A 143,024-nucleotide genomic window follows, 5' to 3' on the forward strand; every position below is an offset into this window, starting at 1 on the left:
GTTTTTGTCAATTTTTATTGACATGGGGGGGGGGTGCAGCTCAACTCCCAGGACTGCGGGAAGGGGGGAAATCCTAAGGGATTTTGTCAGTTTTGTTAATAAGTAATAGTTACGTGTGTATAGGGTGGGGGTGGGGCATGTTGTTGCAGGTGCGCTTGCCCTTTCAGAGGTTAGAGCAGGTAGGTCGGTGTCTCTCTTGCATTGACACAGGCTCTCTCACTGACCTGCGAGTTCGGTTTTCCAGGTAGGCAGGCTGACAAGATCTGCCTGTCTCTGCCCGCAATGCTTGCATTACATACAAGTGCCCGAAGCCATGGCTGGATTTGATGTTTACACTGGTGCTGGGAATTCAAATGCCGGTCCTTATTGCTTCCATAACACTCCTATGCACCGTGCCATGACATGCCCCCTCAGGTTCTTAAACAATAGTTCTAAAGACTGCAGGTGTAGCGCGGTGGTGGGGCACTTGCCTAAGCAAACATCCAGGGCAGTGGAACCAATTACCCAATGGTGATTTACAATGAAAATGCCCGTGCCCTGTTTGGATGTCCAGGATGCTCTGGTTCACACAGCACGTGCTCCGGAACTGGTAACGTTGCCAGCAATCATACAGCCAAGGCGAATGCTCAACTAATGGAAAATGGCGAGTCTAGTCTGTCACCCAGGTCACCAAAGCTACAGCAGGACAGGAGAGCTGAGGTCGGGACAAAGTTAGCAGTCCCACCTTCCAACTGAGAAGGGTCGCCACTGAGCCATCGCTGGCTGCATCCTCTCACACCTCAAACCATTTTGTTGTTGTTGTTGTTACATTTTGTTTGAGATGGGGGATGGGGTTGTTACTCTGTGACCCTGGCTAGCCTCGAGCTTGTGGCCTACCTCAACTTCCCTGCCTATTTCTTTCTTCTTTTTACCAGGCAGCCCGGCTGGTCCTGCACTCTCCACACCAAGGGGATGGTGTTCAAGTCTTGCTGCATAGAGTGCAGCCCCACAACCGACAGAGGCCAAGGAGGACAAGGAGGCCAGTCTCCGTCAGCATTATCTCAGCAAACCCATTACCTCCGCATTTGGTCTTCGTACTTGGCTTATGACACAGGGACTGTGGCCCTGATAATCTGTTCTGCTCTCTTCAGGACTTGAGCAGCTAGTCTTACCAGTTCAAACCAAAGGTACTGGTTTGATTTGGCTCCCTGAAGCACTAACCTGGTCCTGACAAGGAAGGACCATGCCCTCTAGATGTTGTCATCCCTGGTGACAGTCCTTGGGGAGCAGCTTAGCCCCATTGCGTGCTTTGTCTCAGTACTAGAGAGCACACATCTCGAGAAAGACTTATGGAACTCTGTTTTTATAATCTCAAGCCAGGCATGCGGCACAATAATCATCATCATTGCCCCAGCATTTGTGGAGGTGAGGGTACGGGGATCAGGATTCAAAGCCACTGTCATCTATATAGGAAGTTCCGTGCTCAGCCTGGGCTATTGATAACCTTGTTTAAAAGCCAACTGATGGGGAAGCTCACTGGTGTTAACCAATCACACCCAGTTAAGGCGTGGCTACCTGGACCTAGGAAGAAAAACTGAGAGGGACCAGGTGTGCGCTCTCTCTGGGCAATTCCCGCCTGACATAGAGGAAGTTTTGGACTTCCCATTCCTGTGGTATGAGTTTCCCTTTACAACACAGTGAGTCTGTCTCATAAAACAAAACCACACCTGAAACACTTGCATAACAGGAGCAATTTCCCCAAGAACTTACTTTGTATGATAGAAAAACAAACATTCATAGGAGTTGATTCCGCTCCCGCACTAGTGAGCGTCTCCCAACTCAGTCCTCTTCTAATGCCTCCTGCTCACGCCATAGTTAGGCCACAGCACCCAAACATCCGCTGAGTGTTTTACACCATTCGTTTGTTCAAACGTGGTAATTAACGAAAAGAAACTCCAATGCAAAACATTTTAATAAGTTGTCGAATATACAGTTATTAGAATTATCTAAATATCACTTATAAAAATTGGCATATCACATTAAATGACTCCAGAAACACAGTGACGACCCTTGCACTCCAAGGATATCCTGTCAGTGGTACAAATTACAAACACTGAGAAGAACTAGAGACACTGAGACATCTACACCCAAGCACAGCAATACATTCGTTCATCGAGTACGGGATGGCCGCGCTGCCGCCTGCCGCTGCTGTAGGCACAACCTGGACGCAACTTTCCAGGCTTTTGTACATCTTCCGGTACAGATCCCACAGCAAAGTGTCTATGGATGCCTTCCTCCTCATCTACAGGGGATCGCAAACCCTGCCTTCAGTAATTAAACTGTTAATCCTCTAAGTGGACACCAGGCCAAAGTGTGGCTACAATGACGCATTTTTAAAAAATAATTAACAATAAAAAAAATTTTCGACTTTCTACTGACTTAGTGGCACGAATCATGTCTGTTCTTAATAGAAGCTAACAAAACAAGGTGGAAGACTTTCAATATTGTCATCAAAGATGTGAACTCCTCAAAATATCAGTATTTTGTGTTATAATGTAACTACTGTGAAGTGAAGAAGGAACTTCATCACTGACAAACTTGAAATACTGGCGATTTAGAAATCTGACGTCTAAGACGCTCGCACTGGTAAGGGGCGACCGCACAACACTATGCTAGTATTGTTCTGAAGGCGAAGCCAGGCTTTGTTTTCCAAGTAAAAGTGGAATGTAAGGTTGTTTAATGCTGTCTCTAACTGCCACCGCTGGAGAGTCAAATGGGGGCCACAATGCTGCACTTGTAACTTCACCTACTTTCGCTTGGTCTCAGCCCAAAAGTCAAAAAAAATATCGGCCTCATTTTTTTTTAATATTTATTTATTATGTATACAATATTCTGTCTGTGTGTATGTCTGCAGGCCAGAAGAGGGCACCAGACCTCATTCCAGATGGTTGTGAGCCACCATGTGGTTGCCGGGAATTGAACTCAGGACCTTTGGAAGAGCAGGCAATGCTCTTAACCACTGAGCCATCTCTCCAGCCCTCGGCCTCATTTGTGACTCAGCACTCACCACATAATCTTTACCCAAGCACTAGCCTCAGCAGCTTTCAGTGAAGGCGTCTGTGCATCTGTGTCACGGGAGTCCTGAGCAGCCACTCTGTCCAGACAGGACGCTGGAAGTGGTGAGTTTCGAAGGGCTCACAGATGTACACTTGAGAGAGGCTTGACTGGCGCACCTTGGTGAAGGAATCTGAGTGACCCGAGGGCCAGGCCTCCAGAAACCACCCTGCAGGTCACTGCGTTCTAAAAGGTGTGGGGGGGGGGCAACTGCAGCTACAGGTGTACACAAGTCAAGGCCGGGGTCTGGAAGAGAGGTGCTGCAGCATAAACAGCTTAAACAAAGCAGGTTTAAACAGCAGACCTCGGGAGGTGTGGCACTAACAGTCAGCCACTCTAAGGACAGCCTCGGCGCCTGTCACCTCACCATTCAGCCCTCCCCCTGCCACACATTCCAAATTCCAAAATCAAGGAGAATATTGCAACTGAATTATGGAAATTCATCCCCCCCCCAAAAATGTTATAAATTTGATAGTTCCTAGGTCTGACAGGAAGAACATCACGGAGAGATCACGAACCATGAAATGACAGTGTCATTACTGAATTACATCAACACTCAGAAACCAGTTCTTACTCAGCTGAGCGGCCTGCGGGGCCACAGCAGCAAGCTGTAGTGTGCGCAGGCAGAGGGCACAAGCCCCCTTCAGACACACGGAGCAAAGCATCCCAGACTAGTGAACATCACGGCTATCAGAACCACTCACACACATTTTCAAAACTCTCTTCAAAGACTATTTAAATATTTAACAACAAGTATAATTTATGCAACTTCCATCCATATTAAAATAATTAATGTAAATACTTTATTATAAAACTATTTTACAATTTAAACTTTTATTTGAGAAACATATTCACATCCACAATTTCTTAGAAGTCCTTTCCATGAGCGCACCCCATGAGAAATACACTAAAACCATGTTGGGGCACCGAGGGGAGCTAGCATTTCCATCAGCCCAAGCCATCTCCTCATTTGCTTGGTTCTTAAATATCTCTGCGTTCACATATGCTTGGCTAGTGATGGATGCCTCGTCCCCAAAGTGGCAACTCTCAGCATCATCTTACAAGACAGGACAGACTAGAAAACGCCACAGGTTGATTACATAAACACGCTGATCACATCGTCGAAAAGCATAATCGAAAAGTAACATAAAGAGGGCAACAGTGGTAAAATGTAAACAAGAAGAATTGAACGTTAATCCCTTCCCTGAAGAGCAGAGATAAGAATCGCTTCCTGTTTTATTCAGACAAAACCTAAAGGCAGGATGCTGGCTTCCAAAATGCCTGAAACAGCTGTGGATGAAGGGTCTGGCTGAGCTAAAGTGTGCCCAACACTTTGAGTACTTGAGTTGACTTAGTCATCGTACATCGCCTGGCACCATCCCAAATTGCCTCTTAAGATTCAAAATAGTGTTCACCAGATGAGCTTGAGAGTTACGAAATCACATCCAGATAACAAGTCAACATTGTAAGAAAAAAGGTAAAACTCAAAGTTTTCTAGTAATTATCGCTTGGAACTCACTCCCACAGAACAAAATAAACAAAACCCTCTCTCTACAGCCAGTACACGCTTGGGCAGAGAACATGGAGGCCTTGTGGGGACACCTGCAGCCTCCTGAGTGGAAACTCGCAGAAGCACGAGCCCCAATAGCCCTGGCTGACGACCCGTGTGTTCCAGGCTCACGCTTGGGCGTGGACACTTGCAAACAGTCCTCGGATGGGGTCAGGAGAGTAAGAGAACTTAAAATCCCCTCCACTTAGAGAAAATGGTTCTAGGGTGAACAGTTTTATTTGTAATTCTGAAAGAAAGGGGGTTTAAAAAAAAAGTCAAGTCATAACTCAAAAATATTTTCCAGAAATGACAAGCCGTTCAATTATTCTAATCCATCAGTGAGTTCAAGTGCAAAGCACTGACAGCAAAAGGATTTGCAAATTTAATCTCAATTTTAAAAAATCTTACTGATAATTAGTTAATTTGAAAAAGGTGGTAGGTGTAAAATAAACATAACACTTACAAATCTATTTTCTCAAGGAAAAGTTGCCTGCCCTTGTTCTGAGTGAAAATAAATTTCTCTGTTAGATGCCGTGGGCGTGAAACCGAGACAGGATTCCAGCCTATAGCAGCCACAGTTCTGTCACTGCGTAACCAAATTCTGAGAAAGGTGTTTACGCTAAGGCTTGAAAGTAAATGGGGATACATTTTTTTTAAAAGATGGATTTTTAAAAAATGGAATAAACTCTCAAAAATTATTTAAAGAAGAAATAAACCAAGTTTTCACCATGCCCCTCTCCGAAGCCTCACGTTGATAATAAAAAGCCCCGTCCTTTATGACAGCTGGCATAACAGAGTAATTTGTTCTTTGCAAACAATCTCTCTTCTCCTGACCCCAGGGAGGAAGTATTTGTGCTCTTAGTTCCAAGACTGCTGCTGCTACTGTTGCCGGCCATGAGCCTCAGCCAGCCTTCCCGTGAAGCAGCCCTGAGCAGGGAGGAACTGTGGGGAACCCTGCTGGTGGAACACACACATCTAATAAGCACCTTTCATCGGCAGCTCTTTTAACAGGGAGCCCACACAGCCCCATTTTCTGTGTGAAATGTTCTCCAGTTTTAGGGAGCTTGGGCACACTGGTCCTGATGAAAACAACCTGTGCCTTCCAGATCCTAAGGGGATGGCCTGACAGTGTCATAGTTTAGATACCAGCAGGGTTGGGTGGACAGGTTCCTTGGTGACGGCTACACAAAGCGACATGAATTCTGAATGACTGCAAAACGGTTTGCACGTTGCCAGAGTGTTACAGCTGTCTACTCCCTGTCCCGCACGTTCCCTGCTCGACATTCCTGTTTCTTTAGTCTTCATAGTTTTCTAATGAACAAATTAGTATTCCTGAGTAAGAATATAAAAAAGTTAACCTTCTACCAAAAGTATAAAGACAAATAGAACGCTGACTCACAATACAAACTTTTTACAGAGCATTACAGGGGCACAGCTAACGCCTGCGGCTCGCTACGGTGACCGGGCCACTCCTTCACAGACCGCAGCAAGACTCAACTGTCTAAAATACTCCGCAGGACAGCAATCAAATGCTTCAGACCGTAAACATAGCCCTCATCGATGGAGTTGCTAGGGAACACGTGAGCAAAGTCTATCATCCGCACTTCCACTTCTGCCGTCTCCGGACGCCCCGCAGGAAGGTGGTAGAACACTTTCTCCAGTTGGGACAGCACATTTCCGTTCAGGTGCTCCTGGGACATACTTTTCCACCCGTTGTCTTGCTCCAGAGTCTCAACTTTCAGTGAAGTCTGACTGTGGTGCTTTTTGGAGTACAGCTTTCTGTGCCTCGCGTACACCTTGGATAAACTTTTGCCTACCGATGTCCCGTTGGCCGGGGAGCTAAACAGGTGAAAGTTGTTATTGCATTCCAGGACGTCTGCGTCCGACAGGTGGCCTTTGGAGAGAAACTTCCCGGCCAAAGTTCTCTCGTGGGATTTTGTAGTAGCTGGCTGAGATGAACCTTCATAAACAAACAGTAATGAGCTTGCATAAAAGTTAAGCTGCTTCTGATTTTCAAACCATTGGAGAATCTTCTCAACCTTCTGAATACTGGCAGCAATCGCGTCTTTTCTTAAACAGAAGCCATTGTGGAAAAACTTGGAGACACCTGTAAACGAAATACATCAGAGAGAGGGTCAAACTGTGCCTCTATCACTTGTAGTGAGTGCGAAATATTCTTTTACACCATGTGAATATATGTCACTGTGAATGGTTTAATAAGAATCTGACTGGCCAATAGCTGGACAGAATAATGTTAGGTGGGAGAACCAGACTAAGGACACCGGGAAGAAGGGCAGAGTGAAAAGTCCCCACTCAGGCATGGAAGGGAAACAGGAAGTATAAGATGAAAGAGAGGTAATGCCATGTGGCAGAATGTAGATTAATATAAATGGGTTAATTAAGTTGTAAGAGTTAGCTGGTAACAAGCCTGAGCTATTGGCCAAGCACTTATAATTAAGTCTCTGTGTGTTTATTTTGGAGCCAGTGGTCCCAACACAAACTTCAGCTACAAGTGAGCTCACAGCAGATAAAATTCTTCACTTTGTCACACCATGCCTTCCAGTTAATCAAATCATTAACTATGCAGTAAGTGACACGTAGAAACTTAGATCAGTGCTCTGATGAAGAACTCATAATAGAGCTGGGCTGTGGTGGCCCATGACTTTCATCTCAGCACTCAGGAGGCAGAGGCAGGCAGATCTCTAAGTTCGAGGTCAACCTGATCTACAAAATAAGTTCCAGGACATCAAGAACTAAACAGAGAAATTCTGTCTTGAAAAAATGAAAACAAAAATTACTTAAATGATACCAATATCAAAGCATAATCCCTAAAGCAAACACTCACTGCAGGTAGACAGGTACTGTAGTTCTTGCTATGAATGGCACTGGGTTGAGAAGGAACTCTTAAGGCCTGGGGTGCAGGCCTGTGGCAGCAATGCAGAAGGCTGAGGAAGGAAGATTACATGTTCAAGGCCTGCCGTGGGGCTCACAACCATCTACAACTCCAGTCCCAGGGGATCTGATCCCTCTTCTGGCCTCCCTGGGCACCAGGCAGGCATGGTATATACAGGAGGAAAACCCATATACATATAAAATAAAAATAAATCTTAAAAATTTTTAAATTATACATGGGAATAATATTAGTATTTAACCTTAATGATTAAACCTTAATGTTTAATCATACTTGGGAATGTACAGGTTAGGCAACTTGCTTTTACGTAATTTGTTCCCCCACTATACAACATAAACTGTTAGGAAATGAAATCAATTATCAGGGAAATGCAAATCAAAACTACTTTGAGATGTCATCCTACACCAGTAAATGCCAAGATCAATAAAACAAGCGACAGCTCATGCTGTCAAGGATGTAGGAAAAGAGGAACATTCATTCACTGCTGGTGGGAGTGCAAGCTTGTACAGCCACTATGGAAATCAGTGTGGCAGTTCCTCAGGAAGCCAGGAATAGATCTACATCAAGATCCAACTATACCACTCTTGGGCAATACCCAAAGAAGGCTTCATCCTACTACAGAGACACCTGTCCAACCATGTTCACTGCTGCTCTATTCATAACAGCCCGAAACTGGAAACCACCTGAAGGTCTGCCAACAGATGAATGGATAAAGAAAATGTAGCAAATTACAAAATCGAGCACTACTCAGCTGTTAAAAAAAATCATTACATTTGCAGGTAAATGGATGGAGCTAGAAAAAAAATCCTCAGTGAGGTAACCCAGAACCAAAAGAGACAAATATGATTTGCATTCATTTATATGTGGAGGTTAGCTGTTAACTCAAGTAGGCTGCAACCCACAACCACAGGGGTTAAGAGTACAGCAAGGGACTAGGCAGGAGGGTGGGACTCTCTAGGAAGGAGAAATAGGATAGTTATGGATTGGCAGGGTAGTAGTTTAAATGAGAATGGCCTTTCATAGGGTCATAGATTTGAATGCTTGGTTACCAGGGAGTGGTACTAAATAAAAAGATTAGGAGGGGTGACCTTGTTATTGTAGGCACAGTCCTGCTGGAGGAAGTGTGTCACTGAGGACGGGCTTTGAGGTTTCAAGAGCCCAAGCCAGGCCCTGTGGCTCTCTCTTCCTGCTGCCTTCAGATCTGGAGGTAGAACTCCCAGTTTCTGAGTCTGGCTGCATGCTGCCAAGCTCCCCACCCTGATGATCATGGACCAAACCTCTGAGACTGTCAGCAAGCCCCAGCTAAATGCTTTCCTTCATAAGAGTTGCCATGGTCGTGGTGTCTCTTCACATAACAGAACACTGACTAAGATGGGGGTGAATGGAACAAAAGGATCAAATGAGGAGGAGGGTGAGATAGGGAATCTGGGAAGGGACAGCTAAAAGTAAGGGCCATCTGAAGGGTCCTATGGAAACCTAATACAGTAGAAGCTTCCTAAAATATATCCATATTATGAAGGTGATCTAAATAGAATCACCAAATAATGGGGAGCAAAGCCCCAGATGGACATCTCTTGCCAAACGAAGCATCCTAATTGAGCTGTTGGCTAAAGGGACTGTAATGGTAAAAATAAAATGGCACTGTTGCCTGAGGGACACAGCAGCAGAAACGCTGCAGGTCCCTGAGCGTCAGCAGTGGACAGTGGGCACGAGGCCACAGTGGGCCACGAAGGCCAGCGGGTCCTAGGTAGGGAGCCGCATGGCAGGTGAAATGGAGCAGCTAGTCCCACAAGGAGCCGCAGCCACCCACGGCAGATGAGAGACAGATAGGCATGCCATGCAGAGTGATGTTGGATATTTATTTAGTGGGTTATGGAGGGGAAAGGAAGGAAGGGGAGAAGGGAAAAGAGCAGAGAGAGGCGGGGCAGGGGAGGGGAAGGGAGCCACAGCAGCAGCTACCTCTCTGGGACAGAGATGGAAAGGGAGGGCTCAGGCTGGAAGCTGAAGATCAGCTTACCTCTGCGGATGGATGGGGGAGTGGGCATGGCTTTTCTCTTAAAGGGACAGCACAGACCATTACAGGGACCCCCATGGGAACCCCCAAGCAACCCTGGCAGTTGCCAAGGCTCTTGGTTGCTACCCACAAACTGATGGTAAGGCCCTATTGTTGAAGAACCTACACAACTCATTGAACATGGAGAAGTCAAGCTGGTCCCTCCCTAGAGACTTCACCCCTAATGACTAGTGCTCATGGTACAGGAAGGTACTAGGCACACTACCAAAAGAGACACACACTGAAACGGAAGCAGAATAAAGGCTTCTTCCTGGGTGGGCTGTCTTAGGGAACGTATCACAGAAGTAGGAAGCAAGTGAGCCAGCAAGCTCACTAGTACTAATGAAGGTGTGAAGGAAGGGGTGCTCACAACCCACACTTGGGTATATTAGGATTCAGGGATGATAGTGAACCTACTTCTTTCTGTCTATTTAGTTTTTTTGTTTTTGTTTTTTGAAGTTTATGAGTTGAATCGTTATTCCGCAGGGAAATTACGTGCGAGCAGAAGCATCTTGCTGACTGCAATAGCAAAGCATTCATTTCCAGAGCTCACCTTCCTTTAACGTCTCTTTTGTTAAGCTTCTTCCATAGTGCTGGTTCTGTGTCTCGTAGCTGTCAGAATGAACATGATAAACCTGTCAAAATAAAAGAGCAGTGAACATTCAAACACTAATAGGGGTGCCCTTGGCCATGTGGGGTGAATTCATGGCTAGATACAAAATCCTTCATTCAAATGTGAAGAGAACCATATCATCACATGAACAGGCCTAAAAGAGCACCCAGCATTCAGGAGCCCCACTTCTGAAAAGCTGCTAAGAGTAACAGATTTTCAATATGACAGAATTATCTATTTCATTTCATCAAAATTAATCACAAATTTACAGGGCCAAGATGAGAGTATTTCCTAATACTGCAAGTTTAGCTGAGTTCAGCAACACAGGCCTCAACATTCAGGAAGTAGAAGCAGAAGGTCAGGAGTTCAAGGTCATCCTACAAAGCAAGTTTGAAGCAAAGGACTACATGAAACTCTCTCTGCCACAGAAAAAGAAGTGGAGAGGAGCTGGATACAACACAGTGATCCTTCCCCAGCATGCAGACTGCCTGGGTTCACTCTCCAGCACCAGTATGAACAGGTGTGATTGCACCTGTGATACCAGCACTTGGTATTAGGTAGAGGCAAGAAGATCAGAAGTTCAAGGTGAGCTCACCCATGCAGCAAAGATGCCAGGCTGAACTACAAGAAAATAAAAACAGAAGCTTCCAAAAAATAAGTTTTTGATATGATGTCTTTTGTTATTTACATCTAAAAATTATTCTAGAGTAAAGCTTATGGCAGTGGAGCACACCTTTAATTCCAGCACTCGGGAGGCAGAGGCAGGTGAATCTCTGAGTTCCAAGCCAGCCTGGTCTACAGAGCAAGTTCCAGAACACTCAGGCCTACAAAGAGAAACCCTGTCTTAAAAAACCAAATAAATAAATAAATATAAAATGATTAAAATTATTCTCGAGTCATTAACAAATGCAAACAGTTGAGAAAAGGAAATGAGCTGAAGGCATGTTTCAGCCTTGAGAGCTTTCCCAGAAGCCCAGGTGTGGTGGTGGAACTCTTTAATCCCAGCACTGGGAGGCAGAGGCAGGAAGATCTCTGTGAGTTCGAGGACAGCCTGGTCTACAGAGGAAACTCCTTTCCGGGGGGGGGGGAGGGGAGTATCAATGAAAATAATTTTACGTTGGGGGTCACCACCACATAAGGAACTGTTTACAGGCTCGCAGCTTTAGGAAGGTTGAGAACCACTGGTCTAAGACATTACCAATGGCTGGCCGGGGGCAGAGCTCCCCCGGCTGAAGACCACTGCTCTACACAATACAGTCGGCCTCCGCCATCAAAGCTGTAGGTTCACGTTAGCCAGCACTCCACCACAGACGTGCGCCAGGACACACTAAACAGTGGCAGAACGAGGCAGACCCACGGCTCACTGTAACATGGTGGGTAATAGCAAACTCCAGAAACAACCATGGAGCCACTGAAAGGAGCGTGTGCAATTATGGTGTGATAATACGAGTCACTGAGACCTCGGGATTTATGTGAGCGATGGGGGAGAGTCTTCTGTTTTGTGTTAATTTCATTGGTTAAATAAAGAAACTGCCTTAGCCCTTTAATAGGACATAAAATTAGGTAGGCGGAGTAAACAGAACAGAATGCTGGGAGAAAAAAGCTAAGTCAAGGAGTCACCATGATTCTCCCACTCCAGGCAGACGCAGGTTAAGATCTTTCCTGGTAAGCCAGCTCGTGGGCTACACAGATTATTAAAAATGGGTTAGATCGATATGTAAGAGCTAGCCAATAAGAAACTGAAACTAATGGGCCAGACAGTGTTTAAAAGAATACAGTTTCCGTGTAATTATTTCGGGGCATAAGCTAACCATGTGGGCAGCCGGGTGCTGGGGACGCAGCCCACCGCTCCTAACACAACATGTGAGTCCTGGGGACCAAACAAGTTGTCAGGCTCACACAGCACGCTCCTCTGCCCAATGAGCCATTCTGCTGGCCTTGTTTTGTCAGTTTTTATATGCTCGTCTTCACTGTAGCTTTCTAAAATGAAAAACCACTTGAATAATTCTTCGACGTTATGGACCAAGAAATCAAGTCCAGCATGGGATTTGCTTTGCTGGCACTGGCTCGTTAGCGGTCTCCCACAAAACTCCCTCCCAAGGAGGATTGCAAGCTGCAATCATCGGGCACATCTAGACACACTCTTGGTTTAGAGTACCACATGCTACATTACTTCCCAGCTGTGGTGACGTCTGCAGAATGGTTTCAACAATCCTTCCTTCCTATCATACATACTCTGGCTCAGCGGTTAAGAGCACTGCTTGCTCTTCCAGAGGTCCTGAGTTCAATTCCTAGCAACCACATGGTGGCTCACAAAACTAAAAAAAAAAAAAACAAAAACAAAATTGTGTTGTGGCATCAGAGGTTAGAAGAGACTGTTTGATAGCCCTACAAAATGACAGCAAGTCAGGCTCCTGCTCCGGCCCCTCAGAATGAGGTCCCAGGCCACAGATGCTCAAGTTAACCTTCTACCAGATGGCACATGGACAAAGGTCCAGACCACAAGACACCTGATGACGCCAGCCCCATATCTCTCCTGAGGTGAACAGTGCATGTGCATATCAAAGCATAAATATGAGATTCTTTTTTTTTTTCCAAGACAGGGTTTCACTGTAGCTTTGGAGCCTGTCCTGGAACTAGCTCTTGCAGACCAGGCTGGCCTCGAACTCACAGAGATCTGTCTGTCTCTGCCTCCCGAGTACTGGGACTAAATGCGTGTGTCACCACCACCTGGCTAAATATGAGATTCTTATGGATCATCTAAAATTAAAAACATATAATGCCAATTCACAGAACTATGTGCAAATGAAAAACTGTTTTGAACAGAAATATGAGATGATGTGGATTTTTTTTTTATTTAGAAAATAGTTCTTTTCCACAGCACTTGGGAGGCAGAGACAGGTGAATCTCTTAAGTTCAAGGCCAGAGCCTGGTCTACAGAGCAAGTTATAGAATAGCCAGGGCCACACAGTGATGCCTGTTTACAAAAAAAAAACACCCAAAGTATAAAATAGTTATTTTCTTACAGGGAAGCTATAATGAATATGTAGCTTTTAATATTTATTGTGTACTTAAACTTAAAACAACTTCTTTTTTTCTTTTTCCTTTTTTTTTTTTTTTTTTGGCTTTGTGAGACAGGGTCTCTCTGCATAACAGTCCTGGTTGTGTCCTGGAACTCACTCCATAGACCAGGCTGGCCTTGAACTCACAGAGTTCCCCTGCCTCTGCTTCCCAAGTGCTGAGATTAAAGGCATGCACCACCATGCCCAGCACCCAACTTAAAACATCTTTAAGACAAAATTACCAGCATTCCCATCTTAGGGTCTGGTCATTATGTATTAATTACCTACTAGGTGTCAGGACCAGTGTGACTGACCACAGACCAGTGAGCAACACATGAAACCTCTGCCCTCATAGCTCACAGGTCTTATCTACTCGCACTGAGATAAGACCTGCAGTCCCCTGGCGTGGTGTGTAAGGGAAACGCGCACAGCTCATCGAAACAGCTCTTACCCTCATGCCGAGCACCAGGAACCCGATCTCTTCCATCAGAGGGTACTTGCTGACCTGCTGCTGGATTTTCTCTGAGGAGGCAAAGGGGTCATAGCTCTTCCGCCCTATCTTCACATCCATTATACAGGGCTTGTTGAACTTATGAGTCACGTCTTCCAGTTTTAGGTATACATCTGTTATTAGAGAAAAACCTTCATTAGCGACAGGCAATCATATCACTCAAATAAACCTCCAGAGAAAAACAAAGAGCAAATGGGGGAGGAGAAAAGACTTACGGTAAATCTAGAGTCAGCAGACTCCTTAACAAGCACAGACGTCAGAGAAATTCCTCCTATGTGTGATGGCAGACGTCACTGGAGCGAAGAGAAGGTGTGGCCTTACGAAGCTATGGAAATACTATTCCCTATGAACACACTGCCATCTGGGCTCAGAATGAGATCTCCTAGTATTTTAAGAATTTTGTCGTTTGACATTGGTAAACTGGGGACTGAATCCAAATGACACCAAAGTTCCCCTTGCTTCCAAACGCACAGCTGCTCTGTCCCCACCTAGAGCCCTGCACACATTTGCTCACAGAAAACTTGCTGCCACACCACGAGCCTCTTCTTGCATTTTACCTTGACAGCAAGGACTCGGGTGCAAAGAGAAAGAGAAGGAAAGAAGTAATTCTGTCTGTTCCTAAGGAAAACAACCCTGTCAAAATTCTCAATGAGATCATGATTCATGCTTTAGTTCTCGGGGCTGAGGAGCGGGCTGGTGTGTACAAGCACCAGGAGGACCCACGCAAAGCTGGACAAAGAATCTACAATCCAAGCCCTCCTACAGAGAGATGGGAGGCAGAGGTAACATCCTCGGGAACTTGCAGGCTGGCCATCTGGCACACGCAGCAGCCAATAGGGAATCCCATCCTAAACAAGGTAGAAGCTGAGAGTCAACACCCAAGGTTGTCTTCTGACTGCTACATGTGTGCGATGGCTCATATATGTGCATGCATGCAAAATGTATGCGTGTGCACACATAGTAAAGCTGGAAAAAGTACACATTTCCTCTAAACCAAGTAAAAAGTACCAGAGTAAGAGAAACCGTGTGCACTAACGCATGTCCCTCTTTCCTGTCCCACCCAGACTGGCACAGTTTGGAAATTCCAAAAAAGATGTTTGCATGGGACCAAATAAGAACAACTCAAGGCCCTCAGACCTAACAGAGCTAAACCTTCTGCAGAGGATGAGGGGTAAAGAGGTAAACATTATCCCTTGATCGAGCAGGGCGGGCAGGTTTGCACTGTCAATGGGACAGCAGCCTGGAAAAGCACTACAGGCAGCCTAGGAGCCCGAACCTGAAACAAGCTGCCCAGGCACCTTGACAACAGGCCTGGACACAGCACCAGCACAGGCCTAAATAGCAAAGGACAAGTGGACAAAGCTCAGCTGGACACAGCCAAGCTTCTGTGTCTGAAAAGACAAGCACAGTATGGAGAATCTGGGAAAGGATAGCGTGGCCCTCACTACAGTGTTGATGAGCGTCAATAGTAAAGGAGAAGGACCTTAACACGGAGATACCCAGAATCGCAGCGATATCATCCTTAACTTGGAGATGATGTCATACTGAGTCACACTGAAGTCAGGCTGGGTATGAGTGTATCCTGTCAGCCGGGAGGCACGCGCACGTCTCAGTGCAAGGCTGATTTCTGTGTGTCAAATGCGTGTCTCTTGAGAATTTAGACAATGACCTGCAAACCCAACTTAGAGTGAAGGCCTACAAACATGGGCATCGCCTTTCCCATCCATTCCCACGGCACTGGACACTATGGACCCAGCCCGCCTTACACTATAACAGATTCAGTCATGTCTTCAATAAGTAGGGCCCAAACGCCATGGTTCTACTTTGCGCTTAGCTCAAATAGCCAAGTGCACGTTTCTTTAATGTACCTGGTTCTCGTGTGTCTATGCTTGGGATAACATCACTGCTAGACAACTGGCATTTAACATGAAAATGAGTGAAGGCCTTCTGAGGATGAACTAGGTGTTCCCTTTCTGTTCCCTGGGCTCTGCTTTACACACACACACACACACACACACACACACACACACACACACGTGGAAATCAGAATGATATCTCCCTCCCTTTTTCTTTTCTGGTGCTTTGAGACAGAGTCTTCCTAGGCTGGCCTTGAACTCGCAGCACTCCCTACTTTAGCCTTCCCAGGGCTGAGACTAGACGAGTGAAATACCGCACAGCTAAGACTCTCATGTGTATCTTTTCTTCAAAGTTGTAAAAACCAAACATCCAAGCCTGCTTTAGGCATGCAGAGGTCTAGGCCTCTGGGGATGCGTGCCTGTCATCTCAGCAGTGGAGGCTGAAGCAGGGACACTGTAGACTAAAGACAGCCTGGGCATCGTGGTTATCCGTACATAGCTTGTCCCAAAACACACAGTAAGAAAAGAACACAAGTGTCCTTAGGAAAGAACTGGTGCCGTCGTGAGTGGCTTAACACAGCTTTTGACAGAGAGAAGTAAGAGAACGGGCCATAACCTGAGTGCCAGACTGTGAGACTGACAGCTGTCATGTCTATCAACCTGAAGACTGCTTCACTTTGAAAAATGTCACTAGCAAATCCTTTCAGTAAGTAGAAAAAAGCGCAAGTCAAAGTAGATCAGTCTTGAACTCAGTCTGGAAGGACCAAAGGCATGTCTACAGGACCGTCTTCTGAGTCAACAGCACATCCGTAACAAAAGATGTCTCCTCATGGAGGCCCCTGTGGGTCCAGGGTGGAACGGTGTTTCCCCCATGGAACCATTATACTGAACTGTGGACTGAATGGAAGAGATTCCTGACACATAGGAAGTGCGGGTGTGGGGCTGGCCTCCAGTTAGTGCACCCTGAGGTGTGTCACCAATGTTACTGTGCGGCACGGTGCACTACAACTCCAGTGCTGCCCACAGACCTCAGAAGTGCTCCTGTCATGATCTGAAACCCAGGCCCCAACCACAGTCACCGCACTGGGACATCTGAGGCGAGCTTGGAGCTAGGATTCAGAGGTGGCCTGCTTGTGACAATTCTTGGATCTTTGGTTCATGCAACAACATGGCATTCCCTTTGTGAGAAGTGAGTGATCCCTTTGGTGGGGACAAAGGCAGAGAGAGGAAGGGCTAGGGGCATGCGCAGAAACGAACGGCAGCTCCACCATGTCATGTGTTGGTCTGTGCCGTCCTAGCATGTACTTCAATGGTATATACAGAGCACAGGCCCACCATGAAATAGAGGCTCATGGTCCAGAGTGCTGAGGACATGTGGGGACAGTCCCAGAAGTACCTCACATGATAAGGCACTTCCCTGAGGCACACGGGCAGCAGCATTTAATGAGCCTTGCCCTCCAGAGCTGCTCCTGAGGCACAGAAGTAACATCCTATCTGCAACAGGGCCTGGTACTCACTGAGCACTGGGCTGCAAGGACACACTAAGGATTGAACATCAGCATGACTGACGGGTATTAAAACCCATGCTAGGTCACCAGGCGTGCGAGCTGAACTGCAGCATCCAGAATAAACACAAACGCAGGCTAATTCCCTGGAGCAAACTCTTCCCCTGCCCAGGAAGACAAATACAACGTAATAACCACAAAATAAAAAGGCATAATCACAACTCAGGCAGCCACTTGATAACAGATGCCCTCTACCCTGAAGCTAATCTTAAACCTTGGCCCACGGTTAAACATTAACGAGAACATCTATTTATTACATATTGATTTTTATCTTGAGCTGAAAAGAGCTAAGACGGCAAAATGCAATCTGATGCAGGCTCAAGCGGGCTCTTGCAGGTGCTCGCCCATTGTGATGTATTTTCCCAGTCTCCAGTCTCCCCACTTCCCACACAGACACACCTGCTCACGCTGCTGCCAACCCCACCGGTGCCTCCCTCCTTTGCTCCCACTGAAGAAAGCCTTAGGGATTAGTTTCGGTCGTGAGAGAAGAAAAGACTGCACCAGACGCGACAACCGCTTCTCTGATGCTGCCTTTCTTTCCTAATACGCTTCATCCACAGCAAAGTGACGATGGCAAAACAGAAAATGGCTGGGCATGGTGGGGAAGGCCTTTAATGCCAGCACTCTGGAGGCAGAGGCAGGTGGCTCTCTGTGAGTTCCAGGCTGCCTTGTCTGCATAGTGAATTCCAGGACAGCCAGAGCTATGTAGAAATACCCTATCTCCAAAAAAAAAGAAAAGAAAAGAAAAATGCATGCAGATGTGTGTGTGCACGCAAACACACAAACACGTGCATGCACACATGTATGATGCATGTTTATGTTTATCTTTGCCATAGCCATCATGTTCTCCAAAGACTCTTCTCAGAAAATATTCTTTTTAAAAATTTCTTTTTATTTTGTGTATGACTGTTTTGTCTGCAAGTATGCATAAGCCCCAGGTGTGTACTGATGCCTGCAAAGTCAGGAGAGGTCTCGCATTCCCTGCGAACCTTGAGGGTGCTAAGAACTGAATCCAAGAATATCCAGTGCTCTTAACCTCTGAGCCATCTCTCCAGACCCGACTGAGGAACTTGTTCAGCGGAGTATCTCATTACCCAGACTGGAAACACTGCTAGACCTGAGCACTTCAAGTAAGCGGCAGTCACCCTGAACACCACAGAGCCTCAGCTCATTTGCCTGCTCTAAGATAGTGAAGGGCAGGCGGTTCCTAAGTACCCCATGTTTATATAGGGCTGCCAGTCTAGGGTCAGCCCTAGACTGATCACTGCTCAGTTAGGAGTTTCCAGACAGAGGAGCCCAAGACACCCCAGGAGTGACATCTGACACACCAAGTTAGGGACCAAAGCCCAAACAGTGTTACAATGTGGTCCAAGACCCGCACCAGCAAAGCCTGAAGCTTTGATGAACTGAACAGGTCACCAGCCTCCAGGTGAGACAGATGCACAAGGTCTCGTCTCTCTGCTGTGAAACTTCCCAGGGTTTTCTAAAGGACTGAAAATCAAAACCTGCAGGTTGGGTGCAAGGCAGGAGACAGAAGCTAAGCCGGCGAGGCACTTCTGTGTGGGTTCTTAATGTTTTATGCTTTAGATAAGAAACGGACTTTTGCCAATTAGTACAGACTCGTGCAACTGTAGCAGATGAATCAGTTAATGTGTAACACGTCCTTCAAGAAAATGGTGATAAAAAGATGGAAGTGTCAGTGAGTTTGTTTAGGGAGGGCAGGCAAGAGAAGCACACTCGCTCCATGTTGCACAGCCTTTACACAGACCCTTAGTAAAGCCAAGCTTGGGAAGTAAAGCGCGAAATGTACTTAAAGCGCATTACCGTTTGGTGCGGTGGGAGGGGACCAGACGCCGTAGTATTTGGGCAGGTGTTTCCGCAGCTCCAGGAGAACAGCATCGGCACAGTCAGCGGCGTAAACCTGAACGGAGGGGCAGTGCTGGTCAGATTTCCGTGACCCCTCAGGAACAACAAGTATAACAGACGTTTGTAATAATAACCAGCTACTTACAGCACATTGACCTGGTGATCCCCAAAGTCTCCTGGTGATGTCCTACCTGTCAACATACTTCAACTCTTGGTCACTGTGAGTTGTGTATAACTGACGCCAAATTCACAATAATTCTATGAACACAGGACAGTAATTCTGGTGTGGGGGTGAGGGGGCAACTTGGCTAACTTTTTAAGCCATTTTTATTTGTATTTTTTACAAATAAATTATTTTCAAGTATTTCGTTCATTTAGTGTGTGTGTAGAGGACAACTTAAGGACATCAATTCTTTCCTTCCACTATGTAGATCCCAATCAAATCCAGGTTATCAGACCTAGAGACAAGCTCCCTTAAGGGCTCAGCCATCTTGCCAGGCTCATTTGTAACACTTGTCTGGCTTTCTCACTAAATTAAATATTTTACATATTATCTATTTTATATCTATGAGGCAAGTTTTATTCATTTCAAACTTTGAGAGCCAGTTTTAACATACATCTAAACGACCATGATTTTATGTGTGAGCACACTACACAGGTTAAAATGAAACTACAGTCAACTTTTAGGAGACGTATAAGATAGAATTTCATTGACCAGGAGCTGAACACTTCATAGCTAAGAGGAAGGGGAAAGAAAGTAAATTATTGTCTTTCTACCAGAAACCTACCGAGAAATTCCGACTACGACTACTAAGTGAGCGAACCATGTTTCATCTGCGCAGAGCGTGGGTCTCTCACACTCTAACACCACTCATGGGTGACAGTCACGCACACGCTAACCCGAAGACTGGAGCACAGAGCTCTAGGTCCATCTTCAAGCCCAGGATCTTGTCGTGCCGCTCAGGAGGCACGGAAACAAATCTGCACGGCTGGGGAATCGATCCCTTACAGGGTGAGCCAGGACCCAACCCCAGTGTCCCAGATGGGGACACATCTGGAGATGGCAGGGTTTGTCATGCTGAGGGTGTTTTCAGGAAGCATGCTAGGACACAAACCCACAGAGGAAGGGCTCAGGAGACAGCCCATGGACAGGAAAGGGAGAGGCCTTTGAGAGAAATGTCTGACCAGGAGGCCGAGTGTGAAAAACTTTACTTCTCTATTTCAAGCCAAACAATAACTTGTGTTATTTGTTGCGGCTGCCCTAGTCAGTGGGCACACCACCTAACTGCCACTCCTTGTGTTGGGTGTGCGCGACATGGAAGGCTGCTTTCATAGGGTCAGAGACAACACGGGACAGAATAGTGGGTAACAACAGAGGGAAAAGGAGCTCCCAGTGGGGTGGAGGGAGGCACCTTCCTGCTCTCTTAATCAGGATGAAAAAAATCAATACAAGCCCAAACACCACCAATTATAGTTGGGTGTGGGGGTGCACACCTGTAATTGTAGGACTTGGGAAACTGAGGAAGACTGCAGCAAGTCGGAGGCCGCCCTGAGCTTCCTAGTAAATTACTACACTATGCAATGAGACCCCTTTTCAAAGCACAGATATAAGCTGGGTCTCACTGGAGTTCATGACTTTGTGTTTGAAAGGACACTACCAAGACAGTGAAGAGACAGCCACAGAATGACAGGGGACGCCTACAAGTGGGCGTTTGGCCAGGGGCTTCTATCCACCATGTACTACTGTAAGGATGGAATTGAACTTTTCACACACACTTCAACTGCAAAAAGGGGGAAATATCTGAGCAAGCGTCACCCAAGGAAAACCACACAGATGCCAGCAAGCACATGGAGGAAAATGTGGATCTGTGGCTGATGGGCAGGGAAGGGGGAGCCATGTGGTTAAAATGTTTTGAAGTTAAGAAATAATTGGTGGTCACGGAACACTGTGAACACACTAAAAATATTCTGCATCATATGATGAATTAGGTATCAGGAATGAGTCCTTCTCCCACAGCGCATAGAAACACTAAAGACTCGAAGAGGCAGGGCATGGTGGCACACAGCGCTGGAAAGGCTGAGGCACAGGCACCGTGAGTGTTCCGCCAGCCTGTGATACACTGAGACCCTGCCTCACAAGGCACAACAAACAAGTCTCTAAGAAGCTGCAATAAAGCACCAACTTAGCATTTCTGAGAGCGACAAACTCTCTGTTACGTGTTTTTCAGATCATGCGTGGGTCACGACCAGTTGATTGAAATCAACTCAGTGACTCAGAATAAGAATCTTTAGGATGTGAAACAACAGAAAATACCAGGCTGCAGCAGAAACCCTGGGAGATAAACCGTTTCCACAAAGCACGAAGCTTGTCTGTTACGCGGGGACCCGGGGCATGCTGTCAAACACGTTTCTCGCTCTGAGTCACCGCAGAACACTGAAGAGCACGTAAGACAACAAAGCATCTTGCACCACTTACCATAGTATAAAATTCCAGCTCTCGGGGGCCCCGCGGTGGCGGCTGTAGCTGTTTCAGAACGGTACCGTCTGGGTGTTGGAGTATGCCTGCGCAAGAGAAATCAGGTGAAGGTCAATGCTTTGCTTATGGTGCCCTGCTTCACAGGGAACATAGGCCTTCATAAATGGGAAGGTTTCCTGTTACTTGTTGCAGAAGTTTTAACAGTCAACCAACATTTTCAAACTTGTTACAAAGAGAGACCTGCGCACATTTAAGCTTTATTATCTTCCATTCTTTTCCCTTAGTGAGAGTCTCTCACGGCCCCTGGATTTTCTAGAAACTTCTCAGTAATAGATTTTCTATGATATGTTATGATTAAGTAAAAGAAAACAAAAGCAGTAACACAAATCCAGCCCATTTTTATAAACAAGAAAAAATGTGTGTTTACAGTAGCCATATACGAATTTCATATTTGGCAATGTTTTATAATCCTCTCATCTTCCCAGCTCAGATGTACTGTGCACAGCTGTGCAAAGTCCCAGGCTGAAGCAGCCAGAGATGCCTTTTTATAATCTGTCCGTGCAACACCAGAGTCTTTTTCCAAGTCACCAGAGGCACGCCAGCACTGGCACAACCCATGCCCTACCAGCACTCATTACATATTGACATCTTCAGTCTTCATCTGCTGGGATGCCACAGAACACGACAATTGGGACAAAAGTCTACTTAGAGTTTTACAAGATACTCCACTTGTATCTATACTTCTTTTTGCCAAGTGACATTAACTTTTTCATTATTGCTGTTTGCTTCTCTCTCTCTCTCTCTCTCTCTCTCTCTCTCTCTCTCTCTCTCTCTCTCTCTCGGTTTTTTTCAGACATGGTTTCTTTGTCTCTGTGTAATAATAGCTTTGGCTGTACTGGAACTCACTCTGTAGACCAGGCTGGCCTTGAACTCAGAGAGACCCGCCTTCCACTGCCTCCCTAGTGCTGGGATTAATGGAAGCACCACCACTTCCTACTATGACATGAACTTGACAATGGCAAAAACACATAATTGAAGGAACCAAAGCAGAAGTCTAAAATCTAGACACCAGGACAGAAGGAAAGAGACAGTAAGTTGTAAGGGAACTCTTGGCTGTTGAGAAGGTTCAGAGAAGTCAGGATTACTCTAACATAGCTAAAAATGACTGGAGGGAAACCTGTTTCTGAACAAGGGAATTTAGGGCGAGCATGCCCTCCACTCCCGCAGCTATGGGGAACGACAGACGCATAGACAGACGCCTGGGTTGAATCCCAGAGGGGAAAACTGAGGCATCAAGAGCCAGGAGCACAGCATACCTGCCCCTTGCCTCTCATGGCAGGTGCCCGGTCTGCCCAACCAGGAGCTTCCCACCGTATTTACAAGCAGCCAATCAGGCAACTGCAACCAGCTGGGTGGAGTAGCAGACTGGATCCAAGACCACACAGGAACAGACCACTGGGCCCTACAACATAACCAAGTTTTCATAATCCCAGTCCCAGGTAAGTGAAGTTCAATGCTGTGTCTCTTTCCACAATAATCGCTGTTGCACAAACTCAACACGTCAGCAAGCATTCAGAAAGATTGTAACATCCTGTTAGAATTTCTGTGAACGGAAGCCAGGTCCAGTGGCACAAGCCTTTAATCCCAGTACCCTGAGGCAGAGGCAGGCACAGAGTTCAAGTTCAAGGTCAGGCTGGCCTAGCAAAGCTCCAGAGTGAGACCCTTCCTGTCTCAAAAAAACAAAACAAACAAACAAAAATAACAACCGCGTATTGACAAAACAAGTTTATGTAAAGGGAACATTCTACGTAATTTCAATTTTCATCTTTACATTTTTCATCCTTCCAGAAATTATCATAAACATATATTAGGATCTTTTTTGTGTATGTGTGTGTTTATTTTTTGAGACAGGCCCTGGCTGGCCTGGAACTCAAGTGACCTACCTACTTCTGTCTCCTGGGTCCTGGTATGAAAGGTGTGCACCACCACCTCTAGCTTCTAGATGGCTTTTATATCTTTCTCTGATAGGTGGCTAATACGTAATCCTTTCATTATCAGAAATAAAACTGTACCACAGAAAACAAGCACATACTAAAACAAATGCATATTCTACTTAAGGTAAGTATTATAAATGTGGTATTTAAAAATAATGAAGTTATTTAAATGTTAAAATTGTTTAAAATGAGAGATCATAGAAATATACCAAGACTAAGATGTTCTAAAATAAATTAAAAAAAATTATCCAGACAAAGACAACTAGGATCCTAAATACATGGGGGGGGGGAATCAAACTTCCACACACAAAGACAAAGATGGGTTATAAGAAAAAAGAAAAAGAAAGAAAGGGAGGGAGGGAGGGAGGGAGGGAGGGAGGGAGGGAGGGAGGGAAGGAAGGAGGAAAGGAGAAAGAGAGGAAAGAGAAAGAGGGGAGAGAGAGAGAGAAAGGGAGGAAGGAAGAGAGAGAGAGGAAAAGAAAGAGAGAGGAGCTGGGAACATACCCCATGGGCACAGTACTTGTCCAGTGTGAGGCCCTGTTGAGCCTTTCAATGGGAAGGGAAGGATGGGAAGGAGGCAGGACTAGCAAACTCCAGTCATAGCTGGACTATGATTGCACAAACAGCACATCACATGGCAAGTTCCAAGAGAAGGAACTTTGATTTCAATCTTCTTAAACGTGTGTATACGTGTGTTTCGGCACACGTATGTGCCTGAGGGGGTGGGGGATGGGGTGGACATCTGTAGACACCTGGAGAGTCCAGAATCAGGCATCAGATCCTCTGGAGCAGGACTTAACAGCAGCTGTGAACTGACTCAAGCGAGTACTGAGAAATCAATCTTAACCTCTGAGCAATCTCTCCAGCTTTGAGGAAAAAAGTCTTTTCATATTTAAGAAAGACATTTCATAAAGACAAGACCAGTTGATTAAGATACAAAATTACAGATGTGTAACAAAGTTTAATACAGTTTCAGGATACAAGGAGCCAAAGTGACAACTGAAACAATACACAAATTCACCAGGACTTTCTGGGTACTTGGTGGAGAAGCCATTGTAATGATATATAAAACCTGAACAGCAAAACATGGGCCAGTTTATACAGTAGAGAAGCTGTATGCAGCTCGCAGCTTGTGGCTACAGTCCCAGCTGAGGTAGAAAATCCCTGCATATTCAGGTCGTCTGGAAGACAGGACAGCAGGAAGAACTGCAGCCAGCAGAATACACAAGCCATTCAAGCATTTCTGTTTACCAAGTCCCAAATCTGCAAGGATTGGAATCCTGCAGAAGATGTCCTCAAACCACAGCAGCAATAGCAAGGCTTGCGGGGAAATGCTAACTAACAGGAAAATAAACAGCACCGCTGTAGTTACACACGGATCAAACCGCAGGAGCAATGAGAAAGTCTCCACCTGACAGTGAGAACACAGCACACACAAGTTTGCACAGGGCCACGCACAGTGAAAAATGTGGCTTTAAATCTTTCTGTTGGCGCCGCTGGTGAAAGACTCGGTGGATATGGGCACTTGCTGCCAAACCTAAGGACCTGAGTACAATCCCTGTAAACCATGTGATGGAAGAAAGAACATTCCATGAGTTATCCCTGACCTCCACACGGGCACCTTCCCATCTCCTACCACCACCAAATAAATAAATGTAAAAAGAAAGCATTAAATATTTCTATCATTTAGGAAGAGGAACCACACGTAATATGTTAAAGAATGAAAGATGTATTAACTTCACATAATATGAACAAAAAGCCTATTCTATAAAAACAAACACTGGGCATGGTGATCCTCCACTCCCAAAGCAAGGGAGGAAGGTCAGGAGTAAAAGATCAACCTGAGAGATTCAGTAAGACCATGTCTCGATAAACAATTTTGTCAAAAGACAACAGACAAGAACCAGTGAAATCAAAAGTGGCTTTTCTGGAAAACGGGTAAGCACCTGGCTGAACAGATCATGGAAAAGAAGGAAATATATCATTATTAGAAAATAAACGAACAGTCAGAGGAGAAGGAGAGACTCACAAGGGTCCCATCAGCAAATTCTGAAATGCCCTTTGTTAAAACTGACACAGAAAGAAACAAACCTAGAGCCAGGGCTGAGACAGGGGCTGCGCTGAGACAGGAGATGTCCCTGCATTGCATTGAAAACATGTGGCCTGGATTCAGTCTTCAGCATTGCAAGAGTGGGTGGTGCTGTAGGAAGCCATCCAAAGGCAGCCAAAATGGCCTCCTAGTGACTGTTCCCAACACAACAAAATCAAACAAACAAATATAGCAATTGTAATCTCATCAAATTTCTCAGGAAATAAGATAGTATCTTTCTCAGCTTTTTTTGTTTGTTTGTTTTGAGGTCGGTCTGAGAGGGTTATGATGAGAGGTTGTTTAGCTAAGAATGACTTAGAATGTAATATCCATCCCATGCCGGCCTTGATCCTCCTGCCGCAGCCTCCTAAATGCTATTGTTCTCTATAGTCTAGTCTCTGTATCAGCAGTTCTCAACCTGTGGGTCCCAAGCCCTTGGGGGGGCTGCATACCAGATATCTTGCATATCAGATACATACATCCCAATTCATAACAGTAGCAAAATTATAGTTATGAAGCAGTAATGAAATAATTTTATGGATGGGATCACCACAACATGAGGAACTGTAGTAAAGGGTCGCAGCATTAGGAAGGTTGAGAACCACTGCTGTATATGAAATAGTGTAAATGTGATTTCTAAAAGCTCCAACAGCCGGGCGATGGTGGCGCACGCCTTTAATCCCAGCACTCGGGAGGCAGAGGCAGGCGGATCTCTGTGAGTTCGAGACCAGCCTGGTCTACAGAGCTAGTTCCAGAACAGGCTCCAAAGCCACAGAGAAACCCTGTCTCGAAAAAATAAATAAATAAATAAAAGCTCCAACAAAGATGGCAAAAAAAAAAAGCATAGACTATAATCTCAAACAAACACCATCACAAGGGCAGGGAATAGCTCCACAGGTATGGAGATTGCCTAGCTGCCAGAGTCTCTGAGTCCAGTCCCCAGCATTGCATAAATTAGGCCTGGTGGCACAGGCTTTTTAATCCCAGTTGAAGAAACCGGGAAACAAGAGTATCAGGAGTTAAAGGTCACCTGCATACATAATGCAATCAAAGCCAGGCTGGGTTATATGACATTCCACCTTTTTTTTAAAAAAAAAAATCATGGGTACGAATATAGTGCTTGCTTTTCTTTTCTTTTAGACTTTCTATGTATATGAGTGCTCTATATGTATACCTGCACACTAGGTTGTGAGCCACCATGTTGGTGCTGGGAATTGAACTCAGGACCTCTGGAAGAGCAGCCAGTGCTCTTAACCGCTGAGCCATTTCTCCAGCCCTGGCATTCCATCTTTAAAAAGTAAATAACCATATTGCAAACACAAAAAAATGGTAAAGGTACCAGAGAGATGGCTCAGTAGTTAAGAGCACTTGCTACTCTCCCAGAAATCTGTGGTTCTATTCCCAGCACCCACATCATGACTCACAACAGTCTGCAATTCCAGTCCCAGAGGATCTGAAACCCTCTTCTAGTCCCCATGGGCCCAAGAGGTATAAAAGTGGTACACAGACAAAGTGGGTGGGGGGACCTCATAAAAATAAAATGAAAAATAAACAATGGTAAAAGCCAAAAGCCAGGAGCAGTGCCTTATGCCCATATGAGCTCTAGGCTAACCCAGACACACAGAAGCTCCAAGCCATCCTAAGCTACAGGGTAAGACCCTGTTTTAAAAAACAAACAGAAAAACAGATAACATTAATACAGCAATAATACATATATGAGAACAATTTTCCAGCTGTTTACTTAGGATTTCAAATGAGTAAACACAATAATGCTTTGAGAAGATAGGAGACAAAGCCCCAAGATGCTGAGCTCAAAATACAGGCCTAGGCCCAGGGAGAGGCTGCTCATGCTCGTGCATGGGCGGGGCCCTGCCTGCAGTTCCCAGGGCGTGCATTCATGTACACACATACATGCAGGTAAACACACAGAACCCCGGTACATGAAGTATGAGGTTATGGGTCTCTTCCTTCAGGCTGCTCAAAGGACAAGCAGAACCACGCACAAGCACTGAGCACACCTGGAATCCAGGTTGGAAACGCCGCTCATCTCTGAAAGACAGACAGTTCTTTCCCAGTTCCGGGCCAGCAAGAGGGAAGACACAAAACAAGCATGCATCATCTTTTTTATGCCAGAAGCAGAGAAGACACTTTAAAATTAAAAACAGGAAATGTCAAAGAGACAGGGAGCAAGCCTCCAGAAGCTGCCACTGTCCAAATTTAGGAGAGTGGCATTTTGGTGATGATTAAAAGTAGCAGCAGCAATATGGGTAATATCCGCTGACTGAATATTGAGACATCCTAGTACAACCTAAAAAGAATGCACGGGGAGAAAAGCGGGTCCCCAGCGCACAACGCCAACTACTGGAGAAACCCGGGAGTGTTTCCTGGTATGGCCTTCCAAGTGATAGAAACAAGAGCTTGGCAGTTCTCAGTGGATGCTTCCAACATTACTTAAGCAAGGAAAGGGGTGTATGACACTCAATATTCCTCCCAAGTTACTTAATTACAATGGCAAAAAAGGGTAATTCCATGGTGGAAATACCAACAGCCAGCACTTAGCCACGTGAAGGAAGTTATGGCGATGGCACTGCCACTGATCACCTGTGCCGTATGATCCAAGAACACTTGAGCACACACGTCAGAACTGTGCAATCTGTCTCTGACCCGAATCATAATGAAACAATCAGACACTCTAAAGGTATGTGAAAATCTCACACCTCAGATGCTGCCAACAGGTCACGTTTGGTGTGGTGGCGCACACCTAAAATCCTGAACTTGGGAGGTGAAGGCAGGAGGATCAATCCAAAGTCATCCTCTGCCACACAGTGAGATCCAGGCCAGGCTGGCCTACAGAAGACTCTGCTTCAATAAGTATTTAAATAAATACATTTAAAAAAATAAAATAAAGTGTGTGTGGGGGGGGGTTGCTCAATGGATAAAGCATTCACGGTGCACATGAGGGCCCAGGTTTAGATGCCTTGAACCCACATACAACCAAGAAAGCATGGTTGCTGCCAACGGGGAGGCTAACCCAAGTAGAGTCACTGAGCTCCAGGTTTAGCGTGAGGCCCTACCTTAATAAATACAGTAGTCATAGAGGAAGACAAATGATATCAACTTCAGGTCTCCACAAGCCTGCACCACACACACGCACGCACACAAATGTAGATGCACATACACCACACATACATGCAAATAAAACGTAGGCTGGGAAGAGGACTCAGTCAGTAAAATGCTTGCTGGGCCACCATGAGGATTTGAATTCTTTTTTTTTTTTTTTTGATTTTTCTAGGATTTGAATTCTGACCACACACACACACACCCCACAGCGCCCACATAAAACATTGTACATGATTCCCACGAGGGTCTGCTGGCCAATAGTCTAGAGTCCAAGGTCCTGGCCCCGTTAGTGACCTGTCCTCACCTAGACTGTAAGACATCATATACCCTCGCCGTAGGACACAGAGAAATCGAGATAGGAATGGGCTAGAACCTCCTCTTTCCCGGCCAGCCCTCGGCGGAGCCAGGAGGTGCTAGGCAGGCTGCCATGGAGAGCTGCCCACCACAATCTAACTCAGTGGTGGGCCTCTGTGTGGAACAACACTGACTGGTCAGGCAGATGTGCCAAGTCTGGGGGGAAAGTCATCAACCACTTGTTTGCTCAGTGCATTGAAGGCTTTCTCCAAGGAGGGAATTAATTCCTGGTACTCTTAGTTCAGGCTGGAGAGTCCATAGTCCTCTAGGGCAGTTATTACATTGTTTTACTAATAGATATGATGTCCCTCCACACTGCCCCCTAAATAACCACATTTATGCCCATAGGGGAGGGATGAATGCAAGACTGACAAAGACACTCTCAACAGAAACCTCTGGCTGCCATACACATGAACATTTACCTGCCACCCCACCCCACACACACACAAAATAAGTAAATAAAATCAATTCAGGTTCAAAAACATATAGGCAGGGCATGTAACTCCATGGTAGAGTGTGTGCTTAGTTCAAAAGATTCTAGGTTCAATTCTCCAGCACTACCAAAAAAAACCCAAAAAAAAAAAAACAAAAAACCTGCTCCAAATGACAGAGCACCAACACCAATGACAACTGAATGGACTCCCTGTGTTAGAGAACAGAACAATACACGAAGGGCTTGCCCTGAAATAGAAAGTAGGGTGCTTACTCGGTTATCCTGATGCCTACTCCCCAGCACTGAGCAGTGAGCCAGAGTAGACCCAAGAGACCGGCTGAATAAACTGTGGTCTGCGCACACCCCAGGGCACAGAGAGCTACAAAGGGGAAAAAAAAAGCTGTGTCTGCTGGTAGACAGCATACTGATTTCTAGGTGATGGTGTGAACATTCAAAGCCACCTGCAGAAAGTTATCACACGGCACAACACCCTATGTGTCAGGCAGAGGAGGGAAAAGTGTTATTAAAGAGACTCAGAAAGGATGCATAGGAAAATATTGAAATATGTTACCTACGAAGAGTGCTCAGGAACGCGGTAGAGGATTAGCCCTGGAATTTGTTCTGTAGACCAGGCTGGCCTCCAACTCACAGAGATCTGCCTGCTTCTGCCTCCCTAGTGTTGGGATCTAACGGCGTGCACCAGACCACCCGACCCTTTCTAACTATGGTTTTGACCTTTGCAACAAAATGGGAATGGGGAAACTAATTCAAGAAGAAACAAAGAAAACCAAGTAGAGTGCTAATAAATATTGCTATAAAAGGGAGGGGAAAGAAATGACAATTTGAAATTCTAACCCCCCCAAAAACCCTTTGAGCATTTTCTAATCTTATAATCCCTGTGTAGGAATACTGACCATAGGTCTGGAGAGATGACTTAAAGGTTAGAGCGCTGACTGCTTGTACAAGGTACACAGGTTCGGTTCCCGGCACCTACATCAAGTGATTCACAATCACCTGTAACTCCAGTGACAGGAGACTAATGCCCTCTCGTTTACACAGGTACCGCACAAATGTGGCAGATCTAAACTCATGCAGGCACAAACACATACACATAAATATAACAAATAAACCATAAACTAAAAAAAAAACCTGACCTTGAATTACTTATTATAGGTTTGTTTTCTGTTGAAATCTTGGTATAAAAATTCTAAAAATTATGTCAATATGCAACAGAACAAATAGACTGAGAACACTGGGAGTCAGGGTTCTCACTGGAGAAGAGGAGAAAGGCAAATTGAGAGTCCAGAAAAGGAAGGCCCCCGGTAGTTATGCAGTTGTGACTTCTAAAATATCTACATAGCTGCATCCACAAAGGGCCTGCCAGCAATGACACCCCAATACCTCTAACACCCAAGTCTTCGATTCCAAGGGTCACTTCCTGGGTCAGGAGAGTGGCCCTGTGGCCCTGAGTTCAATCAAGGAACTGGAGAAGGAGGAGAAAACAGAAACAGCATTTCCCACTAAAAAGGGAACCAGGGCGCCTTGAACAAAAGGCTAATTCTACAGCTAGGGGGGGCCGATGTCATTCTACAGTAGCTTGGGACAGAAAGAAAGTCCCAATGGCCAAAGAAAAACTAGTTCTGTGGTTGGGTCTGACGGAGTCCCGATGGGTCATAAATAACGATGTACAAGCAGAGGAGTAAAGGGAAGTGATTTCTTAGAACTGCGATTGTTAACGACAATGGGAGAACTAAGGGGAAATCGTATTTCACAACCGTCTGCTTCAAACCAAAAGCATCACTAGACATCAAAATCTAGGAGTGAGGTCTGACGATGATCCAGGTACCACACGGCCTTCAAGTGTCTATCACAGACGACCTACCCATCATTCCAAGGGTAGAAATACTAACTACAGGGTGAGAAGTCGGACCATCCCAGAACCAGATGATCAAAATTAACCACTAATAAAGGTCAGACCGTTATCGTGGGTCTCCAGATGAGCATTCTGCCCCAGTCAGAAATTTACACCACTCTATGGAACCTTCGTAAATTCAAGACGGGATAGCATTTCCTGAAAGGCGTAACATGTATTCTTCAGTGTCAACAGCATTCAAGAGGAAGGGTGAGGCTGTGCAGCAAACTCGGCCCACATAACGGAATGCCTGTGGTAAGGGTGGAGGGCTGCTGTCCCGTGGAACACGGGTGGGATAAATCATTTCACTCAAACTTGTCCAAATGAGGATGAGGATTGTAACAACGGAGCTGTATCGGTTAAAGCCCCACATGCCATAAATAGACCCTGGCTGCAGAAGAGAATATGGATGTTCTTAGGGAATCCACGCAGAAGTGTCACTATAGAAATGGCAGGACATATGCAACCTACTTACGGAAAAGTTCAGGGGGAAAAAAAGTCACGTGCGAGGAGCTGAGAACACAGACTGGGCAACATGCCTCCCTCCCTCTCTCTGCTGTCCCTGCAGCTCTCTTGAAAGCTTTACAGAGGTTAGTGCTAACTTCAGAACAAGAGGACCAATAATGCCGAATATCTGTGAGGGTTCCTACCAGGGGTGTAAGCTTAACCCTCACTGCCCCCACCAGCTGCCTCACTCTGCATACTGAGTTTGGTCAAGGCACCAGTTCTGGCTCTAAGTGAAACTAGTGGTATGTGATAAGATACTAAAGCATTAAAGAGGTCGTAAACAAACATTTGAGAACTCTGGGAATCTACATCGACGTAGCTGTTGCATTTCGGTGCAACCATGTGCGAGGTGAGCTATGATGTCCAGGAATGTCTAATGCATCTTCTGTTACAGCAAAATCAAGGGCATCCAGCAAGAGAGGAACAGGTAAGCAAAGATCCATGCACTCTGTAGGAGACGCTCTGAAGTGGGGCAATGGAAATCTCCCAGATGGCCACCAGCCACCAGGCAGCAGTGTGTTTGGTGAGGGTTAGTACCCCCATCGCAAGTCAAGGAACACCTATACATAAAATGAACATGGTTTACTACAAGGTACAGGACAGACCAAAAGAGAGCCTGTGCCACTGCAACGTTGTGTGAAGGTTCCGAATGCTATTTACATGTATAGTGAGTACCCAAAAACAATGGCCCAAGGACAGGCAGAATGCTGCCACCAGGGATTGACCCTAGGACAATCAGAGTAAGGGGCACCACTTGTTTCTTTTTCTAAAGGATTGTGAGCTGTTTTTATGATTTCCAGGAGCCAAATATTTTGTATCCCGAGAGCTAAGTTTTCAATGTTCTTTGATGAGATACGATCTCAGTCAAGAACACCACACCAAAGCAGGGTCAGAAATACTAACAGCCTTCCCTCGGCTATGCTTGTTGTTCAAGGGCTTGAGTTCTTCTAAGTTCCGTGTTTTTCATTTTTTAAAAAAATAATTAAATCAACAACTCTTTTATTTTTGGAGATAAGATCAACCATAAGGCAGTCGTCATCCAGACACACAGGAAGCAAGATGTGACTGCCTCGCCAAAAAAGGTACCAAGCCACGTGGCTAACACAGACAAGAATTATGGGCTAATATAAGTTATAAGAGTTAATAAGAGAGCCAAGCGGTGGTGGCGCGCACCTTTAATCCCAGCACTTGGGAGGCAGAGGCAGGCAGATCTCTGTGAGTTCGAGGCCAGCCTGGTCTACAAGAGCTAGTGCCAGGACAGGCTCCAAAGCCACAGAGAAACCCTGTCTCCAAAAACAAAAACAAAAAAAAAGAGTTAATAAGAAGCCTAAGCTAACAGGCCAACCAGTTTATAATTAATGTAGTAGACCTCTGTATTTCTTTGGAGCTTAACGGCTGCAGGACTGGGCAGGACAGAAACTTCAGTCAACAAATGGTGCCCACGGGGACAACTGCATCCACATAAAGCCTGAGAGAGCTTGGGAAGTAATTCTAGACAGAAAAGAATAGAGTTAAGCACGGCTTATTATCTCAGCAGTTCCTCGGGTGGGCTTTCTTTGCTAGAGACAAGCACGCATATCATTTAAGAGAGGCTTCCTTGACTCAGCTTTAGCTGTGAAACTTTGCAGCTCTTTTAAGAGGCTCTGCCACCAAACACTTAAATGGTGTTTATGAATAGCCCACAGAGTGCTTCTTGGTGGTAGCAGGGACCTTGAAACTCCAAAGAGTTGTGGCAACAAACTTTGCTCCCACCAGTACCTCTGCCACAAGGCTAGAATCTCAGAAAGCTAAGGAATGGGGTGGATCCAGGGGTCAAAGCCACGGCCATATCGCTTAGCAAATTAAAGACTCATGTGGTCAAAAAAAAGATAGATTCAGATGAAGAAAACCTCTAAATGGTTTACAGTGTGTTTAAAAATATATGTACGCTTGGGAGAGAAAAGAAAAAGGATAAAGTCCTTTAAAAAGAAAGAAGAAAAGTAGTTGGGTGTGGTGGCACACACCTTTAATCCCAGCACTCGGGGAGGCAGAAGCAGGCAGATCTCTGAGTTCAAGGACAGCCTGATCTACAGAATGAGTTCCAGGACAGCAAAAGATACATAGAGAAACCCTGTCTCAAAAAGCCAAAAATTAAAAGTAAAAATAAAAGAAATACAATTTAAAATAAAGCCACATAAAGATGGAAAACACGCAGAGAATCTGGATACTGTATGTTATTATGTTCTCTTTGAATTGTTTGAATGCTGAAGAAGGAGCAACAGCTGCTAAAAGACATTTGAATATAAATGTTGCTGGATTAATCGAACATACATATTTTGAAAATGCTTTGACTTCAAAATTAAAGTCAAAAGATAGGTTGCTTTGGAGAAGAGATTTTGTTTTTGTTTCCAAAGGAAATGAGAGGCTGTGGATTCATTCTGGGCTAAGAAAAATCAGGTTTGATCAAGGAAGACCCCCCCCCCCCCGAGAAATCTCCAATAGGAGTGGATGGCCCAGATGTCTGAGTTCTGCATCCATAACAGTTTCAAAACTGCTGGCTGCGAAGATCAAGCCTCACAGAATACTCCAGTCAGGACTTGATCATAATTCTAAATCTTCTTTAGGTTCCCGTAAGATTATCAGCACCCCCCCCCAAATCAGTAGTAAGTAGCCTGGAAAACTACATTCACATTCCCCAAAAATGGATTATGGATATTTATCTTTGTTTAGAGTGTTGGTTACAAGATGTTATGGATAATGGTCTGGACAAAAAGCTAAACAAAGAATAAAAAAAAAGATCAATTCTGAAATGAAAACTCCAGTTATATAGCAAGAGTGACGCAGTTAAAGATGGTAACAAATGCAAACACCCACGATGTCTTCAAAAGTTTATCAAGAGCAAAGGCAGCACAGAGCAGGGTCTGAACCAGCAGTTCTCAACCTGTGGGTCGCAAGATCTTTCAGAGGGGTCGCCTAAGACCATCGGAAAACACGGATGTTTATATTACGATTCATAATGGTGGCAAAGTTACAGTTATGAAGTAGAAAAGTAATCTTACGGTTGTGGGGGGAGGTCATCACAACGCGGAGAACTGTGATAAAGAGTTGCAGCATTAGCAAGGTTGAGAACCCCTGGTCTCAACTATGTGACCTAGCTGTGGCCGTTGGAGGAACAACAATAAACAGCTGACCTTTGAATTGCTGACTACTTGGCTGTCTGTTTATGAGCAGGGAAGATGACCAGCGTGGTCTACAGGGTAACTGTCTGAGAGCCTAAAGCAACAAGCAGCAGACTGCCGCACAACATGAAGAATTTGATCTCTCCTAGTCAAAGGAATCTAGTGAGACTGAAAAAAAAAATCTTAATACTAAAATTGGGGACAACTTTCTTTGCAATCTCAATTATTCTTTCAATTAGGCATGTCGGCGGCTGAGAAATTAGCTCCTTCAGCATTGTCTATAATGCGGACACATTCAGGAGACTTTGTAATCAATCACCAATGACTCTAAAGAGGCTGCTAGCATCATGTGCTAGTCTCAAGTGCCAGTCACAGATGCTCTTTATTTGGGTCTGTTCTTTGCACAGAAGCAGACCTCCAGGACCCTGGCCAGGGAAACAATCACTTTCTTCTGCCTTTACATTGTAGAAACCCTGTCCTCAGGAGCGAGTGGACTCCAGATATGATGCATAGGAGGAAATATCTTAGCCAAGAACCTCAAAAGCGTAGTTCCTTAACTCTGACGTCGTCTTTCAACATTTCCTGCACGTAGCAGAGCTCGTGTCTGTCCGTATGCTGCTTCTGACAGCCACATCACATAGTGGGTGCAGGTTTCTGCTTTAAGGACACTGTTAGCAATGAGACTTTAGGTGTGTCACTTAGCCACGCTTGTCTTAAAATGTATTACCTTAGCAAAGCCTGTGGGTTCATGCCTATACCTCCAGGGACTCAGGAAGATCAAAAGTTTAAAGCCCGCCTGGGGTACAGAGAGTTCCAAGCCACACTTAGGGAAACCCTGTCTTAAAGAAAAAAGGAGAGCTGGGGATGTAGGTCAGTGGTAATGCTCTTACCCAGCCTATCTGAGGTCTTTAAATCAATCCTATATACCGCCGAAGAAAGAAAAGGAAACCGTATTAGCTTACCAGCCTAAACCTGAACCCCTTTATCAGCAAAACACAAACGGTCTCTAACGGTTGTTCTCGGTCAGATATCAAAAGAGCCCCAAGTCCATCCTATTCTTTATAGGTCCCACATTGGCCCGCTGTGAGTAGCAGGATGAATTACACAGTCTTTGCCCTGGAGTAGATAGACCCTGTGCTGTTCTATAAATCGTGAATTCACAAACAACATGACAAATGCCAAGGAACAGTCTATAAAAATGAACAAGAAAAGAATGTATATTTTATATGTGTACAGATCTCTGTAACAGTCGGGCGAGTAGCCTACCCAGGAGGCAAGGTTCTGCACTGCCGAACCACGCCTCCCAGCGCAAAGACCCGAGAACCCTCCTCAAGGGACAGGGAGTGATCTCGGATGAGCCAAGGCAAGTTTTAAAACATACAGCAGTTTGTTTTTTTCTTCCCCTCCAGCGATGCAGCTGCATTAAGCAGAAAAGCATCGGATTGGCATCGTATATATGCATTTGGGTCCTTTTTGCAGTTACTACTCCCGGGTATAAACAGATCTTGAGCTCCAGGGAGAATTTACTTCCCGGTCCAGACAAGAAAACCAAGTTCCTTATTTTTACTAACAACGCCTTCTCCAATCAACACTCGCCTTCCCTGGGACGAAGGGGCACGCCTCTCCGCGCCACCAGGAGCCTGTGGCCGCTCCTGGGGGCTCCCGGCTTCCGAGCCCCGGGGACGGGAAGCTTGTAACGGCGGGAGCTGGGGACTTGAGGCTAGGGACAGCCGGGGTCGGGAACAGCGGAGGCCGGGGACTGCCGGGTAGGGAATAGAAGAGCCTTGGATAGCTGAGATTGGGATGGGAGGCTGGGGACTACCAGGGTGGGGACAGCTGAGACCACGATCCGGAGGCCTGGGACTGCAGGGTGGGGACAGTGGAGGCCGGTGACCGTCGGGGTGGCGACAGCCAAGTACTGAGGACCACCGAAGCTGGAGACGGCGGAGGCCAAGGACTGCCGGTGCAGGGTACAGCGGAGGCCGGGGATTGCCCGGACAGGGTACAGAGGAAACCGGGGAAGGGGACCCGAGGCTGCACTCACCCACTTTGTCCTTGCCGTACATGTGGCCAGCCACCTGATGCGACAGCGGCACGCAGCCTCCGAGCAGGCGCGGCACCGGCGGGCTGTCCCCGGCGCTCCCCGGCGGCCGCAGGCGCAGCGCAGGGGGCTCGGCGGCCATCGGGGCGGCGGCACTAGGCGTCAGGGGTCAGGGAGGACCGGACGGCATCGCCCGCGCAGGCCTAGCGCGCGGACCCATAACGAGACCGCGCTGCCCGCTCCGCGGCCCGCACTCTGAACCCCGGCCGCCCGCGCCGGGGATAAGGGCGCCTCGGCCCCGCCTCTACCCGCCCCCTTCTCGCTCGGGCCCGGACAGCACCACTCTGAGCATGCGCAAAAACTACTAGTCGGGATCCGGCCCCGCCGTGTTGAGCATGCCCAGAGGCTACCCTACTGGAGCCCAGCCAGCTCTCCCTGAGCATGCGCAGAAGCCACCGACGAGTCCCTCTCATCCCTCGACTTGCACGTCCAGGTTGACCAGCACTGAACTGAGCTGGTTCTGAGTCTGACTGAGTCTGAACCTGCTACCGGACAGCACTGAGCATGCTCAGAGACCGCAGGATTGGACTTTTGTCCCACCTGCCGATCAGTTGCTTCTTTTCCAGTACCCCAGAACTTCCCGGGGCAAACAGGCATCCCAGGTGCTTCCCAGTGTGAGGCACACCAAGCCTGGGAGGCGGCGGCAGGGCAACCCAGAGACGTGGCTGGTTATAGGCAGACCTCCCACCACGTCCTGCCCTCCCAGATCAAAGAGGCAGGAGCATCCGGTTTGAAGATGTTACTTCTCACACCTTCCAGTTGGCACCCCGTCGAACTGCTGCCTCAACGTCCTCTTGACAAGTTTATGTGTTAGAGATTAACAGTCATCCTAATTCACTTTTAAAAAAATTGTTAATAGTATGTGTATGCCCGTGCTCAAGGAGGCCAGAGGAGTAGGGTTCCTTGGAGCTGGAAGAGCAGGTCACCCACGTCGGTGCTGGGAATCAAACTTGGGTCCTATGCAAAAAGCTATATCTTAATCTCTCAGACTCTGCGGCTTTCTAAGTCATTTTTCTAAGTGAACACTTTTTTTTTAAGAGACGAACACTCGAGACACTTATGTTTATTTATTCAAGGCAATGCTGGGAACTGAAGGCAGAGCGTTGTGCATGTTGAGCAAGCACAATGGCGTTGAGCAAGCACAGTACTGCTAAACTGCCTTGCCAATCGGAGCAAGTTGTTTTTGTTTTTGTGTTCTCGAGATTCTCTTGGGTGGATGACTGGCAAGGTCAAAGACAAGGGATGGAGGCCCAGCGTAGGTTCCATCAATGCCAGTGTCTGCACTGGTATCCTATAGCAAAGTCTGGTCTGGCGGGACCCACAGTTGAGCTGGCCACACCTTGCGTTACCTGTAGCCAAAGCGGGCTTATGACCGGCCATAAAGAACTGGCAGACCATAGGACGACAGTCTTGCAGGTACTAGTCCTGAGTCACCTGAACCGCTCACAACTGGACCACCTGTAAAACTCGGCCTGGATAGTCTCGCCCGCTTGGCACAGACGCAGTCACCGCCTTGGCATCCAAGGCTGTCCCGCGGCTGTCAAATCACCGTTCCTCCGGGTTGGGGACAGTGCGCATGCGCGACTCTATGGGCGCGCCCTCACACGTGCTCCCCTCAGCTTGCCGCGGCGCCTGCGCAGTGACTGGAAGTGTTCCCGGAGGTCGCGTCTTGCCCGGGTCTCCCTCGTCCCCAGCGCTCGCCCGCGCGGTCCTGCCACGGCCTTCCCGCTGCCCGCACCATGGGCCTCGGCTACGACTCCTCAGTGCGAGGTGAGCTGCCCGCGGCCGGGTCCCCGCCACCTTTATCCGGACCGTCACCTTGACCTGCACAAGGACAGGCGCAGGCCTGCCCGGAGCTCACGGGAGGCTGGTGTGGGCCGGCATCCCCGACCGTGGACCGCTTCCCCAGCCAGGCACAGGCTAGCAGGTCACAGTCCACCCCAAAACTCCTCTGTCCCTTAGTCCACCCCCCCCCCCCAATGTGGGGAAACTGGCAGCTTCCTGCGTCCCTGGCGTCCGGGAATCGTCATATCGTAGATATTTTGCTGGCTTTGTAATTTAAGGTGAAGAAATCCAATCCTACCGAGGTCTTCAGTTTCCCAGTTTCTTACGCATCTTGCATCCGGCCACTGGTGGCAGTGGTCCAAGAAACAACTGAAAATAGTCTTCCCTAAGCCTTGAAAACAGTATTTTGAAGAAATCTGACTGAAATTTAGAGAATTTGTGAAACTTGGCTAGTGTAAGGTTTTATCTTAAAGTTGACCACAGGCTATACAATATGGGCGATAGACTCAGCCCAGGTATAAAATGCCACACCCCAGGGTTTGGTTACCTCTAACCTTAGTTAAATAAAGGTAAAAGTTACGATGAGCCCCATTGATTCAAACAGCAAATACTGGTTGGCTATAGTGTTCGATTCTGTAGCCTTTTCTAACTTTAGTTGAGTTCTGTATACTGGAAGGTTCTACTTATGTCGACGAAACTGACTTGGCATGTCAAAGGGAGAAAAACGTTTTTGTGTTACTTATTTTTAACATGTATTTGTGTGAGTGTCCCTGGTGCCGTGGCAGTGAGAGGACAACTTGTCGGAGTTAATTCCCTCCCACCACGTGAGTCCCGGGGATCAAGTTCAGGTTATCAAGCAGCAGGCACATTTCCCCCTTGAGCCATCATGCTAATGCCCAAACATTTTTTAAGTTACTAAATTTTGCAAAATTTACTCCAAAGGATAGCCATCTGGGACTCGTTTAAATACATTCACTTTGGTGAGTTTCAGTTGTCTTTATGGCTTTTAAAATCTGGTGTTTTGTTTTGTTTTTTGAGACATAATCTTTCCTTGTAGTCCAGGCTAGACTTGAACTCAAAATCTTCCTGTAGCAGCTTCTCCAGTGCCTAGACCATAGGCCTGGGCCACCACACCTGTAAAAACAGTGTTCTTGGCAGTCATACTATTGCATAGAATAAAACATTCATGATTTGTGGTGCAGTTGTCTTAACTTTGTTAGGAACACTGTTGCATATGTGAGGTGAGCCAAGAGATTGCAAAATAGGTTTTTGTTTGAAATCTGGGATCCTACTGTATGAGCAGATGCTAGGCCCTGATTTAGTATGCTGTTGAAACGAAGATAAAGTTTTGGCTTTGCTTAATGGGCACAAGGAGTCTCAAAGGTGGCTCTCCGTTAGTTTACCGTTCTTGAAGGTATATAAAACCTCTTATTGGAACCCCTAATTAGCTCCAACGTGAAGTACTTACCTTTGTTATATGGGGTAACTTTTTAAAAATAGGAACAGCAGAGAGATCATTATGAAGACCATACAGAGAGTCCCAAAGACTTTGCAAGTCTCTTCTTCCAGCTCCTTCCCCCCTCAAAGCTGGAATATAGAATGCCTTGGAAATAAATCCCCCCCCCCTTTTAAGATTTATTTATTTAATGTGTACGAGGTTTTGGGCTGCGTGTTATTGGTTCACATTGTGCATGATGTGCCCATGGAAGCCAGAAGAGGGTGTCAGTTACCCGCGAACTGGTGTTCCAGACACATGGGTACTGGGGATGGATGGAGCCCTGGTACTCTGGAAAAACCGTCTTAATAGCTCTTAACTGCTGAGCCATCTCTCCAGCCCCTGCAGTATACCTTTTAAAGTTTACTTCTTGTACCTCATAAAATTGTTGTGGTTTGCTTGCTTTTTTTTTTTAATAGAGTCTTGTTTAGCCCAGGCTGCCTTCTAACTTGAACTCCTGATCCTCCTGCCTCTACTTGGGTGCTGGGATTGTAGGTATGCAATATCACACCCAGTTTATTTAGCGCTAGGGATTTCACTCGGGGCTTCGTGCCAACAAAGCAAGCAATGTGCCAGTTGAGCCTCATCCTGGACCCCCAGAGTCACATTCTTACTGGTATTTAGTTGAAAAATAAAATATTGATTTACAGTCAGGTGTGGCTGCAAATAACCTGCTATCCCAGGAGGCTGAGGCTAGAGAATCAAAGAATTGGAGGCCAGCTTGGGCTATGTAACATGATTATTCAAGACAAAAAAAAAAATTAAAAGGGGGCGGGGAGAATGCCCATGCTCTCAGAATTCTTTATATTGGGGAGGGAAAGCCTTGGTGCATGGGGAAAGTGGTTAATAAAACTTAAGTGGATGTCAGACCAGGACTAGAGTTAGAGGCAATGCAGAAGAACAATAGAACTTGAGACCCTCCTCTAGTTAGGATGAGACAGTTTGGGCATGAGCTCATTCTGGTTTCTGGAAAGTGGCCTTCAGTGCCCATGCATGCAATCTCATGATTCTTCCTCTTGTCCAGTAGATGACCTTTCTGGACTCTGATCTAAATGCCTCTCTACACCTCAGAGCCAACTGTCATTCTTCATCCTTCCATTTCCAGCAGACTGACTGAAGTCTTTCTCTCCTGGCTCTCTAGACAGCCTTATCTTGTGCTGTCTTACCAATGCTTGTTTTCATTTGCTTTGTTTATTTATTTGAGACCAGGTCTCACTAAATAACCCTGGCTGGCCTGGAACTCCCTACACAGAATAGGCTGGACTCAAACTCACCAAGACCTGCCTAACTCTGCTTCCCAGTGCTGGGTTAAATATATAAGCGGCCACATCTGACTACTTGTTTTAAAACACGCTTGATATAAATGATTTACTCTATCCAGCCAAAAGTCAATCATAATTTATCTTTACCTCTAAAACCAAGAAGCCAGCTCAACTGAATAATTTCCTCTGTGTGTTTGTATGCACATGACGTGGAAGGAGGAGGCGTGCATGCTGCTGATGGGGAAGGAGGAGGCGTGCATGCTGCTGATGTGGAAGAAGGCATGCATGCTGCTGGTGTGGAAGGAGACATATGTGCTGCTGGTGTGGAAGAAGGGGGCATGCATGCTGCTGGTGTGGAAGAAGGAGGCATGCATGCTGCTGGTGTGGAAGAAGGAGACATGCATGCTGCTGGTGTGGAAGGAGACATGCATGCTGCTGGTGTGGAAGAAGGAGGCATGCATGCTGCTGGTGTGGAAGAAGGAGGCATGCATGCTGCTGGTGTGGAAGAAGGAGGCATGCATGCTGCTGGTGTGGAAGAAGGAGGCATGCATGCTGCTGGTGTGGAAGAAGGAGACATGCATGCTGCTGGTGTGGAAGAAGGAGACTTGCATGCTGCTGGTGTGGAAGAAGGAGGCATGCATGCTGCTGGTGTGGAAGAAGGAGACATGCATGCTGCTGGTGTGGAAGAAGGAGACATGCATGCTGCTGGTGTGGAAGAAGGAGGCATGCATGCTGCTGGTGTGGAAGAAGGAGGCATGCGTGCTGCTGGTGTGGAAGAAGGAGGCATGCGTGCTGCTGGTGTGGAAGAAGGAGGCAAGCATGCTGCTGGTGTGGAAGAAGGAGACATGCATGCTGCTGGTGTGGAAAGAGACATGCATGCTGCTGATGTGGAAGGAGGAGGCATGCATGCTGCTGATGTGGAGGGAGACGTGTGCTGCTGATGTGGAAGAAGGAGGCATGCGTGCTGCTGGTGTGGAAGAAGGAGGCAAGCATGCTGCTGGTGTGGAAGAAGGAGACATGCATGCTGCTGGTGTGGAAAGAGACATGCATGCTGCTGATGTGGAAGGAGGAGGCATGCATGCTGCTGATGTGGAGGGAGACGTGTGCTGCTGATGTGGAAGAAGGAGGCATGCATGCTGCTGGTGTGGAGGGAGACGTGTGCTGCTGATGTGGAAGGAGGAGGCATGCATGCTGCTGATGTGGAAGGAGGCATGTGTGCTGCTGGTGTGGAAGGAGGAGGCATGCATGCTGCTGATGTGGAGGGAGACGTGTGCTGCTGATGTGGAAGAAGGAGGCATGCTTGCTGCTGGTGTGGAAGGAGGCATGTGTGCTGCTGAGCAGAGTAGCAGTCTAAGGACAGCTTTGTAGAGTCTATTCTTCCGTCCTGTAGGTGAGGTCATCTGGCTTTCCCTGCAAGTGCCTTTACTCACGGAGCTATCCCACCAGCCTCTCAAATCAAAAAAAAAAAATTTTTTTTAATTACTTACTTTATATGAGCCGAGGATGGGGGGCACAGATCACAGCACTTGGGCGGAGATCAGAGAACAACTTGTGGGCATTATTCTCTCCTCCCGCAGTGTGGGTCTGGGATGGAACTCAGGGAGACAGACTTGGCAGCAGGCACCTACACCTCTGAGCCCTCTTGGCAGCCTTAAGCCTTGTGTTTTAATGGTGGCTGCCTTGCCCTGCCCTCTCTTTCTTACTTTGGCCTGTCCACAGGTTGTAAAGAGGGATTTATGTGTTTTTGTGTGCTTTGTTGTTCACTCCAAGCCTGGGTCATCACAAGCTCTTAATGCTGGCCCATCAGTTTAGACACTATTTATATCCATGCTTTCTTCAAACTCCTTTCTCTCTTCCCAGGGCATTCTAACACAATTTATTAATTCAGTAAGTTTTTTGAGTCTTGCAAAGTTATTTAATGGATTTTTTTTCCTGCAAAAGAATGTACATGTCACACCAAGAACATAGTAAGCGGATAATGAGCAGTGGGATTTGGAGCTGGAACTGAAATACGAGCTGTTGTCTTTGGTGGAAGTTTCTGGAATGAGGAAAAATAATCCAGGGTGGGTGTCTGCAGTGCCCTATGCTCATGGATTCTTTTTGTTTTCTGAGTCTGAGAAAGTAAAGCTCAGGTATAGGAACACTGAGGCCATGGAAGGGATGGGTGAAAATCAAGGTGAATTGGTCATCTACCACTATATATTGCTCCCTTGATGTTGACATGATCCGCATGTACCAAAACTTGAGGGAAAAAAAGCCACAGGCCTGGAAGGCTTGGTTTCAGCATGGTGCCCCTCCCCCCTCTCCTGACCCACAAACATTCCGGTTCTGTGGCAGTTGGTGGTGGTAGTGGGTAGGTGAAGGTCCTTTGGGCAGAAACCAGTCTAAAAGAGAAGGGTGAGATTTCTAAGGCAAAGCAAATTCACCCTCCCAGAAAAGCAGATCTGAGGGATCAGTCAGTCATAAAGAGGACTGTGGGTTTAGGAGCACGTCCAAGGAAAACCAGAGGCTATAAAGCAAGCCCACAGCAGCAGAAGGAAGCAGAGAGCTTGCCGCCCCGTTGCCTGGCTCTAATCTTCCTTTAATGGTGTTTATGTAGAAGAAAACGGGTTTGACGGATCTACAGGAAGAGGCCACCCTTAAGAACTGTATATAGATAGCAAAGGATAGAGGCTATCCCCTGGAGGAGGCAGGCGAGTGCTCAGGATCGAAAGGGCCAGTAGAGAACAGTTCAGCCTCTCAAGAGTCCTGCGTTGTCTCTGAAGTTGTGAATGAACATAAGATTGACCCCGCCATGCTCTGAGTGAAGAGCAGGACCCCAGCGGGCACTCAGCATCTGGCGGTGGATGCGGAACTCCGGCCCGACAGGCGTGTGGTGTCTTCCTGATCCCTAGAGACAGACTTTGCCATGCTCTGAGGGCTCCCCACCTGAAGAGGCAGGGCGAGCACTGAGTGTTCTTGGGTTGTGTGATTTGCTTACTCTCTGATTCTTTCTCCTCGGGGTTGGCATTTGAATCGTTTTTTATCTATCTCTGTACTTCCCTTTTCCTTCTTTGCCCTGGAGTTAACAGGGGTGTTAGCTACTTTTTGCCAGAAAAAGACTGAGGGTTCAGTAATGGGGTGATAAAATAGCAACATTTTTCTTCTGTCTGGAAACTAGCAATTTGTCCCTAAATGAGATTAGAAAATCAGAATTGGGAAGAAGGAAGAATAGAATTCTCTGCTCCCACCCCCCAGGATTATGTAGTTCTGTGAGTCTAAGCACTCACTTGGGGTGAATTCAATGCTGTTTCTCCAGCACCCGTACGGTACTGTGACACTTGTCAGGGTGGTCACAGATCCTGTATATTGATTCCCACAGGACAGACACCCTTGAGTATCTGTGTGCCGCAACATCTATGGTATGGCTGATTTTCTGTGCCCGATCCTCTTTCATTTCTCCCCTGGTCAAAAAAATCTGGAGAAGGTAAAAGTTTATTTGGGATTTGTTTTTTAATGCCAGCCTGTATATTAATATCGTAATCTGAGAAGAGAGAATATAAGAATGTTTACTACCTTGAACTAAATGCCAGCCAGTTGTTCTACAAACCACAGTACATTTGAAGTTTGTGGAGATTATTAAAATAAATATAAAAGGCTTCTCAGGAGGCGGAGCCTGGGCTCCATTACAGCACATGGGCATTAGGGGTGGGTTAATTTGCCTGGAAAATTAAGTTCCTGAAACAAAAGAACTAAGATCACAATATCCAAGGAGTTGTGCTATCTTAATTTAGACGAGGGCTTATAGCTAGCTGCCTTTTGAATTCCGATTACATGTCGGCAGACACTGTGACATTGTGGTTTTTCATCTTTTGAGACAGGGTTCAATATCTAGCTAAGGTTGGCCTCAAACTCTTCCGTCTGAATTGTGAGTGACTTCGCATTGGCTGTAGCTACCTGCAGCTTCTTCCTTGAACTCTTTGTGGAAGGGGAAGGCTGGGAGTCAGGCAAACTGAACTAAAATTCAACCCCACTTGAACACTAGTGTTCAAGAGAAATGTGTACAAAATACATAGTTACAAAACATGCTGAAGGGCCGGCATGCAGCGTAGAGGAAGAACATTTGCCTAGAAGCCTTGGGTCAGTTCCCAGTGCTGTAAAAAGAAAAATTCCCGATGAGGTCAAAGGTTTGAAGGTGTCAGGTGACCACTGGTCATGTGGCACCTGAGAATAACAAAATACCAGTTAATGTTTATTTTAGGTGCCCTAGCAAGAAGAAATGGAAATGACCTGGGATGGAAGCCAATCTAAATTGGTTTTTACAGAGAAAGGTGTTGCTGTATGTAGTTGAAAACAGAGAGTGTGCCCATTAGAAACGTTGGATGGACGCTGTTAAGAATTGAGAAGACTAAGATGAAAGGGGTTAGCATGGTACGAAGGCTCTTGTACTTGAGGCTGTTAAGACTGAGCTCCAGTACACCTTTAATCCCAGCACTCAGGAGGCAGAGGCAGGTGCACCTCTGACTTCAAGGCCAGCCTGGTCTACAGAGCAAGTTCCAGGACAGCCAGGGCTACAAAGAGAACCCATGTCTCAAGAAAAGAAAAGAAAGAAGGCTCGAGCTCCAGTTGTGGTTTGTGTAGGCAACATCAGATCCGTCCCATTTGTGAGACAGCAGAAACGTCCTGGGGTCCACTGTGCCCATGGGATTGTGTTTGGCAATAAAATGTTCTTGTACTTATCTCCCTAGGGCTTTATTTGATAGTCTGGGAACTCATTTCAGACACTGAAGACCTGGCTGAGGAAGTGCCAGGAAGCAGCCCAGTGTGTTTCTCCTGACCCTGTTCGACTTCTTCCTGCAGCCCCTCCATGCTGGGACTAGACAACTCTCCTCTGAGGCTAAGGCCAACCAGATAATGCTGAACTTGGCTTCTGCACTCACTGCCTGGAGCTGGGGTAGCTGCTAAGCACTTGGGTTTCTAAGGAGTCCTTGGATGCAGAAGGAATAAATACATGGCCTGTTAGTCCAATAATTTTTATTATTATTAGGAAGTAGAATAATATTTTGCTCAGAATGAAGTTTTAGAAATTCAGAAAGAAAATAGAAATGAAGAATTTATTGAATGTTTCATATGAAACTATTATAGTATGCTTTGTATTTTATGAGGAAGCAATTTGCACATTTTGGTTGCCTTTGAATAACTTCTGACCCAGACCCAACCCTGCCAGGCAGATCCTGGGAATGCTTGGCAATTGGGGAGGCGGGGGTGACAGGTCTTTCTTTGTCTTGTCTCAATCTGGTTCTGTTTTTGTTACTGTGGCAGCTTTGGTAAATAAAGCATTTCAAAGCCGCTACAGGATTTTGCTCTTTACATGAGCTCATTTGCTAGTGAAAGCCATCACCTCTGACCTTTCTGTTTTGTTTATAACCTGGGTCTTCTTTCTCAGACTTAGTTTTCTTCTTTAAGCAGTAGGCACTTGCAGGCGCATGAGCTGCTGAAGATGTTAGTGGGTGCTTGAAAGGTTATCAAGCCTTGCTGTCCCTTTTCTGTCATCTTTGCTCTTCCCTCTTTTAGATTAGCTTAAAGCTGTCCACTCAGCAGGAAAACCACATCTATGTTAGTGAGGGCTGTAGGAAGCCGTGAGAAAAGGACTGCCGCACCACTGGGCTTGGGTCATTTATTAACACTGGAAATCGTTACCAGACTGGCAAGATGGATCCGCAGGTAAAGGTGCTTGCTACCAAGCCTGTCAGCCTGAGTTAGATTTCCAGGACCCACGTGATGGAGGGAGACTCCGAGCTAACTCCCAGAAGTTGCCCTTTGACCTCAGCACGTGCTGTGAGCACATGCCATCTACACATAAATAAGAAAAGAATGTGATTTTTAAAATGCCTGTCAGGTTTCATGGGCTTTCCTGTCTCTAACTCCATGCCTCGCTTGTCTGTTGCAGTTGAGTGGATTGCAGCCGTGACATTTGCTGCTGGGACAGCTGCTCTCGGTTACCTGGCTTACAAAAAGTTCTATGGTAAAGATAATCGTACCAAAGCTATGGTGAACCTCCATATCCAGAAAGACAACCCCAAGGTCGTGCACGCCTTCGACATGGAGGACCTGGGAGATAAGGCCGTGTACTGCCGCTGCTGGAGGTCCAAAAAGGTGAGCGCTGCCCCCGTGTGAGCCTGGGTTTGTCTGAGACAGGGTCTCACTAGGCAGCTCAGACAGGCTGCCCTGCTGCCTCTGCCTCCAGTGCTGGGGTTGCAGGCTTGCCCCACCGCATGCAGCTTCCCCTACTCTTGTAGAGTATATTTTCTCAGATACACAGCTGCCACACAGCTGTATTACATCATACCCTCACTGGGTTAAGCTGAGTTAACCATCATCTTACTTCCCCAAAGATGAAGGAAAAATCTCTTTGATTTTCCATTGGGAATTCTTCTCCAAGGGGATCTCGGGAGGAATGTCTGCAGCCTGAGTATAATGAGAAATAGACCGAGCAAGTGAGTGTGAGAGACAGGAGCTTGCTGGGTAGTCCGTGGACCTAACAGAGGCTCCCTCTGTAGCCGGGCTAGCCTTGCACTGGTGCCCATCTTCCTGTCTTGGCTCCTGAGTGTGGATTATAGGTACAGCACCTCACCTGGCTTAGACTCCTTACTGGGAAATATCCTAAGCCTTCTTTTAGCTGCAGTTCCTATAATTAAATACCTGGCAATTTTTAATTCATTAAAATCTACTTGATGTAATAAGAATTCTATTCTGTCAGATGGAAGTGACACCTACAGGCTCCAGGCATGGACAGTGGGATCCTCTTTCTAAACGTCTTGACAGGGTGATACACTGGGTGACTTCTGAATTTCAGATGTCCCCAGAGACCCAGTGCTGTCTCTGAATGGGCTGCTGTTCACATTTGTGGAAAATTGATTTCCAAAGCTCAATTTCCAAGGCCGTTGGCATGGGAGTATAGGCAGTGGTGGAGAACTTCCCCAGAAGCCATGAGTTTAGTCCTAGATCTTAGAAAAAGGAAAGAAAAAGAAAACAAAACAACCCCACATAATTTCAAGTACCATTTTCTGAAATGGCGGTATATTGGAGGCTTACCACAGTGGAGAATGCGACCATGAATTGTGTCATAAACATAGAAAAGGCTATATAATGCCTACTAGAAAGTGTGTTTGGGGGAGTAATTTATTTTATTACTTTTTGGTTTTCAATACTGTGTGTTTGTGTGCATGCATGTGTTGGTATCTTCACGTGAGCACAAATGCTTACGGAGGCCAGAAGCACTGGATTCCCCTGGAGCTTGAATTACAGACAGCTGTAAGGTGCCCAACGAGTGCTGAGAGCTGGGGTTCAAACTCAGGTCTTGTGCAGGAGCAGGACTCATAAAACACAGTTTAAGAGATGTCATGTGTCCCACAAGGCCTGGTGTAGATATGGAATGTGAACTGTAGGTACTCCCGGAGCTGCTAGGACATAATCTTCTGGTGCTCTGTAGACTAGACTTGTTTTCAGAGCTGTGCCTACATAGGCTCTGTTCTTGCTGCTCATTAAACAAGGAAGGAAAAATGGAGACTTTCCCCAGTCGCAGAAGCTCTTCCGTCAGTGATGTGAAATGTAAATTCCTAAACCTGCTCAGTGTGTGCACCTGCTCACATGCAAACACTGGTGTCCCGGGTGAGCCCGGTATGTGTAATTCAGGTGCATTACTGAACAGGAGTGCTTGTGCCGTGGGCTAAAATCTTCTGAGAGTTAGACTGCCCTGGGAGAATGGGAGACACGTGCATGAGCACATGCAGACATTAGGAATGCTTTCTCAAAATGTGCCAGACAGCAGCAGTCCTAAGGAGAGGGAGCCGGTGAAGTCCGTGAGGAGACCCAGTGTGCAAACTGCTTTATGGTTTGGGCCACGGGTCTTTTAGATGTGATTTACCATAGAATGCTGGCTGCAGAAGTGCAGAAAAATCTACAGGGTCCACGGAAAAGAGTGACTTTTTAAAAAGACTTGTTTCCCTTTGTTTTGTTTTTTGGTTTGGTTTGGTTTGATTTGGTTTTTCAAGAAAGGGTCTCTCTGTGTAGCTGTCCTGGAACTAGCTCTTGTAGACCAGGCAGGTCTTGAACTCACAGAAATCCTTCTGTCTCTGCCTCCTGAGTGCTGGGATTAAAGGCGTGCACCACCACTGCCCGGCTTTTATTCATTTTATTTATGTATGTGCATGAGTGTAGGTGCCCACAAAATTGGGTCCCCCTGGAACTAGAGTTATAGGTAGTTGTAAGCCACCTGACATAGGTACTGGGAACCAAACTCAGATCCTCTGGAAGAGCAGCACACACGTACCCGCTGATGTCTCTCCAGCCCTGGCAGGGACTAGTCAGGGAGACTGGGGAGGAAACTGCAGGGTCTTAGTGTGTGCTTTAAAGGGGGCATCTTCACCAGAAACGCAGAATTCAGGTTGAAAAGCTAATGTCTCCACAGCAGTGCTAAGCAGTTCAGTTGCAAAGAGTGAGTTTGAGGTGCTGATGTGCAGGAGCAGTGGGCATGGCCTTAGGGACAAGGTGGCAGCGGAGGCCAGCAGAACTGGTGAGTCATGGTGGACTCGATAAGAATCAGAGATGAAATCTCAAAGAATGTTCTGCATTTGGACACAGAGTCAGGAGATAGAACAGACCCTGGGGAGAGAAGTTAAGATAGAGTGTCAAAATAGGAAGGAGAGTTTTCCAGGCTCTGGTACTGAACTGGCCTAGCAGCATGGCCAGGTGAGTGGGTGATGATGGGGAGACTCTTGGATTAAGCAATTAGCAGCTGACCTTTTGCTGCCGTTTCAACAGAATAATTAAAACTCTGGGTCCAAGTCGGTGAAAGCCTATGTTACCAAAAAACAAGTGCTACCAGTATGAGCTGCTGTCCGTGAGAGTAGACAGGGAAAGAGGGCTGGCAGAGGCAGGAGGGAACTTCCTGGCATTGACTTGTCCCATAAGTGGATAAGGACTTTGTTAAGAGTTAGGATCTCAGAAAGAATCAAGCATAGGCACAAGCTGGTGCCCTAAATGCCTATTAAACTGTGAGTAGATCAGCAGCGTAGATCAAGAGTATCCCCCACAGTTCAAACCCAGGGTTGCCATTTCCTGTTCTTAGCACACATGTGGCAGCTCTGTAGCTCCAGTTCAGAAATCTGACACCTTCTTCTGGCCTTCACAGACACTGCACACACATGTAAACAGCCTACACATAAAATAAAATAAGAATAAGAATAATAAAAAGTCTGCTGTGACTCAGATCAGTCCCTGATCTGTTTTGTAAGCACAGCGGAAGCAAGTCCGTGTCCTGCAGAAGCTGACTCTTGGGACCTCTCTGGAAAACACTGGCAGACACAATAATGTCAGTTAGATCTGTGATGTGGATTAGTAAAAATGAAGGAACATTTGGAATTTATAATCATATTTCCAAAAGAAAATGTCTCCATGACCCATTTAAAAAATGAACTGTACATTAAAGGGAAAAACATTAGGGGCTCAGGAATGAGCAAAATGGAAAAACTGGAGCAAAGATTGCAGCAAGGATGGTTGGCATAGGGGTCATAGTAAATTGATTTTTCTTCTGGGTTTTGGTTTTTTTTTTTGTTTGTTTGTTTGTTCTTTTTTGAGATAGGATTTTATGTGGCCTTGAATCTTGATTCTTTGTGTCTCTGCTTCTCAAATGTTGACATTACAGGTGTGTACTACTACCCCCAAGTACAAATTGATTTTAATGGAGTACACGTGGACTCTTGCAAGTAGAGCCATGGGCATAATTGTGGTTAGAGTGTGCACAAGATCCAGGGTTCAACCCTCAGCACACACCTCATTGGTTTCATGGGTTTTTTTTTGTTTTGTTTTGTTTTGTTTTGTTTTTGCCTATTTGTAAATAGGCAAAAGGCATAGGTCCCTAGAGTGGTAGCCTTTAGCATGCGTCACCAGATATCAGGGAAGTTTGAGTAGCGATCTGGATATTATCCCCCGTCCATTTCTTCCTCCTGTTCAATGAAGTACATTTGTTAGCCAAGAAAAATAGAAGCTGTGGTGTGTGGGAATCAGGCATCCCTATCCCGCTGCTGCGAGCACAGGCTGATGTGGAGATTAGAAATCTTACAATCTTTCTCTCTTCCTAGTTTCCGTTCTGTGATGGGGCTCACATAAAACATAACGAAGAGACTGGAGACAACGTGGGACCTCTGATCATCAAGAAAAAAGAAACTTAATGGACATTTTCAGTGCTGCACCCCAGAGTGTTGTGATGTCACCTGATCGTTTAATTAGAATTGATTAATTAACGAGACACTCACTCTGTCTGATTGGCCTCCCTGGTTCTAGATGTGGTTGGTATCTCACAAATCGCAGCTTTCGTATTCATGGCTTTAGCCTTGCTGTTGGAGCATCGTGGTGCACATTTGTTGAAAGAGCATAAAAAAGAAAGGCTAAACCAACCTGATGGTATATGGGTTATTTTGGTCTTGTAAGGATCCGTTGCTTTACAATAATGGTCTTAGACTATAGTTGTATCTGAGGTTAACATATTAAATTATTCTCAACATCATGTACATGTACATTGTACTTGTAAATTTAAAGAAAAATCACCTTTTCAGATTACTTAGTTAACTTAGAAGGTGATGGAGTATGATCAAGTTGCGTTGATTTATTACAGCATAAGGGAAACCTGCCATGACCTTGTCTGTCCTTGTGGCCAAGGTGATGGCATAGGTTCATCTTGTGTGTTTTAATGTTTTCAGTCAGAATTAACTGAATGTTATTCTCCCTAAAATTGCCCAGGTCAACAATAAAGGGGCAACAACTTCCTTGTGTTCTTTCTGTGGATATTTAATTGATCCACCAATAGCAGAAATCTAGACCACCACAGTGATGTTGGTTAAGTAGTCACAAAGAATGTTGGGACCGTGGCTCTGTGGATAAAGTGCCTGTGTAAAAGCCAGGCAGGCATGGCAGCTTGCCTGTCATTCCAGCCTTGAGAGGTAAGGGTTAAGAATCAGCCGAGCAAGCTGACCAACTGGACTAGCCAGAATCAATGAGATGTGAGTAAAATCAGAGGCACTGCCTCAGATCAGTGGAGAACTATCAGAGAAGACACTGGCGTCAATCTCAGACCTCCATTTGAACACTCCCCTGCACACACATGCACCACATACATGTGAGTATGATTGCACACATCCATATGTGCAAAAACAAAACAAAATGTAGTCATATAGGACTTAAGCCCAATAGCGGAAGGGCATCGGACTGAAGGCCTTATGGGATTCGATACCCATGTTCAAGTATATTGATCCCGAAATCACACAGCCTTGCAGAGAGTAACAAGTTCCAATCAAAAGCATAGGAAATTCTTATTTCCCACACTGGATAATCAAGTGCATGGCTTGCACTAGTAAAGAAACTAGCTTTGAAGATAAAAAGGATCCCATCTTCTTTTCAACTGTGTAGCCTTTCCTTACAAAGGCTCGAAGACTGTGTTAATGTGCACAGTTGATGCTCTGCCTGAACAGCCAAGGCTTCACGTCCTCATCAGTGACGAGCTGAGCCCCCATGAGCAGAGTGCTCTGACCTTCTCAGCCTGTGTGTGTGCATGTTGTATGTGTTCATACAGGGTCTGTGGCCCCATGTGGAGGCCAGAGGTCACTGTTGGATCTCATCGATTTGGCTATATTGGCTGGCCAAGGAGCTCCAGGAATAATTCTGTTTTCCCCAAACCCCCAGCACTGGATTCCAATGCTGGAATTCCAGGCGCACCTCGCTTTTCTGGGGGTCTAGGGATCCTGGCTCCAGTCTTCACACAAACCACAGCAGGCGCTTTACCCACGAAACTGTCTGCAGCCTGTTTCTCGGCCGTTTAAGTCGAGGAAGTTGTACTAACTGGCCCTTTCAGGGTTTGTCTCCAGATTTCAGACCAACATACACATGTGGCTGTCTCCCCAGGAAGGGGAAACCGCTCCAAGTCTGGCCTCACTTTCCGCAGAAAGGTCTTGAGTTCTCTTGGTTTCCAGTGTGAAGGGCCATGTTAGAGATGCAGAGACATCCGTCTATCAGATGTGTACACCCCATAATTGCACATCACAGTTTGTGATGGAACCAAAAAGATAAGCGTTCAATTATGGCATCATATGGTAAGGTTTATTTGGTAAATGATGTGATGGAACCAAAAAGATAAGCGTTCGATTATGGCATCATATGGTAAGGTTTATTTGGTAAATGATAGCCGCTCCCAGTTAGGTAGATGGTTTTTTATTTTTGCATCCATCATGGTGACATTTGGCTTTTGCCTGAGGTCCCCAGTTAGAAGCCTACGTGGTATAGGCTCTGTTTGAGAGTGTGTTCTGCTAGTTGCCAAGACGTATTTATTAGAGACAGAGTCTTACCGTGTGACGCAGGCTAGCTTTGAACACAGGTCTGTCTCGGCCTCTCTCCTGCTAGGGTCACAGACCTAAGCTTCTGCGATAGACCTGTCCCTGACAGGCAGAGCCACTTCTCAGCCTTTTAAGTGGATGTGATTGTGCTGAATGACATAAAACTTTGGTCCCCAAATTTTGACCAAGTTCAAATGTTTAGCTCTCCAGGAAGGAAAAGTAATAATAAAAAGTTATCAGCATGAATTTACTTTTTATTGTAAGGCAATTCCAGTATTTACGGTATCAAAGTATCCTTCAATGAAATCTTGGTAGTGGTATCGTTTCCTTTAAGTAATTTTCTTTCTTTTCCGTTTTGGTTTTTCGAGATGAGTTCTGCGTATAACAGCCCAGGCTGACCTCAAACTCAAAGAGATCCATCTGCTACTGTCTCCCGAGTCCTGGGATTAAAGGCATGCACCACCACCACCTGGCTAAGTACTTTTCTTGACAAAAGAAGATGGCACCCATCCGTATATCTGTCCTTACCATTTTTAACTGCTCTGCAAACTCAAAGCCTGAGCCGCAGCAAGCCAAGATCCTATCTAAAGCTCTAGAATGTGTTTGTTGATGTCAGTGTCATTTGATGCCTGATTTAAGTTTCAAATCTGATAGTGAACTCAGCACATTGCGGGTTCATCGGAAGTTAGCAATTGCTTCGAATGCTTTCGACTTGCCATGGGTCCAGAGCCAGGGTAGTGCTGCATGACTTTAGGTGAAAGCCGTACCATCTTTGAAGGAAGATTCCCAAAGGATGAATTTCTGCTGAGCGTCATCCACCTTTCCTGAGCAAAGCCCAGGTTTGTTACAGGCTTAAGTCCGGGCTGGGAGTCAGCTCAGCGATTTAGTCCTTGCCTCACATTGCGAGGCCCAGGGTTCACCTCAACAGGACTGCCGATCAGTGCCGTCGTCACCTCTGATGTTTCTGGAATTAGTTTTCTCTTCCCTGTGACAGAGATAGCCAACAGGGTGGGGGTGCATTCCCCTGTGGCAGCTGGTCACACAGCACCCACAGCCAGGAAGCAGATGAATGCTGGTGCTGAACTCACTCTTCTTATTGGTCAGGGACCCCGGGCGGTGGAGTTGCGCCACCCAGTGTACTGATCCTTCCCATCTCTGTTAGCGGGGCCTAGAGACTCGCTGACAGCTAGGTCCAGGTGTATCTCTTAGCTCCTGATCCATCAAGTTGGCAATCATAATTAACCACTACACCCGTGAACCAAAAAAAGAAAAAAAAAGCCGTTCCACATCCAACAGGTGCTGGGAGAATGTCCATCCAGCCTCGTGTCATGAAGATGGTCTTCACTGTCAGTAGCTCCTGTACAGGTCTCTGGTGACAGACTATTCCTCGTGTCTCCTAAGGAGAGCCAGAAGTTGATTCCCGCCAAGGCCTCTTGTGAGTATTGAGAGTCGTGTAGATTTCCCAGTTTATCATTCGTTATTCCTGTGTGTGAATTGTGGGACGGGCACATGTGGAGGTTGGAAGAGCCCGTTTTCTCCTTCCACCTTTCCATGGTCTAGGGATCTAATACTAGGCGAGCCCTTGCCCTGCTGCGCTGTCTCGCTGGCCCCCTGTTTGGTTTTTCATTGAAAATAACTTTCTAGCATTGCCTGCCTGCTTATGGGGATAGGTGGTATCTTCTGTTTCCATCACAAGCCCTAATTCTGTCGGGCTAGGCTCCTCTACGGAAGTGTGCTCCAGGTCCTAGCATCCTTTAAACTCCGAAGCCTCCCAGCTCCTTTAAAGTCCAATCTCTTACGTCCTCTGTCCCTGCAGAGTAATCCTTTTCTCTTGTATTTTTTTGGGTTTGTTTCTTTTGTGTTTGTTGTTTGAGCCAGGATCTCCCTGTGTAGCCCCGGCCTTGACCGCCTTCTTTGTCAGCGCTGTCATCAGAATCCACGTTCAGTGTTCTTTGTCGACACAGTGCAGCTACCCGTTCAGCTCATCAGTGCGACTATTAGGTTTCTCAGCCGTCGTCTTCCCACACACTCGCCCCACGGTGAACTTTTCTGAGTCTGTTCATCTCTCGCCCGCCCTCTGTCAGAGCCCTGCAAACCCTAGACTGCACGTGCTCTTTTGCTCTTTCGGTTTCAGTCTTGGCTCAGAGTGCCACCTAGTGTGCAGCCTCTGGTACTGACAGCACAGAGCACTAAATTACCTTTTGTGTTGTTTTAAATCTGGTTGTACACTGAAGTCCTTGACCTTGTGTCCCCCTAAAGCGAGATTTGCTTTCAGCAGCTGACATTTTCAACTTCCCTGTGGTTCAGACATCTGGTTTGGGAAATAACCAGTAGTCTTCTTAATCCCCTAGGGAAAAGTGTTACAGTTTTGGTCGTTCATGTGAGTGCCGAGAGCAGCACTCGGTGAGTACTGGTTCGAGCCCACGCCTGCAATGGAATGCAGCTTTAAAGGCTACAGATAATTGCCCAGAAACCAACTTGTTTTCGCCTCTCCAAACCTGAAAATCCATTTTTATTTGTTTCTTTATTTTACCTGTTTGCTTTCTGTATTCTGGCAAGCTACAGATGCTAAACTTGGGTTGGTTTTTGCTGTTTGGTTGGCTGGTTTGGTTAGTTGGTTTGGTTGATTGGTTGGTTTGGTTTGGTTGGTTTGGTTGGTTGGTTTGGTTGATTGGTTGGTTTGGTTTGGTTGGTTGGTTGGTTGGTTTGGTTTGCTTGGTTTGGTTTGTTGGTTGGTTGGTTGGTTGGTTTGGTTGGTTGGTTGGTTGGTTGGTTGATTGGTTTGGTTAGTTGGTTTGGTTGGTTGGTTGATTGGTTGGTTTGGTTGGTTGGTTTGGTTTGCTTGGTTTGGTTTGGTTGGTTGGTTGGTTGGTTGATTGGTTTGGTTGGTTTGGTTTGGTTGATTGGTTTGGTTTGCATGTTCTTTCCCAGCCAGGAAAGCATGCTGAATAACTTGCCCTGACAGGTTTGGCTGTAATGTATCTAGTCAACAGTAAAGCTGTGGCTTAGCTGGCTTAAAAAACCAACCAGGAAACCAAGTTTGACCCAGCTGAGGGTGGCGCTAGAGCGCTCACCTAGTGTGGCTTGACCCCAGTGCTGCAGAAGGAAAAGCCACACCCCTTCCTCCAGGCTGTTCTGGGGGCAGCAGGGAGAGGGGTGGTACCCTGTGATGCAGCTGGTCTCTTGACACAGCCCATCACCCCATGACAAGGGCACCTGCCTCATTTGTCTTTACTTACCCCCCCCCCTTTAAAAATTTATTTTGGGGCAAAAGAGATGGCTTAGAGGTTAAAAGTCTGCAGTTAGTGCTCTCCCAGAGGACCCAGGTTTGGTTCCCAGCAGCCACACTGGGTGGTTCACAACCGCTTGTAACTCCAGCTCCAGGGGATTAGCACACCTAGTCTCCAAGGATACTTAGATACCTGTTCATATACCCACATACAGACACAGATGCATATGCGTAATGAATTTTTACTTCCGTGTATATGCATTTACCTGTGTCTGTGTGTACCACATGAGCACAGGTACCCAGAGAAGTCAAGTCCTCCCAGAGTTAGAATTGGCAGTTGTGAGTTGTCTGGTGTGGTGCTGGGACCCAGGACCTCTGTAAGAGCACCAAGTGCTGATAATGGCTGGGCCGTCTCTCCATAGTCTGGATAGCCTCTTAGTGGCTGAGCTGACCGCTGTCTTCAGTTCTTCTCAAACAGCACCCACACCACAAGGTGAGAGCCAGCCTTGGCAGCTTGTCTCCCCTCCGCTGACCTCAGCATTAGTCACGGCTTCCAAAGCTGTTTCAAGAGATGTGACAACCGCAGCTGCTGCCACAAGGGTGCCAGGCTCTGGGGCTGGGACATACTCTGGTGGGATCCTCATTGTTAGTTAGGCCAGGACCCTTTGAAGCAGCAGCCCTTCCACACCAGTCTGGGCTTTGTCCCTTTTGAAGGCCAGAGCTCCTTGTCTGTTTGGCTTTCTCATCCTCTGGGACATGTGAAGCAGCATCTCCACCTTCCATTGTTTTCTGCCACCTGTCCTGTGTGCACGGTTACCTCTGTGACCCTGACAGTCTGCACAAAGTGTTCAGCTCGGGGCCAGACAGAGGGAAGGACAAACACATACTTTCTAAACTGTAAGCAAAAAAGACACTGCCCTGAGCAAGCTTGACTTTGCCGGTATTGCTCTGCACAGCCTCCTTAGGATGGCAGGCACGGGTGTGTATCGAGATTGCAAGAGTCTACTTTGCAATACTCACTTTGTTGAGTTCTCAAGGTTATTCTCTGCGATGGTTAGTTTTACCTGTCAACTGGGTAGGACACGGGATACTCGGATAATTGGCCAGTCAATAATCGGTGTTGTAGGTTGTGTGTGTGTGTGTGTGTGTGTGTGTGTGTGTGTTTTAGAGTAAGATGAAATTCAGTCAGCAGATGAAATAAAGCAGAGTGCTGTCAGCAAGGCACCACAGACCTCACCCAATCTCCGAAAGGATCAGGAAGGCTGAAGTATGGTCCGGTTTCAGAGCCCCAGTCCTGAATTCACTCCTCGGGTTGAGTACACACAGCCATGTGCCCCGCTCCCAGCTGCTGTGGGTCCACGCTGGAATCGGGGCAAGGCACAAAGGTCACAAGTTTGGGTCCAGCTTGGGCTATATTTTAAAAGAGAAGCTGTGTCTTTCCCTGCCTTATAAAGTGCAGTGGAGACTGAGTTGTCATCCCTGATTGTCGGGGCAGAAGAGACCAGAACACACAGGAGTTTACCTACTGGGACCTCTTGGAGAGTGTAGAAAATCAGTGGTTGCTGCATAGCCATTGTCAGTACACAGTGAGGAGCTGTCCAAGCCAAATGTTCCCCTGACCTCTGTACAAGCAGTGTTGGCGTCTTATTTCTGTTTATTTTCTGCCAACACAGTGGCTGCACCTGACTCTACTGCTGTTCCGGCCAGTAATTGTGAGCCCACAGTAACTAGCCCACTTCTTGGGCAGTGGCTGTTCACCTCCTGCAGCTGCCACCAAAAGTAGTTTTTAACTGAATCAACTAAATCTCTATTGTTCTGTTTATCAGTAAGACTAGGGAGTCAGAGGCCAGGGTGAAAACCTGCAAGCTCAGAGAGGTGGAGGAGCAAGTAGCTAACCTTCCCTCTTCACCAGCGTCTCAGAAAGAGAACATCCTTCTGTTCCACCAAACTGAAACGTCCCTCCCTACTACTTCCTGTGCATCTCTCCCCATCTTCCAGACTCCCTCTGACTCTCTATGATTACTTTCTGTCAACTGGTTGCTGAATCCACCTCCCGATCCAAGGTTGATTTTATTTAATCAACACAAACACAAACTTGGGGTTCACAGTGTGATTGAGTATCCCAAAACAATTTTTTACTGATGCTAGATTATAACAACAATAAAAACTGCATGGTTGGTGTAGCCCAGTGAGAGAGCACTTGCCTTCCATATGTACAGCCCTGGGTTCAATCCCCAGTCTTACAATAGAAGGATAAATACATATACGGACTATCACATGTTATTGGGCTACAGTTATTCATTGTGTAGTATTTAAATCAATACAGACATCTAAATCTTCAAACACTTGTCATTTTTCTATGGTGAAGACATACAAAGTCTCTTTAGTTTTGTTTTTAGATGCGTACCTTATGACTGCTCCCCTTGTCACCCTACTGTGAAATAGCACACACAGCTTCTTGCTCCTTAGCTGTAACTGAGCACCCATCCCTCCTCCCGCTTATTGTCCTCAACCTCCAATGACCTTGGGTCACCTTCTGAATGCAGGAGGCCTGTTTTTCTTCCTCCGGCTTACTTCGTTTAGCACATCGTCAAGTTCCATCTGTGTTATAACAACTGACAGGCTCCACTGGGTGTTCACAGGTACCGCGTTTTCTTTGTTCATTTGTTGACACACACTGCAGTTGATTTCATGGCTGACCACGGCTGCGATAAGCGTGGGAGAACAGGTGTCTCTTGTAAATTAAGCTACACCATATGTAATTTCAAAGGGGGCTGTGTTAATTATATATAATAATAATCGTGCTAGAGCACTTGGTCAGGTCATTAACCCTCCTGAACCCTTATAACACAGAAGTAATAGGACTGTCTCACAGAGTGGTCACGAAAATAAAACACAGGTTATATATCTGTCAAAAGGAACACACGACAGAATTAGTTACAACTTGAATTGGCCTTTGTTAGAGATATATGAAATTGAAGCCGCCTCCATTCTACAAAATAGGACAAGGGCTCCCACTGGGCAGGAGTAAAACAAGGTTTTATTGCATGAGAACAGTACACAGACAATAAAAATTCAAACAAAGCTGATCTCCACAGCTCTGGGAACCAAACCCAAGGCCTCGATCATGCTAGGCCAGTGCTTCACCACGGCAGCACACTCCAGCTCACATTTCTTTTCGATAAAGACCGAAGCAAAGGCCAGTCACCTTGTCAGCTGCCGCAGCTTGGACTCTTGTCTTTCGGAAGAGCTGCTCTGTCTGGGTTTATCTTCTTCCCTAAAGGTGTCATTTGGTTAAGAAGCATTTCATCTTCATTCTGACTCTGGGCTCTTGGAGCCTGGAGCAGGAGCTTGCTCCGAGCCATGACAACACATGAATTTCGCCCAGCACCTAAGGGTGTCCAGTTACTCATTGTCGCTTGCTGTTGAATAGCATGCCACCAAGCCACAGGAATTCTGACCGCTTCACGTCTGAGAAGCTGTTTCCTTGAACAGAGTCTACAGCTTAATCGTAATCCCAGTCAACCAACCATTTCCTACAGGGCAAGGCTGCTTTGTTTGCATGACCCTTGTTTGATCAAACTCCCTCAGAGGAAATTGGAGAGGGATTAGAAGAGCAAACACCTGCCCGCCCACATGACGGGAGGACTCTGGGAATGAATGGGAGAAGCAGTAGAAACAGCCCTGTCATTCCACTGTCCCCCCCCCACTTCATCCTTCTTGGTTCATACCTGCCTGGTGCAGAGGGAAAATGCAGACTATATGTGCATATATATATATATATGATATATATTACATATATCACACACACATACATATATATATATATATATATATATATATATATATATATAAAGAAATAATACCAAGCATGGGATAAAAGAGATATGTCTTGGTGTTTGGCAGCAATGCCTCTCCCTTGGCAACGTGGAAAGATAGGCGAAGGCAATGGCAGCAAAGTGTGCTATGACATAGGATTTCTGGTGCCTTCCCTCCTGTACAAATACCATAGCATTTCCTTTATCTTCACTTAGCCGCTTAGGCTTTGGGTTTAAGACAAGTGATTTCATAGGACTCTGCCCTCTAACGAATATGGCCCTCTTGACGTATTCCTTACAGCATCATCCCAGTGGATGTCACAGTAGCCCAGAAAGGTCAGGTTTCTTGCTCCTCATCTTTGGATGGCCAGAACAGGTAGATGCCTCGCAAAGGCCAAACTATGAACAAGGGAAAGACAGAAGTCAAAATCAGCTACATGCTGATCCTAAGTCGTCCTGCATCTACAGCTCACCTCCTGTGTCGTACTCGAACACACAACCGTGCTTCTGCATGCATGGCTGAAACCAAGCACAGATTGAGAAGCCTGGGGACACACAGTGCTCAGAGCTCAATCTCCAAATGGAGGGAAGGAAAAACTGCATCGATACCAGGCTGTGCCCTACTCTAAATTATTCCTTATTGTGTAAAGCCGGGTTTTTGCGCTGTGCCTTTCCCTGAGAGACTCCATGTTCCAAGCATCCCTTAACTCTGGAGAGTGGAGGGCAACTGTGCTGCCGGTCGGCAGGTGAGCTTCACCTGCGTGGCATCACTGACACACCGCAGTCTGATAAAGACATTCCTGGGAGAGGACAGGGAGCGTCCCTGTAATTTACCAGGACTGAGATCAGAAGGCCACATGGATGTATTAAAATAGTATCAGGAAAACCAGGACCGAAAGCTTACAAGACGTGTAGGGCCATGGGAGGGTTCAGCTCCCTGACCTAAATTAATAGACTTAGCACCGGGAGGGCAATAGTCTCACCACCGTATGTCTGATAACGTCGAGGACTGGCAGGCAGAGAATGTTCCTGGGGCTTCATCTCAGTTCAGTCTCCGGACATGGATGCAGCCTGTTCCACTGCTGACCTACGGCCTGCCTCCTCACCTCTTTGGACTTGAGCCCATCATTTCCTGGTCTGACCCTGTTCTGCCCTTTTGCCTCAGTAGCTGACACCTTAGATCTCAAGCCTCGCTTTGCAACGGCCTGACCTCTACAGCGCAAGCTCCCCTGGGGTTGCTCTAGGTTTCCCTGATTACTTGTTGCAGGCTCTACTTGCGTTTCTCCCGACCCATTTCTAGACGCTCATGAACTCTGTCTGCAGTATCCTCTTTACCCTGTATTCTGAACTAAAAATGTGTACATATAAATGTATAGCTACACTTACTGTGTGCTGAGCTTGATGGGACTTAATTTTAGTGATTAAGGCTGGGATGAAAGAACCCACATTGCCTTGGCTGGGTTACCAAAGATGGTGGGATTCTGACGTGTGGCCCACCCTTGTGAACTTATTGTTGTTCTGACCCTGTGCGGAAGCCCAGATGTGTCCACCTGTTTCTGGCATGTCACGGCAGTCGTTTCGTGTAGAGGATGTGTGCACCCAGATTCGTGTTTTGCCTCTTCTGCGTCTCCTCCCTCTGTCTCCACTTCTTTCAAGTTCTCCCCATCATTTCTTTCCTCCCAGCAGACATTTCGTCCCACGGGGAATTTGACCTTTCACCTTCAATTGCACTGATCTTTCTTTTTTTCTATTCCAGCTGCCACTATTTGTTACCAGAAGATACAACTATTTCTTTCATTCATTTATCTGTTTTGTTGGCTTTTTGGCTTTTTTTCACTTAAATTTTTTTAAGTGAAAATGAATTTTTCTCATATAATATATTCTGATCACAATCTGCCCTCCCACATTCTCCCCACCCATCTGACTCCATGCTTTCTTTCTCTTTAGCACGCGGGGTGTGTGTGTGTGTGTGTGTCTGTGTGTGTGTGTGTCTGTGTGTGTGTGTAGGGAGTGAATAATGAAGAAACAAAAAAATACATGAGAAACACACAGGAAAAACAAAAAAAATCCCACAAGATTGTAAATATACAAGTAAAAGGACAATAAGGTGTTTAAAAAAAAAACCTAAACAAAGCAATATGAAAAAGAAAGTCTCCAAAACTGCCTTTGAGTCCGTTTTGTGCTGCCATCTACTGCTAGACATGGGCCCTGGCCTTAAGTGTAGTTTATATACCCAGTGGTGCTCCATTGGAAAAAACTGATTTTTCCTTTCTAAGTCGTTGCAATTGGAGGTAGGGTCCTGGTTAGGCCTGGAAGCGTGTGTTCACTGACCCTCTCAACCCCGGGACTGTGCAAACCCTGTGCATTCCGTCACGGTCTCTGTGGGTTCATATGTGCATTGTCCTGGTTTCGAACTTGCTTTTTCCAACCAGATCTTATGTAGCCCAAACTGGTCTAGAACTTGCTGTTTGGCCTAGAAGGACCTTGAACTTCTGATCCTCCTGCCTCTATCACCCAAGCGCTGGGATTACAGATGTGCACCAACATGCTTTTACTTCATGGCATGCTAGAGATGGTGTGTGCCAAGTGAGCAAAATGTTTACCGCACGGCATGCTAGAGATGGTGTGTGTCAAGCGAGCAACGCACCCACTTCATGACATGCTGGAGATGCTGCGTGCTCCGTGAGCAACACGCCCACTTTGTGACGTGCTGGGTGGTGTGTGCTCCGTGAGCAACACGCCCACTTTGTGACGTGCTGGGTGGTGTGTGCTCCGTGAGCCCTCTACCAGCTGAGCTATATCCCAGACCCTTTTCCTGCTTCTCTAACTCCTGTTTGTGGTGACTTTTCACAGACAGCGCAGATATTGGCCCCACCTGTCTCACGTTACCCGAGAACAGTCAGAGCCCCCGTAATATGAACAGAGCTTAGCGTTTCCTCTGTCATACACACCTCCTCACCTGCCTGACCTTTACGCCTCTGTTCATTGCTTAGTGTTGCCCACACTTAGCTCCGTATCCCTGCCTCCATGTCGGCTTACACCGTTCCATCTCACTCTTGTTTTGTTTCATGGTGCTAGACCTTGAAGCCAGGGCCTTGCCCACCTGAGGCGAGCTGAGAGAGACTTCCATCCCTGAATGACTTTTTCTTTTCCTTTCTTAGAAAGTCTTTCTGCTCTTACTGAAGGTTTTCTGAGTGTCTTTAATTTGCTCTGCTCTGCGTATGAAGTATGTACTGTAAATGTAACTTGTGGCAGGACGTGGTTAGTCTCAGTACTCCAGAGGCAGAGGTAAGAAGATCGCTGTGAGTTCAAGGCCAGCCTGGTCTACATAGGAAGGTTCAACCTAGCCTCAGCTATACAGCGAGACTGATCTCAACAATGAAACAAATAAATAGATGTAATTTGCTTATAATCCAACCATTCTTCCCTTTAATATATTTTAGTGTGTTTATACTGGTACCAGTAGTTGCAGCCCTGTCATTTTTAAACGATTTCTTATTTTTAACTTCCTTCCTTGTTGCTGCGAGGCCTTTGAAGGGAGCGTGTGCTGGGACATGCTGCAGAGCTGTGCATGAAGAGCAGAGCTATTATTAGCCTCAGACGAGCAAAGCAGAGTCACACCTAAACGACAAATGAGATGATGTGAGAGATGGAGCGGGGATTTAAAAAGAAACAAGGGGGGTGGAACTAGAAAGGACCTAATTCAAATGAGACTTTAACATAAAAGTTGTCATTTTGAGCCATCAAAAGAAGAGAAAGATAAATTATTCAGAGCTTGTTGCTGACGTGTCTGGGGAGTCAGCTGGGGAAAGGTTAGACCCCTTGTACTGTCTCTGTCGTACGATACTGAAGATTTAAATATAGCAATACACCCGATGATAATTCATTGATGAAGCCTTCTAAACCAGATTCCAGATTCATCCCCTTCCCAAAAATATAAACGCGAAGAAACTCTATAGCTTTGGAAGATAGGACGATATTTTAAACGTTTAGATAAAGAGTTATAACAACATTTGTATATTAAAAACATTTTTAAAAAATGTTACACTACTTAGAAAAATAGAAGTCTATAGAAAATCGCAGGCATAAAAATATTCATTTTCAATATTCTGCCTTTATAATAATTTTATGTTAAAAAAGAACCTCTGGTCTGGGGAGATGGCTCAGAAGTTAAGAGTACTGACTGCTCTTTCAGAGGTCCAAAGTTCAATTCCCAGCAACCACATGGTGGCTCACAACCATCTGTAATGAGCTCTGGAACCCTCTTCTGGTGGCATACATGCAAGCAGAACACTGTATATAATAAATAAATCTTTTAGAAAAAAAATCTTTAAAAAAAAGGGGGGGAACCTCATAACCAGGTGGTGGTGGTGCATGCCTTTAATCCCAGCTCTCAGGAGGCAGAGGTAGGTGGATTTATTGTGAGTTGGAAACCAGCCTGGTCTACAGAGTGAGTTCCACGATAGCCAGGGCTACACAGAGATACCTTGTCTTGAAAAAAACAAAACAGACTCCTAACATTTAGAAAAACAGAGCTCTATAGGAAATCAAGAATTGGGTATAATTATGTTTATTTGTTTGTCTTACGGACAGGGTCTTCCTATGTAGCTGAGGCTGCCTTCAAACACAGGATCCTCCTGTCTCCACCTCCAGGATGCTAGGATTGTAGGTGTCCAAGAAGTATGACCTTAAATATGGCAGTGTGACTGGAAACAGGAGAGTTGAATCTCTGCCTTGAACACCGTGAACGCCATTCCCTTCCCTACCCTCAGAAGTACCAGTGAGGGTTCTCTGTGAGCGTCTGTTGCTATGGAGGAGAACCCAGTCCCAGAGTACCAGATACAGCAACGAGCGGGATACCAACATGTCTAGCATGGCTGGATGACATTCTGCATGTTAAACAAGAAGACCTGAACCTCTTTCCTCCTGCGTCCTTCCCTTCCCACCCCCTACTCACCCCATCTCAACATGAAAACCGAAGAAAATGTTGGCATACACAGAGACCCCTAAGGTGTATACCCCCATCACTGCTAACTGAGAACAATAGCCAAGGATCACAGACTTCTGGAGTTAAGATAATATATATTAGATAATACGGGGATCAGAAGCGAACAAACAACAGAAAGACGAAATTTGAAATTCTTAGCTACAGTCTAACCATTACGACAGGGAGCCTGGGGATTGTGGTGGGAGACTATTGCTTGTTGCCAGAGCCCTGTGTTCGATTCCCAGCACCAGACGAACAAACAAAGGATAGCATTCTATGGTGAAACCACTTACCTGATTATAGTCATTAAAAATTATTCATCTCAGTTTTTAACCAAAACAGGATAGATAGGAAAGGACAGCACAATTCTGCCCACAGAGAATCAGGGATGGGGTGACTCACGATTTTTAGAGTTTTAGTCCATGGTCACCCAGTTCAGACCTATGACAGCATGGCTCATCTTGCTTGAAATGCATGGCATAAGAAGCCTGTTCACACCAGGCCATTTGGGAAGCAGAAAGCAAGAGCAAGGGGCCTGGGCCTCAATGTCTCCTTCAATGGCACACCTCCAACGAACTCATTCCCTCCAGCTATGTACCCCTCTGAAGGAGACTACCACCCCCGAATGGTGCCACTGGTTGAGAGCCAAAGCTTTAACACGTGACTCCTGGGACGGTGGCCTTCAAGATCTGAATTATAACAGATACCAAAATCAGTTAAAGCCTAGGAACCAAGAGCAACTAAAATTTGCAAGCCATAAATATAACAAAAGATACATAGATTTTTTTTTTGAGGGAGAAAAGTCTAAGCTTTCAGTTAAAAGCAAGCAAACAAGGGGATGAGGGAAATGAGTCGGTCTTTAAAGTGCTTGACCTGCAGAAAGCAGGAGAATCTGACTTTGGAGCTCCAACACCCACATAAAAAGCCAGGCAAGGGGAGGTACAGCTTTAATTGTTCTATGGAGGCAGAGACAGGTGGATCCTTGTCCTTGGTAATTAGCATAGGCAAACAGATGAGCTCCAAGTTCAGTGGAAAACCCTCAGAAAGACACGCGGCGAGACATTGAAGATAACCCACAGCATCAACCTCTGGCAGCCACATGCATTCATACACGTGTGCACACGCGCCAGCATGCACATTCCCACAGGAACATATACATACAACACATAGAAACATGAGAGAGAAAGAAATTTAAGAACCCAAACAAGCAAACACATACAAGGCCATGAATAGATAGAGCATCCATTATATAAAATAGTCAGGATTGCTGGGTTAACAATGTCAGTTTCTCCCAGAGTAATCTTTGCGTTTGATGCGATTACAGTCCTTTCCCCATGCTTTCCGTGGACTTTGACAGGCTGGCCTTAAAATTAACATGAAACTGTAAAGAATAGCTGCATACCGGTTGTTCACAGCTGAAATCTCAGCACCAGACAGTTGAGACTGAAGATTAATGAGTTTGAAGCTAGCCTAGGCTGCAGGGTGAGTTCTGGGCTAGCTTGAACCACACTGTGAGATTCTATAAAGACATAAAGACTAAGCCAAGTGCAACTCAATATAAAGCTGAAGTAATTGAAGTAGTATAATTCGGTGTGGGACAATAATAATACCAGAGAAAGGGGCACTGAAGAGATTTACTGAGCTTAAACAGTGAAGGACACACTGTCCATCACAGGGAAAATGACAGGACAGACTGGTTTCCTGAACCATTCCACATACATTCCCAGTAACAACTCAAGAATAAAACACAAACGTTGAAAGTGCTTAGAAAAGCTAGGTTTGTTCACGTACATCTATAGCTACATTGTAACCCAGCATTCAGGGAATGAAGTTAGGGACAGCCAACTTGGGGCTCAAACAAAAGCAAGGTTTTAGGGAGAGAAAAAAAAATACAGCAAAACACTTTAATGACCTTGAGTTGAAGAGAGGATTCTTAAATAAGATTCCAAAAACACAAACTCAAAAGGGAAAGAGCTGATTGCCTAGATCCCTCCGGGATTTGATTACATAAATATTTAAAACTCCCATCTAATATGCAGAATTTATAAAGAAGAATAAGGTTAAAAAAAGGAAGGGCCAGCAAGATGGCTCAGCGGGGGGACAGTACCTGCTGCCAAGCCTGACACTTTGAGTTTGGTCCCCCCCACCCACCCACCAGATCCACGTGGAGAAAGGGGGAAACCTACTCCTCTGACCCTCCCTCAAAGGCAGTTTTAAAGGGCGAAGGAATCGCGTAAGCAGGGACACCTGAGCAGGTAGAAGACGTTTCGCCTCCTGTGTGGCTAGGAGATTGCTGACTTAAATATAACAACAGGATCCCAGTGACTGTGCCTCTGATTACCAGAGCCATCTAATCACACCCAATTTCCTTTCCTTAAATTGTTTTGTATTTTAAATTTTAAAAAAAAATTGTATACGGTAAATTCTGATCATGATTTCCCCTCTCATCTCCCAGAACCTCCCCACTTCCATGGAGATCCATCCATCTCCATAACTTTTTTCTCTCCCTACTTAGAAAATGGGCACGCATAAAATTTAAAAAGCTTAAAAAGGAATGCCAAACACAGGAAGAAAAATAGTTTTAAAAATTCAAAGCAGAGCCGGGCGGTGGTGGTGCACACCTTTAATCCCAGCACTCAGGAGACAGAGGCAGGTGGATCTCTGGGAGTTCGAGGCCAGCCTGGTCTACAAGAGCTAGTTCCAGGACAGGCTCCAAAGCCACAGAGAAACCCTGTCTCAAAGAAAAAAAAATAATTCAAAGCAGAAAAAAAAGCTATGAAAAAGAGTAGCCGGCTTTTCCCCCTAGTGCCGCCGGGCCTGCAGGTCTACATGGAGCCACGATTGCGGGTTTCTGTTCTGCAGGACGGGGTTTGTGAAAGTTGTCAAGAAGAAGGCCTACTTCAAGAGATACCAAGTGAGATTTAGAAGGCAGCGAGAGGGTAAAACTGACTACTATGCTCGGGGGCAATTAGGGATCCAGGACAAGAATAAGTACAACAGACCCAAATACAGGATGATAGTTCATGTTACTAACAGAGATGCCATCTGTAATTCTCACACTGTGGAGGCTGAAGCAAGATTACAAGTTTGAGAGAGCCTGGGCTACATAGCAAAATCAAGTCTTAAAACTAATAATAATTAAATAGAAATAATTAAAAAGGCCGGGCGGTGGTGGCGCACGCCTTTAATCCCAGCACTCGGGAGGCAGAGGCAGGTGGATCTCTGTGAGTTCGAGACCAGCCTGGTCTACAAGAGCTAGTTCCAGGGGGCTGGAGAGATGGCTCAGTGGTTAAGAGCATCACCTGCTCTTCCAAAGGTCCTGAGTTCAATTCCCAGCAACCACATGGTGGCTCACAACCATCTGTAATGAGGTCTGGTGCCCTCTTCTGGCCTGGAGACATACACGCAAACAGAATATTGTATACATAATAAATAAATAAATAAATATTTAAAAAAAAAAAAGAGCTAGTTCCAGGACAGGCTCCAAAACCACAGAGAAACCCTGTCTCGAAAAACCAAAAAAAAAAAAGAAAAGAAATAATTAAAAAGAGCGATTGATTGCTCTTACTAAGGACCAGGGTTCAGTTCCCGAACACATGCCCCACAGCTCCTTATAACTCTATCTCCAGAGTATCTGCCACCCTCACAGAGATCAGCCTGCCTCTGCCTCCTGAGTGTTGGGATTAAAGCCCTATTGTTCATCTTATTACTATTATAAAAATATTAATTTGTACTTTAAAGTATCACATTTATTAGCTTGCTAGTTTCTTTCCTTGTATGGTTTGGGGACTTACTTAATTTGTATGTGCCTGCTGGACAATTTAAAATGTTTGATGCTTTTTATGAGCCCCACACAATTTATCCACTGTTTAGGCTTGTGCTACTATGGACAAAGTGTCATTAACGACTTTTGCTTTCCAGATCTTACAGCTGAGCAAAGGTTCTTCTGAGGGCCACTTTGTGAAGCTGGTTCTCTCCTTCCACCTTTCAGTGGGTGGTGGGGATTGATTCAGGTCATTGGGCTTTTGCAGCAAGTACCTTGACCCTCTGAGCCATCTCACTGACCCAAGCGAAGGGTTTTCTGGGTGAAATTCTAGACACAGAGTTCATGGATCTCACAGTCCACACACGATCTTCTCTGAATGCGGCCAAGTCACCTAAACTGCTGCTCCAATTCACAGTTGCTCCTTCTTGTTCAGATTTAGTATGATGCCTCATACTGCTTTGTCAAAGTGCTTTGGGGCACTTTTACCCTACTGCTCTTTTGATTGTATATTAATAGTTTCCAAATTTATGCTTTTGTTTGTTTGTGTGCTGTATATATCTGCATGTGTATGTGTTCCTCATGCTTTTTTATACTGTTTTAAAATCTTCCTTCCTTCCTTCCTTCCTTCCTTCCTTCCTTCCTTCCTTCCTTCCTTCCTTTCTTTCTTTGGTTTTGGTTTGGTTCAGTTTTTTGAGGCAGGGTTTCTTTGGTTAACCACTCTGGCTGTCCTGGAACTCACTTAGCTCATGCTGGCCTGGAACTCACGGAAATCTGCCTCTGCCTCCCAAGCGCTGGGATTAAAGGTATGCGCCACCACTGCCCGGCTACTCTTTTTTTTTTCTGCTTAGTCAATAAGTTTATTATCTTTATGAAAAAAATATTCAGAGAAAGTTGCTTTAGGTCTCAGCAACCTGTTCTTGACACCCTCCTCTGACCTCCAACGGTACCTGCACCTACACATACAAATGCATACACAGGTACACACACACACACACAAATAAATAATAAACCTTTTAAAAAGAAAGTCACACAAAACTGTGGCATAGGAGCTGTCTTTTCAGAAAGAAATATAATTAGCATAGTTTTTTCTGTGATATGGAATACTGCATATGTATTGTACATGATATATATGTACAATACACTAAATATAGGTATACCACATACATTTGCATACAATTGCAGGTCTTTCACATAATTTTTGCATCTTCCAAATGTCTAAGAAAGTCACAACAGGAAGACAAAGAGAAAAGTAGGTAGCCTTAATCTAGTGCCCAGGCCTTAGGGCATCACTGAAGGGTCTTAATCTATGTTCTTTTACATGGCTCAGTTACATTTGACTCTGTACAACCCATCCTGCTTCCTCCAAATCTGGCTGACATCTCCACCTTTCTTCTTCCCTTCCATCTGTTCAGCTTTTTATTACACATCTATACACAGATATCCCACATTATCCCATTTTTGTCTAAATAAAAGGGAAGGTTTTAACTCTAACACAGTAAAACTATATACAATAATATCCAGTCCATTTGCATTTGCCAAATTCAGGGGAAATATTTCATTATCTTATCTTGCTAAGTCAAAGTTTTGTACCTAATTTACTTTCTTTTTTTTTTTTTTATCAAGAACCTGGAAACAACCTAGATGCCCTTCAATGGAAGAATGGATGAAGAAAGTATGGAATTTATACATATTAGAGCACTGAAGGGTCTTAACAACACATGCTGTTTCTTTTTTTTTGTTTTATTTATTTATTTTTTGCTCCTCCTCCCCACACACACCAGTGTTTCCTTTTATAAATAAACCTTAACAGATACAAAATAAAGCAACATTAACAGTGTAGCAAGTACTGCTTTTATATGTATATACATACATACATACATACATACATGTGATTTTATGTCATTTTAAAATCAGGTTAAACATCCTTTCAGTTATTTTTCATGGTCAAAAACCAAAAAAACACAATGAAACCTTCTTTGATCTGGCTTTTTGAGGTACTCAGCTCATACCTTCCATCTGTGGTCACTCTACCACAGACAGCACACCAGGACTTCTTAATTCTGGGATTTTTGTTTGTTGCTTTTGTTTTGATAAAGACAGGGTCTCCCCTAACAGCTCAGACTGGCCTCGGTCTCCGGATTCGCGATTCTCCTGCCCCCTGGTGCTGGATCGTGGCAGTGCAACCTTTAAAGTGGAATCTACGGGCCTGCTTTTCTGCTGGGCTCCTCCTGGTACCCAGCTTGCCTTCTACTTCCCGTTCCTATGAGAACTGTTTGGTCTTTCTGTGCCTGGATGAGTTGAAGGGAATCCTGGACCATACCGTATTTCTGTTTTTAATCTTTTGAGGAACAGGCTTCTGTTTTTGCATAATATCTGTACTAATTTACATGTTCACCAACGATGATCGAGAGTTCATTTTCTTTCCTTCCTTCCCACTTTATGGTGGCACTAATTATTGAACCTAGAACCCCACGCTAGGGAAGAGCTCCCTTGGATGAATGGAAGAAAATGTGGCACACACCCACTAGGAAAGTAGAGAGGAGTGGAATCCGGCCATTTGCTGGGAAGTGATGGCACCGGACTGGAGAGCATCGTGTTAAATGCAGTAAAGCCAAACTCAGGAGGACAAATATTGAGTATTTTCTCTCATATGCAGAACCTATATTTAAACACACACACACACACCCCATGTGAAAGTAGAGGGGTTCTAAGAGGGGGAGCAAGGCCGGGCAATGGTGGCGCACGCCTTTAATCCCAGCACTCGGGAGGCAGAGGCAGGCGGATCTCTGTGAGTTCGAGATCCAGCCTGGTCTACAGAGCTAGTTCCAGGACAGGCTCCAAAGCCACAGAGAAACCCCGTCTCGAAAAACCAAAAAAAAAAAAAAAAGAGGGGGAGCAAGGAGTCTACAAGGAAAGGATAAGGAAACTAGAGAGGGTAATGAGAGTATAAAAAGACAAAATCCAGCATTTTTGCACGCAAAATCTAGATGTAATTCTACACACCTATATGATGAGACAGGAAGGGGCATTTATGAGAAGGAAAGGGTCCAGACAGAGGAGGCTGGGAGTGGGGGAGGAAACCAGTATAGCTAGCCAAGAAGAGTGAGGTACAGTGTATAGTGAAACCCATTACTGGGGAAGGATTCCTGAGCCCCAGCCCCAACCCCCACCCTCCAGGATCTCATGGCAGTTGCTGTTGCTTGGGGAGGGAGATGATTCTGACCCGTGTCCTGGAAACAATCCGAATGAAACTCACCGAGACATAAAAGTGGGGGGAGGTGACATGAAAGCAGAAGACAGACTAGTTAGGGACAGGAAGGGGTTAGCGGGAGGGAGAGGGAGACGAGAGAGTAATGGTGAATAGGATGGAGATGCATTATATACATGTATAAAACCGCCATGATGAAACCCGTTATTGTGTGCTATTATTAAATGCTAACCCAACATACATACATACATGAGAAAGTCATCGTTCTAAAACAAATCATGTAAAACCAGGGAGGAGAGATGTGGACCACGACTCTACAAAGGAAAACAGAAACCAGACAGAACCATTTACGCAACACAGCAAGGGAACCGAATTGCAAACCCAAGGAACAGGATGAATATTCATAAATCTAAATGGAGAAAGTCGCCCTTTCTCCAGTGTGTGTCCTTAGCACCTTTGCCAAAAATCAATTGACACTCAGGTATGGTGACGCACATCACCCTCAGGAGGTGGAGGCAGGAGGAGGTGGAAGGCTAGCCTCAGCTACACAGTGAGTTCCAGACCAGCCTGAGCCCCAAGATAGCCTGTCTCAAAAGAGAAAGAATGAAAGCCCTCAGGAGCTGTGGATGCAAGCACGCCCTTGGCTTTCCATTCAGTTCCGCTGGTCTATGTATCCACCCTGTTTTGAGTACCATGACTTTGTCGCCTGCTCTCAACACCTTCCACTGTGTTGTGTGTTGTGTGACTGACATTTACCCCCACCCCATGAAGATTTACAACTGTTATTCCCAGCTCTGTGAAAAATGTATTTTATCAAGTCCACAAATTGCTGAGTAGTGTCTTAATAATACTGATGCTTCCATTCTATAAACAGATGTCTTTCAACTTACGTGTATGTGTATGGATTTGTGTGTATGTGTCTCTGTGTGTATATCTGTAAGCACACATGTGTGTGAACATGTATATGTGTGTTTGTATGTTTGTAGGTGGGTGTACGTATGTGTGTGTTATCTTCAATTTTCATGACCAGTATTTTATAATTTTTACCTCAGAGATCCTTCACCTCTTTGGTTAAATATATTCTAGGCCTTCGGTTTCCTGGTGCCTACTGTAAATGGTTTGCATTCTTGATTCTTATTTCAGATAATTCACTGTTATATAGAAATACCAGCAATACCACTGATAGGGGGGTGGATTTTATACCTGGCCACGCTGATACATTCGGCTGTTGGTTCTAATGGCTTTTAAGTGGCATCTCCAGAGTTTCTATATATAAGATTATGACACACAGTGCTCTCAGATTCTGACTGAGCCGAGCCTCCGCCCTCACCATGAGCTATTGCTCAAAGTTTTCTGTGGAGGCGAAGAGAAGGAAATGCTGCAACTGTGAACTGCAAATAGAGTCTCTTTGAGTTTTGGAAGGGACAGCTGTGCAAGACCCGGTAGGACACTTCTTTCCTTGTGCCTCCACTTTGATTCCCATGACTTTGAAAACGAAGGGACTGTCAACAAGGAGACAGGCACCTTCCAGTAGATGGAGCTGTACGGGTGGGAGGCTAAATTTGACTGTGAAAGCTTAGCTTTCTTTGAGGCAATTCCAGCAATAGATTTGCAGTGGCTGCCAATGCCGGCTTCAACTCAGCTCAATCCAGCAGAGTTGCTCTCTACCCCACCTAACCACAGGTGAACTTCGGAGAAGCTAAGTAACACATCCAGTTTCATCCAGCTGCTTCTGAGAGGGTTTGGGAGTCAAAGTCAACCTCTCTGACTCTGAAGACTGAACTTCCAGTAGATTCCTTTTTCACTCCATGCTAGGTGTAGATGAAGGTCAGAGGGAAGAAAGCGTCTTTGGATGAGACTAGCGGGTAAGTTGAGAGCAAAGAGAGCAAACAGCAAAGGAAAAAAAGATGTGGAAGAGGAGAGGAGAGCTTGGAGGGGAGAATTCGTTTTAGGTTTTGCTTTTAAGTTTTTGTGCATATATGAAGGTGTATGTATGTGTGTGTTGTGCATGCGTAGGTGTATGTGCACATGCATATGCATTCATATGGAACCAAAAGTTGACACTGAGTATCTTCCTTTATTGTGCTCTATATAGTTTGTTGTTGTTGTTGTTGTTGTTTTAAGACCAGTTTCTCTGTGTAACAGTCCTGGCTGTCCTGGAACTCGCATTTTAGACCAAGCTGGCCTCGAACGCAGAGATCCTGTCTGCCTCTACCTCCTGAGTACTGGGATTAAAGCTTACCTAGTTGTATTTACTTCATGTATGGGTGTTTGCCTGCATGTATGTCTGTGCACTCTGTATGCACATTTGTATGCATGCCTGGTGCCCAAGGAGGCCAGGCCAGGGTGTCGAATTCCTGGGACTAACTGGAGTTACAGATGGTTGTGAGTCACCCCATGGGTGCAGAGAATTGTGCCTGGGTTCTCTGGAAGAGTCGACTCTGAACCCTTGAGCCAGTCCTCCAGCACCAATCCACCGACGTTATTTTTGTTCATTTGTTTAGAGACAGTGAATCCAGAGCTCCGGCCAGAAGGCTCCATGGATCCAGCAGCCTCTGCCTCCTCAGGGCCAGGGCTTCAGCCACCCTCTACCACTCTCAGTTATTTAAGTGGGTTCCTGGGATCCGAACTCAGGTTCTCGTGTTTGTACTGCAGACACTTTCCCAATGGAGGATTTCCCTTTGCCGTGTTTTTGTGGGTTTTGCCTTTTGATAATGGGGAGTTGAATCCAGGACCTTGCGCACACTGGGGAAACAATCTGCCAGTAAGCTGCACCCCCAGTCCTAGTTTTTCTGACACAGGGTCAGGATGCCCTTGAACTCACTGTGTTGTCTAAGCTGTTCCGCACCATCCTTCTGTCTTCACGTCTTGACTGCTGGCACGCCACCACAGCAGGCTACTTATTTATTTGTTGTATATTGGTATTGCCCAAATAGAGCACCTCCAGATATCACTAATCACTAGCTCATGATTGTCAGCAGCCAGGAATCCAAGCTCCCTTCCAAGATCTCTTGAGTCTAGAATAAAGACGTTGGTCAGATTGTGGTCTCACATCAAGACTGATTGTGGAAGGATTCACCCCACCCTTGTGGCCATCCGCTCCCCACAGTCTGTAGCTTGCTGCTGTTCCCTCTTCCTGTTTGGTTTTTTTTATCCCAAGGTCCTCCTTAGATTTTTACAACATGGACCTCTTCAACAAGAGCCTTCAAGAATGTAAATAAGTGAAAAGTTATATTTATTTTATATGACTCTTGATAATAACCCCAATATAAATAGAGACTGTATTTTTATTTTCTGGCCGCCCAGACCCAAATAATCACACAAAAACTATATTAATTACAACACTGTTTGGCCGATGGCTCAGGAATATTTCTAGCTATTTCTTACGTCTTAAATTGCCCCATTTCTATTCATCTGGGTATCGTCACAAGGCTGTGGCTTACCAGTAGTGTTCTGGCATCTGTTTCCTTCAGGAGTTACATGGTGTCTCCCTGACTTCACCTTCTTTCCTCTTCTGTCTCTTGGATTTTCTGCCTGGCTCTATTCTGCCCTGCCATAGCCCAAAGCAGCTTCTTTATTAACCGATGGTAATAACACATTCACAGCATACAGAGGGGAACCTCACATCACCCCAGACTGAAGGCAGGTGCTACAAGGGTAACAAACAGGCTCATTTTGAGTAACAGAATGAGAATCCAGCTCCCTCCTCCAGTTGTTCTTCCCTGCACTGGCTCTTACTTCCATGATTTGAATATTTTTATGTCAGTTACCCTGTGAGACCATGTGACCCCTGACAGACTTTCTGACTTTTGAGCCTATGACTTTAGGAAGCTCCCAGGTTTCTGCTTCTGTCAGGCATCTCTCTGGACTGATTTAGGAGAATTTCTTTTTCTCACTTGAAAGACATGATATAATAGAAAGATCTGGGAGCTTCATTTCATCAAAGCAAACCTTCTCTTGCATCTAAGGCGTGATGTCCCCTGTATGCCTTCTCATGCTGGATAATGGGTATGGGAGTTCAAGTTGGCACTAGCTGTTCAGCGCATCGAAAGAAAAGTATAGGAAGAGGACAGGGCAAGAACCCTGATGTCTTGGCCTGTGCCACCAGAGAACAACCAATCGAACCTTTCCAGTGAAGATAACGGAGACAGCTTCGGTCCAAGTGTGATGAACCCTCTGAGAGACAATGACGATGAACTCCTTCAGCGCTGTCCTTCCTCCTGGCCCCCCTCTTTCCCCACAAACCTCCCTTCCTCCCCACACCCTTTCGGCTCTTCCAGAACTCGGTCCCCTCCCACCCTTAGCACAGTCTCTGTCTCAAATGTTTACACAAGTTTGACCTCTGCTTTCAGGTTCCCCACCCTCTCTTAAGAGAGGAAGAGCCTAGCCCTCACTCCTGACCATCCCCGCTTCTCAAGGATTTCACAGGAGCCAAAGGAGGGACAGAAGCCACCTTCGTCTAAGATGTTTCTGCATACTGCTCTCTGCCCTGTCCCTGGTCCTGTGTCCCTGGAAAGAGGACACCTTTCCCCCCGAACCCGTCTTGTGCTTTCAGAACCTACTATGCTTCCTTTGTATACAGTGCAGGTTCCAGGAATGTGAGCAGATGGGAACCAAGAGCCATCTGCCTTCAGGGAGGGCTGCCTTGGTAGAACCTGCAGGGCTGCCTTGGTAGAACCTGCAAGGCCAATTCAAAGCACTAGTAGATCCACTTCCCACTTCTACAAGAAAATAATGACACTTCAGATGAGATTTCAGAAAAAAAAATAAGCATCCATCTGTATGAAGGATTTCATGATGCTAACCTCTAAACATCTAAAATCCATATATCATTTGATCTTGAAACTCCACGTCTAAGAATCTGTCCTAAGAATGGATTCACGTGTATGTAAGCGGTGTAAGCTTAAAATTATTACGTGGTATTTTGTAATTGCCAGTGTAAAGAGATGGCCTAGAAGTGAACAAATGGAGGTCAGAGGAAGCACAGCACAGAGCGGCCAGAAGCGGTTATTAGAAGGCAGCTCTGTTTATACCAACAGAGAACCCTCCGCAGTTAAACAGACAAAAATATGCGTTCTTCAGCTAGAGCTCACGGGACGTTGGACTGACAGCTGGGGATCCTGCATGGGACTGAACTAGACCCTCTGAATGTGGGTGACAGTTCTGTGGCTTCATCTGTTAGTGGGGCCCCTTGCAGTGGGACCAGGACTTATCCTAGGTGTATGAGCTGGCTTTTTGGAGCCCATTTGCTACAGTGGGATACCTTGCTCAGCCTTGATGCAGCGGGGAGGGGCTTGGTCCTGCCTTAACTTGGTATAACAGACTTTATTGACTCCCCAAGGCAGGCCTTATCTTCTCTGTGGAGTGGATGGGGGGGGCAGGATGAGGGACTGGAGGTGTTGGGGGGAAGAAGGGGAGGAAGGGTAAAATGGGGTTGGTATGTAAAATGAAAAAATAAAAAAAATTATTCATTCTCTCTGTCCATGGTCCCCAGTCCTGGGAGGAATATAGCTGCGCATAGGTGCATATATACAATAATTTAAGCATCAGATGGTTTCAAGAAAAGTCAGTGTCGAGTTTTATTCCTAGACACCATGCTATAAAGAACTGTTGCTCCGACTGCAGGAGTGTTACCTCCTCAAATCCAGTCCTAAACCTGAAGCTGCCTGGGAATGATGGCTCTCCACTCACTGAGTCTTTCATGCTCGTGGCCAGCAAGCACAAGGAAAGTGGGGTTTGCCTCCTTACGGAGAAGACTGCAGCATCTGTCTGGTTAGCACCAATCACAGAGCATTCCGATGTTTCCAGGAAGGGCTGGGGACATGGATTAGTGGTCGACTTCTAGCTTAGGCTAGATGAGGCCCTGAGTTTGACCCCAGAACTGAGGGGGGGATGGTAACCTCACACTTTTCCTGTTAAATTTAGATTTATTCTTTAAAGACTTTAGGACTCCACAGGCGGTGGAGGCGAAGCCTCCCTGGAGACCTCAGTCAGCTCACAGTACCTTGATCTCACCATCTAAACAAAGGTATCTTGCTAAATTTGAGTAGGAGAGCGACCATCCACACGACTGGAAAGCCTCCCAGGTGAGATCCAGCACAAAGCTGATCAAGGATTAGCAGGCAAACGTGCTAATTAGAAGTTCCCACCTGCATTACTAAAATTCAGTCGACGACAATGTTCCAGGCTTACACCTCTGTGCCTATAAATGCTAAAAAAAGAAAAAGAAGAAGAAGTAGTGAAAACATTTTTTAAATAGATGTGTTTTATGTTGTGGCAGTTATGTCCACAGAAAGATGTAGAACCCACAGAGCACCACAGAGGACACACCAGACTGTTTTACCTTGAGTTGGTGTCATATTTTGGAAGACTGGAGTGTCTGATCCCTGCCATTTCTTAGTATTGTCTCTTCTTCGTCTGTTCTCTGCAGTGAGCCCCCCCCGCCACCAGGGGGCACCCACTCGCTCACCTCGGCACATATGCAGTCAGCATTCCACATCATGTAATGGTCACAGCTGAACTCCACTTAGGGCTCTAAACCCGGGAATCGAGACATGTGACCATGTTATAGCTGCTCAGATACAAAGCCACAAGGATCCCGGCAGTAAACAACAACTCTTCAAAGATAATCTTGCTGGTTCCCTGCCTCAGAAACTGGGTACTAGAATTCCTTACCCGAACTCTTTCCCCCTTTCCCTGCAACCACCCCCCTCTTCAGAGTTAGAAATGTCTGAAAACTATTCCAAGACTCCTCACGCTTGCCAGAGTTTCCGCCTTCTGAAGGGCTGTGGTGTGGGTTCGAGGCTGAAGGAACGCTACATCTGGTGTCCTGAGGGTTGAGTGAAAAGTCCCTGGAAGCCAGCTTACAGAGGAGGAGCAGGAAGAGAGAAAGGAAGGGAAATGGAGGAGGAAGGATGTTGTGGAGTAAAGATTCAGACAGCAGAAGCCTAGAAAGCTATCGGGGGGGGGGGCAGCAAGACGAGATGGGGGACCACAGCAGGTAAAGGTATCTCCCACCGGGCCTGAAGACCTGAATTCCATCCTCAGAATCACATGACGAAAGGAGGGCTCCCACCCCCAAAACTTGACCTCTGACCTCCATTCACGCATCATGGAACCATGTCATGTGCACACAGATGCACATACACTTGTGCCTATGAAATAAACAAGTAAAATATTTGAAAGGATGACATCAGGGTATATTATGGAGTATATTTTCCCTGGGGTGGTCTAACCACCACATCCCTTTGGCAGAGAGAAATGTCCCTTCTCTACCTTTTCCTGAAGGCCCTGGCAGGTGCGTGGCTCCTAGAGTCTTCCCCTTTCTTAATTGATGCTAAAGTCACCTCTGCATCCACTGCCTATAATTAGCTCCTGCTCAGCTTTGCAGCAAACACAGCCAGCTATGACTCAGGGATCCTGGAAGTGGGTTTGTTTGTTAAAGGGCTGTGTCTTGTAGACTTGTTCGGCAACCGTCCTAGAATTAACATGCTTATTACAGCTTACAGCGGGGGTGGAAGTTACAAACATCCCTCTTTCAGTAAACTGCAATATACTGTCCTGTGTGAGTCTAAGAATGAGCGACGTCATTCATGGCACCAGAAGCTATTGGACAAGGATAGGCAATGCTTCTGCAGAGGAAAGAGTCTCAGAGTGGCCCAGTGTGAGAGCCGGGGCTAAAGGCTCTGACAGGAGGACTTATACCATAGCCCAAGATGACGTCAAAGAAGAAAGATACTACAGCTCTGAAAATTCCTGTGGAGGTCACAAGACTCCTGGGTCCTGGAGAAACTGTTAATGGAATTGGAAAAGAAAAGCCTTTAACAAGGATTGTGGGTGAAGTCATTGGTTTCCAAACTTGTTTAATTGTTAGAAACATGCCAACACTTGCTCTCTCTCTGTCTCTGTCTCTGTATATATGTATGTGTGTATACATGCATGTATATGTGGGTTAACATGTATGTGGAAACCAAATGTCAAACCTCAGCTCTCCTTCCTTAGTCATCAGACAGTTTATTCCTTGACAAGGTCTCTCACTGGTCTAGAACTGCTCAGTAGACTATGCTGACTGGCCAGCAAGCCCCAGGGATCTCCCTCCCCAGAGCTGAGATTACAAGCATGTACCACGACACCTTGCCTTTTTATGTGAGCTCTGGGGGTTGAACTTGGGGCTTCGTGCTTGTGAGACAAACACTTTCCTGACAGAGCCCAGAAGCCATTTTCTCTAACAAGCTCCCCTATGAATCCAAGCTTTGTAACTACGTCTTTTGAACACACGTCAGCCCTCCACACTGCAGGGTGAACTAGGTTACCCTCCTCTCATGATCAGACAAGGGATGCTGTCAAGCCATTGTCTCCAACCCTTCCAGGGACAATAGAGAGCAAGACGGCTGGACCTCAAGCCTGTCCACCCTTAACACCCAGTCCCAGTTTCCAGGCTTCCCATTCAGGGTTTGTCAAACACACACACACACACACACACACACACACACACACACACACCGCCTCAGCGTGGACTGTCAGGAGCCTGTCCACAGGGCACCATGCCTAAGGGGGATGAGGCATCAGACCTGTTTGAGAAGGGCCACTTAAAACTCATTCCTCTTTCCTTCTCCATTCTCCTCCTCACCCTTCCCTTCCTTTCCTCTCTTTGTTCATTTTTGAGACAATGCTATAACCTAGGCTGGCCTCACTATGCAGCCAAGGCTGGCCTTGAACTTCTGGTTCTCCTGCCTCTGCTGCCATCGTATCAAGATCATAGGCATACACCACTACACCTGGTTCATGACGACTTTCTTTCTTTCTTTTTTTTTTTTTTGTGGTTTTGGAGCCTGTCCTGGAACTAGCTCTTGTAGACCAGGCTGGTCTCGAACTCACAGAGATCCGCCTGCCTCTGCCTCCCAAGTGCTGGGATTAAAGGCGTGCGCCACCACCGCCCGGCTTCATGAAGACTTTCTTATGATGAATTACAGTTAGGATCACAGGTAGGCTTTCCTTCCCAGACTTAATCAATTAAAAAAAAAAAAACAAAAGCAAACAAACAAAAAACTAAAGACAACCAAAAAAAAATTTAAACATCAGTTTGTTGGCTATTCAAGGGTCAAGACTGTTTATTTGGTTGGTTTTGTTTGTTTGTTTGGGTTTTTTTTTAACATCAGAAAGAAAAGAAATGTCAGGTGGTGGGGGCGTACAGCACTTGGGAGGCAGAGGCAGCCGGATCTCTGAAAGTTCAAGACCAGCTGGTCTACAGAGTCAGTTCCAGGACAGCCAGGGCTGTTGCATAGAGAAACCCTGTCTCAAAATAAATAAATAAATAAAAATAAAAGTGAAAAGAAAAGATCACAAACAGAAGCAGTCTTGAGAGAAATGTAAGGAGCACCAGACAAGAAGCACTCTGGACAGAGGCTTGTTGCTCCTGAGAAGAGTCCAGCCGGCTCCACCTCAATTGAGGCTCTCTGTTGATTTCCAATCAGGGTGCCGTCAACACTGGCCCTCTAAAGACAGCAGAGGGCCCCTGCCCGAAGATGTTTCCCCAATCTTCTGGCCTGCAGCTGACAGTGCAGGGATTCACGAGCCAACGCCCCAGACAGCTGTTGGCAACACATGGGCAATGAATGACGATCGTATGTATGGGAGCCAAACACCTGTTACCAGCCATTCTCAGCTTTCCTGCTAAAGCCCTGCCTCCTGGGGATTCTGGTTTTACCACTGTAGGACGTCTAAACCACAAGCAGGAAAAGGCTGTGTTGTCTATGAAGGCCTGCGTGGCCTAGAAACTAAGAGCTGTCCCAGAACAAATGAGAACCCTTGTCAATCCAAAGAGAGGACCCATGGGTGGAGACAACTTTTGGGTAGCCTGCTCCAAGCAAGGATAACTGCTGGGTAGCACAGCCTCTGAGAGGAGGCACAAAGAGGTTCTGAATTTGCAAAGACACACAGACACTTCTCCATCGAGACCAGATAGAGAAGATGCAAAATTCACAATCACGAATCAGGCAGCCTCTGTTTCAGAGAGGGTCCAGAGAGTGGCAGCCTTGGCAGCTCAGCCTCCCTCTGCTGGTCCTCCCTGGCCATAGCTATACAGCCTGGCCTCCGGGCACACATCCTGCTGACTATAGTCTTTGGGACATCTAACTTTGTCACCAGGCCATTTCTTCCAAGGCCCTTAAAAACCTTCCACATGCCACTGACTCCATCAGGTGGGTATATCTTGGTGGGCACACCCTGCCTGATTCCAGAGAGCTCTTCACTCACATCTTTGACTTGGTGGTCTTCTTTGAAGGTTTCTATAAATGGCTCAATCACCTTCATTCAATTTCTGGACCATTACATTACTCCATCAAGATCCTGCATCCAGGGCTGAGAAGATGGTTTAAGCTAACAAGCATCAGTCTGAGTTGGGAACCCCAGCACTGGGGAGGCAGAGACAGGCTGCTCCTTGGATAAATGTACTGGCCATCTAGCCTAGCCAAACGAGCCAGTTCCAGTAAAAAGTGGGAAATCCTGCATCAAAAACAAGTTGCAGAATGACTAGAAAAGACACCCAAGTTTAACCTCTGGCTTCCACACACCTGCACATATACCTGTGCACATACGTGTGTGCACATGCACACACACACAAAAAAAATGTACACACAAAAAATCCAGCATCCCCTCTATTCTGGGACTGTTTGAGTCAGACTCCAAGGGACCTGAGGCTGGGAGAACCTGCAGCGCTGGGCTCCTGGAATCTCCCTGCGCTGAGGCTAGCCCCAACTCTGCAAGTGCACGTGCCAACCCTACCCCAGCTTCTTACACTCTCAGCTTCAACTGGGGTTTCTCGAACGTGGTCACAGATTTTTCAGCTCACAGTCAGGGCTCTTCTTGCTTTACAGATGTTGGTTGAGGTGAGGGTTGTGGGCTCCTAGCTCCTGTCTTACTTAGATGAAAACACAAGACAACAAAGGTGGAGAATGTTTCAGATAGGGTTGGCCCTGGGAAGAATCTAGGAAAAAGAGTGATTGTCATGATACCCTAAGATTCAAGTCTGAGAGTGCCTAGAACATCCTTTCTTTGTATCAGTTTTATTGAGATAGAATTATGCATCCCGAAGCTCAAGTGTACAATTCAGCGATTTTTAAGCATAGAGTTCTAAAACAATAGCCATAATCTAATTTTAGAACAATTTTATTATCTCCAGACAAGTCCCACGCCCAATCCCTTCGAAGCATGTCCACCCCTCCTCCCAGAACCTTGGCAACCTTTAATCTACTTGACAACCCATTTGGACACTTCATATACACAGGCTCACACAGCATGTAATTTTTCTGTGACTGGACTCCTCATGGGCACACTGGAACATTTCCTTCATGTTAGTGCAGAATAATACTCTCCACCACAGCAGACCCCTATTTTTATTGGACAGTGGAGTGTATTTTTTTTTTATTTTCGAGACAGGGTTTCTCCGTAGCTTTTGGTTCCTGTCTTGGAACTAGCTCTTGTAGACCAGGCTGGCCTCGAACTCACAGAGATCCACCTGCCTCTGCCTCCCGAGTGCTGGGATTAAAGGCTTGCGCCACCACCGCCCGGCTGTGGAGTGTATTTTTGTTTATACATTTTCATTATGAAAAAAATTGCACTCAGTGGGCAAGTTTTTGCCTGGTTGGCCAACTTCATTACTCTTTGTAACTTTGTGTTTAGTGTTTAGAGGAAACCCCACCCTTTCACATTTCACCTTTCACACAGCAGTGATGTGTGAGGGAGACAGTCTCTCTGCCCTTGCCAATACTGGCTGCCTAAAAAAGAAAAGCACTCATCAATGACAGCAGGTGAGCAATAGCTGGAAAGGAGTGTGGTGATCAATTGTGATGGTATTTTGCACAAAGCTGGGGCTTTGAGTGTCTACATCTTTAAGCACGAAAGTGATTCCATTAGTGAGTCTTTGCGTGGTCTATAGGACCTCCTAGAAGAGAGAAAACTTGATGTCTGTATCCTGTACCCTCGGTGACTCTGAGACCAAAGTTTCCTAACTACAGCGATGCTGGAGGAGAGTGTGCTTTTGTTTTCTGTGGAGCTGGTTAGTACCAACCACTGAGTCATTCTTGTAGGAGGTTTGTCTGAGTTGCCAGGCAGCAAGTTACCTGGAAGTGATGCTTTCCCATGAGGGTAGCAGGCGATCATGGCCTTACTTCCGACATACCATCAGAAAGCCATCAGCATGGGAATGCAACACTGAAGGCAATAGGGGTCCAAGACCAGACGGAACATCCCCGACTTCACTTTTAAGGATGCTCCAGAGGAGCACAAAGGTAGTGTTCCAGTTCCAGAGCTCAGGGATGCTGCTCGGGCTTCCAGCTAGCCTCTGTACTGCTCTTTGCCAAAGGCAGGATTTAGCTGGTGTATCCTAGAAGCCTCTTTGACAAAGAGTATTTCCTTACACTCCCAAGCTGGGTTTTGAGGTATGCTTGGGGGGTTCACTGTGTACTTACTGTAGTGTGCATGAACCCCTGGATTCCACGATCTGACACAAGAAGAGTCAGTCTAGGGTTTGTTCCCTAGCTGAAAAGATGGAGTGTGATGATACCACTCTTCTCTTTGGGGGGAGGGGACAGGAAGTATAATAAGGCTGGTTGGTGGGAAGACCCTGACAGTAAAGTGCTGACCAGCAAGCCTGAGGACCCAGTTCTGCCCCCAGTGCCCACGTAAAAAGGTAGGCTGGACGGGGATTATGTTAAGGCTAAGGAGGTGAAGACAGCAGATGTCTGGCCAGCCTAGACCAGTTGGTGAGCCACGGGTTCCAGTGAGTGACTCTGTCTCAAAAACACGATGTACATCTCCTGGGAAATAATTTCTGGTGCACGCGCGCGCGCGCACACACACACGGTAGAGGGGTTGGCATGGTTCCGAACCAATGAAAACAGCACCTGGAAGAACACTGCAAAACAGACGCAAGGCGGCAAAAGGCCCATGCCGTGAGAAAGAGAAGGTGGTGAGGACCTGGAGACAGAAAAGCAGACCAATGGGCAGACAGAGCAGGAACCCTTGAGTGGGCCTCGCAAAGCCGGATCCCTCAGACTCTTCTGGGCTGCGGGCCAGCTCTAGTTTGTGCAGAGGGCATGAGGGTGGTCTCGGGCAGGCCACTGAAAAGCTCTAGAAGAGAGCTTCGCAGAAGTGGCCGACCCAGCTGCGGTGACACTGTTGAAGCCAGGGCAATGAGAAACAAAATGGGATTCAAAACCATTTTGGAGAAGGAATGGGTTGACTTCCATCATCAGAAACCTAAGTCTGACCAAAGTCATCAGAAATCTGAGACTGACCAAAGCGAAAACCCTTTCTGCTGATGTCAAGCCCAAAAGTCATGGTTCCTAGGAAGAGCAAGATCAGAGAATTGAGAAAGGTTTTAAGGACAGCTCAGAGGGTAAATTGCTTGCTGCCCAAGCCTGAGGACCCGAGTTCGGATGCTAGAGACCATGTAAGGGTTGGGTGTGTTGAAAGCTGTCTGCAATCCTATTGCTGTAAGGTGGAGACAAGGAAAAAGAGAAGACCCGTGTTCAGTGCGAGACCCTGTCTCAAAAAAACAAGGTGGAGCGCAGTTGAAGAAGATCCCTCTTGCCTCCAGGGATATCTGCGATGGAAGTTAAGACCCTCGGTAGGGTCTGTGCGAGGAGGAGAGACCCGTGGACCTCAGAAGCTCCAAAGAGCAACAGCTCACCTGCTGTACCGTTTTGCAGATTCGGACCTTGTTCTGCAGAGCAGCTGCAAGGAGAAGCAGCCTGGCCTCAGCTGTCACCCACGGGTGACCCGACGACGTCCGCACGGGCGGCCGAAGAGGCCAAGCCTGGAACTACACTTCCCAGTGTGCCAGGCGGGCGGGGCGCGGCGGGGAGGGCGCAGGCTCCTTCCCAGCAGCGAAGGCGGAAACAAAAGAGCCCGGCGCCGCCGCCCGCACACTCGCGCACCGCGCTCGGGCGCACACGGAGCAGCCCCGCGAGGCGGCAGCCCGGGACACGCGGACCAGCCGCAGCCCCCGCCGCCTGCCCCATGGCGCTGAAGCGGATCCAGAAAGTGAGTGGCGGCCAGGGACGACCTGGGCGCCCCTGAGGGGTCCCTAGGAGTCCCGGGCGCACGGCGTGGGAGGGGCGTGGGCACTAGGGAGGCCGGGGTGCCGATCGGCCCCGCACAGGTGAGGTGTGCACCCGCAGGGTCCGGGTGTCTGTTACGCGGGGTGCCCCGATCCCGCCGTGCCCTCTCCCGGCTGAACCGGTAGCCCTGGTTGCGGGTGCCGGTGTGGTGGTCAGATTGTCCCGGGGTGTGTGCATCCCCGCTGGCCCTGCAATGGGCGGCCTGCGTCCCCTATCACGCCGTGCGTCCTCACAGTGTCCCCGGAGCCCTCCTTCTTGGGGCTCGCACCCCGGGCTCTCCCGGCGGACAGGGAAGGTGTGGTGGGCCTAGAGCCTTTATTCTCAGAGCGTGGGGCTGGGTCTTTCTGGGCTCTGCAGTTGGCTGGTGCTCAGTGGGAGGAAAGGGCTGGGAAACCGGGATTGGGGACGAGGAGCCAACAGAAAGCTCTTGCCCTTGCTATTTTGGTGGCTCTGCATGCAGCTGCCACTTCAGGTCACATAGCTGTACTGTGAACATAGTTGCTGATACACAGCAAGATGACCTCCTGGCTGTGATTCATGGAGAGACAAGCCAAGCCGGTTGTTGTTTTTTCTTTCTTTCTTTTTCTTTCTTTTTTTACTCACGATAAACTGTAGAGTTGAAGACACAGCAGTGAGGACCACAAATTAAATCGTTTGGATGCTTTGATGCATGAGTAGAGAATGAGGAAGAAGTACGAATGGTCAACCAACACACACGCTTCATCCCAACCCTCCTCTCTTTGTATTCTTTACCGCACCCATTTCTCCCGTTGGCCGGTCCCCTTCCTCAAGTCTTAACGTTTACAGCAGTAGTCCTTGCTGGGAACACAGTGTATGGGAGCGCTTTGGAAACAACTGCGCCGACAGTGGATAATGTGTTTGGTAATTGATTTCACAAGAAATGGATGCTTCCCCGAACATTTTATCAACCTTTCCAGCTACACTACAAATGTTTTGAGTTTAGAGCCGTAGTAGACAGGCATCTTTCGGTACAGAGGACAGCAACTTTTACACCCAGCCAGATTTGGGGTTCTTTTTGGATCCAAACATTAGCTTGTGTAGATCGTTGCTATTCTTTGTGCCATTGAAGGTCAACTCACTATAAAATGGAAAATCAGCATTTATTAAGTAATGACGTTTTTCTCTTTTGAAGATAGCACGATGGCGGTTTATTTTTAACCATATAAACAAACAGACCTAAGTTTGAAGCTGCAGTCCTCACCGTGCCGACTTCTGAACGTTTACTGTAATGTTGGTTCCCATTTGGAACGGTCAGCACACATTTTTCCAAGGAAGTTTTCGGACTCTGCTTCTTTTCACAATGGTGAGGCGTTTCCATGTGGCTTCACTCACAGTGGCTCTTAGATACCATAGGATTTATCTATAGAACCTTCGTTCAGAAAAACAAAACATTGTAAGTACAGGCTTGACAAGTCTTGTCAGTCGTGCTAAACCCATGTATTTGACTTGTGTTAGCATGGGAAATGCCCACATATTTTCTTTTTTTAAGTAGATATTGTTGAATAGAATATGAACAAGGTTGTCCATTACACAGATAACATGTAAGTACAGCTTATGTCAGACCTATGACAAACTGATATTTTGGAGACGCCATTGGAGGTCACATGATACTATCCTTCAGTATCAGACTTGGCTTCCCTTCTTGTCATAGGACATTGACTGCCCCAAATCATATCAGCCATACCTGCTAGCCAGCCCTTCAAAACCAGTTCAAGGCTAACCTTCGGGCTTTAGAAAAAAAAAAGAAAGGGTTTGTGTGTTTGTGAGTACATGCTACTTGAGTATGGGTGCCCACAGAGGCCAGAAGAAGGCATTCCATCCCCTGATGCTAGAGCCACAGACAAGGCTGTATGTGATGTGGGTGCTGGGAATTGAACTTGGGTCCTCTGGAACAGTAATAAGTGTTTTTAACTGCTGAGCCATCTCTCCAACCTCTGGCCTTCTTTTTTGAGTGTATTTTAAAGTAATTGAATAACTTCAGCCCCAGCCCACTGGGTTGTATTGTTTCTTTACCTAATGTATCAGGCCTTGGAGCTCAGAAAGCTAGGTTTGCAGCGGCGTAACCGAGAGTATGGGCAAAGAGACAGTCTCTAGGGCAGGGAGTAGAGTCGCTGTAGACCCCACTGCGGTGAGTGAAATGCTGAATCTCGGGGTCGAGTTGGGGGTTAGCGTGGAAAGGTCAAAAGCCCCAATGTTCTAGTTTCTTCTCTTTATCCAAAGAGGGGACCTGAGGCTGGAGTCGAGACAGGTTTTTCCCCCGGGTTCATCTCTTGAGAAGTGATTTGGCACGTTTGAGGATAACACTCACGGCTTCTCATTTCTCCACCTGTGAAAAGAACAAGGATGTTGGATTAAAACTGTGTCTTTATTCAAAACATGTGGACATCGGCGCTTCAAATATATCTCTGTGCCAGCGTAGACTAAATGATTTAATGCTCTAATTTAGTCACTCTCTGCCAGTCTTGCATTTCAGCTCATAAATTTGCACACCCGTGGCCTATTTTTAGACAGAGAGAAAGATGTTATTACAGTCACCTAAATCACTGAAGGAATAAAGTTTGAACAAAATCCGAGGAGAGAAGCCTGGAGCAGATTTGAAAAGAAGACAGCAGCTTTTCGCTTGAGTGTTATTTCTCCTGTGAACACTGCTTTTCAGTCTTAGTACACTTTGCTTTGAAACATCACTTTTTAAGCCGTCAGTGTTCTAATATAATGCTGCACGCTTTGAAACCTAGGGGAGGAAGGAGCCCTAATGCAGCCGCCGTCATCGACACCTTTGTCTTGTTCCTTTTGTGCTGATTTTACATAAGGAAATTTAGGTAGCAATCACACTGGAGGGTATATAGTAGATCTCAGCCTTTTTTTTTTTTTTTTTGTATGTATTCTGGAAAGTGAAACAAAAGGCTTTTCGTTCCTAAATATCGTAACACAGATAATTATTCTTTTCTGTATAGTGTTCTGTCCCCGAATGAAACATTTGGGGCTGGGAGTGTGGCACAGTGCTAAAAAACGCACACGTCTACTGCTCTTAAAGCCCAAGGTTTAACTGCCAGCACCACAAGAAGAAATAGGTTGCATTTGGTTCCAAGCACTGAGCGTTGGACTTTTTAATAATTAATCTAAATTGTGTGCATGAACATAAATTAAAATGCAGCTTTGTAAATGTTTTGAGCTGCTGAGACTTTGATTTGTATGATTCTAAATCACGGTGTTTGTGTGCTGGTCTAGTAAACATGGTATCTTACGCAGCTTGACCCTGTGTGTCTGGGTCATCATCCAGAGAAAGAGGATCTAGCTTTTGTTCCCGGCTCTGTGGTTTTACTGACTTCTGTTTTCTTATCCACACGATGTTCCCAAGGATGACAACCACCACCACCATGGGTGGAGCTTGCTCTGCTTAACTCCATGCCAAGAGTATCTGTAACCTACACGAGTAGTTTGAGTCGTTCATGAGGCCCTGGAGCCAGAAGCAATCTAATTCTCACTTTGAAGGTGCTGAAACAAAGGCAGAGGTGCCAACCAGAATGGCAGAGCTAGCACAGGGTACACAGGGTGGTACAGGGTACGCAGGGTGGCACAGGGTACACAGGGTACGCAGGGTACGCAGGGTGGCACAGGGTACTCAGGGTGGCACAGGGTACACAGGATGGCACAGGGTACTCAGGATGGCACAGGGTACACAGGATGGCACAGGGTACGCAGGATGGCACGGGGTACACAGGATGGCACAGGGTACTCAGGATGGCACAGGGTACACAGGATGGCACAGGGTACGCAGGATGGCACAGGGTACACAGGATGGCACAGGGTACACAGGGTGGCACAGGGTACACAGGATGGCACAGGATACACAGGGTGGCACAGGGTACGCAGGGTGGCACAGGGTACACAGGGTGGCACAGGGTACGCAGGATGGCACAGGATACACAGGGTGGCACAGGGTACGCAGGGTGGCACAGGGTACACAGGGTGGCACAGGGTACACAGGATGGCACAGGGTACTCAGGGTGGCACGGGGTACGCAGGATGGCACAGGGTACACAGGGTGGCACAGGGTACACAGGGTGGCACAGGGTACACAGGGTGGCACAGGGTACGCAGGGTGGCACAGGGTACGCAGGGTGGCACAGGGTACGCAGGATGGCACAGGATACACAGGGTGGCACAGGGTACGCAGGGTGGCACAGGGTACACAGGGTGGCACAGGGTACGCAGGGTGGCACAGGGTACACAGGGTGGCACAGGGTACGCAGGATGGCACAGGGTACACAGGGTGGCACAGGGTACACAGGGTGGCACAGGGTACACAGGGTGGCACAGGGTACGCAGGATGGCACAGGGTACACAGGGTGGCACAGGGTACACAGGGTACACAGGGTGGCACAGGGTACGCAGGGTGGCACAGGGTACACAGGATGGCACAGGATACACAGGGTGGCACAGGGTACACAGGGTGGCACAGGGTACGCAGGATGGCACAGGGTACGCAGGGTGGCACAGGGTACACAGGGTGGCACAGGGTACGCAGGGTGGCACAGGGTACACAGGGTGGCACAGGGTACGCAGGGTGGCACAGGGTACGCAGGATGGCACAGGATACACAGGGTACTCAGGATGGCACAGGGTACACAGGGTACTCAGGATGGCACAGGGTACGCAGGGTGGCACAGGGTACGCAGGATGGCACAGCCAGCGTATGGGAATGGTTAGGATTCCCAGCTGGAGAGCCCCTCCAGCGGTTTTTTCAGTTTAGGCCTCCTCCATCCTGTGGACCTATATGTTGTTTTTCTAAACTAAATTCAAGGATCTGGGACTTTAGCTCATTGGTAAAGTGCTTCCCTAACAGGCATCCATCCTTGGCGTGGTGGCTCACTGCTGTTAGCCCAGCACTTAGGAGGCAGAGACTGGAAGGATCAGTTCAAGGTCATCCACAGTTACAGACTGAGCTTGAGGCCACCCTGGGCTATCCGAGACCCTATCTCAAAAACAAACACAGAAGAAGAAAGACATGGAGTCAGATGGGTTTATAGAGACTAGTGCTTAGCCATATGACATCCAACCCTGCAATCAGGCCTCTGCATCGCTAATCGTCACCACGGCTCAGCTGTGAGCAGTGCTTAGTCACCCTTCTCCTCAGAGATGACCCTCATCACTAAACACTGGAGAATAACAGCTTCATTCATCTCCCCATGCCCCTGGAAGTGTTGACTCCTCCAGAAGGATTTAGAAAAACAATTGCTCGTAGTTCTTTAAATATTCTGTCGGTATCATTTCATTGTGGAATTTTCATGCCATGATTGTAAGTTGGCCCAATTGTTTAAGTGCCTGTCATGGCTTCGAGTAGTAAACTATTCACACACGATGATAAAGAGTAAATGCAAGACTGCAGGAGGAGGGAAATAGCCTAAGAGAAAACATGAGAAGCCCAGTATCTCTATCATTTGTGGATGAGCAGTTTGCCTCAAGGAGAGAGGAAGCAGTATTCTTTCTCAAGGAAGCCACTGTGGGGACTTTTCTACCCGTAAGCCTCTGTAATTAAACTCAGTCTTTTGTCCCGTCTGTACTTCTCTTTCTTTAACATAACAAAGGTACAAGAAGATGAGATAATTTATTATAGCTTAAAAGTTCAGAGGAAATAAACAGCATAGACCCAGGTGACACTATTGATGCCTACTGAGGGGAGCCAGGCACACGGAAACCAAAGGATGTAGATTGCCCCCAGGAAGCCAGCAGCATCCCTGCCCCTTCGGCTGCCTGAAATAGACGCAAAAACGTTGGGGCCTGTGTTTTCATTCAAATCAAAAGTGATATAACAAAGTTGCCTACCAATGTGTTGGTCCTAACCCCACCCACCTTTTAAATACTGGAAGAAATGATACTTCATTGAAAACGGGAATTCAGTGACTTGTCCCTCTCACCCATGAAAGTCCTGCACAGTATACCCAGATTGGTACTTTGAGGCGTGGGAGGCTCTCAGGCCGCCCATCAAAGAACATCACGTGTGGCAAGGTGCTTTAGACTGCCTTGGCCTATGTGAGCCCCGCGAAGCTGAGATCATGAACGTTTAGTTTGCTTCTAATTCAGCGACACACAGACAGCAACAGGGCCTTCCACATGCAGGGCCTTGGGGTGGAGAGGAAGCAGCGTGGATCTAGAAGCACCAGGTTCCACTGTCTTGCCTCTTCCTGGGTACTTTGTCAACCGTTCTCTCTTCCAGTTCTGTGTATGTTGTTTATTCAGAAGCAATAACAACAGGAGAAGAATAGGCAATAAGAAGATGTATCTGGGCCGGGCCTCATCCTTCACTTTTAGACTTGCTGAGATAACCCATGTGCACCCATGCTCTTAGGGTGGCTGCTTCCCCCTGGTGCCCGTGTTTGGGAATACTATAGCTGAGTGATGCAGGGAACTGTGTGTGTGTGAGTACCAAGTCATGATGTAGAATCTGTTCCTCAATGTACATGGCTGAAAGGAAAGATGTGAAAATTACTTATTAATGCGACCCAAAGGCAACTCTCCCAGAAAGGCCTAGCCTCTCTTTATCACCTGGGTTTAAATTTGTGTTAATATCTTTACTTAATAAATTTCAACTCTACTTCATAAATATAAATAAATAAATAAATAAATAATAAATATGCCCACCAGTCATTCATACACAAGATAAAATGTTCTGCCCTTGGATGCATTTCCAGTTAACGCAGAGTGTCAACACTCATTGTTTTCTGCCCCAGGTAGCAACAGAGTAGACAGGTCGTGGGGTCCAGCCACAGTGTCCCAGAGAAGCACCTTTGATTGTTGTTTTGAGACAGAATCTCTATAGCTGGCCTCAAACCCGTGTTTCTTCTGTCTTGGCCTCCTGAGTGTTGGGATCATAGGTGTGCAGCACCATGCCCAGTTTGAGATGGATTGTTTCCAAACACAAACAGTTATTAAGTGTCCAATTGTTTCTTGGATCAGCGGGGAGGCGTGGGAATAATTGAGACACGATTCACATGGCTTTATCAGGAGGGAGTTTTAAGTGATCCCTCATGAGATCCTGAGTTCACATCCTGAAAATTCAGCCATGTTTATTCTCCAAACAGCTTTTATACCAAAACGTAAACTGAGGGGGGTAGCGGGACATACATAGGTCACGTCCGCAACTCTGGCTGCTCTGTAGTCACAGAGACTGAATTAACACCTCTTTCCCAGGTGACCTCCCGAAATTACAAAGAGCGACCCTTTGTTTAGGATGGCTGGGTGACCCCCTTCTGTGTGGCAGGTGCAAACTGTGGCCGGAAAGTCTGGCTGCCGTACCATGTAGACATATGGGCCTGTATAACATGGCCCTACAATTAAGTGCCTATTCTTTGCCAATTATTAAGAAGAGAACTCTAGGGCTGGAGAGAAAGATGACCCAATGTGTGTGGTCTTATTCCAAAGGACCAGAATTTGGTTCCCAGCACCCACACCCTGTCATGAGACATAGAACTGCCTGCAATTCCAGCTCGAGAAGACCCGTGCCTTCTTTTCATCTCTGCGGGCAGCCACACACAGAGAGACATAATAAAAATAAATATTTTTTTTTTAAAAAAAATGAGTAGAGCTCTGAAAAGCACTATTTAGTATCAAGTGCTTGGTAGGTATGTTCATGTTTCACATACATTTTAAAAATGAGTTTTCTCTCGTTTTCTATTTTTCCTGAAACACCATCTTTCTTGGTTACTGTGAACTAAGCGGTGGGTGTTGATAATGTTGGACTCAAAGGGCAGAGGAGGCTGACTGATTACAAGTACTGGATGATCTTCCTGGGGACAATGGTTTGATCTCCATACCCAAATAATGGCCCACAACTGTCTATGACTCCAGTTCCTGGGACTCCGATGCCCTCTTTTGACCTCCACAGGTTCAAGGCATATTGTTATGTAGTCAGGCAAAACGCCCATACATAACAAAATAATAAAAGTCATTTACAGATCAACCTAGAAAATAAATAAATAAGACTAAGCAGGGGAAAAGGTAATAGCAAGCATGTTCCTCATGTCTAGATTCTGCTGTGCGTTTTGTGAAGTTGTACACGGTCCTTTCCTGCCGTGTTTTTCTTGGTTCTGGAAGTGCTCTGAACACAAATGCTCCTGAAAGACTATGAGGTCATTTCAAACCTTTTGTGATAGACGAAGGTCGGCAGAACAGGGGCGTCATGGAGATGAGTGCGCTCTGGGTACCACAGTCCCAGGCTGAGTGGATCAAGTGCTAGAGTGGAGCTTTGTTCTAGCTTTATCTTCTGACCTTAGCTGAGAGAACTCGTCCTTATTTTCACCATCTAGAAACCTCGTGAGTGAACGTGATCATTTCACTGGCCCCTCTGTGGATCTGTGTGCTGTGTACACTACCCATATGTATGTTTGTGTGTGTGCATGCATGTTATCATTCTCTAATTCTTTCCTCCACTGTGGTAGGGGGTTGAACCCAAATGTCATGTAAAGCCCTCTGCCAGGAAGCAATATCTAGAGCCTCCCCTTTATAATTTGAAGCAAACTTAACTGTCATTTGTGGGTTTTGTTATTGTTGAGCAAACATCTCAACTAGTCACCAAGGTAAAAACTTGAGTCATGTGTCCTGCAGCTATAAGAGAGAAATCCTATTGACCCTGGGCTATGGGGACTTTTCAATGTTGGCATCATATTGTGTATTGTAACATTTGAAAGTCTTCTGATTACAAATTACTTATTTGTGATGCAAATGAGATGTGTTTCTATGACGAGCTAAGAATGCAATGTGCTTTTCTGATTCTTTTTGGCTTCCATCTCTTTGACAGGTGTCTTTTTGTCCTTTAAGGGTTGTTTCTTCCAGGTATTTAGAGCATTGCCTTATATAGTTGCCTCATCTGTAGAGTTTTAGGGATCCTGAGTCATGCATCTTCTGATACACAGTATATTAAATGAATAAGGATATCCACAGGAAAGTAGATATAGCTAGTCATAAGGGCAAGACAGAAACTGTTACTATAAATAGAGAGACGTAGGGAAATACCACAAGGAAAGAACAATGTGTTTATGCAGGAAGGAAGCCAAATGAGGGCAGGGCAAATTCGTTTGGAGGAAATCAGGAGCTCTTCATTGGGAAAGATGGACTTAGACTTAGATCTGGAGGAACGTGAAATGATTTGAAAGACACAAGAAAGCACTATTTGTACAGAAAGCTATAGAACCGAAGGCACTAGAAACCTCATAACTAATTGGAGCAGACAAGCATGCCTTTGGGAAGCATTGGTGGGGTAGAGCGTGGGAGGACCTGGAAGGGCCATGCTGAGAATTGTATGCTCAATATGGAGTCTGCCTGGTGAAGCCATGAAACATTTACATCTCCTAATCTGGGACTGACTATGCATACTTGCCCTCAAAGGATACAATGTCATTTGTGTGTGTGTGTGTGTGTGTGTGCATGTGTGATTCTGATGAATGTTCTGAACAAAGATGGGCAAGGTTTTCTGGGAATGGAGTAAGGACCCCTGAGGATGAGGGAAAACCTCTGAAGATAAAAGTGAGGTGGGTACGTACCTGCCAGGCATAGTGGTGCACGCCTTTAATCCCAGCACCCAGAAGGCAGAGACAGGTCTGTGACGTCTAGGCCAGCCTGGTCTACAGAGAGAGTTCCAGGACAGCCATGGTTACACAGAAAAACCTTGTCTTGAAAATACCAAAGGCAAAAAAAAAAAAAAAGTGAGGTTGGCGAAATGAATGGGAAGGGGAGAAGGGAAGGGAGAGGAAGAGAAAAGCGGGGTATTGAGAATTGAATGTGTGTGTGAGTTGAGAGGGGAAGTGATTAAGAATCTTCCTAAGAGGGCTGGAGAGATGGCTCAGCGGTTAAGAGCATTGCCTGCTCTTCCAAAGGTCCTGAGTTCAATTCCCAGCAACCACATGGTGGCTCACAACCATCTGAAATGAGGTCTGGTGCCCTCTTCTGGCCTTCAGGCATACACGCAGAAAGAATATTGTATACATAATAAATAAATAAATATTAAAAAAAAAAAAGAATCTTCCTAAGAGGAAGCCATGTTGAAGCCATGCTGAACAATACAGGCAAGATAATATTTTGAAAAATTGAAATTTTCAATGCTACTGAGTCATGTCCCCAGCCTTTACTTCCATACACATACACTTGTATGTATATATATATATATAGTGATTCCTCTGGGGGAAAGTCATTTTGAATAATGCAGTCTGTCTTTCTTTCTGTCTCTCTTCATCTCTTTTTTCACTTTCTCTTTCCTCCTTCCTTCCTTCCTTCCTTCCTTCCTTCCTTCCTTTCTTTCTCTCCCTTTCTTTCTCTTTCTCTCTCTGTTTCCTTCCTTCCTTCCTTCCTTCCTTCCTTCCTTCCTTCCTTCCTTCCTTCCTTCCTTCCTTCCTTCCTTCCTTCCTTCCTTTCCTGATGGGGCCTAGCTATGTAGTCTGCGTCTGCTTTGAAGTTACTATGTAATCCGGGCTGGCTTTGAACTCACGACTCTCCGTGTCTTGAGGTCGAAGAACGATCATCCCAGCTATAAACCTTATGTTGAATGGAAACTACTGCAGAGACTTGACATGGCAGCCCTGTGAGCATGTTGTGTGTTAGGTGTGTTAGGTGGAAAAACCCAAACAGCTGTTCATGTTCAAGTGTTATCAATGAGGGTCCAAGCCAGAGTGATGGCAGAAGGGACATTGAAATGAGAAGGTAGGACAACTTCTGGTCTTTTCTGGAGCTGCTCTGACCCACTCTTCCCTTCCTCCCTTGCTTGGCCCTTCATGTTAAATCTTAGAGATTATCTGACTGGGAGTCTCTTTAATTCCCCCCTCCTCATCCAGTGCTCCTGGATGCTTTAGTGGGGTCTTTCTGACTCCCCATCCTGATAGGTCTCTTCTGCTGTGACTACATCAGACACTTTCACCCCGTGGACCTCCACTGGGTTGTGTGAAGCTGCCTGCTGGAACCCTTTTGGGGAGGGATGAGGACCGAGGAGACTCAGAACTCTGGTGTCCTTATTAATGAGAGGGCGTGGGAAGCTAAGGTGGTCAGGATGGGACGGAACCAGATACCCAGAGTCAAAATTCAGGTCACTGTCATGGGTAAACTGTCTTTTAACTTTAAGACTTGCTCAAGAAGATCCATATATCTCATGGATTTGTCTAAAGTGTGCTTTACTTATGTGATTCCTCTGGGGGAAATACACACACACACACACACACACACACACACACACAAGTGTATGTGTATGGAAGTAAGGCTGGGGACATGACTCAGTGGCTAAAGCACTTGCCACCCAAATGTAAGGACCCCTGAGTTCCAGTTCCCCAAAGCCACATAAAACTACAGTAGCATGCATGTGAAATCCTGTAGTCCCAGCACTTCTGTGCTGAGTTGTGTTAGGAGACCGGAGAATCCCTGCAAGCTTGCAAGTCAGGTAGCATGGTGTGCACAGAGACCCTGCTTCAAACAAGGTGGAAGGTGAGGGCCAAGCTGAGGTTGTGTTCTGTCCGCCACACGCCCCCCATGGTGCACACAGACCTGCACTCTACACATGAATATACACACACATTTACTTGAGCACATACATACACACACACACACTCAATTTTTAAAAAGTTAAAATGAAATAAAAGGACTGGTGGAAATTAGACACAAGAAAGCACTTGCGGAATACAGCCATTGTGGCTGCTCAGAAGTCTGGGAAGGTTGGTGCTGGGATGATGTGTGGGTAAAAATGCTCCCAATCCTTACCTTTAAATTTTATTCTAAATTAGACTCTGGTTCTGATGCATAGCAATGGGACAAAGGCACCGGGGTCATTGCTGTCTTCACTCCCCTATCCCTGTATCATGGGATTTGTTTATATTTGTTGACAGAGGTTTCTGTCCCACCCGATCCCACAGCCGTTCAGCCCAAAGAAACACACAGAGGTCTACATTAATTAAAAACTGGTTAGCCTATTAGCTAACCGTCTGCCTGTTACAGCGAGAAAACCACAAAAGCGTTTTCAGTGTTCTCAGTGCCGGTTCTCCAGAGGTGTTTACTGTGCAGCGTCATATTAAATCTCTGGGTAAATAAGGTCGCTGTGGATCGCTGGTCCCCTCCGCTGATGCCAAGGGGCGCTACTCTTCTGGGAGCCAGAAGGTGGACGAGGCCTCCTCCTCTCCGCTCCCAGCTTTATTTCCTTGTATTTGTTTACTTTTTTTGAACTAGGCGGGCCTCGTCTACTTTTAGATGTTAAGTCCCTAGAGGCAGGGGCTGTGTCCTGGTTGGTTTTGTGGAGAACACTTAGCATATTGTGGGGGTATTATAAACATACCATCTGTGCCCGTTTAAATTCAGTTGAGGCATCCCAATGCTTCTCTTTGTGTCTTGCTGATTATAGAAGTTTGCACTGGAATAGAAGACATACCTAACCACGGGAGGGTCTAGAAATCCCATAAGTACACATTTTTTTGCAGCCTTGCAAGTTTTTTTTTTGTTTATTTGTTTTTGTTTTATGGGTCTAGTCAAGCTGTAAGGACATTGGCCTGTAACCTATTAATAACTTGCATTCTGACATTTAGAAACCCCTGTTACACGCCCATCACATGAACTTGGACAATTGCTTCTTTAGCAGAGACCACTTTCCTCTGGGGAGCGTTTTCATCCGTGTGGATGGTGTTTATTCATCGCTTAATCTATATTCAGATATAGGCTTGGCTTCTTTTAAGTGTTGTCTCCGCTGTGAAGACACGCGATCAAATCAACAATCCCACTTTTGAATTTCTGGAATGAAACTGAAACGCACGTCTACAAGGTACGCCCACGTTCACCCAGTGAGCTTGCTGTGGCACCTAACTGATGACATTATCAGCCATACTTTGCACGATGTGACCTCCAAACGTCCTTGCCTATGCTTTTAATATTGTCCTGTTATTTACTGAGGGAAGCCTGGCTTAAAAAGTTACAGTGTTGGGCCACAGAAATGGTGGTGTGGCGAGCACTCTGCTGTTCACGCAGAGGACCCAAGTTTGGTTCCCAGGACTCATACTAACCTAGAGCTTCAGCTCCAGTGGATCCAAAACCCTTCACTGTACTCACCTACACACACACACAGACACACCACACACACACCATTAAAAATAAAATCTTTTAAGCCGGGCGGTGGTGGCGCACGCCTTTAATCTCAGCACTCGGGAGGCAGAGGCAGGCGGATCTCTGGGAGTTCGAGGCCAGCCTGGTTTACAAGAGCTAGCTCCAGGACAGGCTCCAAAACCACAGAGAAACCCTGTCTCGAAAAACCAAATAAATAAATAAATAAACAAACAAACAAATAAATAAATAAAATCTTTAAAAAAAAACCTCACACCAATTCTTTTTAAAGTTACAATGTAAACATTTGGTGAGCTATAAAAAAGGCGATGGATTTTTACAAAATGAAGAGAGTTGTGAACCTTGCACTCAGGAAATCCCTCACCAGAGCCCCAGATGCGTCTTTGCCCAGCTCTCCCGTGCCCTCAGGTAAGCCGATGACCTTAAAGTGAAACCTGCGCTGTGTCCCCTTTTGCCTCTGACCTTCATCTGAACTGTTTCATGGAGGTCAAATTTCTTCACCCTCGCTGCCTGTCTTTGGTGGACGTTCAGGTTGTTCTTAAATTGGCGCTGTTGCAAATGAGACTCCTAATGATGCAAATGAGACCTGTTTGTGTCAGGTGTGGATTTGCCAGTGGGACCTCTGTGTCGCACACTACGTGTGGGCTTAGTTGGCACTCATCACCCAACAATTTTCTGTGCACAGAAACTAAGGGTTCCTCTTGTTTCACGTCTCCCAGCGCTGATGCGTTCTTCTTTGTCCCGTGCTCGTGAGTGTGCTGGAGGAGGATGTTTGATGTTAATTGGCATATCCTTGGTGAGCTGGGCCCATTTTGTGCATGGGTGCGTGTATACGTTTGTATGCAGATGTGCACACATGGAGGCCAGAGGTTGACAACCCGGTCTCTCTATTTTTATTTCTCTCTCTCTCTCTCTCTCTCTCTCTCTCTCTCTCTCTCTCTCTCTCTTTCTCTCGTTCTCTCTCTCTCTCTCATTCCTTCTCTCTCTCTCTCCTTCCTTTCTGCTTTCTTTCTTTTCTCTTTTTTTATTTATCTTTCTTTCCTTATTTTTGATGCAGAGTTTCACTATGTAGTGCTTGACTGGCCTGGAACTCACAGAGTTGGGCCCGCTTGAACTCACAGAGATCCAGAGATCTGCCTGCCTCTTCCTCCCAGCCCTGAGATTAAAAGTGTGTACCACCTTGATGGTGCACTACTTTATTTTTGAGACAAGTTTCTCACTGAACCTGTAGCTTGTTGGTTCAGCTAGACTGAATAACCAGTGAGACTCAAGGGTCCTTTGTCTCTCCCTCCCCAGCACTGGGATTGGCAACAGCTGTTGCTGTGCCCAGTGTCGATGTGAGTGCCAAGCATACAGCCCTTTCAGAGGCTGAGCCATCTTCCCACTCCTATCCCGCCAAATCGGTGTTAGTGTTGTATTTAAGGGAACTTTGCACCAGTTAAGGTATTCTACCTGAGTTCTGTAGTAAACCCCTCTCCTGTCCCAGAAAAATACCCTGAGCTTTGGGGAATCGCGCTCCTAAGGTAACTCTTGAGATTTACGTCTTATTTAGGTGTTTTGGAAAGTTTGGCTCTAGCTGCCGTTCATACTTCTTTTTTTTTTTTTTTTTTTTTTTTTTTTGGTTTTTCGAGACAGGGTTTCTCTGTGGCTTTGGAGCCTGTCCTGGAACGAACTAGTTCTGTAGACCAGGCTGGTCTCGAACTCACAGAGATCCGCCTGCCTCTGCCTCCCGAGTGCTGGGATTAAAGGCGTGTGCCACCACCGCCGGGCCTCGTTTATACTTCTAAGAGTCTGCAGGATCCCTTCCCTGGTCCTTCTTTTTTTTTTTTTTTTTTTTTTTTTTTTTTTGGTTTTTCAAGACAGGGTTTCTCTGTGGCTTTGGAGCCTGTCCTGGAACTAGCTCTGTAGACCAGGCTGGTCTCGAACTCACAGAGATCCGCCTGCCTCTGCCTCCCGAGTGCTGGGATTAAAGGCGTGCGCCACCATCGCCCGGCTTCCCTGGTCCTTCTAAACTGCATCCCCTGAAGACACGTTTTTTTTTTTTTTAACCAATGTGTAAGTTCTTCAACTCCATGCCTCAGTTTAATCATCATCAGACATACCTCCCTTGTGACCCGAGTCTGTCACCATTTAGTCTTAAAACGGATTCAGCGGGGTAGGACTGAGGCAAAAATGACAAAATTTGGATGATGTTTGCAAGAAAAGCTGTGTACGGAAAGACCCCTTGAACTTTTATAATTAGCCCCTGTGGTTAAACCGAGCAGGGAATAGATTCTTTTAAGGTCTCCGTGCGCACCACAGACCACAGCCCGTCTGACCACTGCTGACCCCGAGCAGTCCCAGTGCTCAGGGTTCCATGTGCTTTGAGATGAGGTTAGCTCGGCACAAACCTGTACTCCACTGGGAAGAGCCACCCGAGGCAGTGGCCCGAAAGTAGGTCAGCAGCATTTTGAATGAACAGGAGGGAATAGAGTTTTGAGGTTTCCTAAACAAGAAATAAAACCCGAAACATTCTAATGTTCCCTCTGGGCTTGGAGACTCTTCTAGACTACGTCTTATATACCGTGTATTAGAAATCCCTGTGAGGTAATACTCCGTGGTTGATAGTCTCTTGGTATATTCATTTTCAGGCACCATGGTATTCAATGACACATTATCACAAAGGGCACTCCAGGCTAGTGACTGTACGGTCCTCAGGTCATCGCTAAACTTTTTGCTCTATGCAACCTAAACACCTGTCAAGGGAGTCAGTGGTTTTTATTTGTTTGCCAAATCTATTCATTTCCCCATATCTTCAGAAATTTGACTGGAGCATGACTCAAACATGTAAGTATCAAAAGCACCCTGCCCGCTGTCGTAGAGGAATGCAGGAACAGGAGGAATGAAGGTCTTGATTTCAAAACAAAAACATTCCATATTGGGAGGAGTGCACACACTCCCAGCGCTGGAGAGGTGGAGGCAGGAGGATGGCAAGTTTGAGACTTAACTCATTTAGCTAGTGAGACCCTCTCCTGAAATAGAAGTAGCAGAACACTGGCCAAGGCTGACCAGCCTGAAAGCTTTGCATTGCCCAGAGCTCCATGTGTGTTTTCAATCATCTGTTTTATGTATGTGTGTAGTATATAATCTGGAGACTGTAACAGCAGAGACTAGTAAATAGGTAACTCTCCTTGAGTGCTGTGGTACTTTTGCGTCTCATCCTTCGTTGTCAGCTTGTGGGATCTGTGCTGTTCTTTTCAATGGCTGTCAGGATTTCATAGTATGTGGTTTAAGCTATCCCATTATTGGCGGGCCAGTGGGTACGGCCAGTGTTTTGTACTTAGACAAGATGCTGTGTCAAACATCCTCGTGCATGTGTGTATGTGTCTATTTTCATGGTGATTTCTATAAAGGGCCAAGGACTAAAAATGTTTTTCCAACTGTCATAGTCATTACCAAATTGCCCTCCCCAAAGCTGTCTTTGAACACACACCCCTCCCACACTGAGCTTCATACTCACTTCCCAGTTGAGCATAAATGGGGGTATTCTATTCTGCTAACAATGGTTTTGTTTGGGTCACGGTCTGGCGGGTGTTTGTCTCATCCATTGCGCATTTTGTTGTCTCCACGAGTCACTGCTTTGCTTTGATGCCCACGTGTAGATGGCATCATGAGTCTAAAAAGAATGGTCTTAAGTACTGCAAGCTCTTTTCGTTCAACTTGACTATGCAGGGGTCTGCCTGGAGCCTGAGGGTTCCATGAAACCCCAGCAGAGACCACCTGTGGCGTGTCTGAGACTCAAGGTAGAAGTTACAATGTGATTGGCTCCTTTGAGAACCCTGTATTCTTGAGCAAACTTATGATTAATGTCAAGTCTTAGAGAGCAAAGATTAGAATAAGTGGAGAGATAGCTTAACCCTAGCATGTCATCATTATTTCTTTTAAATTTATGTAGTTCATCATAATTATTCTGTGTGTGAAGGGTGTATGTGTGCTGTACATGCATGCCAGGTTTGGAGGTCAGAGTAGAGCTTGCATGGGCCAGTTCTCTCCTACCATCAGTTCCTAGGGCTTGAACTCGAGTCATCAGGCTTGGCTTCCGGTGTTGACCTTGCTGGCCCTGGTATCAGTAAATTAGTTTTTATTTTTATTTTTTTAACACTCCAACTTAAACCTTTTTTCTTTCTTTTTTATTGTTTTCATAGAGCTATACATTTTTCTCTGCTCCCTTCCCTTCCTCCCCCTCCTCTTCTACCCCCTCCTGTGACCCCACACTCCCAGTTTACTCCGGAGACCTTGTCTTTGTCTCCTTCCTATGGGGATCCATCCAAACATAGGTCTTTCATCATGCTCTTACGGTATCCGTGACAATTAATGTTAGAGTACATGCGAAATTTTGTTGAAATCAGATATTTTCTATTGACCTACTAAAGTAATCGTGAAAGTAAAAATACCAGATACACACCAATGACATATAATAAAATTAACGCCGATTACTCGGTGTCTAGCTCCGCAGGCTATGCAAGCAGATTGAAAAGAAACAAATAATTGTGATGCATTTTACTGTATAGATCGAAGTCAGGATTTTATTTTCATATTAATATAAAAGAGTATGCCCCAGTTGATAAATGCAAGTAGAGCGAATTTGATGTATCTCTTTGATGCAAAGTTTAGATGAAACTCAGCTGTTAGTATACAAATACAACCCAGCAATATCATTGCCTCATTTAAGGGAGCTGCAGAAGGTCAAGGAAGTTCAGGTTATTATAATGGAACCCTCTGATTGGTGCTAAATGATTAAATGATTCGTTTACAGTGATTGAGCAGTTGAGTAATTTAGGTGATTGAGCTTGATTTATTTCCCTAAATTAGTTTTACTACCAAGTGTATGATATGATAGAAGTAGATGTGTAATAATGCCAGTTAAAGAGGAGACAGTGCCACTCAGATTGTAAGACAGTTTGGAAAGAGAGGATGGCTGATTGACCCCTGATTTCTTGTGTCTCCCGAAACTACCGTGACTGCTGAGCTGATTTTGACAAGGGTGGATGTTGGGTGTGCTTGGATGCAGTTTTCATGGACGGAGTCTTCACAGCCTTTGTTTTCACTTCCTTAGTTCATCTCAGGATTTCCTAAGCCTCCTCGCGTCTCTATTTTGCAAATTTTTTTTTGTTTGTTTGTTTTTGGTTTTTCAAGACAGGATTTCTTTGTAACTTTGGAGCCTGTCCTGGAACTAGCTTTCGTAGATAAGGCTGGCCTCGAACTCCCAGAGACCCGCCTGCCTCTGCCTCCCGAGTGCTGGGATTAAAGGCGTGCACCACCACCGCCCGGCTTTCTATTTTGCATTTAAGATCTGTATTTTTGCAGGTGAGGGAGGCGCGTGTGTCTTGCAGCCTTCCTGTCTGTTGTGCTTGCTGCCTGAACTGTGCTGCATGGCTGTGCTTGCACATTCCCTGACAGCCTAGCAGGGCGTAGTGCAGGCTGTTTAATGTCTCGTCAGTTCCCTCTCTTACAGGGAGGGGGAGAGGGGAGCTTTCTGGAGACACTTTAAGAGTCCGCCCTTTGCAGAATTTACTTGTGAGGTTTGTTTCTTTATTCGTCTCATCCATCACCCTCCCTCTTCTAAAGAGGAAGTGGAATCAGGACATAAAAAATAATAATGAGAAAATATCTCTTCTAAATGTAATACTTGAAGACTTGAAGAGCAGCTTGCTGTTTGAGATTTGAGTATGGTTCAAGGCTGTTGCAGCTAAAATATGGTTTTGAGTTGCCTTGTTAATAAACAAGATTAATTAGTGTGCATTTGTGTCTCTATCCGATTTATTGTGCACATTATCAGATTGCAAATTTCCATGCAGATCATTAATAGTTTTTAAGCCGGAGAGATTGCATTTTTCTGACTAACCAGTTAAAATGAACACAAGTACTATTTACATTAATGTTTAGAGGGAGGCATGTTGGCTCATGCCTTTAATCCAAGCATTTAAGATGCAGAAGCAGACTGATCTCTAGGAGTTCAAAGCCAGTCTGGTCTACATAATGAGTTCCAGGCAAGGCAGGGCTACATAGCAAGACCTTGTCAAAAAAAAAAAACAAAAAACAAACCCAAACAGTCAGAAGGCAGTCCTTCTGTAACGGGACTGTAACTAGAAACAGCTCACTCACTCACATTATCTTTTGGTACCCGAGAATTGACAAGCTATCTCAACATTAATTGGGATGTTTGCTATGGGCTAGAGAGACCCTGCTGCACACTTGACCTGTATCATGTCCCGTGGTTGTCATGGAAACTGAAGATGAAACAGTAATGTCACACTGTATTTTAACGACTTCCCATGGTCGCCAGGTCCCGGGCTGAAATGTCAAAGCCTTGTTTTTAAACGGGGGTGGGTGGGGCAAAGCAGAAGACTGGAGTCTCCCATTGCTTAACAGTAGGTGAAGCAACAGAGGAACCGAATGAGTTAGTTCTTTCTTGTTTACAAGGAGGAAAAAAAAAAACCAGAAATGAAAGTAGCAAAAGGCGCTGAAGGGACATGCACTTTAAAGGAGGCCTCTGGCTTGCACTGGGCTCCCAGCCACGCATCATGTCACATCTTTTTCCTCATCTTTATTAGCACGCCAAATGGAAGCGATCATGGCTGTTTTGCCACTGTCGTGAGCTGACGTCTTTCAGGTTCTAGTATTTCTGAAGTGTAGGCAAAGTGTCTTTCAGATGATCCCCGGTGGGATTTTGGAGTCGAAAAAATTGTTTGTGTATCTTTCCACAGAGATGTTGAATCATAGAATCATTCATAGTCTCCACATGGCTACTCTCCTCACCACCTTGTCTTCTAGAGGTCCCTACCTCAGTAAACACATCTTTCTTTGCACATCTGTAAAGCTAAGAAGTAAGGAGTCGGGCTCCCCGGGTTTGCAGATGGCGCAGTATCTTGCTTTCCATGTGTAGAACAGGGGAATCTGCCGACACCCGCCTCTGAGGATGGTCCAGATGACAGAGACCATAGAACCCTCTGCTGCCCCAATGTCATTACATTACACAGCATGTTTGGTGGCTTCTCCTTCCTTTGTTCTTATAGACCTGAGGTGGGGAAGCCCCTAGAGTGCCCCAGGCCAGTGCCTTGTGTCTCCCTGCTGCTCCTCTAAGCTTAGTGCCCAACCTCTGCCCCATCTTGCCTTCAGTAACTCGTCTTGCAGTTTGCTCTTCTGCTTCATCATCCCTTGACATTGCAGCACCCTTTAAATCAGGGTTTTATTATTATTATTATTTATTATGTATACAATATTCTGTTTGTGTGTATGCCTGCAGGCCAGAAGAGGGCACCAGACCTCATTATAGATGGTTGTGAGCCACCATGTGGTTGCTGGGAATTGAACTCAGGACCTTTGGAAGAGCAGTCAGTGCTCTTAACCACTGAGCCGTCTCTCCAGCCCTAAATCAGGGTTTTTTATCATAGTCTGACCAGACCCTTCTTCCCCATCCCCCAACTCTGACCATATCCTCAACCCTCCCTAACCACCCAACTTCCATGTTCCCTCTTTCTCTTTAAAAAAAAAAAATAACAAAACCAATAAATAAATAAATAAATGCCGCTCAAAAATATGTAGTCTATTACTTCTTAAAAACTATCTCCGTGCACTTTGTATAGCACTGTATCCTTCGTGGAGTGTGTGTTCTGGTCCTGTATGGCTTCCACACGCCTTCCCAGGTTCATGGCATATGGCTCGGCCCACTCAGTGCCAACTCTTGCTGCTTCACTGACACAGGGATAGACTGTCTTTGATCTTCCAAGCTAAAGGGGGGTCTTCAGGGATAATCTTTTCCTTTGTGGAATGATAAGGATGGAGCCCAGGCCGTTCACATGCTAGGCAGTTACTCTGCTCCTGAGCTACTTCCCCAGCCTTTATGGTTTTTGATACTGCTTTTCTCTTTAAAATTCATTTTTAATTACGTGTGTGCGCGCGCGAACTTACTGTGGGTGCCTGTGGAGGCCAGAAGAGGGCATTGGACTCCCTGGAGCTGGAGTTAGAGATGTTTGTGGGCTGTTGTGTAAGTGCTGGGGATTGAACTCAGATCCTCTGCGAGAGTAGAGCCTGCTCTCAGTTGCTGAGCCATCCCTCCAGTGCACAGTATTTAATACTGAGGTCATACCTCACTCATTTGGGGAAGGTCAGTTCTTTCCCAACCAAGGCTAGGAAGATTAAGTGACTTCTTCAAGGCGGTAGATGCACTTCTATTTGGGATTCTGGGCCAAGGCTGACCAGCCTGAAAGCTGTGTCTGCCATTGGCCTTCCCTCCGAAACCTCAAGGATAGAGACAGGCCCGTGAATCATCAGCTCTGTAGTTTCAGAACATGGCCTGACTGCCTTCCTACCCTGTACTCGTATGTTGTGTGTGTACATGTGTGTTTGCGAGTTCGAATACACAGGCGCATGTGGGCGGGTAGAGGCCAGACGTTGATTGGTGTCAGGCGTCTTCCTCACTTGGTTTTTCCATGTTATTCCTGAGACAAGGTCTCTCGGTGAACCTGGAGTCAGCCAGGCTGACTAGCCAGCCAGCCCCAAGGATACCCCAGTCTCTTTCGCCAGTGCGGGGATTACGGGCTTGCCTCGTGCACTTGACTTTGTACATGCGTGCTGGGAACTGAACTCAGGTCCTCATACTCACGCTGGGAGCACTTTCTGGACAGATCCTACACACAGATCCTTGGATGCTTCAAGTCATTCCTTAAGTATCCATTTTTCCCAAGTCCTCACTCCCGCTCATTAGATTGTAACTTACTAGAAGTCAGACCTTGTTTTTAAGGGGCTGGTAATAAAACCTGGGGATCTCATGCATGAGTTACAGTGCCAACCAGGACCTGCTGGCTTTGTTGGTACCATCTGCGTAGCAATGACATATACGTACTTGCGTAAGGAGATGCGAATGAACTGCTTTCATGTTAGGAATCTTAAAGGGAAACACTGTCTTATTCCGCTGAAATCTCTCCAGAGGCTGGAGCTATCTCATCAAGGATCTCGGTGGCAGAGTCCACTGTGACTAGAATTAAGCTAAAATAATTTCACGTGATGTCCCCAGCTTGTGTCTTTCTGGGTCCACAGTGCTTGTTCCCTCAGAAAGGGAAGGACTAACTGCAAGTATTTCTGCTTTCCTTCAGGAATTAAGTGATTTACAGCGCGACCCACCTGCTCACTGCTCCGCGGGACCTGTGGGAGATGACCGTAAGTTTACTCTGTTGCTAGGGGTTGCTACCATTGAAAGGGTGGCTTCGAGCAGCTCTAAGTGACCTCCATCCCTCTGTGTTTCAGTGTTCCACTGGCAAGCCACCATCATGGGGCCCGTAAGTACAACTCACACGCGTGGACTAACCCCCGCGGCCGCTCTTCACTCTTGCCCTTTGACCTGTGAGCAGATGTTTGTGATTCAGGTTGCCTATTCTTGTCCGCTGAATCACTCACGGAGCAAAACACGACCGAGGGGGTGGCAACGATTTCTCTAAAGCACCACTGGCAAACACCTGCTGGGTCACAGCGATATTTCCCTGTGCTCATACCTCCCCGATATATAGCAAGGTCACGCTCTCTGTGCAGGCCGTCTGTGCTGGCCCTTGTTAATCTTCTCATACAGGGTCCGCTGTGTTTAAAGGGAGCAGAGCATTCCTCGTCCATCCACAGTGTTCATAGGTTTGCAATAAGTCTGACCCAGGAATGGACTTGTTACACCCGGCAAGTGGCCGTCTGCCAGTAGGTCTCATCGAGGCTCTTGACTGCAGAAGGGGAAGGAGCCCTGCTGTGGGTGGCCTTTGTCACCTTTGGAGTTTGCTGCACTGCCTTAAAATGACCCCTCTTTGTCATCCATGTTTCTTCCTCCACCTGAGAAGCCTCGATGGCTTGAGACAGGCTTTGCTTTCTATGAACAGAATGCTAATTGTGAAAGAGCAGGCGCTGTGCTCCCGTCTGTTCTCTGGGTGAGAACACGCTAGCAATATCTTTCCCGAATGCTATACATACTTCCCCTGGGGCACTTTATCTACTCGGTCGTGGAGTTTTAAATCTTTTGCCCTCAGATCCAAAGACTGGGAGGGAAAAAAAAAATGCTGAATTTCAAAGAAAAGCCTTGGAGGAATTACCCTGAATGACTAAATTATCCTATTAAGTTGTTATGTTAGAGGGGGAAAATGCAACATATTTACCTAACAGCTTTCAATAAGAAGCTGGTTCCTTCTCTTTGCTGTTCGTTATCTGCTTCGAACCTCCCTAGTCCTGTCATCTAAAGGTGTGCCTCGCCGTCAGAGCTGGGGCCGCCATGGTATTTCCCAGGTGAACCGTGTGTCGTGGGCAACTATGAGGTTGTTTTGCATGCCTGCCCTGCTTCAGTAGCACCAACCCACTCCACCACCCGCTGTCACATCACTTCGCTGGCCACGCTGGCCACGCTTAGCCTCGTAATGTTTTTTACAGTTACTACGCTAGAACTCAGCCACATAGTAGGAATAATTATATAATACGAATGTGTTCATCTTTTTGCAGAACTTTAAGCAGGAAAAGGATGAAAGTTACCTTTATTACCCATGATGCATTCCAGTAAATATGAAGGAATTAAAATAGAATTTAGGGTATATTTTGTTTTTTTTCTCCTTTAATATTTCGTGTGTGTGTGTGCTATTATGTGTGTGTGTGCTATTGCCACTTAGGAGGTAACCAAGTTTGAATTCCTCTGGTAAAGTTGTTGCTTAATTCTATATTTCATGAATACTGAATTCATCCAGCTAGGTTTTGGAGTTTTGTCTTCTACAATATAAAGTACTGGCAAATGAATATTGGGGGTAAACCCTCTTACCCCCTTTCGGTTGCACCTAAGTGGGCATTAGAACTTAAAGTTTGGAAATGAGAGAAGAGAAGGTAAACGTTAGTCGTGGCCTTTATAAATACTGGTGACTGCTCTAGATGATTATCTTTCCTCGCAGCAGCCCTCGCGTCTACACTGGTCCCCGTAAGTGATCTGTTTGGTTAAATCATACTGCTGTGCGGGTCTGCTCCCCTTTAAATTCTGTGGGCGCCTTGGAAAACCTCATTCCTGGCAAGGAGCCTGCTCTCCAGGTAAATCACTCCAACGTCTGCTGCTAGGATCATGTTTCTTTTTACAAGCTGATATTTGACGGCATTGTGTAGAAGCTGTGGCCATCTCTTTCACGCTATTCACACCCGGGGGAGTCGTTCGGGCTTGTGTACGTGTTGTGGCCGGACACTGATGCGCCCTGTTGTGTAATTTCAGCCTGACAGTGCATATCAAGGTGGAGTCTTCTTCCTCACTGTCCACTTCCCGACAGACTATCCCTTTAAACCACCAAAGGTATTTATTTCTGTGACTGACGTGTCCCGTAGCAGGGGTTTCCACTGTTTGTCTAGAGATGGTCTCGTGATGTCACAGACTCGGGGCAGCTTAGCGAGGGCAAGCTCCTTGGTACAACCTCCAGATCGGAAACACAAAATACTCTTTCTTAGTCAAGTAGTTGCCTTTGCCTGTTAAGCGGAAGGTGGCATTGGCTGCCAGTTAGGCTCATGGGCTTCTCCTCCTTGAGATATGTGTAGTCTGGAATGTTTTCGTAGTCGAGAATCAGGCTTTTCTATCCTTAACGTTATCTTTCCAAAGAGGACCCTGCTTTCTTTTTTTTGAAGAATTCACCAACACATATTGAGCCTCAACCACATCCCTCACAATGGGAACCACAAAGGATGCACACTGAATGGCAGAAGGGGATGGAAACGCCTTCTCTGAGGCTTAGAGCCCAAGGAAGGGGCAGTGAGGGGCGCACGAGGGAGGGAAAATGAACACAAGCTGCTAGGGAAGTAATTGTAGCAATTTAAAATACCTAGTTTACACGGATGACATCACACGACAGTGGCTCTTGTCGAGATTCAGATTCGCAGTGGGTTTTACAGGACAGGTGACCAGCTGGGGGCATCTCACTTCTGCTCTGATGGACTCCGTGGCCTGTTTATAGCTCCAGGTGGCCCGCTGGGCGTTACTGACGGGCGGGTTAACAGGAGTAGTTGGCGGTGTGATGAAAGCCAGAGCAGTCGGTCCAGGTGCCACTCAGCCGGTCACACCAGCTATTACAGACATCCTCGTTACACCCCAGACACCTCCCCACAGCTGGAGGAGAACCAGAGCTTAGCCTGAGGCTCCTTCAAGTCCCCAGTAGCTGAGCTGCATGTAGATGTTTCTGTTCCAAAGCTGGGTACCGTTGAGCGCATTTTACCCTTGAGCGGATCCGTCCTGCTTGTTCACGGTTTGTGACGGTCAACACTTTTTGCTCTGTTTTATTTGTAGATTGCTTTCACGACAAAAATCTACCACCCAAATATAAACAGCAATGGAAGTATTTGTCTTGACATCCTGCGGTCCCAGTGGTCGCCAGCTTTGACTGTATCTAAAGGTAATTTTATTTAACAGATTTAAAATAGGCATGGGGAGGATTGTACAATGTCTAAGGATCAGAATTTAAACAAAAGCCAATAATCAAACAAAAACAATGCTTCAACCCTCTGTGCTTACTCCTCTTTTGATTTTGCTTCCTCTATTAACTTTTTGGTCCCTCTGGCTTTTAGTAAGCTTTGGGGTTGGGAGAAATGAATGGATGGGTAAATAGAAACGAAATCAGAGATTCAAATTACTGGAACTAAGGGCTGGAGAGAAGGCTCAGAGACTAAAAGTGCATACTGCTCTTGTATTAGACCTGACATAGGTTTCAGGCACCTGAGTTGGGCAGCTCACAACCACCTGTTACACCAGCTCCAGGGGACCCAACACCCTCTTCTGGCCTCCAAGGGCAACTGCGCTCACATGCACATGCATATATATCCACACGGATGGACACACACATACACATAACTAAAATTAGAAAAATCTAAATTTAAACATTGCTAGAGTTGGAAGTTTTATGATAAGCCTATGGATGTCTGTCCTTCTGTCTTTACAAAAGAAGTAAGAGTCATGCAAGTAAGAGGAGTTTGCTTGTCTGACGGGGGCGGAGGGCATATTTTGGGACTTATCCCATTCATTAAAGTGTCTATTGACAGTCAAAAGAACAACTTGAGGACTGGCGGATAAAATAAGCAGCTAAAAAGGAAAGGTCTGCTTCATGCTGCAGAGCGATGTTGTGAAGGTAGCTTACCTGACTCGCTTGAGGAATCTGCAGCATCACCATGATTGGCAGCTGCCCCATGCTGGTGCTCACCTTTCACAGGCAGCATCACCTTATTCTTTGCTGAGCCGTCAGCTGTGCTCGCAGATCCTTAGAAACCATTTTGGTTCCACTCGTTGGCCAACAGTGCATACGGTGCCAGTAGTCCTTGCCTAGTGTCTCTAATAGAATAGAACCTGGCAGTTGGAAACAAAACTGTTTGGGTTACACACATCTGCCCCTGCACTAGCGACCACATTTTCCTTTTTTTTTCCTTCTTCTTCTTAATAATTTCGAGTCAGGTGTTTCCTTGCAGGTTTCATGAGGCACTGAACTCCTGATTCTTCTGTCTCTATGTCTCTGGGTGCTGAGGTGACAGGCATGAGCCTTCATTGGATGTTAGGGATGGGGCCCAGGGCCCTGTGCTTGCTAGCAAGGACTCTATCAATGGAGTTATATCTCAGCGCCATAGGTTGTTCTTAAATGGGATAGTCTTACCAGAGGCAGGGGCCACAGCCATAATTGTTTCAAGTCTTAGGTAAAGCCAAGGAACCTCCGGGTCGATTATTTATAACTGATCTTTTTCCTGACCTAAAATGGTCATGCAGCATCCTTTCGTAACATTTCAGCAGTGGGCTGGGCGATGGTGGCGCACGTCTTTAATCCCAGCACTTGGGAAGCAGAGGCAGGCAGATTTCAGTGAGTTCAAAGCCAGCCTGCTCTACAAAGGAGTTCCAGGACCTCTAGGATAGCTGGCATGTGCTTCTCTGCCTGGTGGAGGGTTTTTTTTTTTTTTGGTCTTTTTTGTTTTGTTTTGTTTTTTTAGTGTAGCTGTTTACATTAGAAGTTTTGACATGGTAGCTTCTGTGTTTCTTTTATAATATACAAGTTAAACAGTTCATGTTGTTTGTTAAATATGAGGTTTAAGGAATGGGAGATTTGGGACTGGAGAGATGGCTCAGAGGTTAAGAGCACTGACTGCTCTTCCAGAGGTCCAGAGTTCAATTCCCAGCAACCACATGATGGCTCACAACCATCTGTAATGAGATCTGGCGCCCTCTTCTGGTGTGTGGGAAGCAAAATGTTCTACACATAATAAATAAATAAATAAAATTAAAAAAAAAAAGGAATGGGAGATTTGTTGGGAAAAGACCTTACATTTCATGGAGACACACACACACAAGTTTTTGACTTGAAAGATTGCTGACAGCTACTTTTGGATGACACACATTGTTTTAAGTAAACAGATAACTTAGAATGTCAAAAATAATTAGTTCATTACTTTAAAAAGTAATATATTTACCTACCAACCAAAGTTAATATAAAAAAAATATATAAAAGGCGTCTCAGAAGTTAAAGGCACTGACTGCTCTTCCAGAGGTCCTGAGTTCAATTCCCAGCAACCACGTGGTGGCTCATAACAACCTGGTGCCTTCTTCTGGCCTGCAGGCATAAATGCAGGCAGAACACTAAAAATGTAACCCCCATGTGGCTTTTATCGTTTTGCAATGCTGGTTTTCTTTCTCTCTCTCTCTCTCTCTCTCTCTCTCTCTCTCTCTCTCTCTCTCTCTCTCTTTCTCTTTCTTTCTTTTCCTGCTAGGGCTTCAGGTTTGCTTGGCAAGCCACCTGCCCCAAGCTGCTCTCTTGCCTCTGCATGGCCCTTTCCTCTTTCGTTTTCTTTATTTTCAGTGCAGTGAGTTCCGCGTGGGTAAGTTTTCTAAAGCAGCAAGGGCATCGCCTAATGGAATGCTTGTTGGTTCTTTTTTTTCCCAATGTAGTATTGTTGTCCATATGCTCGCTGCTCTGTGATCCTAATCCAGATGATCCCTTAGTACCAGATATTGCACAGATCTATAAATCAGACAAAGAAAAGTAAGTGTTTCCTGTCGTACACTTCCTGTTGGGTGCATCTCAATATAGTTTGCCGCCCATGGCTCTGTGTAAGGTCCCTCGCCCCCCCTTACCCCCCATAGACTTTTTTTTTTTTTAACTGTCTTTAAAACAAAAACAGAAACCTCTTTCTGGGTCGGTGTTAGGTGTTCTCTGTCTGCGCTGTGCGTTCATCATTTCGAGCTGGTAAATTAGACAAGGAAGGATTTAATCACTGGGAAGCCCTGGGCATTGTTTGGCTATCTTTCCCTAGGAAGAGTTGTTTCTCTGCCCACCCACTCTGACCTTCTCCTTCCAGTGGCTTCTTCCTCCTGGTGCATGATAATCCTGCCTCCGGGGTAGCTTCTATAGATTTCTATTTGAAGTTGGTTTTCTGTCTCTTGTTTGTTTTGTTTTGAGTAATCTAGGAATTTACAGGTCCTTTGTTTATGCTTTTGTGTTGGCATGCTTGTGTTGACTAAACCCTGTGAGAGCATGGGAGTCGTGTGAGGAGGCAGAGGACCAGATTCTGAACAGAGCGAGGCTCCTGCGGGTTAAACGTGTGTGTTTTTACTCTCTCTTTTTGTATGCCTACAGATACAACAGGCACGCAAGAGAATGGACTCAGAAATATGCAATGTAATGTTTTCAAACACTTTCACTTACACCAGAGTACTGTAAAATCTATGTCTTTTTCAACATTAGTAGTAAATCGAGCGCTGTTGGCTGTCTCCTTTGTTCCATGAACCCTTTGGTTTCTACTCATTTTAAATGTGTTTCTGAAGCAAGACAGAACAAACCTCCAAAACTACCCTTGAAACTGTGCTGAGAGCATTCAGCATCTTGTGCTCGTTGAGGAGGACATTTATTTTGGTTCCTGAGACACTTGGACACCTGCATCTTCGAAGCAAGATCTGCGACATCACTGAGAAACAACCAGATGATTTTTTTTTTTGCTGAAAGGAAATGTTTTTACCTGAGAAACACTGTATGTATTGTCCAAGATGTCATCACTTTTATAAATCTGAATTCAGATTTCATTGTTAGCTCACTTTATAATTTGTATTTTTTTACTGTATAAACTAAATATATTCTATGTCAACTCATGAATTTTTTCCCTGTGAACAGTATTGAAGCCCCCAACAACTGATGATGAATTAATTGTGCCGCCCTGTCTTAGGATATTCTGTGGGTTGAATGCATATTTCTTAAGCCGGAACTGATCTTCACACTGTATTTCCCAGTATACCGATTAGAATGGAGAGACCCTTGTTTTGGTTTTACTGTACTTGACTTAACTTTATTGCAATGTGAATTAATTGCACTGCTAAGTAGGAAGGTGTGTCACTTTTTTTTTGGTTGCTCTTCACATTTGAATTTTTTTCTGTATAGGCAATATTATATTGACACCTTTTACAGATCTTACTGTAGCTTTTTCCATATAAATAAAATGCTTTTTCTACTATCTGTCTTGATTACTTAATACAAAAACCAAAACTGCTTGATCTGTCCTTAAGGATCAAAACTCTAGACTTCTTCATGAAGACTATTTCCAATGTGGAAAATTAAATCTTTTTTGTATTTAAAAGAAATTTGGGAGTGAGTTCATGAAGAAAAGAGAACACCTTGTAGGAGTCAGTTCTCTTCTTCCATCATGGGGTTCTTTAAAATCCTGCTCAGGTCACTTTGGTCACCTCTAATCCTTGACCACCCCACCTACTATCTTGGCAATTCTAATAACCACTTTATTCCAGTAAGTTAGTACCTCTTTATCAGCTTGTTGGCTATGAGGTCATTTACTTTGGTCAGTTGTTGTAGATGAGAATTTAGAAGCGGGGGTTTATCCACATCCAAGATGAATTACTTATAAATGTCCCAAAGGACTGTGGGTTTGTATCCCCTACCCTAAAGAATGGTCTTGATAACTCTGAGGAACGTCCAGGTTGACTTGTGAGAAAGACTCTCAATATTACTGCCATGACATCACTCAATGTTTTAAAGTCTGGAATCTCTAAAATAGAATTTTAATGCCATCACAATTTGAAAAGTATGTGTAAATGGTTAAGAATCTGATGGAACTACTTGGTAGCAAAAAAAAAATCAACTCCATTGATTATTTTGTCATGATTTGTTATTATTGGAGCACAGGCTAGCCTCTTAGGAAATACATCTTTATGAATGATTGTAAAAATAATTAAATAAAATGTGAAATGGATGTGTAAGAAAATACTGGGTCTGAGAAATAGAGATGTTAATGTCTTGAAGTAGCCATCTCATGAACAAAACCCATGTAACTGTCCATTCTTTGTGAACTACATGTCTCTTGAGGTTAGGTGCTCTCATATTTAGGTAATATTTAGTGTATTGTGAAAGTAAGAGATTTTGTTTCTTGAGTATCTTAAAGTATCACTTGAAAAAATTCCTTTGTGCTGACGATGGTGGTACATACCTTTAATCTCAGCATTCAGGAGGCAGAGACAGGAGGATCTCTGTGAGTGTGAGGCCAACTGGTCTACCTAGCAAGTTCTAGGCCAACCAGGGCTATAGTGTCAGAGATCATATCTCAAAAAAAAAACTAATAAATTTTTTTTCCATTTGTATGGCATTTACTTTTAGAAGTGTCTTTGTGTTTTCTTTCTAAAAGTGGGGTGTGTGTGTGTGTGTGTTGGCGGAGGCTGCTCGTTCATTCCCAGCTGCCAAGACTCGAAATAAACACTCAGAAACTGTATTAATTAAATCACTGCTTGGCCTATTAGCTAGCTCTAGCTTCTTATTGGCTAGCTCTTACATCTTAAATTAACCCATTTCTATTAGTCTGTGTATCGCCACATGGCTATGGCTTACCAGGTAAAGTTCTATCCAGCTTCAGGCATCTATCTGGCATCTGTCTCTGGCTACAAAAGCCTGGATGTTTGGGTTTTCCCCCGGGGCCCCTCGAACCAACAACTCAATTAGATGTCTAAGGCTGCGGTTCTTACTGGGAGCTAACTGTGCTGGCACTCTGTGCCCTTCAAAAGCCTAGTTCCCAAGAAGGAAGCAGGTGTTAGCCATAAATCACATTTATTGTGTTTACTTAAAAACTGCGGGTGCGTTAGCGTAGCGGGCACAAGCTTATCCTTTTGGGAAAGTTATCTGGCCAACAGAGCTTCCCAATAGCAGGCTTGTAGAACTCCTATAAGACTCCTTTCCCCTTGAATCACTTGGTACCCTGTTGAAAACCCACCAAGGCGTCCCTCTGGATTCTCGATTCTATTCCTCCAAACTCCCGTAGCTTTGACTTTTTAAATGAAGTATGGGCCTTCCCACTTCATTCTTTTTGTTACTGACTTTCCAGCTCCATGGTAATTCCGCAAGCCCTTTAGAATCAGCTTTTTTGTCTTTGTGTGTGCACCCAGGTATATGCAGATATGCAGATTCCTACAGGTGGAGGCTGGCGGTCAATCTCAGATTGCTTCCTCAATTCTCTGACCTATTCATTTGTCATGTGGGTGTGTGCTGTGTTGTAGAAAGCCCTGAAGCCAATTATATCTAACGTTTTAAAAACTTGGTGGAGGGCTGGAGAGATGGCTCAGCTGTTAAGAACACTGACTGTTCTAGAGATCCTGAGTTCAATTCCCAGCAACCACATGGTGGCTCACAACCATCTTTAATGAGATCTGGTGCCCTCTTCTGGGGTGCAGGTATGCACACAGGCAGAACACTGTATACATAATAAATAAATAAATCTTTAAAAAACACTTGATGGAGAAGATTAATCTGCCAGATGTGAATGGCTCACATGAAATCAGTATGTGTGTGATCTGCAAGAGGTGTGACAAAAACAATCGTTTAGGGACGTTGACTCAGAGCGAGCCGTCTGAATGGGCTACAGCCTTTTAACCTTGAATTCAGCGACAGCTTCTGTGTGTACAGGGGGCCAGTGCGTTCCGGCGGCATGTCTGCCTTTGCTGCGTGAGCCAGCACAATCTCAGCTCTGACTCTCAGCCCTCTTCCTGTGTGATGGCGACAGCTTCCTCCCTGGTCGCTTCTGCTTTTCCCACTCCCTTTTCTCGAAATGCTCCCATCAGAGGTTGCCTAAAACCCAGCTTAGCTGTGCCAGTCATCTGTGGCAATTGTTCTGCCGTCTCTGCTGACAGACGTCCTGCGTCCTGTGCTACGCTCAGTTCTCCCCAAGCTAACCGCACCCGACCTCTTCGCGGTCGCTTCAGTCACTCCTTGGAGCGTTTGTTCTCTTCAGAGCACCGAGACCTCACACACACTTGTGACTTGCAGCTTCCCTTTTCTAGGGAGCACCCCACATTTTCTGCACTTGACAACAGCGGTTCCAATGTCACCTACTTCCCAAAGCCGTTCCCCTGCTCTCCTAGGCAAACAGAAACAGATGGGTCAGGCCTTAGTCATCTTGGTATTTTTAGAACTTATCACCATGTGTAACATAGGACAGGCCTGTCTGAGAAACTGAAAACATTTTTAATTATTACAGAAGTATGTATATATTTTTAATATTGCATTTTAGGGAAAAGTTGATGTAACAGAAATATATGTAGTAAAAATGAAGATTTCCCACTTTCTCCTGCAGTATTTAGATAGAATCACCACTACCTTAAGTTTTTAATATTTTGCACTTTTTAAAAGTTTCCTAAAGTTACCATTGAGATTATAATTATCTCTTTCCCTCTTCCTTTCTCCCATAACACTCTCCCATATACCCCTCCTTGCTCTTTCAAAATCATAGCCTATTCTTCATTAATGGTTGTTACATATAAGCATGCATATATAATACATATATACCTGCTCAGTTAGCATAATGTTACTTGTATCTGTACTCTTTTTTTATTACATGGGTATCCATGAATGTGTTTTGTTTCTTTCTTTCTTTTTTTAAGACAAGAGTTTCTCTGTGTAACAGCTCTGGATTCATTACATTAGTAGTAGCCCTGTGCCCTGGGAGCTCTTGGAGAACCTGTTCTGGGAGCCAGGGTTTCACATACACCCACTCAGGTATTCCCAAGCATGTTTGTCTCAGACTGTTGTCCAAAGCCCCTTGTTCGCGTGGGAGGGCTGCACCCTTCCCATCCGCACCAACAGGGGCTTACTGAGTGGAGTGTCAATGTGGAGATTCTAAAATGATTTATGAAATTATCGACTTGGATGAGTGAAGAGAGAAATTTAGGTAGAGTGCAAAGATCATGACTTTTGTTCGTCGAATTTTGTTTTTTTTTAGTTTATTAATTTTTTTTGTTTTTTTTTTCGAGACAGGGTTTCTCTGTGGTTTTGGAGCCTGTCCTGGAACTAGCTCTTGTAGACCAGGCTGGTCTCAAACTCACAGAGATCCGCCTGCCTCTGACTCCCCTGTGCTGGGATTAAAGGCGTGCGCCACCACCGCCCGGCTTTGTTCGTGGAATTTTAAAATTGGGTCTAAGGCGATGGGCCTGCAAGGCGAGGTCTGGGTTCTGTAGAGACTACAGGAACCATGAGGTAATGACACTCAGTGGGTCTGTGGACACAGAGCTGAAAGGAGATCTTGGTTACATGTAGAACACTGGAACCACGAGGTTCAGACGGACAGTAGAATTATGGACAGTGAGGACAAAATCCAGAGAAAGGCTGTGCTGTTTGTTTCTTAGAGGTCAATAAAAACCAGAAGTCCTTTTTGTTCAAAGAAAGTTCAAGCAATGTTTCCTTCGTAAATACGCATTTACAATAAAATCACTACATCGTAATGGTTGATATCTGATGAAAACAAACCTGGGTTGTTTATTTGTTGACACATTTACTTGTGTGTGTGTGTATGTCAGAGGGCAATTTGCTTGAATTGGTTCTCTTTCACACCATGGCATTGAACTCGACTTGCCAGCTTTGAGGTCAAGCACCTCTACTCACTGTGACATCCTGGGAACCCCTTTCTATTAATTATAAAAGAGAAGACGGCGTTCAGAGGGATGAGTTTCATGACCACACCTCCCGCTCCTCCACCCTCTAGTAGCCCCATGCTCTCCTGTGGGCTCAGATGAGACACAGTGGGATTCAGGCATTCTGCGGCTCGGGCATCTGCAGTACCACTCTTATCTGACCTCAAGGGCCAGGCACTGTGACACAAATCGCAGCACCAGCGTCACTGACCTGAGCTGGGGGGTGAGGACCCTGTCCCCCAACAGCCTGCAAGCCGCAAACAGAACACACAGTGGGGCTGCTAGCAGCCCCCGCGGCTTAGAAACACCAGCTCCGGACCCAGCCCTCCAGGGCGGGCTCCGCCCCTTCCCAGCCCCGCCCACCGAAGTGCGGGGAAGGGGGGGGACGGACGCACACTGCTTTCGGTCCGCCCCGCCTCCTGCCTCAGACCGGAAGTCCGGGCTTCCCACAGTGCCCCGCGCGCGGCGGGCATGATAACAAGCGCCCGGGGCACCCACGCGGCTTGTTCGGCTGTGTGGACACCGCGGTGTGTACCACGACGGCTGCTCGCAAGCGGCTCCGCGCCAGCGCCTCGTCGGCCGGAGCGATGGCGCTGTTCCGGGGAATGTGGGGTGCGCTAAGGGCACTCGGACGCTCGGGGGCCGAGATGTGCGCGGGCTGCGGGGGTCGCCTGCCCTCGCCGCTCAGGTAGGCCGCGGGGCGAGAAGCGCCGCACGTCCATCATCCGTCTGTCCTCTCGTTCCACCCGACTCTCCGGGCCGCCAGGGGCCTTGCGCTTTTGGTGCCCGACCCCCACTTCCTGTCACCTTCTACCTTTGGGCGCCCAGGGCTCCCGCCTTCCTCTCGTGTCCTGGAGGCGGAGCCGGAGCTGTGGCGCGGAACGCTCGCCCCTGTTCTGTTCTGACTGCCAGGATTTGTGCTTTAACGCCGTAGCCCCTTCTGTTTGGCTAGGTCACCCAGGGGCCAGGGTTTGTGCTTTAACCCTGCAGCTCCTTCTGTTTGCCTAGGTCCCCAAGGGCGCCAGGACTGGTGCTTCAAACCTGCAGCCCCCTCTTTCGTTTGTCTAGGTCACCCAGGGCTCCGCGTTTGCAGGCTACAGCCCCAGCAGTCTCTTACTTGGTTTGGGCAGGATTTTTTTTTTTGGTTTTTCGAGACAGGGTTTCTCTGTGGCTTTGGAGCCTGTCCTGGAACTAGCTCTGTAGACCAGGCTGGTCTCGAACTCACAGAGATCCGCCTGCCTCTGCCTCCAGGGTGCTGGGATTAAAGGCGTGCGCCACCATCGTAGGGCAGGATTTTAAAGTAAGTCTTAAGGCTGGGGAGTAGCTGGTTGTGGAGCACTTTTTAACTTGCTTCTACAAATGAAACCCTTGAATTTATTCTTAGCGCAGCAGAGGAGAGAGAAATAAAGGCTATTAGTATTTCTGGCGAAGGTGTTGGTTATTTAGCGCCTTAGCTGACGTTCTATTTAGAACGTAAGGTCTGTGTACAGGAGAGGTTAATAGCTGACCTTCTGACATTCGATTCTTTAATCCGCGTGTAGCCTTATCTGTATTCCGAAATGTTTTTCATCCAACATGGGTAATCATCCAAAGAAACCAATGAGTTCATACCTTCGATTTTCTACAGAACAGCTACCCAGATTTAAAGCTAAACACCCAGGTAAGAAGCTTGTGACTTAATGCTTTCTCTAACATGATTTTCTTTTTTAACTGCAATCTTGATTTGCACTACCAGAGCATCTGGCAACAGTCATTTTCTTTAATGGTCTGTATAATATCTTCTAACTAATAGAAATTCTTTGAATACAAATGAGAAACGAGAACAGTATTTTTAAAAATAACCTGTAGAGTGGAGAGCACTCTAGAGAAAAAAGATAAAGTTGAGATCTAGTTGCCCTGGGCTTAGAAGACCCGCCGACGAATTTATTTCTTTCTCATTCGCTCTCTCGCTCTTAGATTTTTTGAGGCAGGATTTGTAATAGTTCTGGTTGTCCTTGAACTCACTTTGTAGACCAGGCTGGTCTTGAACTCAGAGATCTGCCTGCCTCTGCCTCCCAAGTGCTGCGCTGGCATTAAAGGTGTGCACCACCATGGTCCTGCGAATTCATTTATCTCTTGCATAGCACTTTCTTCTTCAATAGAACATTGTTTGTAAAGGTGCAATAAAATAACTGACCAGGAAGTGTTCTGTAAAATATAATGGTCTATACAGATCATTGCTAGCTTTGTTGAAAATTATCTGAGTTCTTGAAAAAAAAAGAAAGAAAAGATTGGCAAGTAGGAAATATTTCCAGGTAGTCTAAGAAAGGGTCTTCGGGCCTTCATTTGAGTATAAAGATAATAGCTGAATAAGTTGGTCGTTCCTAAGATTTCCAATGCCCTTTTACTTAAAGTACCTCACGGGGCACTTGTGAAAATCATGTGAGCTGTAATTAAAGTTCTTCTGTTGGAGGTAAGGGACAGACAGTGAACTTTTAAGAGACATGCTTATACCCATACTCCTGTCTTCTAAAATGTAACACTTGGCACTAAGGCATGGTCGATAAACAGTTGTGTCCCTGGTTAAAACAAAGGACTGGAGAATAATGGATTAATTTTATATTAGTTTTATATCTGAATGGTATTTCTATAATTGAAATGCAAGATGATATTGTATCAACAAGACTAATTTGTAGTTTATTTGGGGTTACTAACAATGATTTCTGAAAGACGTGACAGAATGTTTCTATTGAAATACAGAAGTAAGAAACCTGAAGCAGTTGATTTCTCGGGTGCTTACAGTAGCAGTGGCTTTCCAAGGGCTGTCTTTGGTAATCTGTAACATGCCCCTTAAAGCTAAACAACAGTTTCCTAGCATTTCTAGATAAAATTGTGTTTGGAGGGTGTAGAGATGTATGTAATGAGCTTGATTTTTAGAGTGAGCCACTAGGCTATTTTCAAAAGCTTGTAGACGTTAACCCCTAAGAAATAAAATTGAGACATCCATTTTGATTCTGTTCTAATTTGTAGATGCAAAAGTTTCAGAACTGATTAGAAAAATTGGGGCTGCATGGAGGGAACTTCCGGATGCAGAAAAAAAAGTAAGCATTTATGTTTTCAGTAGTTGTGTAGTTAGGGATGTAAGCTTTTTCAAAGACTAGTTAGCTCATACTTTTTTCTTTTAGACGGGGGTCTCTGCTTGTGCTCATAGCTTGCCAACTGATCTAAACTGGCTGGCTGGCAAACTCCAGGGATCCACCCCTCTCTGCCCCCACCCCATCCCCAGCATGAGAGTTATGGACACTGGCCATGGCAAGCACTTTCCCAACTGTGTTATCTTAGTTTTCTCTTTCCTTAACAGTCATATCCACACAGGTGTTCTATACCATTTGTTTCATAAATGATGTTGATATGGATGGGTAGAGTGTAGGTTAGTTGACAACAATGAGGAAAGATGGCCAGTTGCTGTACTTGCACCTTGATTAGCAAGAGTTTGAAAAGTAAATCTCAGAGCACATTTTCACCTGTTTGTCCTTGGTAAATGTGATGTGTTGAGCTTGCCAGAACCGGTTCGTTGATTTTTATTTGGGTTTTTAATGTATAGGTGTATGAAGCTGATTTTAAGGCAGAATGGAAAGCGTACAAAGAAGCTATGAGCAAGTTTAAAGACCAGCTAACGCCAACTCAGTTGGTATCTTTTGAGAAAGAAGGAAGGCAAAAACGTTTAAAAAAGAAAGCTTCAATAAAAAAGAGAGTAAGTATCATTGAAATACTCTTTTCCTGTGGAAAAATGTCAACCAAGAATCTAGGTAGTTCTCCCTTGTGTCAGTGACAGTAGAGCACTTGGGCACAGCATTTAGACAAGCAGGATGTTATAGCTCACATGGTGTGTCTGGGAAGTCCTGGTTGCAACAGTCAGTAGGATTGGTCCGAAGCTTGAGTTATGAAAGAAGTAAATGATGCACAGTTAGAATCTTTACTCTGAGTCTTACTTCTAGAGTAACTTTCACATTTGAATTGTCTGTAGAGGACCATGAATTTGAATGTTGCTAACCATACTAAATTTCTTCATTAGCATATCAGGAAAATGCCAGCATTCAAGTAGGATTCTATTTCCTTTTAAAGAAATAACTATTAAAACTTCTATCTGCATGCTTAAGTTTTTTGTTTCCTAATTTGTATTAATTTACATGAAGGCCACTGTTTCAAAGTCAAGCTACATTTTTCTTTATTTAGAATGCTGTTATGGTTTCTGTAATAAAACTTATGTAGATAAGATCGTAGGTATTTAATACCCTTAGTCTGCTAACCCCTCCCAGACCCCTCCCCTCTTTATTTTATTATTAAATTTTGTATATGTGTATGCAGTGTGGGGGAGGGGTCTGACTTACAGGTCAGAGGACAACTGTGAAGTTGATTTTGTCCTTTCACCTTTATAGGGTTGTGCAATACATACCTTTATCTGCTGTGTCATCTCACCCACCCCAGGATTTTATAAATTCAGATACTGCTAGTCTCCACATACAGAAAATCAATAGGAGAGTGCAGTATCTATCACAGTGAATATGGGACCAAGTGCAAGAGATGCTGCATGCCCATCCTGTGGTTCCCCTTCTTGGCACCTGCTAAGAGTTGAATACATCCTTGGAATTTTTAATGTTATGAGTATTAAGAGAAGGGGTGAGCTAAGGTTACTAAATAGTCCTATGTTTATGAGCCTCAGTGGAGGCATGTATTAATTGGGCCAATATGATTATGTATCCTGCAAGGAGGAAACCGCGATTAAAAACATGTTTTAAGAAAATTTATATGTGAATACAATGATTCAGTTCATGGAAGCTACAAAAATAACACGTAAAGGAAATACCTTTCTATGTGGAGAAATGCCTCATTATATTACAGTTTTTAAGATATTATGCTTGGAAAAGTTTTTGACTTCCAAGATGTAACAGACATATATATACATATGTATACTTTATATACAAATCACACTGCTGGTGTGGTGCCACAGGCTGTCATTCCTGTCAGCACTTGGATTCTGTTATACATTGTAGTGAATTGTTTTGTTAGATATTAGGCTTCCCAGTATCTGTATCTGACTCTTTTATTATTATTCAGGAATTAACTTTGCTTGGAAAACCAAAAAGACCTCGATCAGCATACAACATTTATGTATCCGAATGCTTCCAAGAGAGTAAAGAAGAGTCTTCTCAGGTAAGCAGAGCTGTAGGTTGTTCGTAGGTTTGTGTTTATTTTAGTTTAAAATCATGTAAGAAGTTGTATGTCTATCATGTCACATAATGAAGAAAATAGAAAATGTGGAAGTTTATTGTGTCTCTTTGAACAACAACAATAAAAAAATCCTTGGAGCTGAGCGTATAGTTCACTGGCAGAACTAGCTGGGTCTGTGTGATACCTCGGGTTTGATTGCCAGCACTGGAACAACATAAGTTCTTGTTCTTACTATGCAGTTGGGTGTATGGTGACTATAGGTTGCCATATATACTTTATGCATACACACTAGAACAACTTTGAAAACATTTCTAATTAAGTTACCTTTCTGTTTTTATGGTTTATACAGACACACACAACTCTATATAACATAAACCCTTTACATTTAAGAGACATAACATGTCTGGTGGTGGCTGCGTATGCCTTTAATCCCAGCACGGAGAGGCAGGTGGATCTATGTGAGTTCTAGGCCAGCTCGGTCTACAGATTGAGTTCCAGGACAGCCAGGATTGTTAAACAGAGAAACCCTGTCGTGGGAAGAAAAGAGAGAGAAGAGAAGAGAAAAGAAGAAAAGAGAGAGACATAACACTAAGCTGGGAGGTGGTAGCAGACACCTTTAATCCCAGCACTCGGGAAGCAGAGGCAGGTGGATCTCTGAGGTCGAGGCAGCCTGGTCCACAGAGTGAGTTCCAGGACAGGAAACCCTGTCTGGGGGCGGGAGAGACATAATACATTTGTATCATGAGAAGTTAAGATTCTTCTAGAAATGCTCTGGTCATGCAGCTTTTCATTGTCAGCATCTCCAGAAAGAATGAGATTAGTTCTGAGGTTGGGCATGAGCTCTCTTCATGCTTTGTCCTTTAACATGATTGGTTACACCTGTTGGGATCCAGCCTCGACAAAATTTGTACCTTCCAGGGTAAGAGTACGAGGATTAGAACTATTAAGCAAAGGCTATGAGAGAAATAAGAGACAGAAACACAGAACAGCATTGGGAGGGACATTCAGTGAATACTGAACCACCCATGGGGTTATTTTCCACATGCTTACATACTTCACTCCAGAAAGTGAGGGAGAGGCAACAGACTTCATTAACATGATATAAGGAATAGACCAAGTATCCTGCAGGCAGCCACTCCCCTGGAACCTCCTGCCAATATCCTTTGAAGGAGTAGGAATAACAAGATGGAGCGGATCCACCTCTATACTCAAAATATTAATTAACCATACCCTAGTTCAGGATCTCTTGTTTGTAGCTCCATCTGTTGTCAACAACTTTGAAAGCAAAATTAAGCTCAAACTCACTGACCTTTAGTCAAGGTGAAACAGGCTCACATCTGTGGACCTCCACAATACCTGTGCAATGGGAACATGCTGTATGTGTGGACATAGTCATAGAGTGTGGTGTTGTGAACCCAAAGCCCATGTCATACCTCTCAAGACTGACAATAGCCGCCGTGTTTTCCTCGTATAAAGTGCCGTGGTAAAGAAGTGTAGATGTCCAGGCTCATCACTGGAGTTAACTGGTTCTGTCATTCAGTCACAAGTCCTTTGACTGCACTTACATGTCGTGTATGTTTCAGTAAAATATATGTGCAGCGTGGTTCTTCTCAGGCTTGTTACTGACTACTTAATCACTTTTTTTGGGGATTTTAAAATTTTATTCATTTTTCCAAAAACACCTTTTTTTGTGTGTTTAATAAAGTCATACTGTTATTTTCCCAGAGTAACCATGATTTGCTTAGGAAAATGGATGTTCATCTTTGAAGTATTTTCCATTAATGGAAACGGGTTTAAAGAGACTAATCATTAAAAGTAAAAAACAGCAAAAAAAGTTAGAATCTTGTGGAAGTCAAAGAAATATCTTCTTGGACCCTTTTTCTAGTATCCAACATTGGTTTTTTGTTTTTGTTTTTTTTAACTTCCACTTAGCAAAATTGGATCAATTTAGCAATCCTTCCTGTACAGTTTCAAACTCTGGCATCTTCCAGCATCATACTGATAGCCCTCAAATCTAGAAAAGAAATGTCTGTCGCTCTCCCACAGTGTGAATTCTCGGCTGTCCTCTTGACAAGCTTTACTGGCAAGAGCACAAGAAGGGTTGGTGGTACATTCACAGCTATGGCCATGGCAGAAGTTCTCTTTGCGATTTTAATTTTTGTGACTTCCTGATACTAAAATGCAGGTTTACCTTTTTGATTGTTAGAATTTCACCTTTTTTTAAAAAAAATATTATGTATACAATATTCTGTCTGTGTGTATGTCTGCAGGCCATAAGAGGGCACCAGACCTCATTACAGATGGTTGTGAGCCACCATGTGGTTGCCGGGAATTGAACTCATGACCTTTGGAAGAGCAGGCAATGCTCTTAACCACTGAGCCATCTCTTCAGCCCCAGAATTTCACCTTTTTGATCATTAGAATTTCCTCAGTCACTGATTTACTCTGGGTCTAGGTACATTTATGTTTTTGTTTTAAAAACTGCTATAGGAAAGCTCTCTGCTGGTGAGAACTTTTAATACATCCATTCTGGCTTACAGGCTATACCCTAGAATTACCCATCAGCCTGAATGACTGGGCCCTGTCCTTAGTAATGGGAATATAACTTGACTATAATTTTATTCATTTAAAAATACTGGCTAAGTTAGATGGGTGGCTCATGTTTGTGCTCCCAGTCCTTGAGAGATCAAGGCTGTCCTAGATCATAAAGAGAATTCTAGGCCAGCTTGAGCCACCTGAGAACATCTGCAAACACTCCAGCCTCCTAATGTCCCCCCCCCAAACTCACATACATAGACTTGTGTACACATGCATATGTGCATGCACAGGTGCACACAAACACATAGATACATATACATACAGATGCACATAGATAATAACACATATGCATACACATGCAGGAGGGGCTTATCAGCAGTTAATCCCCAGCGTATTTACAAAAGAAACATTATTGAAATTACCCAGTTTCATTTACGATCTTTTTTGAATCCCAGTTTGTCAGTGCTCACTAGCTCAGTACGTTTAGTTTGATGTCAGATCAGTTTGAAGCTTCTGGTTTATTCCAGATTGGTGGCTGCCATCTGTCCAGTGTACACCAGCATGCCAAGCTCCTGCATCAGTGCTCTTGTGCCTTTGCTTATATTTCCTGGTTTATTCTCATTCTAGCTTTTCCTTAATTAAGGATATGTGGACAATTAATATTTCAAGTTTTGCATATCTAAAAACTGCCTTTTTCCTGTGTTTTTAGATTGGTCATTGAGTTATGGTTTGAAAATAATGTTTCTTCGGCATTTCAGGATTATCATTGGTTTACCAGCCACTGTGATCTTTGAGAAATAACAATCAGCAGTTGGGTAGTTGAGTTAGAAAGATCAAGAGTATGAGGCCACCTAGGTTGTCCCCAGAACGACAGATTAAAAAATTCTGAGCCAGGTAGTGATGGCATAAGCCTTTAATCCCAGCACTTGGGAGGCAGAAACAGGTGTATCTCTTTGAGTATACAGAGCAAGTTCCAGGACAGCCAGGACTGTTAGAGAAACCTTGTCTCGAAAAACTGAAACAGCCGGGCGATGGTGGCGCACGCCTTTAATCCCAGCACTCGGGAGGCAGAGGTAGGCGGATCTCTGTGAGTTCGAGACCAGCCTGGTCTACAGAGCTAGTTCCAGGACAGGCTCCAAAGCCACAGAGAAACCCTGTCTCGGAAAAAAAAAAAACCAAAAAAAAAAAACCTGAAACAAAACAAAAAGTAAACAATAAAAATAAGTAACAAATAAATAAGGCAAAAAAAAAAATCTGAGCTGATGGGATGGTCATCTGGTAAAGGCACCTTACCTGAGTTTGAGTTCCCCAGACCTGCATGGCGGAAGGTGAGCACTGGCTCCTGTAAATTGTCTTCTAATCTTTACCGTGTGTGCACATACATGTGCACACAAAGAAAAATATCATTTTAGAAATTTTTAGATAAAACCAGTTTGAGTTTGGGTTCTTTTTGATTTGACTTCTTTGCTTGTTGCTTTCTTTTTAGACTCTATATAGCTTGTATTTGTGTATAGACCTTCTGAGTGTCTTCTCATTTTTGTGTTTTTGAACTTCCTTCCCTGTCCCCTAAATACTGTATGTTTTCATGTATTTCCCTTATCTTTTTGCAAGATGCCATTGTCCTCAAGAGTGCCTATTCTTCACTGTGACTGTTTTACTCTCTTGGGGATGTGAATGTCTGGAATCTGCCATGGTGGGCATTTAAGCTTCTTTTCACCTTACCCTCTGTGAGTCCCACCCAGTCCTGCCTCTGGGACACTGATTTTGCCTTGTAAATCTGGTGCTCCCAGGTTCTCCTTACTGCCTCTGGGCACTGCAACCAGTGTCAGTCAATTCAGTTACCATTCCAGCCTGCTACTGTCCACAGTTTAGGTGGGTACTGCCCTCTTCTGTTGGTTACTGTCCACATGCATTTATGCCTTAAACTTTATTTAATAGAGTTTGGAGGAAATTGCAAAACAACCATGTTTTGTCATTCCCCCTGCCTCCTATGACTTCATGTGAACAAAGTCTGAGGGATGTAAAGTGGCCTTTTTTGCTGTGATACCACCTAGGTTAGCTGATCAGGTGAGTAGAATTAAGGACTGTTTCTCCATTCCTAGGGTGATGCCTAAATATCTTTGCACAGAATTTAGAATAAAAAACGGCTACAGGGAAGAAAATAACCTATGAAGTTAGTTTATGACAGAGTGGAGATGAATACAGACATTTTTGATTAAAAGGGATAACTCATCGTATTTCATAGTCCCGTTACATTTCAAAATGTAAATGAAAATGTAACAGCTCAAGAAAAATGTAACAGTCCAGTAGAAATAAATCAGTGGATGTTGCTTGTGAATGACAGCTGAGTTCTTTGTGGGGGTAAATGGGGAATGGTCTCTTTTGCTGCCTTCTTAGGTGTGTACATCTTAACTGTTATCTTACAGGGAAAACTGAAGACTATAAATCAGGCTTGGAAAAATCTATCTAGTGATGAAAGGCAGGTGAGTAGTACAGTTTCGGCTTTATATGTCCATTTAGAGTACCTTCGAGTACTTCAGATTAGGTTTGCTCATGTAGCAGTGCCAGTGAAGGCAGTACTCAGAGACTGCCTTCATTAAGGCCAGCTTGGAGGATGTCAGTAAATAAACTAACATTTAAAACTTGTCTTGTCCCACCTGCCCCTCCGTCTTCTCTCCCCTAAGTTGCTAAATTAACAACCTACCTACCCTTGGACAACACTTTCTTTCTAATTGCTTTTGTTGAGGTATATATTTTTCTCTTCTCCCCTCCCATTCTACCCTCTCCCATGGTCTTCATGCTCCAAATATACTCAGGAGATCTTGTCTTTTTCTACTTCCCAGGTACATTAGGTCCATGTATGTCTCTTGTGAATTGTAGGCTTGCTCTTTTTATTTTATTTTTTTATTTTTTTTGGCTTTATGTCTAAAAGCCACTTATGAGTGAGTACATATGATAATTGTCTTTCTGGGTCTGGGTTACTTCACTCAGTATGATGCTTTCTAGATCTGTCCATTTGCCCTTAAATTTCAAGATGTCATTTTATTTTTCTGCTGTGTAGCACTCCATTACATTTTCCTTATCCATTCTTCGGTTGAGGGGCATTTAGATTGTGTCCACGTTCTGGCTATGACAAACAAAACTGCTATGAACATAGTTGAGCACATGTCCTTGTGGTACGATTGAGCATCATTTGGGTATATGCCCAAAAGTGGTATTGCTGGCTCTTTGAGCTAGGTTGTTTCCTAGTTTTCTGAGAAATCGCCATACGGAAATCCAAATTGGCTATACCAGTTTGTACTCCTACCAGCAATGGAGGAGTGTTCCCTTTACCTCACATATTCTCCAGCATAAGTTGTCATTAGTGTTTTTCATCTTGGCCAAGTCTTCTAGGTATAAGATGGAATCTCAGAGTTGTTTTGATTTGTATTTCTCTGATGGCTAAGGATGTTGAACATTTTTTTAAGTGTCTTTCAACCATTTTAGATTCCTCTGTTGAGAATTCTGTTTAGATCTGTACCCCATTTTTTTATTGGATTATTTGTTCTTTTGATGACCAATTTTTTGAGTTCTTTGTATAATTTGGAAATCAGCAGCCCTCTGTCTGATGTGGGATTGGCGAAGATCTTTTCCCATTCTGTAGGCTGCTGTTTTGTCTTATTGACCATGTCCTTTGCTTTACAGAAGCTTCTCAGTTTCTGGAGGTCCCATTATTAATTGTTTCTCTCAGTGTCTGTGCTGCTGGGGTTCTATTTATGAAGTGGTTTCCTGTGCCAAGGTGTTCAAGTGTATTTCCCACTTTCTCTTCTATAAGGTTCAGTATGACTGGGTTTATGTTGAGGTCTTTGATCCATTTGGACTTGAGTTTTGTGCATAGTGATAGATATGGGTCTATTTTCATTCTTCTTCATGTTGATATCCAGTTATGCCAGCACCATTTGTTAAATATGCTTTCCTTTTTCCATTTGATATTTTTTTTCTTCTTTCTCAAAAATTAGGTATTCATAATTATAGGTCTTTGACTCAGTTCCATTGGTCCTCCTGTCTGTTCTTATGCCAATACCAGGCTGTTTTCAGTACTGTATCTCTGTAATAGAGTCTGAAGTCAGGGATTGTGATGCCTCCAGAAGTTCCTTTATTATACAGGATTGTTTGGCTATCCTGGGTTTTTTGCTTTTCCATATGAAGTTGAGTACCATTCTTTCGAGGTCTGTGAAGAATTTTACTGGGATTTTGATGGACATTACATTGAATCAGTAGATTGCTCTTGGTAAGATTGCCATTTTTACTATGTTAATTCTTCCTACCCAAGAGTATGGGAGATCTTTCCATTTTCTGGTTTCTTCTTCAATTTCTTTCTTCAAAGATTTAAAGTTCTTGTCATACAGGTCTTTTACTTGTTTGGTTAGAGTTACTCCAAGATATTTTATGTTATTTGTGGCTATTGTGAAGGGTGATGTTTCTCTATTTTCTTTTCTCAGCCCATTTATCATCTGTGTAAAGGAGGGCTACTGATTTTTGTGGGGTTTTTTTGAGTTAATATTGTACCCTGCTACATTACTGAAAGTGTTTAAGAGTTGTAGAAGTCCCTTGGTAGAATTTTTGGGGTCGCTTATGTAAACTATCATATCATCAGCAAATAGTGAGAGTTTGACTTTTTTTTTGATTTGTATTCCTTTGATCTCCTTTTGTTGTCGTCTTGCTCTAGCTAGGACCTCAAAAACTATATTGAATAGATATGGAGAGAGTTGACAACCTTGTATTGTTCCTGATTTCAGTGGGATCGCTTTGAGTTTCTTTCTATTTAGTTTGATGTTGGCTGTTGGCCTGCTGTATATTGCCTTTATTATGTTTAAGTATGTTCTTTGTATCCCTGCTCTCTCCAAGACCTTTATCATGAAGGGATGTTGTATTTTGTTGAAGGTTTTTTATTTTTTCAGCATCTAATGAGATGATTGTGTGGGTTTTTTTTTTTCATTTAGTTTATATGTGGATTACATTGACAGATTTTCGTATGTTGAACCATCTCTGCATCTCTGGGATGTAGCCGACTTGATCATGGTGGATAATTTTTCTGATGGAGAACACTTTCTTAAATACTTTCTCTCTTAACCTTTTCTCCTCTTACATTTTATTTAAAATTATTTCTGTATTCTCCTTTAGTGCATGGAGAATAGTGATATAGTTTCGGTGTAGATGGAAGCATTCCAGAGATTAATTACTCTTTTCTAAATAAAATATTTTAACACTCTTTCTCAGGTATACATTCAGCTTGCTAAAGATGATAGAATTCGTTACGATAATGAAATGGAGTCTTGGGAAGAGCAAATGGCTGAAGTTGGACGAAGTGATCTCATCCGTCGCAGTGTGAAACGATCAGAAAACATCCCTGAGGATTAAAAGATAGAAGATGGAGTTGTCTTTGTTACTAGGCACAAGAAACCAATTAGGTCTCAATGCCTTAAGCTGTCAAAGTAGAAAGGATAAGGTCGGTTAACACTTGATATTCAGTTCCTTTTTCTGTAGCCCATGGACTTCTGCCTGTTGAATACATTCTGTTATACTCTCAAGCCCTGACAGTGGAAGATCTTGCGGAGTTCTGCGTTTTCCTTAAGAACTGGGATGAGACTGCCCGTGCATCTGCATGTAGTGGGGATGCATCACTCTGGGTTTGATGGAGGTCGATAGACTGGGAAGTAACTTTTACACTTGTAACAGTTACGTGAGGTTTTGTGAAGTTTTTACACTGATGACAATACCATGGGTGTGTAAAGTTTTTACACTGATGACTGTTACGTGCAAGTGTGCCTCTCGTGTTCTGGGGCCAGAGCTGCTTTCACAGCTATGGCAAAGCTGTGGCGTAACTGCGCATTCAAAGAAGGCTTTCAGACTCATTAGATGAAGTGATTCCTAGGGACAAATCATGTATAGAGTTGATGCTTGTACATGCAAGTGATTGCTGACATCAAAACAGCTTTTTATAGTAGTAGGAACAAAGATTTACAAACCTTTTTCATTATTTTTTTTTCCTAAAGTAAAAACTAAAAAATTATGTACCAGGTCTATGCATATTGTTTTTATTGCATAGAATAAAAATTCTAATTTTCCAAACATGTTTCTGAATTATGTATTTTAAGATGAATTATTTGGTTAACAGATTTTTTTTCTTGTAAGGATTTTTTTTTCCTGAATTACTTTTTCATGTGAGAATATTCACACAGCTTGTGTGGCTTAAATTTTTTAATGAGAAATGTGAAAAAACAAGTCTACAAAGTCAGAGATCTGATCATTGTCCATGACTGCTAACGGAGAGCCAGCTGCTGAGCTGACCAGGTCCAGCCACTGATTGACTGCTTTTCAGAGCCTATTTGTTAGAAATGTATTTATAATTTAAATAGGTTTTTAAAAAGAAAACCATGAACGTGAAAATTAACATGCTCTTTAGTGTTTGTGATTAGAATTGGAAGACAGCCATATGCTCTCTCGGGTTTGGTATGTTGGGTGCTCTGCTAGAGGAACTGGGCTAGGAAGCCGCCACGTACACACGTGGCCCCGTGCAGATAGTTTTCCACCATGGTTTGTGGCATGGTGCAGTGTAGCTACTGTGCATGAAGGGCTAGTTTTCTCAGCTGTCCTTGATGTTCTTGTGGAACTGTCGTCCTGTCTTAGGGTCGTCACTGGGTCACTGTAAGCCTAATTGTGCCTGTGCTAGCAAGGGAAATAGTCTTTAATTTCAAGTAGTGGTTAGTGTGGAGCAAAAGGCCATGTTGTATGAAATGAAGCCCTCCCTCCTTATCGTTACTGTAGCCCAGAAGCATCTTCCCACCTTTGAGCTGGCACATCACAAGCCCTCACCAAGCCCAAGCTATGACTCTTCAACATGTGTTCTGTTTTAGAGAACAAGTAGTTTCAAACCCACACCACTAAGCAGACCTCAGACACGGGGGAACAGAGTTGGCACTCATGTATTTTATATTTTGAAGATGCTCAGAGATGGTGTACTTAGGACTCTAGAGGACTCAGGTGTTTCTCTTTGCTTTGTTCATGGGAAAGTAAGTTTGAAATCACTAAACTTGACAAGGTAGGAACAGAGGAACACACGGAGGGGAGATGTGAAGGAAGCTTGCCTAGACTGCAAGGCTTTCAATTCTATTTCTAGCACTGCAACTCTCTGATAGGTAATCAGAATTTTGAAGATGAATTAAAAAAACATAATTTTCCCCAGTGCATTCAAATTCAGGCCTGATTTTTCCCTTGTTGAAGTAGATGGCATGGCATGAGTTTGAAGCCAGAGTAGTTTGGAGGTGGGGGAAGAGGCCAGGGTGAGCGGTGTGGTCACATTGTTATCTTCCTAAATGCAATTCCAGGAGAGGCTTTTGCCCTGCATTCCCACAGTGTTGTATGGAAGGGAACTGATTTGTGCTGTCCCCGTGTCTCAGCATTCAGAGCGACAGGTGCTGTAGTGATGCATGGTGGTGCCACGGGTCCCAGAGCTCTAGCTGTGTAACCACTTCTCTCAGATCTACCTTTTCATGATGCTTGGTTGAATTTGATTTTCAGTGTTTGTAAGAGAAGCTCACTGTTAGTAGCTTTCCATCCCTCCTCCCCCATACCTCCTTTATTTCTTTTACCCTCCTTTAAAGACTCTCTGTGTAGATAAATCTGGCCTCGGACCTACAGAGATCAGCCTGCTTTGCCTCCCAAGTGCTGGGATTAAATAAGTGTACCACCACACCTGGCATCCATGCCACGCCTTCACTTTTTTTTTTAAATTCAGTAAATGTTGAGAGTGGCCTACTATATAGTTGTACACATTAAGTTTTTGTTGTCAAGGATGAGAACACAGCATCAGTAATCAGTGGCCTGTTTTTGTTGTTGTGTTTTTGTTTTTTTCAACAACAAAGTAGTTGCCAAAGGGGCTGAAAAAGTACTGGAAGGAACTGAAGGGATGAGGTGGAGCTGTGTCTGTACAACATTAGGTTGCTGTGTGGGGACTTTGAGCTTCTGAGGTTGGAGTGACAGTGTCAGGGTGTCTGATCTTTGAGGTCTACAAGGACTTGGTGCTAATTTTGCTTTCTGATGTTTATGTAACATTGCTGACAGCCTGCTCTTCTGGCTAGCTCCTTTTTTGGCAATGCCCTTTGTGGTGGTTGAAGTAGGTATGGCCCCCATAGACTCCTGTTTGAATGCTTGGCCCATAGGGAGTGGCACTATAAGGAGATGTGGCCTTGTAGTAACTGTCACTCTGGAGGTGTGTTTTGAGGTCTCACGCTCAAGCCACTCCCAGTGTGACAACTTTCTTGCTGTTGATTGTGGATCATTTAGAACTCTCAGCTCCTCCAGCACCATGTCTGCCTGCATGCCGCCATGCTTCTCGCCATGACAATGATGGACTAAACCTCTGAACTATAAGCCCGCCCCAATTACATGTCTTCCTTTATAAGAGTTGCCGTAGTCATGGTGTCTCTTCACAGCAATAGAAACCCTAACTGAGACACCCTTAAAAACAACAAAAAACCCTAGTTGGTATCAGTGTGTATTTCTAAATTTAAAAGTTGGTATTAGTATATTTTAAATGGATTTAAGGTAGCTAGAAAATCTTCCTGGATGTCCTCACGTTCACTGGACCACCAGGGGGCGCCAAAACAGCAGCTTTAAGGTAGATAGTACCCATCAATTCTGTTTAGCCATCTTCAAGAATCTTTTCTTCCCTAACGGCAACTCTCCCTCCTTTATCACACTTGGCACCAGCCTGTCACTGATAAGTTTGGAAATGTTATAACAGTGTTTGTATGTTTTGAAGTATAAACAATACTTTTTTTATAATTGAACTTAGAAAATAAAATGAATTTATTACTCTGAATTTGTAAAACTTCCTAAGCAAAAAGTAAAATTATGCACAACTGGTACTATCAATTGTTTATCATTCACAAATCAGATACTTTTGGTAATTCAACCACTGGCTGTATTTGTTATAAAATACATTAAACATAAAACCATTCTTTTGTAAAGTTAGAAGTGCTGACCAAGAAACTGCAAATTTAAATTAAATGCTAAACATGAATTTGAAATGTGTTTTAAAAAACTATCATTTAAACCAGTCTCAGTAGAAACTATAATGGTTTCTAATATAAGCGTGATGTTTAAGAAGATCAAAAATGGTAAAAGATGTATTTGCAGGTTCCTTCTGGGTATAAAATGGCAGAGGTTGGAGAGTCCCCAGCATCCTCTGCTCCAGAACATTCCTAATCTTAAACCTTAAGCAACGGCACTACAACTAAAGCATTCTGTACATTACGTTTGTGACAGGTCATAGGAGAACAGAAAGAGTTGGTAATGTGTGAGATGACTTTCAGGTTGTCTATATAAGGTGTAGATACAAAATATGAATTTCATTTTTAGATGTACATTTTATCCTCAAGATCTCGTTATACACACACACAGAATTTTTTTTTTTAGGTTTCCAAGATTTCTTTACATATATATATGTTTCCAAAATCTGAATCTGAAGTTTATAGCGCACACAGGGACAGGAAGGTTGTCTAGCATCCATGAAATCCTGGGCTCAGTCCCCACTTCTGCCAAAGGGTGGCAGGGAGTATAAATTGTTAAGTGGTTAAGCATTGGGTTAGGAGTGTTCAAATCCTGACCACCCCGTTGGGGTTGGACTAGGCCTCTTGTCCAATGTCCATTAGATTGATCGTATTTATTATTTGTAGGACAGAATGCCTAGTATAACTTTGAGGGGAGGAAGGATCTCTTGCCTTGTGACTGCAGAGATTTTATGCCACGTCTTGAATCTTTTGATGGTGGGTCCAAGAATAGACAGGGACCTCTTGGAAAGATGTAGAGAAAGAAAGTATTCATGGTTGAGAGTGGACAGGAAGTAGAGGAAAGAGATAGAGGAAGCAGTTGGGGCAAGATCTAGTTCCCCAAGGAAACATCCCAGTGATCACTTTCTGAAGCTAGCTGGCCCCACGTCCTGCACCACAAGCTGGGAGCCAAGCCTCCAGCACATGTGCTCTGATGGACATTTCAGCTACAGACCATAACACCTAACTGTAGCTAATGGACATGTAGAGCTACCAAAGCAGGCCTTGCTTTCCAGCTTCATGTAGTATCCTTTCCTGACTCTAGCTCTCAACTGTCATGACTGTCTTGGCAAATAGGCATGCATTGTTTCCATAAAACATCTCTACTTTGGAATTTTCAGTTTTTCTTAGCTCTAAGGTTTTCTATAGGTTCTATAGCTTTAAGATAACTTAGATTTCTTATTTTTAACACATTTTTTGGGGGGTTTATTTGCGTGCATGTATGCAGGGTTGTACCTGTACATGCAGGTGCCCCACCAAGGAGGCCAGGAGAGAATTGGGCCCTCAGCTGTAGTCTGAGACAGTTGGGAAGCACCTGATGTGGTGCTGGGAACCAAACTCTTGAAGAGTAGTATGTGTTTTTAGTACTCTCCGCTGAGCTCACTCTCCAGCTCAGCTCTGAATTCTCTTTCTCTAGAGGACTCCCTCTGGCATGTTAGTCAATGGAGGAGGGCAGCAGGTAACTCATCCCCTTTATGGATGTACACGTTCTCCAGCTCCTGGTGTCTGGGGTTTGGTTTTGTTTTTTGCATTCGCCTGGCTTGTTTGATGCCCTAACACGTGGTCTATTCTGCACTGTAATCCATGTGTTGGCCTTGTGCCAGCCAGCATGCAGGAGGGTCTCCTCTCCCCGAGTCCACTGCTCACATGATGTCACAGAGTAATAACCGTCTTAAGAGTTTTGTGAGCCTCCTCCACTCTCCAGGGAGGGATATTCAAATTCAGAGGAAGTAGCTGTGATACAGCCTGTTACTAAACAGACATTCTAGACCTGAGGCCAGGCTCATCAACAGCTTCTGAAGATGCCTTTCATCATAACCTGGGGTCTTAGGCCTCATCTTGCTTGGTTGAGACAAGCCCCTTTGAGTTTTGCCTCGGCGCCTGACAGACTAGCTGACCTACTCGAGCTGTCTGGAGTTTCTTCCACCTCCGACTTCCAGCTTCTGTAGGAGTGCTATGTGTCCAGATTCTACATGGGTTCTGAGGATTTGAACCTAGGTCCTTATACCTATGTGGCAAATTAGCCACTGAGCCATATCCCAGTCCCTGCATAAGCCCTATGTTCATTAAAATGTAAGTTCTAATAGACAGGGAGAGAGGGGGAAAGTGTATATGTATGTTTTGTCCTCAGCTAAGCCTAACCTGTGTAGGGCCCTCTGCAAACCTGACTGGTGGAGTGGGAAAGGCTGCTGGGGCCTGTGGGCCCTCATCAAGTGTGCTCAGTTCCTCTTTGTTCTCTGGCTTTCTCTGCTTTGTCTCTGACAGCATAGTATCAAGTCTGTTCTGAAACTCGAGTTTTGGGAGTTTGTTGTGATTGTTGTGTCTTACGTATTAGGATGCAGGGATGCTCCGCTTTTTGCCTTCATCTCATGATGCATCATGTTCCATGCGACTGCACCCCAACTTCTAAACGGGTCTCTGAATGATGTTTCCAGCATTAGAGAACCCTGATTCCGTGAATACAATCATCTACCTCATTTTGTCCTGCTACGATTTGGACACATTCCTTAAAGCAGAACGCTAGAGACATTTGCATCTGCGACTTTGACCTACGGTGCTGTAGTAGCAGACACAGGTAGTTCCCATTACAGACCAGCTAGCCGCGTGTGTCCAAATAATTTTTAGTTGAATGCGTGTTGTGGCATTGTACAAACTACCATGATTTGTTTCCTGTATCTTCTCTCAGTGAATGATGTAATTGCTTATGCCACCTTGACTTGTTTCCCAGAGCCACGCTGTTGTTCTGACTGCACTGCTCATCCCAGGGGTCTGGCAGTTCTCATTATCACAACAGCAGCAAGGCAACCTCATTTCCTAAGTGTGTGTCCCTCAGTGGTCTCACTTCTGTGGTTAGGCCACCACCTCTAGCCCCTGGGAATTTCCTCTGTGAACCCAGCAGGATGGCATCCCTTGAGCCAAATTCCAAAGGCCTGAAGTAGATCAGCAGATCAACCTCCCTCCCAAGACCTGATTACACAGGCCCTGACCCTACACTAGCTTGCCGCCACCCCTTCCCCCTACGCCCACCCCCATTCCTGCTGCCTTTCATCCTTACTGCCTCAAGGAGAGCCATCTCTTCCCCAGGAGGAAAGCAAACAGCAGATGGACGGAGTGTGATGTGTGTCCCCACGCCTCCGTGCAGGGGACCTCTGATCTCTGCCTGGCCTTGTTTGCAAATGCCTTTCCCCTAACAGCAGAGCACTTCAGAGACTTGGGATGGGGACAGCCAAAGCACCTGGAAGCTAAAGACTTTGCTGCCTAAGCAGAAAGTAAGAAATGTTTTCTGTTGACATCTCCAGCTTACAGTGGTTTGAAACTGTGTGTCAGAGAGTTTGCAGATACCTAGAGCTCAGAGGCGGTGGTCTTGGGGTAGAGACAGTTCTCACAAAAGGCACTGCAGCCACAGCCACGGTGGCTTTGAAGCTGGCTGGGCACTGAAGGGTCTGGAACAGTCTCTATTGGTGAGAGTGCTTCTGATCTCATAATTTTGTTGGTATTTTCGGGTGTATGGATTTAAAATCACAAACAATGACTAGTTTATTGGTTTCACCGAGTGAGTGGCACTTCATTCCAGGATTGTCACAAGTGATTGATAGTCACTTCTTTCCTACTAGCTGAGTCCCGTAAATCACAGACCTTACACTCTAATCTCCATCCAAGGTGAGGACGGGTGGGGGGTGGGGCTCGGGCCCTGGAAAGATAAGCTACAAAGAATAGCAAACTAGCAAGTCAGACACTTCCTGGTAGGGCTTAACTGGGAAGTTCACACAAACCGTGACATCAGCTTTCTGGTTACAGTGGGTAAATACACTATGAGGCCTGAGCCAATAACAACTGGGGAAAATGTGGCCTGGATGTCAGCTGACCAGATCAGTTTGTGGTAATGATGGTGACCAGTCTGGTGGCCTTGTCCTGCAGCCTGGAAGTTCTTGTTTCTTAGTACCAGGTATGCACAGCTACTCATCCTATTAATTAAGACGCCATGTGATTGGGTGGCGAAGCAGTTTGTTTCACAAACACCAGAGGGCAGCAGAAGGTAGCATTTGACAGTTTCCATGACAGTTTCCAAGGGCCATGGGCTCAGACTGATCAGCTCCAGTCCTATGGGTCTGTGCTCTCCTCTCTTGGCTCTTTTCTCAAGCCAGGGGGTACCTTTCCCTGTGCAGGCCACAGCCCACTGGGCCCCCCTCTTCTTCCAGGGACTCAAGGAACTGGCTGAGGTTCCTGGTGCCTGAGACACTTCCAGATTGGGAAACGAGGTCCCAAATGCAATTGTAGTTTAGGCCGTGGGACATTTGGAAGGCGTGGTGGGCCAGGCCTGGTGTGGAGGGAGCACAGTTTCCCTAGTGGCTACCCAGTTGCTGGTTTCGAGGGTGACAAGGTATGGGGTGTGGGCAGGCAGGTTTTGTCAGCACAGTGCTACAGCAGTGTGGCTTTGAAGGCAGCCCCCTTCCTGACTGTGTTAAGCCCCCGGGGCAGTTTTCTGACTCCACTGCTGTGGTCGTGGCAGGGGTATCTGCACCGTGGAGACCAGTTCTTTGTACTCTTCTCAGAGTTATTTCCTGAGCCCCATGCCCACATGTGCGGTTTCAGTCTTCCCACCCTTCTGCCTGGAGCCAGTCTGCTGCATTCCTTCAGCCTCTTCCTGTTTAATTAAAGTGGTTTCTGCTTTCTGAGGCCGACCTCGAATGATACACAGGCTGAAGGTGAGCAGCCTAGCATGGTTAGTCTGGAGCTGAGCATGCTCACACAACATACAGCAAGCTTGCCCAGGTCCACTGTGGCTGGTGGAACAGACAGACCTGAGGGTCCCTGCCAGTATCTTCAGCTACTTCACGGACCTTCCTGTGTATGAAGCACAGCTGCCCTGGGTTCTTTGC

At 45.4% G+C, this 143,024-nt stretch overlaps 4 protein-coding genes across 5 annotated transcripts; 3 read left to right on the top strand and 1 right to left on the bottom strand.

Moving 5' to 3' along the window:
• Positions 1-3,873: 3,873 nt before the first annotated feature.
• On the bottom strand, positions 3,874-37,450 carry Ipmk (inositol polyphosphate multikinase). Its single transcript, XM_075979996.1, has 6 exons — positions 37,167-37,450; positions 21,556-21,641; positions 19,038-19,134; positions 13,733-13,905; positions 10,160-10,241; positions 3,874-6,749 (listed from the first exon to the last, which is right to left on the bottom strand). Exons 1-6 carry the CDS (start codon positions 37,303-37,305, stop codon positions 6,136-6,138), a joined length of 1,191 nt encoding a protein of 396 aa, XP_075836111.1. The 5' UTR covers positions 37,306-37,450; the 3' UTR covers positions 3,874-6,135.
• A 1,383-nt stretch (positions 37,451-38,833) lies between these two features.
• Cisd1 (CDGSH iron sulfur domain 1) lies at positions 38,834-52,570 on the top strand. The gene is made up of 3 exons (XM_075979997.1): positions 38,834-38,993; positions 47,695-47,900; positions 51,887-52,570. The coding sequence occupies exons 1-3, from the start codon at positions 38,963-38,965 to the stop codon at positions 51,974-51,976; spliced, it is 327 nt and encodes a 108-aa protein (XP_075836112.1). The 5' UTR covers positions 38,834-38,962; the 3' UTR covers positions 51,977-52,570.
• Positions 52,571-87,009: 34,439 nt separating this feature from the next.
• On the top strand, positions 87,010-118,009 carry Ube2d1 (ubiquitin conjugating enzyme E2 D1). 2 transcript variants are annotated; one of them, XM_075979998.1, is made up of 7 exons: positions 87,025-87,181; positions 109,494-109,557; positions 109,645-109,676; positions 111,611-111,688; positions 112,670-112,775; positions 115,301-115,394; positions 115,989-118,009. In XM_075979998.1, exons 1-7 carry the CDS (start codon positions 87,158-87,160, stop codon positions 116,032-116,034), a joined length of 444 nt encoding a protein of 147 aa, XP_075836113.1. In that variant the 5' UTR covers positions 87,025-87,157; the 3' UTR covers positions 116,035-118,009. The 2 variants fall into 2 exon arrangements, with proteins under 2 accessions (XP_075836114.1, XP_075836113.1); XM_075979999.1 differs by lacking the exon at positions 111,611-111,688 and having other exon boundaries at positions 87,010-87,181.
• Positions 118,010-121,744: 3,735 nt separating this feature from the next.
• Positions 121,745-138,123, top strand: Tfam (transcription factor A, mitochondrial). The gene is made up of 7 exons (XM_075980000.1): positions 121,745-121,991; positions 122,845-122,963; positions 124,313-124,383; positions 124,887-125,036; positions 126,401-126,496; positions 131,479-131,535; positions 134,312-138,123. The coding sequence occupies exons 1-7, from the start codon at positions 121,891-121,893 to the stop codon at positions 134,450-134,452; spliced, it is 735 nt and encodes a 244-aa protein (XP_075836115.1). The 5' UTR covers positions 121,745-121,890; the 3' UTR covers positions 134,453-138,123.
• Positions 138,124-143,024: the final 4,901 nt, after the last annotated feature.

Source organism: Microtus pennsylvanicus, chromosome 7 (assembly GCF_037038515.1).
Source record: "Microtus pennsylvanicus isolate mMicPen1 chromosome 7, mMicPen1.hap1, whole genome shotgun sequence".
Taxonomy (NCBI): Eukaryota; Metazoa; Chordata; class Mammalia; order Rodentia; family Cricetidae; genus Microtus; species Microtus pennsylvanicus.

What these genes read in the sequence shown, in the direction of transcription:
- Tfam (XM_075980000.1), top strand. Translation starts at nt 121,891, where the DNA reads ATGGCGCTGTTCCGGGGAATGTGGGGTGCGCTAAGGGCACTCGGACGC. An exon ending in TTCCGGATGCAGAAAAAAAA is followed by an intron (nt 124,384 to 124,886) that starts GTAAGCATTTAT and finishes TTTAATGTATAG; the next exon opens with GTGTATGAAGCTGATTTTAA. An exon ending in AAGCTTCAATAAAAAAGAGA is followed by an intron (nt 125,037 to 126,400) that starts GTAAGTATCATT and finishes ATTATTATTCAG; the next exon opens with GAATTAACTTTGCTTGGAAA.
- Ube2d1 (XM_075979998.1), top strand. Translation starts at nt 87,158, where the DNA reads ATGGCGCTGAAGCGGATCCAGAAA. An exon ending in GGGACCTGTGGGAGATGACC is followed by an intron (nt 109,558 to 109,644) that starts GTAAGTTTACTC and finishes TCTGTGTTTCAG; the next exon opens with TGTTCCACTGGCAAGCCACC. An exon ending in AAGCCACCATCATGGGGCCC is followed by an intron (nt 109,677 to 111,610) that starts GTAAGTACAACT and finishes GTGTAATTTCAG; the next exon opens with CCTGACAGTGCATATCAAGG.
- Cisd1 (XM_075979997.1), top strand. Translation starts at nt 38,963, where the DNA reads ATGGGCCTCGGCTACGACTCCTCAGTGCGAG. An exon ending in CTACGACTCCTCAGTGCGAG is followed by an intron (nt 38,994 to 47,694) that starts GTGAGCTGCCCG and finishes TGTCTGTTGCAG; the next exon opens with TTGAGTGGATTGCAGCCGTG. An exon ending in GCTGCTGGAGGTCCAAAAAG is followed by an intron (nt 47,901 to 51,886) that starts GTGAGCGCTGCC and finishes CTCTCTTCCTAG; the next exon opens with TTTCCGTTCTGTGATGGGGC.
- Ipmk (XM_075979996.1), bottom strand. Translation starts at nt 37,305, where the DNA reads ATGGCCGCCGAGCCCCCTGCGCTGCGCCTGCGGCCGCCGGGGAGCGCC. An exon ending in AGCTGGAATTTTATACTATG is followed by an intron (nt 19,135 to 21,555) that starts GTAAGTGGTGCA and finishes CCCTCCGTTCAG; the next exon opens with GTTTACGCCGCTGACTGTGC. An exon ending in TCCTGGTGCTCGGCATGAGG is followed by an intron (nt 10,242 to 13,732) that starts GTAAGAGCTGTT and finishes TTATTTTGACAG; the next exon opens with GTTTATCATGTTCATTCTGA.